The sequence below is a fragment of the Dama dama genome, chromosome 33 (genome assembly GCF_033118175.1).
Source record: "Dama dama isolate Ldn47 chromosome 33, ASM3311817v1, whole genome shotgun sequence".
Classification (NCBI taxonomy): Eukaryota; Metazoa; Chordata; class Mammalia; order Artiodactyla; family Cervidae; genus Dama; species Dama dama.
In genome coordinates, this window is record NC_083713.1 from 9,855,649 (window position 1) to 9,999,827 (window position 144,179).

The following is a 144,179-nucleotide window of genomic DNA, read 5'->3' on the forward strand; positions in this document are numbered from 1 at the left end:
CTGATAAGGAATACAGAACTAATAAGCCACCACCAACCGGAAGAGTTCGGGAAAGGTCAAAAGGAGACACCACGTGTCCGTCCACTTCCCAGAATCCCTCTCGCTAGCATCCATCTTGGCTGAGTGATGCGTGCGCCACCAGGAAAGACAGAATTAGAATGATTGGCCAAAGGCCACCCGGAAACTAATCCCATCACCATAAAACCCGAGACTGAGCCACGCGGCAGAGCAGCTCTCCTGGATTCCCTCACCCTCCTGCTCTCCAGCCGGGTGCCCTTCCCAATAAAATCTCTTGCTTTGTCAGCACATGTGTCTCCTCGGACAATTCATTTCTGAGTGTTAGACAAGGGCCCAGTCTCGGGCCCTGGAAGGGGTCCCCTTTCCTGCAACAGAACCAGTGGCTCCTGCATTGGCAGGTGAATTCTTTGCCACTGAGCGACCAGGGAAGCCCCTGTCTTCACTTTAGATAGTCTTACCTTCTGGGTGATTATGGAGGTTTTGCCCTCAACATACTCCAGGATCTAGGAGGAGAGGAGAGTATAGCTGCAGCTGTCTCTAATTTGTTGTTGTTGAAGTCATAACTTAAAACTTGGGGGGAAAAAAAAGAAATCTTTGATGTTACCATTTATCATGAATTTTTCATCAGCTGCATATTATTTCCTACCTCATCCACTCTGAATCGTTTTTTTTTTTCTTTTCTTTCATTTATTTATTTAGGCTGTGCTGGGTCTTCATTGCAGTTCGAGGAAATAGTTTAATAGTTGTGGCACACAGGTTTTGTTGCCCCGTGGCATGTGGAATCTTCCCAGATAAAGTATCGAACCTGTGTCCCCTACCTACATTGGCAGGCAGATTCTTAACCATTGGATCACCAGTGAAGTCCCCACTCTGAATCTTAAAAACACACACGAAACAAATATTGTGATCTTGCCTTCCACTATCTTTTAAAGTGACTATTTTGCTCCTAAATACAGGCAGAAATTTTACAAATTTTGATTGATCTTACCACTAATAACATGGGATGCATTATCTTGGTTTTTTTAATTTAAGATTTGGAGGCAGGGCTCTCAAAGGAGGGTTTCTGACCGTTGAAGCTGCACAGAATACTGATATTCACAAGTTTCTCTTTTGTTACCTCTGTATCTTTGGGAAAGTGAATGTAGCATTAAAAATAGTCACAAACCTCACCAATGAAACACCAGAACAATAAAAATGTGACTCTGAAAAGGACTCAAAGTCTTCTCATATAAGTGGAAAAGCATATGATTTTGACAGTCATTTGATTTTATTCCTCTTCCCCCAAAGAAATAACAAATATTAAGAAATCCAAAGTTCATAAGAGCAAAGTATATGCATACTTTAAATTTTAGTCTTCTTACATATAATTATTACTATGTATGTATGCGTGCATAGTTGCTTCAGTTGTGTCTGACTCTTTGCGACCCTATAGACTGCAGCCCACCAGGCTTCTTGCCTGAGGAATTCTCTAGGCAAGAGTACTCGGGTGGGTTGCCACGCCCTCCTGCAGGGGATCTTCCTGACCCAGGGATGGAACTCCCATCTCCTGTGGCTCCTGCATTGCAGGTGGGTTCTTTACCGCTGAGCCACCAGGGCAGCCCATTACTATGTACAGATGCATACAATTCTAGGGAATTGTAGGGAAACCTCGAGGAGTTTAAAGGCTGTAATTATCACAAAAGGTTTTCCTGATTACATAGTTTCCGGTTGACCTTGCTAACATCACAGTATTTGTAACTCTACTTAACCAAACTTGGTAGGACAGGTCAATTTACACATCTACTCATTTGGGGATGTTTTAGTGGTAATATAAAATATTTATTGCTAAACTGAAATCCTCAAGATGGTATAATATGCATATTTCAAAATAATGAAGCTAATTTGACATTACATATTAGAAACATGCCCATTATTAGAAATATGCAAATAAACATTTGTACTATTATCATGTGCCAAGGCTTATGTTTTTTGAAAAGACAGTGCTTCATAATGTCAGTGTTATATCTTGGGTTGTATATATAAAGGTTAGGCATGAATTTTTATTTTAATTATTAAGGACACAATTGTGCATGCAATATATCAAAATCAAGCAATAAATGAAAGCTCTTATGTAAGAAATCTGATTTGGAGTCACTACCTTAAGGATAAAACATGTCTTTCAATCTTTAATGTGATATAATCACCACCTGGTGGCAACTTACTAGAAACCCAGTGCATGTCGAAAATTCATCCGAAAAGTATTTGGGGAATTACCTACAAAGAAAATGTGGCCGGTTTTGTGTAATGCTTTTTTATGTCCTTAAAAATCACTTTTTGTTGCAAAATAATTATTTACTCTCAAGAGAAACAATAAAAAATATAAGTTGTAACAGAGAAGTAGAGAGTCTTGCCCCTTTCTACTACCACCCAAGGATAACTGCTGCTAACGTTTTGGGTATATATTCTTCTAGAGTGTTTCTGTGCATATATACACAGAATTTTTTTCTAACAGAAACCATCTTTGTTTTTGAAATTTCCTATGTTATTCATGCTCCTAACTTTATCAGCTGCTGTTTGAATCAATACATTGAGCATGGATACTGGCTGATGATCTGAGAAATAACCCATCATTGCCTACCAAATTCACATAATCCTGGAACTCATGAACATCCCCAGTTAAATCTCATGATCTCTGAATCTAAAGTGACCAATTTATAGCTCAAAAAAGTTAAACCAGGGACTTCCTTGGTGGTCCAGCGGTTAAGAATCTGCCTTTCAGTGCAGGGGAGGTGGGTTTGATCCCTGGTTGGGGAACTAAGATCCCACATGCCAAGAAGCAATTAAGCCTGTGCCACAACTACTGAGCCTGTGAACCACAATTAGAGAGTCCGTGGGTCACAGTGAAAGACCTCACATGATGTAATGAGGATTCCATGTGCTGCAACTGAGATCCAAAGCAGCCAAATGAATAAAAAACAAAACAACCTGAGTTCTTCTGAGTAGCCTTTTCTGACTCCTAGACTATGACAAGTGGCCCCACCCTGTGCTCCCCCACTGCCCCATGTACACTCCAAGGCTGCAGGGCCCAACACCTAACTCAGCATCTGGATCATTAGAGGCCCTCAGTGACTAGACAAAGCACCAAGAGACAGGCAGATATACCGCAAGTGTGTGTGAAATTCCATGTGACCACAGAGAGAGGAAGTTGAAAAGAAAGGGCACTCAGAAATGTGGCTCAAAGGGAAGCAATGTTAAAAAATTTTTTGGTCACTGGTTCAGTTGTTAAATTTAAATTAAAAATAATTCATTCCCTCAGTTGCACCAGAGACATTTCAAGTGCTCGGGATCACTTGCATCTGGTGTTGAACAACATGTGTGTGTGTTAAGTCGCTTCAGTCATGTCCAACTCTGTGGGACCCCGTGGACTGTAGCCTGCTAGGCTCCTCTGTCCATGGAATTCTCCGGGCAAGAACACTGGATTGGATTGCCATCCCCTGCTCCAGGGGATCTTCCCAACCCAGGGATCGAACCCTCCTCTCTTATGTCTCCTGCATTGGCAGGCAGGTTCTTTACCACCAGCACCACCTGGGAAGCTTGAACATAATAGTAATAGACAACTGTGAGATTTTTTAGCAACTAAATAATAAGTCAAAAGGGTATACTAAGAAGACTTGTTAACAGTAAAATCAGTAAAGGATGTGATGGTTGAGAGAGAAGAGAGAAGTTACATCTGGAATGAACATACATGATTATGGGTACTAGAATGGCAGCAGTGAGGTGTTAAGAGGAGTGGACAAATCTGAGATAGGTTGCAAAGAAATCACTGGTATGCCTTGATGACTGATTGGCAACGAGAGAAGAAAAAACTATTCAAGAGTGGTAGCCAGCCTCCAAACAGCCCTCAATGACCCCTGCCTCCCAGTAATCACACCCTGGTGAAGTCCCCTCCCACACCGTACCAGGGGTGGTCTGTGTGACCCATAGAATAAGACAATAGTGATGATACCTCATTCCCAAGGTTAGGTTATAAGAGATATGGTGGCTTCTGTCTTGGTGGCTCTCTTTTGGATCACTTGGTCTGGAAGAAGCTAGCTGCTACTTTGCAAGAAACCCTAAAGACAGGACCTTGAGGCTAGAATTGAAGGCTGCCAACAGGCATGTGAGGGAGTTTGGAAGTGGGCTCTTCTGCCCCAGGAGAGCTCTCAAATGACCACTACCCCAGCTAACGAACTGGCTGCAATTTCAGCAAAGATTCTGAGCCAGAACCACCCACCTAAGTCTCTCTCAGATTCCTAAGCCTCAGAATCAGAGACATAATAAATGTTCGTTGTTTTAAGTTGCTAAAATTTGGGGTAATTTGTATCAGCAACTGATAATTATTACATCAAGCACTAATAAAAAGATAATCTAATTTAAAAATGAGCGTGAGAGTTAAAACTGCTACTTTACAGAAAGATTAAAAAATATATGAAAAAGTGCTCAATATCATGAGCTACGGGGGAAATGTAACCGAAAACCACAATGAGATAATACTATACACACACCAGGAGACTAAAAAGACTGACAGCACAAAATATTGATAAGGATGTGGAGCAATCATAATTCTTTTTTTTTAGGTTGAGATATAATTCATGTATAATACAGACTTACCAATTTAAATTATGTAATTCAATGGTTTTTAGTATAGTGCAACCATCACAATGGGCTTCCACGGTAACTCAGTGGTAAAAAATCCACCTGCCAATGCAGGAGATGCAGGAGACTCGGGTTTGATCCATGGGTTGGGAAGATGCCCTGGAGAAGGAAATGGCAGCCCACTCCAGTATTCTTGCCTGGAAAATCCCATGGACAGAGGAGGCTGGCAGGTTACAGTCCATGGGTTCAAAAATAGAGTCAGACATGACTTAGCAACTAAACAACAACAAAAAAATCACAACATACTTTAGAATACTTTTATTACACCAAAAAGAAACCCATATGACTTAGCCATCACCTCCAGTTGTCCCACCACTCCTCCCAAGCCCTGCTGCTAAGTCACTTCAGTCGTGTCCGACTCTGTGCGATCCCATAGATGGCAGCCCACCAGGCTCCTCCGTCCCTGGGATTCTCCAGGCAAGAATACTCCTAAGCCCTAGGGAGCCACTAGTCTACTTTCTATCTCTCTATATTTGCTTTTTCTAGACCCTCATATCAATGGAATCATAAAAAATGTGATCTATTGTGACTGGCCTCTTCACTTTGCAGTGTTTTCAAGGTTCAATCCTGTGGTATAGCATATATCAACAGTTCATTTGTTTTTATTGTCAAATAATATGTTATTGTGGGCATATATCACTTAAAAAAGCACCACTTAGGCCAACTTTTTGTTGATTATAAATAATGCTTTCAAAAAGATTTGTGTGGACTATGTTTTCATTTCTATTGGGTGTATATACAGAAGTGGAATTGCTAGGTCTCATAGTAACTCTGTGTTTAACCATTTAAGGGACTGTCAGACTTCCTTTCTGAAATGGCCACGGCATTTTACATTGCCACCAGTATTTAGGATTCCAATTCCAACACCAACACCTGTTATTATCTGTCTTTTTGATTATAGCCATCCTACTAGGTGTGAAGTCACATCTCATCATGGTTTTGATTTGCATTTCCCTGAAGGCTAATAGTATCGAGCACCATATCATATGATTATTGATCATTTGTACATCTTCTTTGGTCTTCCCTTGTGGCTTAAACAGTAAAGAATCTATCTGCAATGCAAGAGACCTGGGTTCAATCCCTGAATCGGGAAGATCCCCTGGAGAAGGAAATGGCAATCCACTCCAGTATTCTTGACTGGGAAATCCCATAGACAGAGGAGCTTGGTGGGCTACAATCCATTGGGTGGCAAAGAATTGGACATGACTTAGTGACTAAGCAACAACAATATCTTCTTTGGAGAACTGTCTTTTCAATCTGCTGTCCATCTAAAAAATTAGGCTATTTGTCATTTTTTACTATTGAGTTGTTACAGTTCTTTACATATTGTAGATACCACCTCCTTACCATATATATCATTTGCAAATTTGTTTCCCATTCTGTGGATTGTCAGCAACTAGAATTCTTAGTCTAAAATAATACAAACACTGAAAAAGGTTTTAGGTTACATAATTTGCCCGAGGTCATTAAACTCTTAGTGTGCTAGATGCAGGTCAGGACTGAAAACATAATTTGTGGAGCTTAGTGCAAAATGAAAATGCAGATTCCTTTGTTCAAAAATTATTAAAAGAATAGCATTAAAGCAAAGGCATAGTCCTTCTAAGCATGGGGCCCTGTGAGCCACAGATTATACACACATGAAGCTGGGGCATAGGGAGGATTTGAATTTTGGACTTATCTTGGGAAACCCCATGCTTTTCAAAGTAAACCACGCTGATGATTGTTCATTTTTTTATGCACAGTAACTGACGGTGATGTCAGAGTTCAGCTCAGTCACTCAGTTGTGTCTGACTCTTTGCAACTCCATGGACTGCAGCAAGAAAGTCTTCTCTGTCCATCACCAACTCCCGGAGTTTACTCAAACTCATGTCCATTGAGATGGTGATGCCATCCAACCATCTCATCCTCTGTTGTCCCCTTCTCCTCCTGCCCTCAATCTTTCCCAGCATCAGGGTCTTATCAAATGAGTCAGCTCTGAGCATCAGGTGGTCAATATTGTAGTTTCAGCTTCAGCATCAGTCCTTCCAATGAATATTCAGGACTTATTTCCTTTAGGATGTACTGGATGGACCTCCTTGAAGTACAAGGGACTCTCAAGAGTCTTCTCCAACACCACAGTTCAAAAGCATCAATTCTTCAGTGCTCAGCTTTCTTTATAGTCCAACTCTCACATCCATAATACTGGAAAAACCATTGCTTTGACTAGTTGGACCTTTGTCAGCAAAGTAATGTCTTTGCTTTTTAATATGCTGTCTAGGTTGGTCATAGCTCTTCTTCCAAGGAGCAAGTGTCTTTCAATTTCTACAGCCACCATCTGCAGTGATTTTGCAGCCCAGAAAAATAAAGTCAGCCACTGTGTCCACTGTTTCCCCATCTATTTGCCACGAAGTGATGGGACCAGATGCCATGATTTTAGTTTTCTGAATTTTGAGCTTTAAGCCAACTTTTTCACTCTTCCCTTTCACCAAGAGGTTTTTTAGTTCTTCTTCACTTTCTGCCATAAGGGTGGTGTCATCTGCATATCTGAGGTTATTGATATTTCTCCCGGCAATCTTGATTCCAGCTTGTGCTTCCTCCAGCCCAGAGTTTCTCATGACGTACTCTGCATATAAGTTAAATAAGCAGGGTGACAATACACAGCCCTGACGCACTCCCTTTCCTATTTGGAACCAGTCTGTTGTTCCATGTCCAGTTCTAACTTGCTTCCTGACCTGCATACAGATTTCTTAAGAGGCAGGTTAGGTGGTCTGGTATTCCCATCTCTTTCAGAATTTTCCACAGTTGATTGTGATCCACACAGTCAAAGGCTTTGGCATAGTCAATAAAGCAAAAATAGATGTGTAGCATAGTCAATACAGCAGAAGTAGGTATTTTTCTGGAATTGTCTTACTTTTCTGATGATCCAGTGGATGTTGGCAATTTGATCTCTGGTTCCTCTGCCTTTTCTAAATCCAGCCTGAACACTTGGAAGTTCACAGTTCAAGTACTGCCGAAGCCTGGCTTTGAGAATTTTGAGCATTATTTTGCTAGCATGTGAGATGAGTGCAACTGTGCCATAGTTCGAGAATTCCTTGGCGTTGCCTTTCTTTGGAATTGGCTTTCTTCAGTCCCAAAGAAGGTGATGTCAGAGGGTGATGGCAAATAGCAATTTCCCACAACTGGTTAAAAACTGAACTGGAAGTCAGGAGTTCTTTCTGTTGCCCTGTTTGACCTCTGTTCAATGAGTATTTGGTAATTATATTTGAGGTAAGCAGAAAGGTAATTTTGGACCAAAGCCTTGACAGCATATCCACAGATGTCAACTTGCTGAGACTAACTCCTTCAAATTCCCTCTCGCTGAAATTCTTCCTTGAGTTTCTCCTTCTTAATAAATGTATCAGTGCTTCAGTGGTGATGAAATGTTTGCTGGGGGACATCTGGGTGCATCAGGTCGCAGAGGACCAATTTTCTGTATCTATGTAATAGTGGATACCAGTGGATGAGTTAAATTTTGGTTTCATTCAACAGGAGGCTACTTTCTAAGTGCAATTATGCTTTCACTGATAACAGTAACTTAGTTCAGTTGAAGACATATCTATCACCTCTTAAGGAGACAATTCTTGTCTGTTATTAATTAAGAAAGAGTGGGGAATTTATAACTTTTCCAAAAAACTGTAAATATTAATATTTCAATACTAATATGAAAGTTCTGCTAATATTAGGCTAGCAAAAAATTACATAAATGTCCTCTTTTTATCACATATATTTCATCCATTTGATTCTCAGAATAGGAAGTAAGTTTATATTTTTTAAAATTAAAAACAAAAATTTTTTGACCCCACCGGCAGGCATGCGCGATCTCAGTTCCCAAACCAGGGATAAAATTTACGTCCTCTGAAGTGGCTCGCTGCGCAGTTTTAACCACTGAACCGCTAACAAAGTCCTAAGCTTACATTTTTAATTTTAAAAAAGACCTTAAAGCTCCAGAAAAGTCTCTCCTGTCACTCTTCGATAGTTAAACTAAGCGGCTTTTTCCAACAGAGCCCTTAGCGAGCAATCTCCTCCCACGCTCCCTATCAGCCCGCCTCTGCTCTCTGACCGCGTCTTCAGCCGAGTCGACCTCTGCCTCCAACTGGGCCCCGTCCCGGCCCCGCCCCCGGCCCCGGCCCCGGACGCGCCCCCGGCCCCGGCTCCGCCCCGCCCCGCCCCTGGCTCCGGCCCGCCCCGCCCCGGCCCCGCCCCGCACGCCCCGGCCCGGCCCCGGCATCCCCCCGGCCCGGCCCGGCCCGGCCCCGCGTCGTCCCGCCCCCGGCTCCGCCCGGCCCCGTCCCGGCCCCGCCCCCGCCCCCGGCTCCGCCCCGCCCCGCCCCTGGCTCCGGCCCGCCCCGCCCCGGCCCCGCCCCGCACGCCCCGGCCCGGCCCCGGCATCCCCCCGGCCCGGCCCGGCCCGGCCCCGCGTCGTCCCGCCCCCGGCTCCGCCCGGCCCCGTCCCGGCCCCGCCCCCGCCCCCGGCTCCGCCCCGCCCCGCCCCTGGCTCCGGCCCGCCCCGCCCCGGCCCCGCCCCGCACGCCCCGGCCCGGCCCCGGCATCCCCCCGGCCCGGCCCGGCCCGGCCCCGCGTCGTCCCGCCCCCGGCTCCGCCCCGCCCCGGCCCCGGCCCCGGCCCTGGCTCCGGCCCGCCCCGGCCCGGCCCCGCCCCGCACGCCCCGCACGCCCCGGCCCGCCCCGGCCCGCCCCGGCCCACCTGCTTTCTCTCGGCCCATTTCCTCAGCAGTTGCTCTCGCCCTACCCCTCAGCGCGGCGCAGCGGAAAGGCCTGCTCTGGGCCTCTCTAGCCCTCTGGAGGACTTGCCGTCTGTTTCCGGAGGCGTCTGGCGGCAGTAGGCGGGTCTGACGTGAGGAGCCACGCTGAGTGGGCAGCTCAGTCAGCGCTGCTTTATGCTCCGGTGTTTTGGCAATGGGGCTGCAGGAGTTGTGCAGACTCATGTCGAGGTGAGTACGCGAGCAGCTAAGGACAGCCTCGTCACTTGCGGTTGCCCGGATGAAAAAGGTCGGGAGTGGGGACTGTCTGGCCTTGAAGTTTCGTGTCGCCTTTGGAGACGCAGCGCTCAGACCCGACTCGCCCGGATCAACCCCCCACCCACCTCCTCCGAGTCTCGCCTTACTCCTTCTAGCACCGTCTTCTCAGCATCGCCTTCGTTTTCTACCTCTCTGGCTCTTAGGCAGCCTGACCCCCGTTCCTTTCCTTCTTTAGAGTTGAGTAAGTTTGAGGGACGCGCAGAGTTTCAACTTGGAGGAATTTTATGGCATTTTTTGTGCTGCTAACAAACATTCGTGCTTTGCCAGGTATCTCTGTGCTCGTGGTGTGACTATTGTTCCGCTCTGTCGCATGATTCCAGCATTGGTATAGGTGTATGAAACTTTGAGCCGTGTGTTGCGCACACGCAGCTTGCCTTGGGGAAGTATGTGTGCAGACATGTTTAACTTTTGAAAGTACTGCCCAATGCAGCTTGAGCTCAGCTGAGAAAATCTGGTAGCATCACTGTAGAAGGGCAGTTAGGCTGCAGCAGTCCTGAGGCCGTTTGCCTGCCCCCGGTGCATTATCAGGTAGCAGCTGGGACCACTTGAAGGGAGAACCGGCTAATTAGCTTGAAAGCTGAAATTCCTGGGGTTTTTAACCTTGGCTTTTGCCATGGGGAAAAGAGATTGGAGTGGTTTTTTGATTTAAGGATAGTTACGGCTTTAGAGGGGGCTTCCTAGGTGGCTCTAGTGGTCAGAAACCCACCTGCCTATCCAGGAGACATAAGAGACCACGGGTTCCATCCCCGGATGGGGAAGAACTCCTGGAGGAGTAAATGGCAACCCACTACAGTATTCTTGCCTGGAGAATCCCACGGACAGAGAAGCCTGGCCGGCTATAGTCCATAGGGTCCGAAGAGTTGGACACGAGTAAAGAGACTTAGCACACACAGCTTTAGAGCAATGTGTCTTGTTTTGACAGGTATCCATGGGCCTAGGGGGCTTCCCATGTGCCGCTAGTGGTAAAGAACCCTCCTGCCAGTGCAGGAGACATAAGAGATGTGGGTTTGATCCCTGGGTCTGGAAGATCCCCTGGAGGTGGGCATGGCAACCCGCTCCAGTATTCTCGCCTGGAGAATCTCATGGGCAGAGGAGCCTGGTGGGCTTATGGGCCACAGGGTGGCAAAAAGTCGGACACGACTGAAAGGACAGCATGAATGCACGCGGCGGACCTGTTGTTCAGTATTTGAAAAAAAAATAGAAGAGTTGCTTTCCTTCTCCCCGTGTGTTTTTTAAAAAAAAAATTAACTTGTTTATTTTTATACCTTGAAATTAGTTGTCCCTGTGACTCTAACTAGCTCACAGAGAGACTTGGCAGATATAAAGAAAATCGGTATATGTAATCACTGCTGCTGCTTTTTTGAAGCTTTGAACAAATATCAAATTGTTTGAGAAACAAATTGGGAAGGCATATTTATTAACAAAATTAAATGACTTGGGAAAGACTTTATCATTTCCAGAGTTCAGGTTGGTTTTGTACCTCCCCGAATTGCAAGGTGCACTGATCAGGCAAGTCCCGGACCCATTTGGGGGCTTTGATCAGAGATGCGTTTTCCAGGGCTAGGCCTGGTATGGGTATTACCCTAGCAAAGCAGAGAACAGAGGCGAGTTTCATCCAGTCTATAACAATGTAGTCTACAAATGTATTAAGTTATAGAGTGCCAAAGTTTTCTGAGAGAAAGTAGGGCCTCTGTGCTGTGGTTGACATTGTTGTCCAGTCCTTAAAGTCTGGCTTCGCTTGGCTTTTCGGCCAGCGCCTTGCTTTCCTACTACCATTCTTCACTACTTATCTTGCCCTGGTGCCAATACAGCCCTTGGAATTTGTTGTCATCATTGTTCCCCAATAGAGTACCTCACTCTGAAGATAACTTTCAAGTTTGTATGACTAACCCCAATTTATCCTGAGCTCTAGTACTATTCACAACCACCTGAATGTCTTCTTTGCACTGCAGATGTACATTTGGACATAACTGCAACCCTTGTTCCACCTTTGCACTTTCAACTTCTTAGTACTACCCATCCTTTTAGATTCCTGAAGTTATCTAAGTTCTCCCACACTCCTAATCCTTATCTCTTCCTGCTGATTTGAATTTGAACACTCTTCTCATGATCTTATCATGCGTTCATTTTGTGGAAACTTGATTTGTCTCTTGTTCAGTCCCCAAAGTCATGTCTGACTCTTTGGGACCCTTTGGACTGCAGCTCACCAGACTTCCCTGTCCTTCACCATCTTCCCGAGTTTACTCAAACTCATGTCTGCTGAGTCAGTGATGCCATCCAATCAGCTCATGCTCTGTTGTCGCCTTCTCCTTCTGCCTTCAATCTTTCCCAGCATCAGGGTCTTTTCCAGTGAGTAAGCTCTTCAAATCAGGTTGCCAGAGGATTGGAGCTTCAGCTTCAGCATCAGTCTTCCAATGAATATTCAGGGTTGATTTCCTTTAAGATTGACTGGTTTGATCTCCTTGCTGTCCAAGGGTCTCTCGAAAGTCTTCTCCAGCACTACAGATCAAAAGCATCAATTCTTTGGCGCTCAGCCTTCCAACTCTCGCATCCGTACATGACTGCTGATTTATCTCTCATCTGTTTGCAATTTGAATAGATTCTGCACATGTTCAGTTCAGTTGCTCAGTCATGTCTGACTCTTTGCGACCCCATGAACCACAGCACGCTAGGCCTCCCTGTCCATCACCAACTCTCAGAGTCCACCCAAACCCATGTCCATCGAATCGGTGATGCCATCAAATCATCTCATCCTCTGTTGTCCCCTTCTCCTCCTGCCCTCAATCTTTCCCAGCATCAGGGGCCTTTCCAATGAGTCAGCTCTTCTCATCAGGTGGCCAAAGTATTGGAGTTTCAGCTTCAGCATCAGTCCTTCCAATGAACACCCAGGACTGTTCTCCTTTAGGATGGACTGCTTGGATCTCCTTGCAGTCCAAGGGACTCTCAAGAGTCTTCTCCAACACCACAGTTCAAAAGCATCAGTTCTTCTGCACTCAGCCTTCTTTATAGTCCAACTCTCACATCCATACATGACCACTGGAAAAACCATAGCCTTGACTAGACGGACCTTTGTTGGCAAAGTAACGTCTCTGCTTTTTAATATGTTGTCTAGGTTGGTCATAACTTTCCTTCCAAGGAGCAAGCGTCTTTTAATTTCATGGCTGCAATCACCATCTGCAGTGATTTTGGAGCCCAGAAAAGTCAGCCACTGTGTCCACTGTTGCCCCATCTATTTGCCATGAAGTGATGGGACTGATGCCATGATCTTAGTTTTCTTAATATTGAGCTTTCACTCTCCTCTTTCACTTTCATCAAGAGGCTCTTTAGTTCTTCCTCACTTTCTGCCATAAGGGTGGTGTCATCTGCATATCTGAGGTTATTGATATTTCTCCCGGCAATCTTGATTCCAGCTTGTGCTTCCTCCAGCCCAGCGTTTCTCATGATGTACTCTGCATATAAGTTAAATAAGCAGGGTGACAATATACAGCCTTGACGTACTCCTTTTCCTATTTGGAACCAGTCTGTTGTTCCATGTCCAGTTCTAACTGTTGCTTCCTGACCTGCATACAAATTACTCAAGAGGCAGGTCAGGTGGTCTGGTATTCCCATCTCTTTCAGAATTTTCCACAGTTTGTTGTGATCCACACAGTCAAAGGCTTTGGCATAGTCAATAAAGCAGAAATAGATGGTTTTCTGGAACTCTCTTGCTTTTTCAGTAATCCAGTGGATGTTGGCATTTTGATCTCTGGTTCCTCTGTCTTTTCTAAAACCAGCTTGAACGTCTGGAAGTTCATGGTTCACGTATTGCTGAAGCCTGGCTTGGAGAATTTTGAGCATTACTTTACTAGAGTGTGAGATGAGTGCAACTGTGTGGTAGTTTGAGCATTCTTTGGGATTGTCTTTCTTTGGGATTGGGATGAAAACTGACCTTTTCCAATCCTGTGGCCACTGCTGAGTTTTCCAAATTTGTTGGCATATTGAGTGCAGCACTTTCACAGCGTCATCTTTCAGGATTTGAAATAGCTCAACTGGAATTCCATCACCTCCACTAGCTTTGTTCATTGTGATGCTTCCTAAGGCCCACTTCGCTTCCCATTCCAGGATGTCTGGCTCTAGGTGAGTGATCACACCATCGTGATTACCTGGGTCATGAAGATCTTTTTTGTACAGTTCTTCTGTGTATTCTTGCCATCTCTTAATATCTTCTGCTTCTGTTAGGTCCCACCATTTCTGTCCTTTATTGAGCCCATCTTTGCATGAAATGTTCCCTTGGTATCTCTAATTTTCTTGAGGAGATCTCTAGTCTTTCCCATTCTATTGTTTTCCTATTTCTTTGCATTGATCACTGAGGAAGGCCTTCTTATCTCTCCTTGCTGTTCTTTGGAACTCTGCATTCAAATGGGAATATCTTTCCTTTTCTCCTTTGCTTTTTGCTTCTCTTCTTTTCACAGCTATTTGCAAGGCCTCCTCAGACAACCATTTTGCTTTTTTGCATTTCTTTTTCTTGGGGATGGTCTTAATTTCTGTCTCCTGTACAGTGTCACAAACCTCCATCCATAGTTCATCAGGCACTCTATCAGCTCTAGTCCCTTAAATCTATTTCTCACTTCCCCTGTGTAGTCATAAGGGATTTGATTTACGTCATACCTGAATGGTCTATTGGTTTTCTCCACTTTCTTCAGTGTTAGTCTGAATTTGGCAATAAGGAGTTCATGATCTGAGCCACAGTCAGCTCCCGGTCTTGCTTTTGCTGACTGTATAGAGCTTCTCCATCTTTGGCTGCAAAGAATATAATCAGTCTGATTTCGGTGTCGACCATCTGGTGATGTCCATGTGTAGAGTCTTCTCCTGTATTGTTGGAAGAGGGTGTTTGCTATGACCAGTGCGTTCTCTTGGCAGAACTCTATTAGCCTTTGTCCAGCTTCATTCTGTACTCGAGGGCCAAATTTGCCTGTTACTTCAGATGTGTCTTGATTTCCTACTTTTGCATTCCAGTCCCCTAAAATAAAAAGGACATCTTTTTTGAATGTTAGTTCTAGAAGGTCTTGTAGGTCTTCATAGAACTGTTCAGCTTCTTCAGCATTACTGGTCGGGGCATAGACTTGGATTACCGTTGTACTGAATGCTTTGCCTTGGAAACGAACAGAGATCATTCTGTCATTTTTGAGATTGCATCCAAGTACTGCATTTCAGACTCTTTTGTTGACTATGATGGCTACTCCATTTCTTCTAAGTTATTCCTGCCCACAGTAGTAGTAGTAGTCATCTGAGTTAAATTCACCCATTCCAGTCCATCTTAGTTCGCTGATTCCTAGAATGTAGATGTTCACTCTTGTCATCTCCTGTTTGACCACTTCCAATTTGCCTTGATTCATGGACCTAACATTCCAGGTTCCTATGCAATATTGCTCTTTACAGCATCGAACCCTGCTTCCATCACCAGTCCCATTCACAACTGGTTGTTGTTTTTGCTTTGGCTCCATCCCTTCATTCTTTCTGGAGTTATTTCTCCACTGATCTCCAGTAGCATATTGGGCACCTACTGACCTGGGGAGTTCCTCTTTCAGTATCCTATCATTTTGCCTTTTCATACTGTTCATGGGGTTCTCAAGGCTAGAATACTGAAGTGGTTTGCCATTCCCTTCTCCAGTGGACCACATTCTGTCAGACCTCTCCACCATGACCCGGCCATCTTGGGTGGCCCCACACGGCATGGCTTAGTCTCATTGAGTTAGACAAGACTGTGGTCCTGTGATCAGATGGGCTAGTTGTCTGTGATTGTGGTTTCAGTCTGTCTGCCCCCTGATCCCCTCTCTCCTTGCCTACCATCTTACTTGGTACATGGCTGCCATATTAATCTTACTAATGTTTACTTCAGTGCCATCCATTTCTCTGCTTAGAAGCTTTTAGAGGTTGTCCTCTTACCTCTTAAATTAAAGCTTCCCAGCGTGGGTTTCAAAGATTTGGCTCCAGTTTACTTCGTGAATTCAGCGGTACTTACTGTTCTGTTAACCGCTCCTGGGAGAAAGTATCCTAGGCACTTCTGTTATCCAGTGGCTGAACTAGACTATTTGTTCTTATTGTTTCTTACTTCAGATCCTTGAAGTCCAAGGAGATCAGATCAGAAACAGATATTTAAACAAAAGTAATAGTTATCAACTCTGGGGATCAGTGTCTTAGAGGAAAAGAAAACCGGGTTTAGAAGGCAGTGGGTGATCAGGGAGCCTCCTCAAAGAGCCTGACCCCTTAAGTTGTTAGTAATGCTCATTCCCTCCTGCATCTCCTCTGTGGTTTGCTGAACTGGGTTCTTTCGGTTTGCTTCTTGGTCTACCTCTCTTTACTTCTATGTAGTTATTTCTGAAGACTCAATACTTGATTCAGTTATGTTTTTTTCTATGCTGAAAGTGAAAGTGTTAGTCGCTCAGTCGTGTCCGACTCCCAGAGTGGACTCACACTCATGTCCATCCAGTCGGTGATGTCATCCCACCATCTCATCCTCTGTTGCCCTCGTCTCCTCCTGCCTTCAATCTTTACCGGCACCAGGGTCTTTTCCAGTGAGTTAGCTCTTTAAATCAGGTGGCCAGAGTATTGGAGCTTCAGCTTCTGCATCAGTCCTTCCATTGGAGGAAGGACCCCATCGACTGTAACCCCTTCCTGCGCTGAGTCACCAGCTCAGATGCAGGTGCTCAGATGGGAGCGGTGAGTGGTGCTGGCTGGGAGCAGCAGTGGGGCTGAGCTGGGAACTAGTGAGCGGTGGCGGGGGGTCCTCCCTGGCGGTTCAGCAGGGAGGAATCTGCCTGCCCGTGCAGGAGACGTGGGTTCGATCCTGGGCTGGGAAGATCCCCTGGAGAAGGAAATGGCAATCCACTCCAGTATTCCTGCCTGGGAAATCTCACAGACAGAGGATCCTGGTGGGCTACAGTCCATGGGGCCGCAAAGAGTCAGATGTGACTTAGCGGCTAAACAACAAGTGAGCAATAGAGAGCCCTCTGTCTCAAGGAGACAGCTTTTCAGCCCGGGGTACTGTTGCCATTGTGAAACTTAGGCCCAGGGTTTCCATAACAGTCAGTATTTCTGGAAAGGCTGGAAAACTGCATTTTTAAGTGAAATCTCTTGATTTTAAAAATCTTTGTCATTTTAAAATCCTGGTAACCATACAACACATTGGTAGGCACAGGCAGCCATCAGGCCACAGGTTTCAGCCACAACTTTCTAATGTATTCCCCATAGAGAACTGAGAGGTTTGTATGCCTCACTAATTGTCTATGCATGTAACTTGTTGATATGGCTTTAGCTAACCTTTCTTTCAAACTCTGGTCTCTTCTCCACTCACTGTTGAATATTTTTACTTATACCATTATAAACTCAAGAAATTAAAAATAGAATTCATATTTCATCCTACAAACCGGATAGTTTCCTTTCCAACCTTTTCACTACCTATTTCTCCCGATTCTCCTGGCTTGAAATCTTGGGGTCATTGTTGGCACGATTCTTTTTCTTTTCCATTGAGTTTTTACTTCATAATAACTTTGTAAATCATGCTTTTGTTTCCACAGTTGCTCTTCATCAGTTTATGTCTGAATTACTTGGCCTTGTACTTGATCTTCTATTCACATTCTACTTTGCCTGCTTCTGCTGTAATAATCTTCATTAAGCACTATTTTTATTATATGGTCATCTTGAACAGGTTCACTGAAAGTTAATTTTGTAAGCCCATGTGTGCTTTTTTTTTTGATAATCAAAAATCTAAATGATAAGCTTCTCATTCTTCTTCGTTGTTTTTAACCTTAGCATGTATCAGGATCACCTGGAGGGTTTGTTAAACATAGGTTTCTGAGCCTTTCTGCACAGTGTCTGATTCAGTAGGTGTAGGATGGGGTCAAGTATTTGCATTTCTACCATGTTCCCAGGTAAACTGATGATGTAGGCCTAGGAACCACCTTTGGAACAACTGCTACTAGCAGCAGAGTTGATAATCATGTGAAGGAAGTAAGCCTTATCAAGTGAATAAGTTAATTAACAGTAGCTGGGATGTGCATGCCACTTCCCTTCCACCAGATGGCATTCTGGTAGCCAACAGGAAGGAATCTGAAGATCATAAATTCAGAATTACTTGGAGACTGAAGATGTAGATAGACTTTTGAGTTATAAACATTAATACCAGATTTTAAATAATAGTTGAGTATAAATTGGAACATATAGAAGTAATATGATTATGTAGAATCTGGCAGGGAACTTAGTTGTACTTAAGTTCGTTTTCTATTTTGCTTTGTAGTAATTGGTCCAGAGATTTTTTTGACCTGTAAATGTGATATACAGTGCTTTGAACTGATGTTTTATAGGTTTATATTAACTTTCTTCAAAGGAAATACATTTTTTTGAGCTTCATTGATTTATTCACCTTTTCCCCTTTAGCGTGAACTTGAATTTTTCAATACTGGAATGGTGGAACAAATTTGGGTTAGTTTCCTTTAAAAAAAATTTTTTTTAAATTGAAATATAGTTGCTTTACAATGTTATGTTAGTTTCTGCTGTACGGCAAAGTGCGTCATTTGTCCGTATACATATATCTCCTCTTCTATAGATTTCCTTCCCATTTAGGTCACCGCGGATCATTGAGTGGAGTTCCCTGTGCTAAACAGTAGGTTCTCATTAGTTACCTATTTTATGTGTAGTACTGTATATGTCAGCCCCAGTCTCTCAATTCGTCCCCCTATCCCTCCTGTAACCATAATATTCTTGGCATCTGCGACTGTATTTCTATTTTGCCAATAAGTTCATCTGTACCATTTTTCTAGATTCTACATATAAGCAATGTTATATGGTACTCATTTTCATCTTTCTGACTTTCCCCCCCGTCTTTCTGACTTTTAAAAACAATTTTTTTGGCCACATCACACAGCACGTGGGATCTTAGCTTCCCAACCAGGTATGGAACCCACACCTCCTGCAGTGGAAGCCCAGAGCCTTAATCACTGGACCACCAGGGAAGTCCCAAGTGAAATAAAATTCTCTCTCATCAATAAAACTGGGACTTGAAGCCAGGCCTTGTATTTCTGTTTATTCTTTATGCTACAGGTAGTCCTTCAATTATTACATAAAACTTGCCAGTCTGGAAGCGTTAGCCTTGAAGTGACATTTGGGTACTGGCCATTAAGGAATTCTGGAGAAGGAAATGGCAACCCAATCCAGTATTCTTGCCTGGGAAGTCTCATGGACAGAGAGGCCTGGTGGGCTACAGCCCATGGGGTCGCAAAGAGTCAGACATGACTTAGTGACTAAACAACAACATTAAGGAATTCAGAGTTATTCTGGGGGACTTCCCTATGGGCAAGTGGCTAAGACTCCTGGGTTCCCAATGCAGGAGGCCTGGATTTGATTCCTGATGAGGAAACTAGCTCCCACATGCCTCAACTAAGAACTGGCACAGCCAAATAAATATTAACCAAATAAAAAGGAGTTCAGTGTTATTCTGGATCTAAAGAAATTAGCACTTAATTTTTTTGATACTTAATTTTTCTTTCTGGAAGTTTTTGAATTAAGTTGAAAAAAGTTTTAGAAATTGTGCTTTAGGGTAAGTATAGTTCAGATTTTAAAAGTCTATGTGAAATTTATTTTAGAAATACTTCTAAAGCTAGAATCTGTCACTTCAGGTTAATTTTTATGAAGTATTGATTTTAATGACAACTTGTCTGCACTTTGGAATCATTGAGGAGGAGCTTCAAACAAAATATGTGTCCTATTTTGTTGTGTTAGGACACACAATGTCTGTACCCTACCATAGTTTTCAGAATGTCCTATGCTTGGGATCACAATGTATAGCCTTTTCAGATCGACTGCTTTTGCTTAGCAGTGTATATTTAAGGCTCCTCTCTATTTTTTTTTTTTTTTTTATGGAGTAGTGTTTCTTTTTATTGCTGAATAGTATTTCATTGTGTATATATACCACCATTTGTTTATCCATTCAGCTATTGAAGGACCTCTTTGTTACATCCACATTTTGACTAGTATGAATAAAGCCATCATCAACATTCACATGTAGGTGGACGTAAGTTTTCAGCTCATTTGGGTAAATACCAAGGAGTGCAATAGCTGGGTCATATGATAAGGGTATGCTTAGTTTTTTATGAAACCACCAAACTTTCTTTAAAGTGGCTGTATTGTTTTGTGTTCATACCACAATGACTGAGAATTAAACTTTTTTTTTAAACTTTTTGTTCTTTTTGTTTAAACTTTTGTTCAAAGAAGCTAAAGCAAGCAAAAGGGAATGTAGTATTTATACGTTGAAACATGACTACCCACATTACTGTGTTCATTGTATTCTACATTTGTTTCAGGTTTAATTCATACAAAAGGACTAATATCATACTGCAACATTTGGTAAGTTTGGACTTTGTTTTGCTGGCATTATTAGATTATGATGGGTAATTTAAAATGTCATTGTTAAGGAAGTAGAGAAATACTGGCAGATGTTGTTGACCATGATACACTGTGGTTTCCAATTTTATAGTGTCAAATTTGACACATATAACTTGTAGGAGGTGGCCTAAGGTTATAGGTAAGAGGATGAATCTTCAGGTCAGAATGCTTAGGTTTAAATAATGGGTGTACTACTTAATCTTGGGCAGATTACTTGATCTCTCTCAGCCTCCTTTATCGATATTTTAAAAAGAGGGATATTAGTATTCACCTTAGAGTGCTTATGAATAATAAATAATTCATTAAAAAATCTAACACTGCTTGGCATATGATAATCATTTAATACATGTTACCTACTATTGTACCAATAGTACCCTTCCAGAGCTTAGATGGTCTTAGTTTATCATGTTGTAAGGAAGAAATGATTTTTATTCATTTTTCTATATCTCCACTATAGACTGAATCTGTCCCCCCAAATTCATATGTTGAAATCTAATTGCCAATGTGTTGATATTTGGAGATGGGGCCTTTAAGAGGTGGTTAGGTCAGGAAGGCCGAGCTCTCATGAGAGAATCAGTACCTTTATAAAGGAAACACCAGAGAGCTCTCTCCACCCTTCTGCCTTCTGAGGGAGGATGCAGCGAGAACTGGGAAGTGAGACCTCACCAGACACTGAATCTGCAGGCGTCTGGATCTTGACTTCCCAGCCTCCAGAGTTGTGAGAATCAAATGCAGTATAAGCTATGCAGTCTATGGTATTTTTGTTATAGCAGCCTGAATGGGCTAAGGCACCCTCATACAACCCGACAAGCACCTTGCAACATAAAAATGACAAGTCACTCTGATGTAGCACTTATGGTATGCCAGGTGCTATTCAAAGTACTGATACTTATTGTTAATAGTTCAGTTGATTCTCATAGTCTTATGGGATAGATAACTATAGATCTGTCATCTGAAGTTCTGAAACCTCAGAATCAGACGTTTGTGGATATTTGTGGTAAATGCATTTGGTGGCTGTCTTGCTGTTCACGCTGTCCCCAGTGACCGCGAAACCCAGGGTATGCAAGGCACAAGCTAAGCGACTGGAAAGAGACTCAAGGAGCCATAGGAACTGCAGACACATTTATTCTCTCCTGGCTGGCTCGGAAGCCATAACACGGCCTCTCTTCTGGCTGATGCAGCAGCTGTAGCAGCAGCCGTAACATAACCAGAATGCAGCTGTGACACAGCCATAGCGTAACCTCTTATAACATAACCGTGACATCGCTCCAGTGTAGCCCCGATGCAGCAGCAGCAGCTGGGGCTTTCATGGTGAAGCTCATGCAGGTGCACGGCACACACTAGCCTGTGGCCGAGCGAGTACCTCATGATGCGCATGCGCGGTACCGTAAGCAACCTCAGCTGCTACACACCGTGCAAAGTCATTGTCCACGGGACATGGGGCGAGAGGGCCGGACTCGTGCCATCTTGCTAATTTCTCCACATTCCACCCCTTCAGGCTATAGTCTATGGGGTCGCAAGAGTTGGACATGACTTGGCGACTAAACCACATTTACCCCTTCAGGGTCTCTCACCTCACCATCTATGCACAGTCCATCTTCCGCGATATTCCCTTGGCAAGTAATGCTGATCTTTGAAGTTACATCTCCCAACAGCAGTAGCTATAACAGCAGTTAATCCCCAAAATAAGAAATCCAGTGCCAGGTATCACCTGGAACTCATGTTGCAGTCCTTGCCCTCATGGGGTGCCTTTTACTTCCATGGCCGAGTCCAGTCCACCATCTGTCCTGGTGAGATTTCAGGAAAGCCTCCAGGAGCAACTCTACCCCTGCTGGGTTTTTTTTTTTTTATTAAGGATCCACAAACCTCCCCCGCAGGCGCCAGGCCCACCCCTTCTAGGAGGGGTTTTTTTTGTGTGGTATTCATGGATCACCCACATGATTCCAGATGCTTTCACACTGTTCTAAATCTGCAAGAGAATCAGAGGTTAGTAGCATATCACAGACACAGCCTTTACAGTACACTGTCCTACTAAACCTACATCACAGGACCCAGCCTTTACAGTATACTCATCACAGATGCAGCCTTTGCAGCCCAATCCACATCACAGACACAGCCTTTGCAGTACACTGTTCTAAACCTACATCACAGGACCCAGCCTTTACTGTATACTCATCACAGGACACAGCCTTTGCAGCCCAATCCACATCACAGACACAGCCTCTGCAGCACACTGTTCTGAATCTACATCACTTGGCCGTCACAGCCATCAGTGAGGCACTAGGAACGGGAAACTGCTCTGGCTTGCCATAAACAAGGCTGCACTCAGCACCAGTGTCACCCAGGGCCATTACCCTTTGTATACCAGCTAGTGACCAGTGAATTGCAAGTTCTCCTTGGGGCCTCCAGTCCCTGTTTGGGCTCGGGAGGGTGCCTTGATCTGAGCCCTATTCACAGTGAAAAAGGGCATCATCTAAAGGAACATCCTGGGTGCCACGTAATCTTCTAACCGAACCACCTATTTCTCTTGCTTCCCGAACTTGGTCAACTGCTCCTTCAGTCTCAGTTGCCTCCATAGCTCTCTAGGAGCAGAGCTTTGGGCTGTCTGTCAGTTTTATTTTTGTCAACTCCTGCTGCCAGCAAATCAGCCCACATTTGCATTCTTATCACCTGGGTGGGGCTGTTACTAGCTTGAGCCCCCTTCAGGGTCTTCACACTTCTGATCCCCCGTGCCTGGGGCCATCCCTATTTCTCCCAAGCTAGCCACCATCGAGGTCACCGCACAGATGGGACGGCCCACATAGGGCACAAGAATAGCAGACCGGGATCCAAAGTGGTAGATGGGGCATTGTTCAAAATGGCATCTCGAATGCCGCCAGTAAAATGCTCATCATCTAGGCCTCGGCATTTGGGTTAGATATCTACTGCTGCATGCCCAGTTCTCTCGCCACTTGGGTCGACTCGGGATCGGTATGCCTCTTAGAGTGTCCGGGACCTCGCCCATGTTCGACCACAGGGTACAGATGGCACATTAATCCCATTCCATCAGGGTGTGTGTTTTGTTAGGTGCACTCTGCATGAGTCACCTAGCATTCTGTAACCTTTGTCTCAACGAGGGGTGAATGGTTATAGATGCCAGTCTTTCTACCTTGTGCCCAGAACACAAGATGCCATCTACCCTGGTATCCCAGAGTTGCAAAAGCCATACTGCCAAGGGTTCCCTGTGCATTTGCTGAAACTGCGTACCCAAGTCAACCAACTTCACCTGAGTACATGGTGGACACCTCATTAACTCAGTCACGTTGGGGCCCGCTTGAGGATGTCCCCCCGCCCCTAGGTCACAGGCTGCTCATGTTCATCTTCTGCTGCACAGCGGGCCTCGCTGCCGAGCGGGGACCCGCAGTCTCATGGCCTTCATCATCACTGTCACTTACCGCCTCACTGTCAGAGATGCTGGGTTCCCCAGGGCCACGGGGTTCTTGCTCCGACACCAGTACATGCTACTCCAGTTCGTCCAAGCATCTCTGCACATTGCACTCCAGTGTGGCATCACGGAGAGCACCATCCGTATTTGCCTTCAAGGCAGCCGGGGAGATCCGCCGTTCGGTGCCAGTGGCGGTCCGTGCCACCTTATCCAGCAGACGGGAACTCACCGCCTGTTACACCTTTTCAGTGCTATCCAGTGAACGTCCACCACTTCGCAGTCTTCCACCAGAGCCCACGCCAGGAGGATCGCAGCCACACAGTACCACGTGCTGTGGGGTGGCCACTGGCTTCCTCCATCCAGTGGAGCCTCAGGTTCTTCTCCCTTCTGAGTATCCTGCTGCCTCTTCTGTGGAGCCTCAGACCCCTCTTCCTGCTGGGTATCCTGCCAATTACACCAGTTGTATTGCTCTTCATCCTGTTCCTGACACCAGTTGTCTTGCTGTTCACACTGTCCCCACTGTCCGCTGAACCCAGGCTAGGCAAGGCATGAGCTGAGAGGCTGGAGGGAGACTCGAGGAGCTGTGGGAACTGCAGACAAGCTTATTCTCTCCTGGCCAGCACGGCGGCCATCACACAGCCTCTCTCCTGGCTGATGCAGCCACTGTAGCAGCCACAGCATAACCATGATGTAACCGTAGCAGACTCACATAACATAATCATGACGTTGCTGCATCGTAGCCCCGGTGCAGCGGCAGCCAGGGCTTTCATGGTGAAGCTCATACAGGTTACCGCACACGCTAGCCTGCAACCAAGCGAGTACCTTGTGAGGTGCATGCACAGTGTTGGAAGTGATCTCAGCCGTTACACAGGCACACAGTCATTGTTTGCAGGACACGGACGAGAGGGTGTGTGAGCAGGGCGTGAGAGAGCCGGACTGGTGCCATCGTGTTCGTTTCCCCACAGTGGCAAAATCCGACTGGAACATACTTCTGGAACTCTTTGTCTTTATCCTAACTAGTGTAAATATTCATTTGGTTTGGCGCAGAAGTAGTAAAGCATTTGGTTACAGTGTACTGACCCAGACTCTAAGTGATATGTACTTTTACTTTTCCAAAGTCTAGAAAATTTTCTAAATTTTGAAATGCATCTGGACCCAAGGAGTTTTGATAAACAGACTGTGGTCTTATCTCTGTTTATTGGATCAGAATCAGAGGGACAGAGAGGCTAAGTAGTGTGCCCCAGTATCCACACCTCATAAGTAGGAGATGGGATTTGAATCCAGGCTATCTGGCTCCATGGACTGCCTACTGCACTTTATAGCCTGTGGCAGACTGGGTACAGAGTCACCACTGCAGCGTGTTTCTCCATCCAGCCTAAGTGGAGATGGGCATGTGAAAACTGGAAAGTCTCACCCTTGCTTATTTAAGTCAGCTGACTTACACAGAGGCTGAGGAGTTCCCTGGAAAAACAATTTAGGACAATGTTATTTTTCATATTTAGATTCTTATTTAGATACGCACACAAGTGGAATACCCACTTCCTGTATTCTTGCCTGGAGAATTCCATGGACAGAGGAGCCTGGTGGGCTACAGTCCAGGGGGATGCAAGAGTCAGACACGACTTAGTGACTAAACCACCACCACAAGTGGAATAGAAAGACGTGGCAATCCAAATGTCTTGGGATTGTGTGACCTGGGGTATAAATCACTTTGAGCAAAGGAATGTAAACTGGACTCTCATCAAGGCCTGAGGGCTGAATGGTTCTAGGTACCAGTGATGGTTTTTACATGTCCTCAGATCTGGGGAAAGAGGAGCTTCCCAGGTGGCACAGTGGTAAAGAATTTGCCTGCCAGTGCAGGAGACATGAGTTTGATCCCTGGGTCGGGAAGATCCCCTGGAGAAGGGAATGGCAGCCACTCCAGCATTCTTGCCTGGAAAATCACGTGGACAGAGGAGTCTCGTAGGCTGTTGCCCGTGGAGTCGCACAGTTCACGTGACTGAGCACATACGCACACAGAAATAGGGAAACTGTATCCCAGGAAGTCCTTCTGTGACCCTTCTCATGACCTCAGGGCTGAGCGCCCTTTTGACTTCGTAGTGGAATGATGGAAATATGTCACTGATGGCAGAACTTTAGGCAGAGTTATGAGAAATGGATAGAACTGACTCGTGTTAATAGTGTGACATTCCTTTTGACCCTTCAGAAATATTATATAGACCTTACCTCCCTCCTGAGAAATCTGTACGCAGTTCAAGAAGCAACAGTTAGAACTGGACATGGAACAACAGACTGGTTCCAAATTGGGAAAGGAGTACATCAAGGCTGTATATTGTCACCCTGCTTATTTAACTTACATGCAGAGTACATCATGCGAAATGCTGGGCTGGATGAAGCACAAACTGGAATCAAGATTGCCAGAAGAAATGTTAATAACCTCAGATTATGATGACACCACACTTACCGGCAGAAAGTGAAGAAGAACTAAAGAGCCTCTTGATGAAAGTGAAAGAGGAGAGTGAAAAATCTGGCTTAAAACTCAACACTCAAAAAACAAAGACCATGGCATCCGGTCCCATCACTTCCTGGCAAATAGATGGGGAAACAATGGAAATAGTCACAGATTTTATTTTCTTAGGCTTCAGAATCACTGCAGATGGTGACTGCAGCCATGAAATTAAAAGACGCTTGCTCCTTGAAAGGAAAGCGATGACCAACATAGACAGCAAAGCAGAGACATTACTTTGCTGACAGAGGTCCTTCTAGTCAAAGCTTTGGTTTTTCCAGTAGTCATGTATGGGTGTGAGAGTTGGACCATAAAGAAAGCTCAGCACTGAAGAATTGATTCTTTTGAACTGTGGTGTTGGAGGAGACTCTTGAGAGTCCCTTGGACTGCAAGATCAAACCAGTCAATCCTAAAGGAAATCAGTCCTGAATGTTCATTGGAAGGACTGATGCTGAAACTCCAATACTTTGGCCACCTGATGCGACGAATTAACTCATTTGAAAAGACCCTGATGCTGGGAAAGATTGAAAGCAGGAGGAGAAGGGGATGACAGAGGATGAGATGATTGGATGGCATTACCGGCTCAATGGACCTGAGTTTGAGCAAGCCCCAGGAGTTGCCGATGGACAGGGAAGTCTGGCATGCTACAGTCCATGGGGTCGCAAAGAGTCAGACACGACTGAGCGACTGAACTGAGCCTGGAAAGAAGGTCAAGGTTCTGCATCTCTGCAGATGGGGTTTGTCAAGCTAATGCAAGCCAGTGGGACCTATTAATGAGGTCTTATTTATGTTCATAGGCTGAATGAGTGTTCATAATGTTATATTTAAAACTCATATACAGGATTTAATTTAAAATGCAGAAGCTCATTTTTTTTCCACATGAGTTTGACCTGGACATGGAAAAAATTTTTTCCTTCAGAAAGTAGTTCTTTTCAGTATGAAGTCATGCTGGTTGGACTGCATGAATTGATACTGCATATATCACTTTCATGACAGCAATCATTTTTGTATTCTGTATGTCCAAATGATCTAGAATCAGTATCAACCAATTTATAATCTATGCCTCTTGAAAAGATATACATTAAATGTTTGCTTTGTAAGCAGTTAAGAACGTTATTATGAAAAAGACAATTCCTGACTTCAGAAATGAATAATCTAATGAAAGAGGTATAAATATGTACTAATAATGTATTGTAAAAAAAACATTTATTTTGATCTGAGCCTTGAAGCTTGGTTAGGGTTTCGAGAGAGTAGAGATGGGAAGTGGTGACAGTTTACGGAACACTTTAGTAACACTAAAGGATGATTTTGTTCTCTATCTTAAGGTGATTTCTATTACAAACGCAGAAATTGAGGTTCTGAGATGAACTTATCTGAGGGTGTATAGTCGTGAGTGGCGAAACTAATGTTTGAGGTCATCTGACTCCAAAATCTGTTTTCTTTCTGTTACACAATAGATTCATTCCTGTGCAAAGAACTGTGAGATAGGAGAGTGGAGATCACACTCAGGGCTCTCTCTGTACCCTTGGTAAGGAGTGCTGTGGGTCTAGAGAATTTACCCGGAGTCAAATGTGGAAAGACTTGATTACAGAGAACGAGAGTCAGAAATGAAATTCCCCACCCCGAGATCTGGGTTGTATGTGAATTCCATTTCTGACTCTCGTTCTCTGTAATCTTTCCTAGTATGAGAAATTTCTCTTCATAGGAAACCTTTTCTAGGTTTTAGCTAAAAGTTAATGATATTTTTGGAAAAGAGCTTTTTTTCTGCAGAATTAACATATACATAAAAGACACTAATACTGAGGACTTCATCTTTTCCCCTTCCTCCCTTTTGCATGAATGTTTTTGATTAATGCACCAATAGTTGTTTTCAGGTTTTAAGAAGGCCATGAACTTTTCAGAAAGGAAAAAGGATTCTTTGTTAATTTTATCATTCTAGTGGCTTTTAACAGAAGATTTTGTAATATTCTTTGAAGTTTGACCCTGTGTAAATGTCCTGCAGAAATACTTCACCTAAGTGCTGGAAAGTCCATGCTTAACGATATTCCTACATCACTGTAATAGCAACAGTAAAAAATTAGACACAGTGCTGGTCAGTAGGGGACTGACTAAATCAATATCAAGAATGAACAGCTGTTAAAAATAAGTGGGTAGCATGAGTGTGCAATTGGCAAAATGCATACTAAGAAATATTATAGGTTAAATGCTCTTCTCCCTCCCCCGCAACAAACTGTAGAGAAAACAAAGGAATGGAGGCTGAACCTGAGATTTTAAGACTCAAAAGATACACCCACTTTTAAAAAATGAACAGATGACGTTTATGGATGTATATTTTGTATTTGTCATAAAAACCAAGGCAGTTACTTTTGAAGGGAAGGAGGAGTCTATGATCGGGCTGGGGCAAGTGAAGCTGGCTAGATAACAGAGTTTGGGATAGGTTATAGTCTGGTAACTAGTAGTTAGCCTGTTCACGTTCCATGGATGCTGGGAAAAGATATGAAACTCTTGAGTTAGAGATGGAGAACATCATTATTAGTGACCAAACAAGCAGCATTGAGCTTCAGGTTAGTTATGGTTCCCCTTGCTCCCCAAGCCCCACGGGTGGGAAAAGGCCCAAATGAATGAGTTCATATGCAGTGAGTTGCATTACAAGACAGTGCTACTGAATTTGGGGGGAACCTGCCAGTCTGTAGCATGCTGTAAGCAAGCTACTGTCTGTCCCAGAGGGACACTTTACCTTTTCTTCAAAGTTTCTCACAGCAAATACAAATCTGAAAAATGACCCAGGAGCAGAGCAGTCAGGCCCTTGTATATATGACATATACAGCAGTAACGTGCAGGGAAACCTCAGAACCTGTGGTGGGTGGCTTCTCCCAACAGCCCGTCAGGTCACTGCAGATGCAGTTAGTTAAAATGAGGTCATGCCGGAGGAGGAATTACTGGAGTAATGCAGTATCACTTGTTCCGTCGCTAAGTCATGTCCGACTCTGCGACCCCGTGGACTGCCGCACGCCAGGCTCCTCTGTCCTCCGCTTGTCCTTATAGAAAGGGAAAAGTTGGAGATACACACAGGAGAGTGCCGTGTGAATATTGGAGTTATGCTGTGACAAGCCGGGGAATTATCAGAAGCTGGGAGAGAGGCCTAGAACAGGTCCTTGCCTAGTGACTTCAGAGGAGGTTTGGTCCTGCTGACACCTTGATCTCAGCCTTCCAGTCTCCACACAATAAATTTCTGTTTAAGCCTAGACTTAGTCTGTGGGGCTTTATTACAACAGCCCTAGCAAAGGAATACGGTTACCATATTACACTTGTCAAAATTAAGAACATTGCAACATTAGTATTAGTATTAATTTTGGACTTCAGTTTTTCCCTTAATTTTCTTTTCCAGAATCCAGTCCAGGATATCACCTGGCTTTTCTTTGTTGTGTTTTCTCAGTCTTCCACTTTGTGCACTTTATCAGTCTTCCCTTATTTTTCATGACCATGGCAGCTAGGAGGAGCACTGTCAGGTCGCCTGTAGAATAGTCTCTAGTCTCGGCTTGCATCTGTTGTTTCTGTTTGTTTTTTAATAACTAGACTGCAGTTAAAAGTTTTTGGAAAGAATATTACAAAGGAAAGCCCCCTTCTCATCACATGTCAGGGACTATGTGAGGGTTTTGACATATGCCTCGGAGTACAGGACATCCTCATGACAGTTATCATGTAGTTAAGGTGGTATTTGTCAGCAGCAGCAGCAGCAGCTGGTAAAGAATCCACCTGCAATGCCGGAGACCCCGTTTCGATTCCTGAGTCAGGAAGATCCGCTGGAGAAGGGATAGGCTACCCATTCCAGTATTCTTGGGCTTCCTTGGTGGCTCAGCTGGTTGAGAATCGGCCTGCAATGTGGAAGACCTGGGTTCGATCCCTGGGTTGGGAAGATCCTCTGGAGAAGGGAAGGGCTACCCCCTCCAGTGTTCTAGCCTGGAGAATTCCATGGACTGTATAGTCCATGGGATCACAAAGAGTCGGACACAACTGAGCGACTTTCACTGCTCTCTGAAGTTACCATTTTTTCCCCTTTTCTACTCTGTGTTTTGGAAGCATGTCAGTAAGTTGAGGGTGAGGGGGACTACACTTTACCTTCTGGAAGAGGGATTTCCATAAATTATTTAAATTCTTCTGTGGGTGAGATCATCTCATCTCTCCCACTGATTTTTTTAAAAAAAAATATTTATTCCATTTTTATTTGGCTGCATGGGGTCTTAGTTGTGGTACACAGGATCTTTGATCTTCATTGTGGCATGCCAGATTTTTAGTTGCAGCTTGTGAACTCTTAGTTGCAGCATTTAGTATCTAGTTCCCTAACCAACTTTGCAAGAAATGTTCCCTTGGTATCTCTAATTTTCTTGAAGAGATCTCTAGTCTTTCCCAGGAATGGTATGGACCTAATAGAAGCAGAAGATATTAAAAAGAGGTGGCAAGAATACACAGAAGAACTATACAAAAAAGATCTTAATGACTCAGACAACCATGATGGTGTGATCACTCAACTAGAGCCAGACATCCTGGAATGCGAAGTCAAGTGGGCCTTAGGAAGCATCACTACAAACAAAGCTCGTGGAGGTATGGAATTCCAGTTAGCGCTTTCAAATCCTAAAAGATGATGCTGTGAAAGTGCTGCACTCAATATTCCAGCAAATTTGGAAAACCCAGCAGGGGCCACAGGACTGGAAAAGGTCAGTTTTTATTCCAATCCCAAAGAAAGGCAATGGCACAGAATGTTCAGACCACCACACACTTGTACTCATTTCACATGCTAGTAAAGTAATACTCAAAATTCTCCAAGGTAGTCTTCAACAGTATGTTAACCATGAACTTCCGGATATTCAAGCTGGATTTAGAAAAGGCAGAGGAACCAGCAGTAAAATTGCCAACATCTGCTGGGTCGTCGAAAATGCAAGAGAATTCCAGAAAAACATCTCCTTTGCTTTATTGACTATGCCGAAGCCTTTGACTGTGTGGATCACAACAAACTGTGGAAAATTCTGAAAGAGATGGGAATACCAGACCACCTGACCTGCCTCCTGAGAAACCTGTATGCAGGTCAGGAAGCAACAGTTAGAACTGGACATGGAACAACAGACTGGTTCCAAATTGGGAAAGGAGTACATCAAGACTGTATATTGTCACCCTGCTTATTTAGCTTATATACAGAGTAAATCATGCAAAATTCTGGGCTGGATGAAGCACAAGCTGGAATCAAGATTGCTAGGAGAAATATCGACAATCTCAGATATGTAGATGACACCACCCTTATGGCAGAAAGTGAAGAGGAACTAAAGAGCCTCTTGATGAAAGTGAAAGAGGAGAGTGAAAAAGCTGGCTTAAAACTCAACATTCAAAAAACTAAGACCATGGCATCTGGTCCCATCACTTCATGGCAAATAGATGGGGAAACAGTGGAAACAGGGACAGACTGTTTTTCTGGGCTCCAAAATCAGTGCAGATAATGACTGCATCCATGAAATTAAAAGACACTCGCTCCTTGGAAGAAAAGCTTTGACCAACCTAGATAGCATATTAAAAAGCAGAGACATTACTTTGCCGACAAAGGTCCGTCTAGTCAAAGCTATGGTTTTTCCAGAAGTCATGTATGGATGTGAGAGTTGGACTATAAAGAAAGCTGAGTGCCAAAGAATTGATGCTTTTGAACAGTGAAGTTGGAGAAGACTCTTTAGAGTCCCTTGGACAGCAAGGAGGTCCAGCCAGTCCATCTTAAAGGAAATCAGTCCTGAATATTCATTGGAAGGACTGATGCTGAAGCTGAAACTCCAGTACTTTGTGAAGTATCTTTTTATCAGTATATTCTTTTGTGCATTGCGCTTTTAATGTTGTAGCCCATTAATCCTTAATGTTTGGAAGGCACTGAGTCACACACCAAGGGTATGGTCCTTATAAGTGCTCCTGTCCCTTCTCTGGGAATGGGTTGCCTTTCCCCTACTTTTCCTTTGACTCCTGTTCATTTTCTCCAACTCTGGGTGGTAAACACTAAGATCAGTAGGCTGTGGTTTTGCAACATTTCTCCCTTGGGATTAAGGTTATTTTGTAAACCTCTATCCTATTTCCCCACTGTGGAAGCACTCCCCTAGAACCTGGTTTTGAAGCCTTCCTCTCTCCCCTGCAGAGTTAGACTTTTGCTCTGTTTGGAAGATGAGGGAGGGGATTTTGCTGTGCCTGATGTTTCCCTCCCCCAGCCACCCCCACACAGGGCAGCTTTCTCCAGTCTTCCCTGGGAGAACCTGATTGGTTTTCAGGAGGAAGAGCCAGCAAGAGTAGGAGCTCCCCCATGAATGTGACCACTCCCCCCTGCCATCTCCCCAGGAACTTCATACTATCAGTTTGCCCACACTTGACCTCTCAGTTCAGCTCAGTTGCTCAGTTGTATCCAACTCTGTGCAACCCCGTGGACTGCAGCATGCAGGGTTCCCTGTCCATCACCAGCTCCTGGAGCTTGCTCAAACTCATGTCCATTGAGTCAGTGACTTGACCTCTAGCAAGTCATTAAACATTCTAGTTAATCTTCCTTAGGGCTTCTGCCTGAGGTAAGCAAATATACTGGTCCTACACCTCCCTGACGGAGAAGGCAATGGCACCCCACTCCAGTACTATTGCCTGGAAACTCCCATGGACGGAGGAGCCTGGTAGGCTGCAGTCCATGGGGTCGCGAAGAGTCGGACACGACTGAGCCACTTCACTTTCACTTTTCACTTTCATGCACTGGAGAAAGAAATGGCAACCCACTCCAGTGTTCTTGCCCGGAGAATCCCAGGAACAGCGGAGCATGGTGGGCTGTTGTCTATGGGGTCGCACAGAGTTGGCCACGACTGGAGAGACTTGGCAGCAGCACACCTCCCTGAAGACACCTCTGTCTCCAGACTTTATTATGGGACTGTTTGCCCTCTGACCTCCTGTATCTGATTGAGTTCATCAAAAGCCATTAATTTGCAGTCTCTTCCCCCTTTTTTCTTGTTAGAAGGTCAGAAAGTGCATCTTTTCAGTCTCAGCATCTCTGAGCTAAAACCAAATAGTAGTCTTAAGATTGTCTCTGATATTAGGTGGTAATTTATGTTGTTGTTCAGTGAAACTTTTTTTTTTGGACTGACAAGTCTGACTTGGTTAAAGTAAAAAAGAAATTTAGTGTGGAGAGATGAAAATTTATTGATACTTGTATGTAGCATGTTGTATAATAGAAAAACTTTTATCTGTATTACTTTAAAATTTAGAATGATGTAGGTATCTGAAAACTGCAGCTCTTTTGGTCTGTCATCTGTGTTTTTGTCTGAGTAAGGGTTTAATCAAGGAAGCAGAACCAGTGAGTATTGAAGGGGAGCAAAATGCACCACCCCAAGATGTGGCACTTGCCTCACTCAGCGTGGTGTGTGAGGCCCTTCTTGTTGTTTAGTTGCTCGGAAGTGCCTGACTCTTTATGACCCCATGGACTATATATAGCCCACCAGGCTCCTCTGTCCGTGGGATTTCCCAGGCAAGAATACTGGATTGGGTTGCCATTTCCTCCTCCAGGGGATCGTCCCAATCCAGGGATCGAACCCAAGTCTCCTGTGTTGGCAGATGGATTCTTTACCACTGAACTGCCTGGGAAGCCTGGGTGAGGCCCTGCGACCTTCTGTATAGGCATGTTTTTTACTACTTCTGTATATGATCTTGTAATCTCATTTTATTATCTGGCCTTAAAGCACTTTTTCTGCCTACTTTCCTGTCATTTTTTCAGTCAGCCTTTATTCCACCCCTGTTTAACAACTTAATATTTCCAGATAATCATTGTTCATGTTTTAGCATGTGCTACTCTCCAGGATTTTCACTTCTTTTTTTCTTAGGGTACATCAAGGTCCAGCTCAAATATCATTGTTTTTTCTTTTATCCAAGTTGTTGTTAGCTACTATAGTCAGAATTACTTGCCCTCTATATTCATCTTTGATTTCCAAGTACCTAACATATTGCTTGGTATACAGTAATAAAGGGTTAAGAGTATTTCATAGTCTAAGAAATTGTAGGATTGGGTTCTAATCAATTCACTAAGTTTACTCAAATAACAATTAAGAGATTTAAGAGGTATATGTTGTTTGCTTTGGAATTGTTTATCTACACTGTGTAAATAATTTTAGGACACTTTGTCAGATGTACCAAGTTGTCCGTTTGATTAGCTGCTCTTAACGTTGTGTGAAAGATTTTCATTTAATGTGTGTTTTGATGTTGACGCGTGACAAAAGCTTAATGAATTTTATCCTAAAGTTATTCTTTTCTTTACACAGAAAATGTCTAATCACACAGATGCAGCAGCAGAAGTCCTGTTGGAAAGAAAAGGTTGTGCAGGAGTGATAACACTAAACAGACCAAGGTTTCTGAATACACTGACTCTTAATATGATTCAGCAGATTTACGCGCAGCTAAAGGTTTGTCGTTTTCTTCAAGCAGTCGTATGGATCGTTTTAAAAGTGTGTCTTTATAGAACTTTCCTAGTGTTTCCTCGCACAGAGTCACTTGGTGTATGGGCGCAGTGCCCAAGCCCCATTGTTTTTGGAGCCCTCAGTTCTTTCCTTAGTGATTGTTCTGGCACATCCCTAGTGACGAGAGCTCATTGCTGCATAAGGCATTCTCTTCCACTTACATGGCTCCAAGTTCTGGTGGCTCAGACAGTAAAGAATCTGCCTGCAATGCGGAAGACCTGGGTTCGATCCCTGGGCTGGGAAGATCCCCTGGAGGAGGGCATGGCAACCCACTCCAGTATTCTTGCCGGGAGCATCCCCATGGACAGAGGAGCCTGGTGGGCTACACTCCATGGGGTCGCAAAGAGACACGACTGAGTGACCAAGCACACACAAGTTTCTTCTTACATTCTGCCGCTCTTCATTTTTCCAACCTTTTGACCAGTAATATTGGTTCTGCCTCTTGGGTCATGAGTATACACATAGAGTCTGCTTCTACATGACAGCTTTTTTGGTGGGAAGATGACAGTTTTTGAAGTGCTTGTCCAGCCTTTTCTTGGAGAAGGCCTTAAGCTTTCCTATTCTAAGAAAGCTGCATGGTGTAGTGTAAAAACATGACTTAGTCACACTACCTGGGTTTGAAATTTTGTATTTCTATTTATTAACTGTATAGATTGGGAATATTATTCTCTCTGTGTTCCATTTTCCTCAGCTGTGAAACAGGGATGGTAATTCATAGAATTATTGTAAAGATGAAGTGAAATCGTATACCTGATACACTTGGCCACATAGGAGTTAAAGATGAGTTCTCCCCCACTCACCAGTTCATTAATTCTTCAGTCTCTTCCATTCTTCTTTATCTGTTTGGGCCACCTTATAATATGTACTTAACTGTGATATAGAGGAATAAATTAGGTGTTCCAGGTTAAAGTGGAAGAAAAGTAGAAACTTCCATGTTAGAATACCATATTTCTATTCATGTGATCCAGTATTGCGTTAACCTGTTGGACAACCACCTCTTCCCAGGTACATCTCTTCTTTATCTTGTATATTTTCATTCTCTAGTGTAGAATTCACGGAACCCCGGTTAATTCTTCTGACTCTGGTAAACTAATTTTTTATTTAGTCCATTGTTCTAGCCTTTTCAGTATCCACTGGGTCTTGATTCTTTCATCCTGCTTATTTATTAGCTGTCCTTACCAACCCCAGAACACTTCCAGATTTGATCAGGAGAAGTGTTTCCACTCTGTTATTTACAAATTTGTCAGCAGGACAGAGCCTTTATCACCACAGTAGAAAGATTACTGCTGTTTATCTGCAATCTCTGGGCTGATTTGTTTATCAGATTTATAAGCTTATGTAACATAATATTATTAGGCCCATATTTTTTTCACCTTGGTATCAAAATTGTCATTATCAAATATGGATCACAAAATGTACTCATTTAGCAACTTTGGAATAGCCTTTAATTTATATCAGAAAAAAAAATGAAGTTAGAATCCGTTCTTCTGGATATGCTTTATAAAGCTTATGCTTTGTATATATTCATATATGTCTATATATACACATGTGTTTATGTGTATATGGATATATATCATTCATTTAAAAAATTTTTTTTTTATTGAAGGATAATTGCTTTACAGAATTTTTTGTTTTCTGTCAAACCTCAATATGAATCAGCCACAGGTCATGAGTTTGTGTTTATAATATGCTTATACCATCTTTTACATTTGACTAGAAGTGGGAACAAGATCCAGAAACTTTCCTGATCGTCATAAAGGGAGCTGGTGAAAAGGCTTTCTGTGCTGGAGGTGATATCAGAGGTAAAAACGTTTCTCCCTTTCACCTAAATACTTTATTTCCCCTGAATCATCTTGAACAAAATGTCTAGTTTTTGGTCTGTGAATTCACTTTTTATTTTTGAATAGCTCTTATTAAGCAGCCCAGTTTATCACAGGGATGCATGCACGCGTGCTCCATCACTCAGTCGTGTCTGACTCTTTGTGACTCCGTGGGCTGTAGCTCACCAGGCTCCTCTGTCCATGGGATTCTCCAGACAAGAACACTGGATTGGATTGCTGTTCCCTCCTTCAGGGGATCTTCCCAACCCAGGGACTGAACCCACATCTCCTGCATTGAAAGGCAGATTCTTTACCACTGAGCCACCTGGGAAGCCCTTTCTTTAGGCAGTTTACCAGAAATGCTTCCTGGTTGTAACTCAGCTTCCTCTCCCTAAACACTCATAGGCCTGACAATCTGGCTATGTTGAGTACTTGCCATTCTCTAGATATTACGTACTCTTATATATATCTATGACTTTGTGCTTTCCCACTGTTCTTGATCCCAAAGCAAGGATGCACTTAATTATAGTATTTATCCTATTTATATTATCCATGTTTTTATGTTTAAATACACATGTTGAGGTAGACAAAAAGGTTAATTTTCCTTATCTTGCTAATTGTTTAGGTCAATCTGTACACATTTAACAATTAAAGACAAGAGAGAAGAAATGTTGAGTTTGTAGGCTCCTGGGATTTTTTTTTTTTTTTTAGTGTTTTTTTTTTTTTTGTATTGTGTTAAGATGATGTTAGGGTTATTCTGTTTACCAAATTTATTATTTTATGTAAACCATTACATTTGGAATAGAAAGAAACAAGCTCGATTCAGGACATAATTTCAAATATCTATTAAAGGAACTGAATCTTAAAATCTCACTTTAAAATTTTCAGCTGCTTAGACTGGTTTAAAAAAATTCAGTTTTGGCTGTGCTGGGTCTTTGTTGCTGTGGGCTTTCTCTAGTTGCCATGAGCAGGGGCTGCTCTCCAGTTGTAGTGCTGGGGCTTCTTCTTGCAGTGGCTTCTCGTTGCAGAGCATGAGCGCTAGGGCATGCGGGCTTCAGTAATTGCTGCGCATGGGCTCAGAAACTGTGGTTCTTGGGCTCTGGAGCGCCGCCTGAGTAGTTGCGGCGCACTGGCTTAGTTGTCCCACTGCATGTGGGATCTTCCCAGGCCAGAGATCAAACTGATGTCCTTTGCATAGCGAAAGTGTGAGTTGCTCAGTCATGTCTGACTCTCTGTGATCCTATGGACTGTAGCCCACCAGGCTCCTCTGTCTGTAGAATTCTCCACGCAAGAATACTGGAGTGGGTAGCCATTCCTTTCTCCAGGGGATCTTCCTAACCCAGGGAGAGAACCCAGGTCTCTCCTACACGGTAAGCAGATTCTTTACTGTCTGAGCCATCAGAGAAGTCCTAGACTGACTTGTTAACGGGATTGTTTTTGAATTTATTGTTTTGCTACGACTGAAGCATTTTTAAAACCCTGTTTTTCAGCCTAGAATTAACTTTTGCTCTAGAGTTGGGCCTTTGATCCTGTTGGTTTACAAATGAGCAAAGTGCTGATTTTAGCACCTTCTATTTTTGCCCATGAGTTTCAACTTTATATTGCTGTTTGGAAATATATTTACATATTCTAGAATTATTCTCATTTACGTGTATTAAGTAACAGATTTCAATTCCAAGAAATGTAGTTTCTTTAAACAGTCCAAGACAGTAAGTGAGCTCTCTGAAAAAAATTTTTAAATGATATTACTAAAATGTCATTTAATTTATATGGAACTGTTAATAATTGATTATAATAATATTAGAAGGCAGCTTCAGAGGATTTCTGAGGTAAAAGAGATTTATTTCACCAGCAATACAATTTGCACTCCTTTTCTTTTAGAATTGGTAAGAAATGAAGAAAGATAATAGGTAAGAGTTTTAGGGATTTTTATCAGTGAAAGCCTCAGAATGAGGCTCAATATCAAACCTTTTTTAAAATTTTTATCTTTTTAATTTCACTTTTAATGATTAAGTAAGTAATTAATTTGGCTGCACTGCATGGCCTGTGGGTAGTTCCCTGACCAGGGGTTGGACCTGGGCCATGACAGTGAACTCTGACTCCTAATCACTGAACCACCAGGGAGTTCCCAGTCATTTGAAAAAAACAAAAAAACAGGAAAAGAAGTCACTATTTGGTTGGAACATTTTGAAGGAAGCTGTATCAGTTCTGAAGTTTGTCTAAAAATCTAATAGTCACCAATTTTTATGTAGCTCTTTCCCATAAAAGAAGAAACATGTATATATATTTAGTTTATATTTTAGTAGGTAATTTTCATGGAGAAGAAAATGGCAACCCACTCCAGTATCCTTGCCTAGAGAATCCTATGGACAGAAGAGCCTGGTGGGTTGCTGTCCATAGGGTCGCACAGAGTCAGACATGACTGAAGCGATTTAGCGTGCATGCATGCATTGGAGAAGGAAATGGCAACCCACCCCAGTGTTCTTGCCTGGAGGGTCCCAGGAACAGAGGAGCCTGGTGGGCTGCCGTCTATGGGGTCGCACAGAGTCGGACACGACTGAAGTGACTTAGCAGCAGCAGCAGGTAATTTTCATAGGACTTAAAGACAGGAAAAGCATATGTACTTGGTAGTATGTGGAAGAGAGTTTTGATGGCAGTTTTGACATTGACTATAGTGAGAGTGTAGTGGATGTGAACACTGGATAATAGAAAATTGCAACAGAAATGAAACCATTTGATTTTAACGTCCTTATTTATTAATATCCATGAAAATATAATAAGAATATTACTATCTCATTTACTTCTCGAGCCTCACCTTTTATCATTCTCCTTTGGTCTTTTAAAACTACTTCTTTTTCTTTACTTATTTCTTGATTTTATTCTTTCTTGCCTGTTTGCCTTTGTAGGTACTCCTTTGTCTACTCAGAGCCCCCAACCCCCCACTGCCATCATTTTCTAGGAAACCCTTACCTATTGTTCACATTTGGCTCAGATGTCTCTCTTCTGGAAAGCCTTCTTTTAATCATATCTCTTCTGCTTCCATTCCTGTCGCATCCCAACCTTAGAGTGGGCATAGCAAAGGGAGTATATTTTAATTGTCTGTTTTACTAGTCTGAACTCCAGGCAGCTGTCTTGTAACAGCACTGAAAATAGCGCATGGTACCTAGTAGATGTGTCGGGGTCCAGCCTCGGCAGGATCCAGGGGATACCCTCAGGATGAATGGCGTCGGCGAGAGATAAAAGACACGTGAGACCAGCCTTGATAGGGCCAAGTCTGCGAGGGAGAGATAGATAGATAGATAGAGAGAGAGAGAGAGAGAGAGAGAGAATGACCAGATGGGGGTGCAGAGAGTCTGGAAGAGTCTGGCAATGCTTTATTTTTTACCATAGCTTTTATACCCTAAGTTAGTACATTTCTAAAGGGAAGATAGTTTAACATTATGTCATCTTGTCCTTCACAAAACCAGGGTGTTTTCTGCATACTTCTTTGTTTATGAGGGTCTTGTACATTATCTTCTGGCCTTGGGGCCTATTGACATTTTATGCAGGTCAGGTGAATGTAAACCTATTTTCTGTTTCTATGGTGACCTTAACTGAAAGGTAGCAGTCTCATAGGGAAATAGTACAGAGTAGAATTATATCCTTGTTAATACAAAAATTAATCCTTCTGCAAAAGTTGTCAGTTGCATTTATCTAAGAAGTTTACCCCACACAGACTCTGCGACTTTTGTGAGGCAGCTTCTGCCTAGCACTCCTGGCTGACAATTAGCAACCATCTCGTTACCACACTAGGGCTAAGTCCTTGTTTCTCTAGATCTTTAACTATATTAACAATGGTTTCTATAACACAACCTTAGCACATTAAAAGCAAAAACACAGCAAGCAAAACACAGCAAGCAAATCTCAACCCAATAACCACCTATAGAATAATTTTTCTTATGTTTTCTAATAGGACTCCTTTACCCCTTAAAAAGGCTCTATGTCTAGTAGGGCTTTTATATAATCAGGTTCTTTAAGCTATTTTATGATTAGGATATTATAAGCAATCATGCATATTAGTACCAAGAGCATAAATGCATTTGGCTGACAAACTACCAGCAAAGGAGCTTAAATTAAAACACTCCTTTCACCCTAAATAATCTCATAAAATACCACCACCCAAAAAACTTATAGATTAAAGTTCTAAATTGATTCTTACTTGGAAAGAAATCTGGGAAGGCCTTCTGCCTATGTTACAGAAATTAGGGAGTAGTCTATTAAAGCAAGCATCAGAAGAACAGATACCATCTTTAAGGTGAGCGCCGGGGGCAGCTTTGGGGCAGCTTTTCAGAATCCCTGAAAACCTGATCTGCCTTGCCCATCAGGCTTTCTCCCCATGACCTTGTCATGGATGGGATCTCGTGAGCTAGCCTTTTCGGAATCCTTGAAAACCTGATCCGCCTTGCCTGTCAGGTTTTCTCTCTCTCATGACCTTGTCATGGGTAGGATCTCGTGTGCTGGCTCCCAGCATAGATGCTCAACAAATGTTCTGTGAAATGAATATGGAGGAAGTATTTAACTAGTTAGAATATATAGAACTCTATGTGTGCATTTATTTCTTTGTGTGTACACGTATAATCTACTTTTTTTTTTTTGGCCGTGCTGCACAGCTTGTGGGATCTTAGTTCCACCACCAGGGACTGTGCCCCTTGCAGTGCAAGTGTGGAGTCCTAACCACTGGACTTCAGGGAATTCCCTGTATAATGTATTTGTGTTAAGATATGTCGCCAAAGAAAACATATATCCAGCAAATGTTTATTCAGGTGCCATAGAAAATAGCCAAAATTATATGCATTTGGTACCAATATATAACTTATAATTTATAACACCTTGTAAGTTCTTCTAAATAAGAATTTTTGCCTTGAAGTTTTGACATTGGACTATGGATTTGGGGCTGACTATAATACGTCTGTGGCATGGGTGACTTCAGAAGCTTAAGAAACCATTCTAGACTTTCCCCTTGGTACTTTCTATCACAGTATTTTAAATTTATCTGACTATATTGACTGGAAAACACTTTTTTATATTTGTAATCCTTTTTTCTTTTCCCATATTTTAGCACTCTCAGAAGCTAGAAATACAAACCAGAAAATGCTTCAAGATTTATTCCGAGAGGAATATATTCTGAACAACGCCATTGGTATGTGTGCTCTGCTGAGAGCTTTGAAAATGGAATAAAGACAAAAGCTGCATAGAATGAGTTATTAAAATGTAGTCAACACTCTTTATTTAGTCTTTTATATACTTTGTGACAGAAATGAACTCAATTAGTCTGACTGCTCAGTTCAGTCACTCAGTCGTGTCTGACTCTTTGCGACGGTGAAGACTGCATCACGCCAGGCTTCCCTGTCCATCACCAACCTCCAGAGCTTGCTCAAACTCATGTCCATTGAGTCGGTGATGCCATCTAACCATCTCATCCTCTGTTGTCCCCTCCTCCTCCTGCTTTCAATCTTTCCCAGCATCAGGGTCTTTTCCATGGAGCCAGTTCTTTGCATCAGGTGGTCAAAGTATTGGTGGCTCAGCTTCAGTATCAGGCCCTCCAATGAATATTCAGTGTTGATTTCCTTTAGGATGGACTGGTTGGATCTCCTTGCAGTCCAAGGGACTCTCAAAGAGTCTTCTCCAACTTCACAGTTCAAAAGCATCAGTTCTTCAGCACTCAGCTTTCTGTATGGCCCAACTCTCATATCCGTACATGATAACTGGAAAAACCATACCTTTGATTAGATGGGCCTTTCTTGGCAAAGTAATCATGAACAAAGCTAGTGGAGGTGATGGAATTCCAGATGAGTTATTTCATATCCTAAAAGATGATGCTGTTAAAGTGCTGCACTCAATATGCCAACAAATTTGGAAAACTCAGCAGTGGCCACACGACTGGAAAAGGTCAGTTTTCATTCCAGTCTCAAAGACAGGCAATGCCAAAGAATGCTCAAACTACTGCACAAATGCACTCATCTCACACGCTAGTAAAGTAATGCTCAAAATTCTCCAAGGTAGGCTTCACCGGTATGTGAACTGTGAACTTCTAGATGTTCAAGCTGGATTTAGAAAAGGCAGAGGAACCAGAGATCAGATTGCCAACATCCGTTGGATTATTGAAAAAGCAAGAGAATTCCAGAAAAACATCTACTTCTGCTTTAATGATTATGCCAAAGCCTTTGACTGTGTAGATCACAACAAGCTGTGGAAAATTCTGAAAGAGATGGGAATACCAGACCACCTGACCTGCCTCCTGAGAAATCTGTGTGAAGGTCAAGAAGCAACAGTTAGAACTGGACATGTAACCACAGACTGGTTCCAAATTGGGAAAGGAGTGCATCAAGGCTGTATATTGTCACCCTGCTTATTTAACTTATATGCAGAGTACATCATGCGAAATGCTGGGCTGGATGAAGCACAAGTGAATCAAGATTGCCAGGAGAAATATCAATAACCTCAAATATGCAGATGACGCCACCCTATGGCAGAAAGCAAAAAGGAACTAAAGAGCTTCTTGATGAAAGTGAAAGAGGAGAGTGACAAAGCTTGCTTAAAACTCAACATTCAGAAAACTAAGATCTTGGCATCAGGTCCTATCACTTCATGGCAAATAGATGGGTAAACAATGGAAACAGTGACAGACTTTATTTTTTGGGGTTCCAAAATCACTGCAGATAATGACTCTAGTCCTGAAATGTCTTTTAATGCCTGCTCCTTGGAAGCAAGCATTGCTCCTTGGAAGAACAGCTATGACCAACCTAGACAGCATATTCAAAAGCAGAGACATCACTTTGCCGACAAAGTCTGACTGCTCATTCCAGACAATTCACACTTTATTATTAAATGGGCTTCCATGGTGGCTCAGATGGTGAAGAATCTGCCTGCAATGAAGGAGACCCAGGTTCTGTCCCTAGTTTGGGAAGATCCCCTGGAGAAGGGAATGGCTGCCCACTCTAGTATTCTTGCCTGGAGAATTCCATGGACAGAGGAGCCTGTTTTGGACTACAGCCAGGTTTAGCTACTGTTTGCCCTACAATCAACATGGAATCCTGGATTCTGATCATATGGTTGGGTTTCTTGGAAAACAAAAAAATAGGGTCCCAGTTTTCTCTATAAAATGAAGTATCATTTCCTAATTCCTGAGAAACTCTGGGATGAAATTTCTTTATAGTCATCATTCCAGATTTCATTGGAAGTGAAGTAGTAGTTACTTTTATCTAGCATGTGTTTCAAATGTTAAATTACAGTGGATAATACAGTGAATACTTGTATACCCACCAGCTCAGAATGAATAGACCTCTATATTTTTGTTTGATGTTTTGAAACTTATTCAAATTAAATAGAATACTAAGAATTTTTAAAATTACTGTCCAATCTGCTTCGTTGCTCGCTTCAGTGCCATTTCTTTCTCCAGAAGCAGCCTGATCTCTCCTCAGAAGGAACCATTGCCATTAGTTTTTAGCACATCTGATTAGGCTGTACTTTATATTTTTACTACATGTTTATGAACAAAAGTAGTATTACTTCGTGTTTTTGAAATTTTTATAAGTACTTTCTTACTGCATATGCCAAAAGTTATTTTAATAGCATGGAATGTAACTGTTCTATATTATTCAGCTACCCAGTATTATTTATCTATTTGACATTAATGGATATTTTAGATTATTTCAAATTTTTATTAATACAGATTGTTACATCCTTATATGTAAATCCTTGGTGCCCAGGTGCAAAAGTTTCTAGAAATAACAGAAGCCAAATGGATGGATCATACTTTATACCTCGTCAATATGTTTCCATATTCCTCTCCAAAGTACAAGACTTTTTTTTCTGCACGTCATTGCTATCATTTGTTTGTTTTTAAACTTTGCATGCTTGATATCTTATTGTGGTTTTAATTTGTGCATCATTGTACGTGCATGAGGCAGAAGATGTTTTATGTTAATCGTTTAGATTTTCTTTTCAGTTTCATCCTTTGTTTTTCTTTCATATGGATTATCTTTTTCTTAATTGATTTTATAGGTCTTTATGTATTCTGAATTCGCTGCTTTGGTAGATTATGTGTGTTATAAACACATTTCTCTCAGTCTGCTACTTCATCTTTTCATATATACAAGTTTTTGTTTGAGATGAAATGTATGCATTCTTTTCCTTTATGATTTGTGTTCTTTTGCTCAAAAAAAAAAAGCAATAACATGGGAGTGTTTAAGATGTTCTTTTATATCGTCTTTTAATAGTTTGTTTTTTATACTCTAAGTCCTTAATGTACTTGGAATTTTTTTGCATGTGACATAATCTAACTTTTATTTTCTTTTTAGAAAACTAGATGTGTAATGTCTCTGACTGAATAGGCCTTGTCTTCCTCACTGGTTTTAACGATACTTCTATCATATATCAAGTTCTTCTTTGTGATCAGAACTGTTTCCGGACAACTTTATTCACTGGTCTGTTTGTACTTATGATGAAACTATAGTGTCAAAATTATTATAGCTTTGAGATACGTCTCTATGTGGTAGGACAAGTTACCCATGTTTTCTTTTAGGGTTGTCTTGGCTACTCTTGGACTTGATTTTCCAAATGGATCTTAAAATTATTTCGATGTTTAGTAAACTTATGCAGACATCACTGTAAACCAGTTTTAGCACATCTTCATCAGATTGACTTTCATGTCCTTTCACGTTTTGTAATTTTCTCTATAAAGATCTTGCTGATAAAAATATTTTTTAAAGTGTTATTCTTAAATAGTTTATGTTTTGTTACTTGTTACATTTCCTAATTGACTATTTTGAGCATATAGAAATATTTTTGATTTTAGTATTTTGTTTTTATAACCAGCAACCCTGCTGAAATTTGTTGTTAGTTCTATAGATGTTTCTGTAGATTATCTTGGCTTTTCTATATAGGCAATTCTACCCTCTGCACGTGACTTTTCCCCATCTCTTTCCAGTCCTTATATTTATGACTTTTCTTGTTACCTTTGGTTAGAACCTCTGTTATAATACTGACTGATTGTAGTGTTGTCTTATTTCTGATGTACATGGGAAAGCTTTTAAAATTTCATTCCTGAGTATAATCTTTTTGTAGACACTCTTTCACCGAGTTACAGACGTTATTTCTATTCCAGAGTTGTTCGGGGTACTTTCTTTTGTTTGTTCAATTGCAATGGTCCAGTACTTGAGCATCCACTTTTTCTGACTTCTTTCTCTTCTCTCCTGGGCAGGAACTTCCTGACTCCCAGTATCAGCAGATAGTTTTCCTAGCTATGTTTTACAAACCACATAGCTCTTATTACTGTAAGGCTTTATGTAGGCAGCTCATTGCATGTTCTGTGTGGCCTAGAATTTGTTCCTGACTCAGAACAGACACACACACCTTCATTCATAGTCTTTGGCTGTAGCTTCCACACAGCTATTAACTTTGAGTTTCTTGTATGTTTCTGGCACTTGGGGATTTTCCTTGTTTGGCTTTGAACTTGGATATACATTGAAAAAACTTTTTTTCTAGAATTTCAGTGTCTTTAAAGTAGCAGTGGGGAAAGGGGGCTGTTTCCCAATTTAACTAAATGAGCCACTTTTAGTGGAGAGCTCTTATTTCTTTAATAATCTGTAAAATTATACAGATCAGATTCACTTAGAATGTTTTATTCATTCTAAAAATTCCTGCCAGTGCTGTCCAACAGTACTTCCTGCAATGATGAAAATATTCTGCTTCTGTGCCGTGTAATATGGCCACTGCTAGTCACACATGACTAACAAGCACTTGGAATGGGGCTACTTGTGATCAATAAGCCTAATTTTACCTTCGTTTAATTGTAATTAATCTAACTACATTTGGCTGTTGGCTGGTATATTAGTGCAGTTCTATATTAATAAAAGAGGCGAGAAAACCTCTAGTTTGAAGAGAGTTTGGTAAAATATTAATATACAAGAGAAAGCCTTCCAGACATAATTTCTGTACATTATAATGACCTATCTTAATCATTAAGGAATTTGACGAATTTTGGCCTTGTGTCTTGCATCAGTTAGCTTTTAATACTTTATAACTAAAATATATGCATCTGTAGCTGAAATGGTGTATTTGTATGTATCTCCACCCCAATCAATAGAGACATTAGTTTCCATTGTTTCTAGGGAATTATAGTTAAAAATTGAGGGCTGTGGACATGCTTATGTATGTGAAGTTAGAATTGTAGTTTGGTGGCTCATTTGGTAGGTTGGGAATATTTACAGAATTGCTAGGTGGATCAAAACTGAAGTTTAATATTGGTCTTTGGTAAGGAAGTTAGATTGGCAACAAGCTGCAGTAGAAGTACAGTGATAAATGTGTTTATGTTGTGGGTAACTCCCTCTCTCGGAGGAAGGAAAAACAGAAAAGGGAAAGGAGCGGAGTAACAGTTTGCAGAATTTTTGAGCTGGAAGGAACTTCTGAGGCAAGTCTCATTTAATAGATGAGAAAACTTATCTATGTATCATATACATGATTTACAAATGTATGATAGGCATATGTACATATAGCTTATGTGTGTATATTTGTATACAAATGTGTACACATATGGAAATGCTAGTATATAAGTTTAAGTGAGACATCACCTTGCCAACAAAGGCCCGTATAGTCAAAGCTATGGTTTTTCCAGTAGTCATGTACGGATGTGAGAGCTGGATCATAAAGAAGGCTGAGAGCTGAATTGATGCTTTCGAACTATGGTGCTGGAAGACTCATGAGAGTCCCTTGGACAGGAGGAGATCAAACCAGTCCATCCTAAAGGAAGTGAACCCTGAGAAATTGGAAGGACTGATGTTGAAGCTGAAGCTCCAATACTTAGGCCACCTGATGTGAAGAGCCAACTCACTGGAGAAGACCCTGATTCTGGGAAAGATTGAGAGAAGGAGAAGAGGGTGGCAGAGGATGAGATGGTTCAGTTCAGTCACTCAGTCGTGTCTGACTCTTTGTGATCCCATGGACTGCAACTTGCCAGGCTTCCCTGTCCATTACCAACTCCCAGAGTTTGCTCAAACTCATGTCCATTGAGTAGGTGATGCCATCCAACCATCTCATCCTCTGTCGTCCCCTTCTCGTCCTGCCTTCCATCTTACCCAGTGTCGGGGTCTTTTCAAAGAGTCAGTTCTTTGCATCAGGTGGCCAAAGTATTGGAGTTTCAGCATCAGTTCTTCCAATGAACATTCAGGACTGATTTCCTTTAGGATTGACTGGTTGGATCTCCTTGCAGTCCAAGGGAATGTCAGTAGTCTTCTCTAACACCACAGTTCAAAAGCATCAATTCTTCAGTGTTCAGCTTTCTTTGGGGTCCAACTCTCTCATCCATACATGACTACTGAAAAACTATAGCTTTGACTACACGGACCTTTGTCAGCAAAGTAATATCTCTGCTTTTTAGTATGCTGTCTAGATTGGTCATAGCTTTTCTTCTAAGAACTAAGCATCTTTTAATTTCATGGATGTAGTCACCATCTGCAGTAATTTTGGAGCCCCCAAAATAAAGTCTATCACTGTTTCCATTGTTTCCCCATCTATTTGCCATGAAGTGATAGGACCGGATGCTGTGATCTTCGTTTTTGGATGCTGAGTTTTAAGCCAGCTTTTTCACTCTCCTCTTTCACTTTGATCAAAAGGCTCTTTAGTTCCTTTTTACTTTCTGCCATAAGGGTGGTGTCTTCTGCATATCTGAGGTTATTGATATTTCTCCTGGCATCTTGATTCCAGCTTGTGCTTCATCCAGCCCAGCATTTCATATGATGTTCTCTGCATATAAGTTAAATAAGCAGGGTGACAATATACAGACTTAACACACTCCTTAACCAATTTGGAACCAGTCCAGATTTCCATGTCCAGTTCTAATTGTTGCTTCTTGACCTGCATACAGATTTCTCAGGAGACAGGTCAGGTGATTTGGTATTCCCATCTTTTGAAGAATTTTCCAGTTTGTTGTGATCCACACAGTCAAAGGCTCTAGCTTTGTCAATGAGGCAGAAGTAGATGTTTTTCTGGAACTCTCTTGCTTTTTCAATGATCCAGCAGATGTTTGCAATTTGATCTCTGGTTCCTCTGCCTTTTCTAAATCCAGCTTGAACATCTGGAAGTTCTTGGTTCATGTACTGTCTCAGCTTAGCTTGGAGAATTTTGAGCATTATTTTGCTAGCATATGAGATGAGTGCAACTGAGTGCTAGTTTGAACATTCTTTGGCATTGCCTTTCTTTAGGATTGAAATGAAAACTGACCTTTTCCCGTCCTGTGGCCACTGCTGAGTTTTCCAAATTTTCTGGTGTATTGAGTGTAGCACTTTAACAGCATCATCTTTTAGGACTTGAAATAACTCAGCTGAAATTCCATCATTTCCACTAGCTTTGTTCATAGTGATGCTTTCTAAGGCCCACTTGACCTCGCACTCCAGGATGTCTGGCTCTAGGTGATACCATCATGGTTATCTGGGTCATGAAGATCTTTTTTGTATAGTTCTTCTGTGTATTCTTGCCATCTCTTCTTAATATCTTCTGCTTCTGTTTGGTCCATACCGTTTCTATCTTTTACTATGCCCGTCTTTGTGTGAAATATTCCCTTGGTATCTGTAATTTTCTTGAAGAGATCTCTAGTCTTTCCCATTCTGTTGTTTTCTTCTATTTCTATGCATTGATTGAGGAAGGCTTTCTTATCTCTCCTTGCTATTCTTTGAAACTCTGCATTCAAATGGGTATATCTTTCCTTTTCTCCTTTGCCTTTTGCTTCTCTTCTTTTCTTAGCTATTTGTAAGGCCTCCTCAGACAGCCATTTTGCCTTTTTGCATTTCTTTTTGTTGGGGATGGTTTTGACCACAGCCTCCTGTACAATGTCATGAACCTCTCTCCATAGTTCTTCAGGCACTGTGTCTATCCGATCTAATCCCTTGAGCCTATTTGTCACTTCCACTGTATAATCATAAGGGATTTGATTTAGGTCATACCTGAATGGCCTAGTGGTTTTCCCTACTTTCTTCAATTTAAATCTGAATGTTGCAATAAGCAGTTTATGATCTGAGCCACAGTCAGCTCCCAGTCTTGTTTTTGCTGACTGTGTAGAGCTTCTCCATCTTGGCTGCAAAGAATATAATCAATCTGATTTCGGTATTGACCGTCTGGTGATGTCCATATGTAGAGCTGTCTGTTGTGTATGGAAGAGGCTGTTTGCTATGATCAGTGCGTTCTCTTGGCAAAACTCTGTTAACCTTTGCCCTGCTTCATTTTGTACTCCGAGGCCAAACTTGCCTGTTGCTCCAGGTATCTCTTGACTGCCTACTTTTGCATTCCAGTTCCCTATGATGAATAGGACATCTTTGCCTATGATGAATAGGACATCTTGAAGGTCTTGTAGGTCTTCATATAACTGTTCAGCTTCAGCTTCTTCAGCGTTAGTGGTTGGGGCATAGATTTGGATTACTGTGATATTGAATGGTTTGGCTTGGAAACAAACAGAGATCATTCTGTCATTTTTGAGATTGCACCCAAGCACTAAATTTTGGTCTCTTTTGTTGACTGTGAGGGCTACTCCATCTTTTAAGGGATTCTTGTCCATAGTTCATCTTCCAGTATCATATATTTTTGCCTTTTCATACTGTTTTGGGGGTTCTCAAGGCAAGAAGACTGAAGTAGTTTGCCATTCCCTTCTTCAGTGGACCACATTTTGTCACTGGAGAGATGGTTAGATAACAGCATTAAATTAATGTACATGAGTTTGAGCAAACTGGGAGACAGTGAAGGACAGGGAAGTCTGGCATGCTGCAGTTCATGGGGTTGCTAGAGTTGGACACGACTTAGCGACTGAACAACAACAACATTAAGTAATTAATACCAACATATATATTGAATATTGTTGAACTGCCAGTTAATGACAAAGCAGAGGCTAAAATCTGGGTCTTCTCACTCTCAGTCCATGCTTTTTTTTCTCAGTCCATGCTTCTCTTTATATCCAAATGCTTCTTCAGATGCATAAAAAACAAATTATGTTCTTTAAAATACAGCTGTGTTAGATAACACATGACTTATGACAGTACAGTGGAAGTGAGAGATAAATTTAAGGGATGAGATCTGATAGACAGAGTGGCTGATGAACTATGGACGGAGGTTCGTGACATTGTACAGGAGACAGGGATCATAACCATCCCCATGGAAAAGAAATGCAAAAAGGCAAAATGGTTGTCTGAGAGGCCTTACAAATAGCTGTGAAAAGAAGAGAAGCGAAAAGCAAAGGAGAAAAGGAGAGAGATTCCCATCTGAAGGCAGAGTTCCAAAGAATAGCAACGAGAGATAAGAAAGCCTTCCTCAGGGATCAATGCAAAGAAATAGAGGAAAACAACAGAATGGGAAAGACTAGAGATCTCTTCAAGAAAATGGGAGATACCAAGGGAACATTTCATGCAAAGGTGGGCACAATAAAGGACAGAAATGGTAGGGACCTAACAGAAGCAGAAGATATTGAGAAGAGGTGGCAAGAATACACAGAAGGACTGTACAAAAAAGATTTTCACAACCCAGATAATCACTCACCTAGAAGCAGACATCCTAGAATGTGAAGTCAAGTGGGCCTTAGAAAGCATCACTACGAACAAAGCTAGTGGAGGTGATGGAATTCCAGTTGAGCTATTTCAAATCCTGAAAGATGATGCTGTGAAAGTGCTGCACTCAATATGCCAGCAAATTTGGAAGACTCAGCAGTGGCCACAGGACCGGGAAAGGTCAATTTTCATTCCAATCCCAGAGAAAGGCAATTCCAAAGAATGCTCAAACTACCGCACAATTGCACTCATCTCACACGCTAGTAAAGTAATGCTCAAAATTCTCCAAGCCAGGCTTCAGGAACACGTGAACCGTGAACTTCCAGATGTTCAAGCTGGTTTTAGAAAAGGCAGAGGAACCAGAGATCAAATTGCCAACATCCGCTGGATCATCAAAAAAGCAAGAGAATTCCAGAAAAACATCTATTTCTGCTTTATTGACTATGCCAAAGCCTTTGACTGTGTGGATCACAACAAATTGTCGAAAATTCTGAAAGAGATGGGAATACCAGACCACCTGACCTGCCTCTTGAGAAACCTGTATGCAGGTCAGGAAGCAACAGTTAGAACTGGACATGGAACAATAGACTGGTTCCAAATAGGAAAAGGAGTACATCAAGGCTATATATTGTTCACCCTGCTTATTTAACTTATATGTGAGTACATCATGAGAAACGCTGGGCTGGAAGAAGCACAAGCTGGAATCAAGATTGCCGGGAGAAATATCAATAACCTCAGATATGCAGATGACACCACCCTTATGGCAGAAAGTGAAGAGGAACTAAAAAGCCTCTTGAGGAAAGTGAAAGAGGAGAGTGAAAAAGTTGGCTTAAAGCTCAACATTTAGAAAACTAAGATCATGGCATCTGGTCCCATCACTTCATGGGAAATAGATGGGGAAACATTGGAAACAGTGTCATACGTTATTTTTTTGGGCTCCAAAATCACTGCAGATGGTGATTGCAGCCATGAAATTGAAAGATGCTTACTCCTTGGAAGGAAAGTTATGACCAACCTAGATAGCATATTAAAAAGCAGAGACATTACTTTGCCAACAAAGGTCTGTCTGGTCAAGGCTATGGTTTTTCCAGTGGTCATGTATGGATGTGAGAGTTGAACTGTGAAGAAAGCTGAGCACTGAAAAATTTATGCTTTTGAACTGTGGTGTTGGGAAAGACTCTTGAGAGTCCCTTGGACAGCAATGAGATCCAACCAGTCCATCCTAAAGGCGATCAGTTTTGGGTGTTCATTGGAAGGACTGATGCTGAAGCTGAAACTCCAATACTTTGGCCACCTCATGTGAAGAGTTGACTCATTGGAAAAGACCCTGATGCTGGGAGGGATTGGAGGCAGGAGGAGAAGGGGACGACAGAGGATGAGATGGCTTGATGGCATGACCAACTTGATTGACATGAGTTTGAGTAAACTCCGAGGTTGGTGATGGACAGGGAGGCCTGGTGTGCTGCGATTCATGGGGTCGCAAAGAGTCGGACAGCGCTGAGTGACTGAATTGAACTGAACTGTGTTAGATAAACATTCATGACTTATAAGGGAAACATTGTTTTTCACAATAGCTGAATTGTATGGGCTTTCATTTGTTTCAAATTGAGGTATTGAGTTATTTAATAACAATGAATAGCTGATTAGGATCATATATGAATATATGTTTTAAAAAATATGTTTGTATTATAAGCTTTATATTTAGTCTACTTGATATTACTATTTCACAGTTCATGTAACATGTGATTTTTGGAAAAAGCAAATGTATTTTAGACATTGTAACTAATTACAACTCCATTTCTTTTAGATTCTTGCCAGAAACCGTATATTGCACTTATTCATGGAATTACAATGGGTGGGGTAAGTAGCCTGCTCACTCTCATCATTGTTATGTGAGTGGTATTCAAAAAAAGTTGATTGTTAAACAGAAGTGAGATGATGAATGTAATACAATAGAACTTGTTGAAACAAAATCATATTTGGAGCCTTGCAGGTTTGGGATGTCATATTTGCTTCATTCAGAAGACTATGTTATATGCTATTTCTGCTTCTTAAATTAGTAAGTTTTTTTGGTTGACAGATGGGCTTCCCTGATAGCTCATTTTGGTAAAGAATCTACCTGCAGTTCAGGAGACCCCAGTTTGATTCCTGGGTCAGAAAGATCTGGTGGAGAAGGGATAGGCTACCCTCTCCAGTATTCTTGAGCTTCCCTTGTGACTCAGCTGGTAAAGAATTCACCTGCAGTGCGGGAGACCTGGGTTCGATCCCTGGTTTGGGAAGATCCCTTGGAGAAGGGAAAGGCTACCCACTCCAGAATCTGGCCTAGAGAATTCCATGGACTATATAGTCCATGGGGTCGCAAAGAGTGGGACATGACTGAGTAACTTTCACTTTGCTTTAGCTGACAAAAATGATTGAGTCTTTTTTCTTATGTAGAGCCCTTTTTCTACTTAAAAGTGAACTGATTGCTTTCAACAGTTTCATGAAAGAAATTGGAATGTTGAGGTTTTTTTAGACTCTATAGGATGTAGTTACCTAGATTATATCTGCTGCACAAAATCTCACTTTAGTGAAAGTGTTTGGATACTTTATAGTGAAATGAAGTCACTCAGTCGTGTCCGACTCTTTGCGACCCCATGGACTGTAGCCTGTCAGGCTTCTCCGTCCATGGGATTTTCCGGACAAGAGTACTAGAGTGGGTTGCCATTTCCTTCTCCAGGGGATCTTCCTGACCCAGGGATCGAACCCGGGTCTCCCATATTGCAGGCAGACGCTTTAAGGTCTGAGCCACCAGAGAAGAAAGTACATTTCTGTCAATTGACACACCTTTTAATAACACAGATGCAAAATAAATAATGTCTTAGATGTCACTGGACTTGAATAACTTTATAAGGAGTTGGAGAAGACATGAAATAATTACAGAAGAACTGTTCAAATGTATGACACTGACAAAGATGAACTTTTAAAGTGAGAAGTCACACTGGGTCTTTATGGCAGGAAAAGAGGGCTTAAGACGGTAGGAAGCTGGAGGGTGAAATTTCAGTGTTTGAACTTGTTAAATGTTTCAAAGGTTTTGTCATTGGGAAAAGTCTCCCTTCTTCTAGGAAAATCACACACTAGATGAGGTCTCTTGGGCATTTGGAATTGCTTAGATTTTTTAAAAAATTTATTTTATTGAAGTATAGTTGATTTATACTGTGTTAATTTCTGCTGTACAACAGAGTGATTTAGTTATACACATATGTACATTCTTTTTCATATTCTTTTCCATTATGGTTTATCACAGGATATTGAGTATAGTTCCTGTACTATACAGTGGAACCTTTTTGTGTATCCATTCTGTATGTAATAGTTTGCATCTGCTAATCACAAACTCCCTATACACTGGAATTGCTTAGATTCTGTACATGATTTTGGAAAAGGGCTTCCATTAGCGCATGTGGTTAGAAACAGGATCAAGGGCAATCTACATCTTTGTTAGTGGCAGGTATTAAGCCTGAGTTGATTGTGCCTTTTTTTGCCAATGAAATGTTACCATGGGAAAAATGAGAAGTCTCTGAAAAAATTCTGCAGAACAAGGGGAAGGAGCATAATTGGAAGCACTGTAGAAAGAGCCCCCTGTGAATGTGAAATGAACTAGGAAAAAATGAAAACAAACAAAAAACCATTGGGCATACTTAATAACGTGTAAAATGATGTGGCTCCAATAAAATAGGAAAGATAGTCTGTAAGGAGACAACAGGCTCAGATGAAAGGGCAGCAGGTTACACAGGGGAAGAGGTCACATAAGGAAGGCTGACTGGAAACTAAAACACAATAGCAGAACCTGCCATTCCACTTTGAAGGCCATAGATTAGGAGTCGAATTTAATATTACAGATATAAGGTTGTGTCTGTGGAGGACAAACTTGACAAGCTCTCACCAAGAAAGGACAAGGATAAGAATGATGAGACCAAATATTTTAAGGTTGAATATGAAAGAAAGATACTGGGAACCCAACAAAGAAATAACTATTCAGTGGGAAGTAAATCAAACAAATGATCATACATAATTAAAGATTACTTTCTTTTATTTAATTAAAAACAACAACAAAACCCTCTCAAACCTAAGATATGTACAATCAAAGAAAAATCAGCTTTTCAGGTTAAAAAAAAACCTGTGAAAAGAGATCCACACCTAGATAAAAACTCAGGTAAGGTTTTTTGAATTGTATACTTTAGGAAACAATGCAAGTGTTCAGGCCAAGCGCTGCTGCTCATGCATGGGTGTTTAGTGGATATACGTTATGTATTGGGTTGGCCAAAAAGTTTGTTCAGTTTTTCCCATATGATGTTATGGAAAAGCCCAAATGAAAATTTGGCCAACCGTATACAAAGGAGCATAAATCATTCTGGTTTTAGACTTTCTTGCACCAAGTGCCAGAAGTCAGTAGACAGAAAGTTGTGAAATAAAGTCATTGAGACCCAAGAATTTTCTACCCAACCAAATTATCATTTAGTATAAAAGAAAAATTCTCAGAAATGAAAGGAAAATGTATTGCTAACATACCACTGTTGAAAATATTATCAGAAAATATGTGGTCTAGGTGACTGAGAGACTGCTCAAATTGAATAACACAAGGCTAGTTTTTATAAGAAAGGATTGGTGAACTGCCCTTTTTCTGCTATCAGTGGACAGAACTACTTCTTTTCATAGGAACCTGAGAAAAATTATTGTCTTGGCATACCACATGTAAATGAATTCACCATGCCTTTTGGCCTCTGTGACATGTATAGATTGCTAGAGTGTTTGCATACATTCCTAGGTAACAGCCGAGAATACTCCATTTATTTGCAAAAAGAAGACTGCAGTAAAACAGACCAAAATTACGTTGTCTTGAATAGAGGGAGTAAGCGGGATGGTACTTCTTCCTACGGGTCTTTGTTTTCTGTATTTACTTTGAGAAGTATGAATGCCTTTCAAAATGAAAATTTACTTTATATCGGCTATTCTTAACCAGAAAACCACCATATAATTAAATTTTACTGCCCTGAGGCAAGATTGTCAAGGCCTTAACCCTGTACCAACAATATCAGTAGCATAGAATTTCTTAAAATGCAAATTCTTTTTTTTTTTTTTCTTCTGTGTAGCATAAGGGACCTTAACTCCTCAACCAGGATTGAACCTGTGCCTCCTACATTGGAAGCATGGAATGTTAACCATTGGACCCCAGGGAAGCCCCAAAATACAAATTCTTGAGGTCTACCCCCCGAGTCAAACTCCAAGGGTGGAGCCCAGCAGTATGTGTCTTTATAAACCATCTAAGTGATTCTGAGTCATGTTAAGTGGGAACTAGTACCCAAGCCATCTATTTAGTGACTTAACTTCCCTCCTTCTAGCTTCCCAGGTGGTGCTAGTGTTTAAAGAATCTGCCTGCCAATGCAGGAGACACAAGAGATGTGGGTTTGATCCCTGGGTCAGGAAGATTCCCTGCAGTAGGAAATGGCAACCCTCTCCAGTTGCCTGGAAAATTCCATGGACAGAGGAGCCTGGCAGGCTATGGTCCATGAGGCAACAAAGAGTCAGTCATGACTGAGCGACTTAGCACAAACAACTGCATTCCTATTTCTGCCTTATAATTCTAGAATGGTTCTAGTTTTATACTGTCCTTGGGAAAATTGAGAAAATAGGTCATTTGTAGTGATCTGTGGTTCAGATGAGGAACCCCTCAAAGGGACTGAGAATCCCCAGGGAATCTGACTTTGAAGGACAGCAGGATTTGATGACAGAACTTCCACAGGACTAGGGAAACAAAGGCTCTTTGAAGGCAAAAACAAAATCTTGTGCCCACCAGGACCCAGGGGAAAGGAGCAGTGACTCCACAAGGGACTGAGCCAGACCTGCCTGTCACTGTTGAGGGCCTGCTTCAGAGGCATGGGTTGGAAGTGGCCTGCTGCAGGGACGGGGCACTGGCAGCCACAGTCCTGGGTGGCATGTGTTGGCCCAAGTCCTTTTTGAGGTCACCAGTAGCCCTGCCATGGAGCCTGTAGACTCTAGGACTGTATTGCCTCAGGCCAAACAACTAACAGGGAGGGAGCACAGCCCAATTCCTCAGCAGGTGATTGGATTAAAGATTTACTGAGCATGGCCCTGCCCACCAGAGCAAGACCCAGTTTTCCCCACAGCCAGTTCCTCCCAACAGGAAGCTGGCACAAGCCTCTTATTCTCATCTATCAGAGGGCAGGACAGAAGAAGCAAGAGCTATAATCCCATAGTCTCAAGAATAAAAACCACAATCACAGAAAACTAACCAAAATGAGCACATACATCACAACCGTGTGTAACTCAGTGAAGCTATAAGCCATGCTATGCACTCAAGACGGATGGGTCATGGTGAAGAGTTCTGACAAAATGTGGTCCACTGAAGAAATGACTGGCAAACTGCTTCAGTATTCTTCTTGAGAACCCAATGAGCAGTATGAAGAGACAAAAAGATACGACACTGAAAGGTGAACCCCCCAGATCAGTAGGTGTCCAATATGCTGCTGGGGAGGAGCACAGAAATAGCTCCAGAAAGAATGAAGAGGCTGAGCCAAAGCAGGTACGATGCCCAGTTGTGGATGTGTCTAGTGGTGAAAGTCAAGTCTGATGCTCTAAAGAACAATATTGCATAGGAACCTGGAATGTTAGGTCCATGAATCAAGGTAAATTGGATGTGGTCAAGCAGGAGATGGCAAGAGTGAACATCAACATCCAAACATGGGGGATCGGAGTGCAAAAGTAGAAAGTCAGAAGATACCTGGAGTAACAGGCAAGTTTGGCCTTGGAGTACAAAATGAAGCAGGGCAAAGGCTGACAGAGTTTTGCTAAGAGATTGCACTGGTCATAGCAAACATCCTCTTACAAAAACACAAGAGACAACTCTACACGTAGATGTCAGCAGGTGGTCAATACAGAAATCAGATTTATTATATTCTTTGCAGCCAAGATGGAGAAGCTCTATACAGTCAGCGAAAACAAGACTGGGAGCTGATTGTGGCTCAGCTCATGAGCTTTTTATCACAAAATTCAAGCTTAAATTGAAGATGGTAGGGAAAACCACTAGACGATTCAGGTATGACCTAAATCAAATCCGTTATAATTATACAGTGTAGGGGACAGATAGATTCAGGGGATTAAATCTGGTAAACAGAGTGCCTGAAGAACTACGGACGAAGGTTCATAGCATTGTACAAGAAGTGGTGATCAAAACCATCCCCAGGAAAAAAAGAAATGCAGGAAGGCAAAGTGGTTGTCTGAGGAGGACTTACAAATAGCTGAGAAGAGAAGTGAGACAAAGGAGAAAGGGAAAGGTACACCCAACTGAATGCAGAGTTCCAGAGAATAACAAGAAGAGATAAGAAAGGAACAATGAGAAGAAATAAAGGAAAACAATAGAATGAAAAAGACTAGAGATCTCTTCAACAAAATTGGAGATACCAAAGGAACGTTTCATGCAAAAGATGAGCATGACGAAGGACTGAAATGGCAAGGAAATGGCAAGGACCTAACAGAAGCAGAAGAGACTAAGAAGAGGTGGCAAAAATACACAGAAGAACTGTACGAAAGGGTCTTAATGACCTGGATAACCACAGTGATCTGGTCCCTCACTTAAAGCCAGATATCCTGGAGTGTGAAATCAAGTGCGCCTTAGGAAGCATTACTACAAACAAAGCTAGAGGAGATGATGGAATTCCAGCTGAGCTCTTTGAAATCTTAAACGATGATGCTGTTAAAGTGCTGTACCAAATATTCCAGCAAATTTGGAAAACTCAGCAGTGGTCACAGGACTGGAAAAGGTCAGTTTTCAGTCCAGTCCCAAAGAATGTTCAAACTACTGTACAAATGGACTCACTTCACATGCTAGCAAGGAGATGCTCAAAATCCTTCAAGCTCGGCTTCAATAGTACGTGAACCAAGAACATCCACATGTACAAACTGGATTTAGAAAAGGCAGAGGAACTAGAGATGAAATTGTCAACATCTACTGGATTATAGAAAAAGCAAGGGAATTCCAAAAAAACATCTACTTCTGCTTCACTGACTAAGCTAAAGCCTTTGACTGTGTGCTGCTGCTAAGTCACTTCAGTCGTGTCTGACGCTGTGTGACCCTGTAGACTGCAGCCCACCAGGCTCCCCCATCCCTGGGATTCTCCAGACAAGAACACTGGAGTGGGTTGCCATTTCCTTCTCCAATGCGCGAACGTGAAAAGTGAAAGTGAAGTCGCTCAGTCATGTCCGACTCTTAGTGACCCCATGGACTGCAGCCCACCAGACTCCTCCATCCATGGGATTTTCCAGGCAAGAGTACTGGAGTGGGGTGCCATTGCCTCCTCCGTTTGACTGTTTAGATCACAACAAATTGTGGAAAATTCTTCAAGAGATGGGAATACCAGACCATGTTACCTGTCTCTGAGAAGTCTGTATGCAGGTCAAGAAGCAACAGAACCAGATGTGGAATAACAGACTGGTTCAAAACTGGGAAAGGAGAAGGTCAAGGCTGTATATTGTCACCCTGCTTATTTAACTTATATGCAGAGTACATCGTGTGAAATGCTGGGCAGGATGAATCACAAGCTAGAATCAGATTGTGGGGAGAAATATCAATAACCTCAGATATGCAGATGATACCACCGTAATGGCAGAAGGTGAAGACGAAGTAAAGAGCCTCCTGATGAAGGTGAAAAATGAGAGTGAAAAAACTTGCTTAAAACTCAACATTCAAAAAACAAAGATCATGACAACCAGTCCTATTACTTCATGGCAAATAGATGGGTGAAAAGTGGAAACAGTGACAGTTTTGATTTTCTTGGGCTCCAAAATCACTGCAGACCGTGACTGCAGCCATAAAATTAAAAAAATGCTTGCTCCTTGGAAGAGAAGGTATAACAAGCCTAGACAGCATATTAAAAAGCAGAGATATCACTTTGCCAACAAAGGTCTATATAGTCAAAGTTATGGTTTTTCCAGTAGTCATATGTAGAGGTGAGAGCTGGACCATAAAGAAGGCCAAGTGCCCAAGAACTGATGCTTTCAAACTGGTGCTGGAGAAGTTTCTTGAAAATTCTTTGGATAGCAAGGAGATCAAACTAGTCAATCCTAAAGGAAATCAACTCTGAATATTCATTGGAAGGACTGATGCTGAAGCTCCAATGCTTAGGCTACCTGATGTGAAGAGCCCACTCACAGGAAAAGACCCTGATGCTGGGAAAGACTGAAGACAGGAGGATAAGGTGATGACAGAGGATGAGATGGCTGGATGGCATTACCAACTCAGTGGACATGAGTTTTGAGCAAACTCTGGGAGATGGTGAAGGACAAGGAAGCCTGGCGTGCTGCTATCCTTGGGTTCACAATGAGTTGGACATAACTTAGCAGCTGAACAACAGCAACATGTTGTCAGTCCTGCCCCTTTAAAACAAACTAACAAAACCATGTCTTTTCTTCCATTTGGTCTGCCAACTACAGTGCCCCATATGTATTCTACATATAATTCATCCTTAAAGACTGAAGTTCTACCCTATCTTTTTAAAGTCTTAAATACCACTATGGTTTGATGTGATTTCTTTCTTCATTGACTTGGTGCATTCAAACTTTACTGCAAATATGGCATTTATTCTTGTTGTCAGTTATTATGAAATGTGCTTAAGTATGTTAGATGGTTTATAAAGGCAACAACTACTTTTTAACATTTCCATAGCAACTAGTGAATACACAGTAAATATTTAACAAATTATTTATTGAAAATTCTACTTTAGATAGTAAACATCTTGTAGCCTTTGAAAGAGTAAAATCTACAGACTGGACATGAAGCAGTTCTTCTTAAAATGGGATTTTGTATGTATCTTGGTTTTGAAAGCTAACTGTTATATTTTTTCACATTTCAAATAATGTCAGATTATTTAATCTTTGATTTTGGTTGAAAATAATAATACACACAGAGCTAAAATCACGCCAAGGAAATAAAGTAGATATGAAAAGTTGCATTAAAAGGGCATTATGTTATTCTTAACATGGCAGTGTTCTCAAAATAAAATTACATAAGAAGACCTCCAGCCAGGTCACACTTTGGACCTTTCCTGTAACTCTGACTTGTGGGGGTCTTTACACTGGCACTACATGGCTTACTAACATTAGACATCATGTTTGTATACCCTGAGAAATATGAAACTGAAATCCTTGCTCTGTGGTCCACTTTTTCCATCAGAGTTAGTGATAAAAGGTCATGGGCACCGTGCTGCCTGACTTGAATGGAGAACAAAACGCGTGTGCAGTGTTCTCAGTCTGTTGTTCTAGTCTCTACGTCTTTCTGAGGGTCTTTCTGGCTAGCTAACTCATGAGATGGAATCTGAAAGCTTGTTGAGGACTCTTGTTTTTCTGTTGTTCCTTCTGGCTATGCTTTTTCTTGAAAGCTAACTTTTCATGTCTCATTTACAAACATTGCTTAACCTAAGACTCAGTGAACTTTAACTTTTGAAAATGTAACCCCCTGGATCTGTGGCTCTCAACTTTGGCTGCTTTTTAGAATCACCTGAGAGACTTTCAGAAATCTCAGTGTCCTGGCTTTACTTACCTCCCAGAACCATTAATCAGATATTGGAGCAGGTCTGAGGCATTTTTAAAGCTCTCTGGTAATTCCAACGTGAAACATAAGGTAATGAACTGCTGATCTACTAGTGATTTCTAACTCGTAGTTCAGTGTTAGCTGTGGACTTTTCTCAAAATTCCCCAAAGACAGTGGTTCTTACAAGTGTCTGCTGTTGCTCTTTAGTTTCTCAGTGGTGTCTAACTCTTTTGCAACCCCATGGACTGTAGCCCATCGGGCTCCTCTGTCCATAGAATTTCCAGACAAGAATACTGGAGTGGATTGCCATTTCCTTCTCTAGGGGATCTTCTTGACCCATGGTTCGAACCCATGTCTCTTGCATTGGCAGGCAGATTCTTCTTCTTCTTCTTTTTTTATATTTATTTATTTTTGACTGGAGGATAATTGCTTTACAGTATTCTTTTGGTTTCTGCCATATATCAACATGAATCAGTCCTGGATATATATATCTCCTCCTCCTTGAACCTCTTGCCCATGTTCTGCCCCATCCACCCCCCCACCCAGGTTGTCACAGAGCACCAGATTTGAGCTCCCTGCGTCATATAGCAGTTTCCACTGACTATCTAATTTTACATATGGCAGTGTGTATGTTTCAGTGCTACTCTTTCAGATCATCCCACCCCCTCCTTCCCCTTCCGTGTCCACAGGTTTGTTCTCTATGTCTGTGTCTCTATTTCTGCCCTGCACACAGGTTCATCAATACCATCTTTCTAGATTTGCATTCCTACCAACAATATAAGAGTGTTCCTCTTCCTCCTCACCCTCTCCAGCGTTTACTGTTGGTTTTTTGACGATGGCTATTCTGACTTTGTGAGGTGATACCTTATTGTAGTTTGATTTGCATTTCTCTAATAATGAGCGATGTTGAGCATCTTTTCATGAGTTTATTAGCCATCTGTATGTCTTCTTTGGAGAAATGTCTGTTTAGGTCTTCTGGCAGGTGGATTCTTTACCACTTGAATCAAAATCCAAGGACCTGTTAAAAGGTAGATTTCCTATTCCGAATTCCAGTTTAGTCAGTTTGAAGGGTGGCCTAAGAATTTGCATTTCTAGAAGTCCCGGATGCTGCTGCTGCTGGCGGCGGTGAGCACACCTCACTTTTGGAACTGCTGCCTTAAAGTGTTGAGAGCATATAGTTTTTATGCAAAAGGCCTTTTTGTTTTCAGAATTTTTAGTAGAATTTTAGTATTATATGTAGTTGTTTTATGGATATGTTTTAAATCCTAATACAAAGTGTGAGAATAAGATAGGGCAAATGTAGCTTAGAAAAAAGATAGCCAAATAGTTTTGTCTCTGTCTTTATCTTGATTCTGATCAATAAATTGTTTCCTATAAGAATGAATTATAAGAAAACTTGAACAGTCCAAAAGATGGCACAGTAGAGCTTGATTTTTATTTTTTCTTTTTACTATAGATTTTATTTCAATAAGGAAAATGACAGTTTTACAGTCTCTTAATGTTTACCATGAAGAGTAGAGGGGATGCATTATGTAGAGGGGATGACTATATCCTATTACATTTCAGCTTTCAGAAATTCAAATTTTTATTTGATATTTTGATATGCTGTAAAATAAAATGTTTCTGAGTGGTTTTCCACTTGGTTAATCAAAACTATCTAAGATTATCTTTACAATGTTTCTGAAATATACCAAACTATTCTGATAGCAATTTGAAAGAATAATTTATTCTGTTTCCAGGAAGAAAGAATTTTAAGTTCCTTTACCTTTTATTTTAAACATCTAAAGTCATATTTTCTTAAGTTAATATATAACAGGAAGGCAAACTTGCTTTAAAATTAAAATTAATTTTAAGTATATATAGAAGAGAAAAAAACCCGTTTTTATTTTGTATATGTAGTACTAACCCCATTTCCTTCCCAGCTGAATTGAATTTAAAGAACTTTTGATTCTTTCCTTTCTTTGTCCCTCCCTCTCTCCCTTCCTCCCTTTTCTCTTTCCACCAATGCATTTTACCCTGGAAACAAAATTAGTTCCCCTAACTCAAAATATGTATACAATATGGTATTGCTTTTGTGTTTCTCAAAGTGTCCTGAAGATGCTGCCAGCAAAAGGGTTTGTGATCAATATAAATGGAAAATTAAGGTTTCAAGGCATACTTTAGAAGGGGTGTATTCTAATGAATAGAGAAGAAGTAGGAACTGGATTGAAAGCGCTGAGCATATACAATCTCTGAAAGACTTTTTGGCCCACAAACCAGATGCACAGAAAACTGACTAGTGCTCAGTTAGATGGGACCTGCTGAATCAGATTAAGTTTAGCCACTGATTAATGTCACTGAGACATGTTCTTGTGAAAAGAATTAATAGTCTCACAGATTGAATTAGCTTGATGTACTGCAAAGGTCTGTAAGACGTAAGACATCTTTGTTCTGTTTTATTTATTTTTTCTTGCATTGCTTTTTTAAAAAATAGATTTATTTATTTTAATTGGAGGTTAATTACTTTACAATATTGTAGTGGTTTTTGCCATACATTGACATGAGTCAGCCACGGGTGTACATGTGTCCCCCATCCTGCACCCCCCTCCCACCTCCCTCCCCATTCCATCCCTCAGGGTCATCCCAGTGCACCAGCCCCGAGCACCCTGTCTCATGCATCGAACCTGGACTGGCGGTCCATTTCACATATGATAATATACATGATTCAATGCCATTCTCCCAAACCATCCCACCCTCGCCCTCTCCCACAGAGTCCAAAAGACTGGTTTTAAAGGATACTTTGTTTTGCTGCTGTTAGTGACGATTTGAATAGATGACATTTTAAGAAACCATTTTTTATTATAATGAAATGCTAGATTTTTCATACAACGGCATTTAGTTACTTAATAGAATCTGAGCAGTTATGAAAGAAGAGATGGAATAGTTTCATTAACTATGTTTTTTGTTTCTTATCTGTTTTTGGTTGCTCTGGGTCTTCGTTGGCTTTGTGCGGCTTCTCTAGTTGTGGTGAATGAGGGCTGCTCTTCATTGCAGCGCACGGGCCTCCCATTGTGGTGGCTTCCCTTGTTGAGCAAGGTTCTAGGCGCGCGGGCTTCAGGAGCTGTGGCACACGGGCTCGGTAGCTGTGGCTGCAGAGCTCCTTCTAGAGTGCTGGCTCAGTAGTTGTGGTGCTCAGGCTTAGCTGTGACGTGTGAAGCCTTTCTAGACCAGGCACTGAGCCTGTGTCCCCTGCGTTGGCAGGTAGGCAGATTCTAACCCACTGTGCCACCAGGAAAGTCTTTTTTTTTGTTTTTAATTTTTTAATTTATTTCAATTGGAGGCTAATTACTTCACAATATTGTGGTGGTTTTTGCCATACATTGACATGAATCGGCCACAGGTGTACATGTGTCCCTGTCCCAAACCTCCCTCCCCCTCCCATCCCTCTGGGTTGTCCCAGTGCACCAGTTTTGAGTGCTGTTTCATGCATCAAACCTGGACTGGTGATCTGTTTCATATATGATAATATACATGTTTCAATGCTATTCTGTCAAATCATCCCACCCTCGCCCTCTCCCACAGAGTCTAAAAGTCTGTTCTTTATATCTGTGTCTCTTTTACTCTCATATATAGGGTCATTGTTATCTTTCTAAATTCCATATATATGTGTTAATATTACTATATTGTTGTTTTTTCTTCTGACTTACTTCACTCTGTATAATAGGCTCCAGTTTCATCCACCTCATTAGAACTGATTCAAATGCATTCTTTTTAATGGCTGAGTAATATTCCATTGTGTATACGTACCACAGCTTTCTTATCCATTTGTCTGTCATTGGATATCTAGGTTGCTTCCATGTCCTGGCTATTGTAAACAGTGGTGCGATGAACATTGGGGTACATGTGTCTCTTTCAATTCTGGTTTCCTCAGTGTGTATGCCCAGCAGTGGGATTGCTGAATCATATGGCAGTTCTATTTCCAGTTTTTTAAGGAATCTTCACACTGTTCTCCATAGTGGCTGTACTAGTTTGCATTCCCACCAACAGTGTAAGAGGGTTTCTTTTTCTCCATACTCTCTCCAGCATTTATTGTTTGAGAACTTTATTAAAAAGTTCTCAAAAGTTCTATTTCAAAAAGCTCTATCAAGCAGCCATTTTGACCGGCGTGAGATGTTACCTCATTGTGATTTTGATTTGCATTTCTCTGATAATAAGTGATGTTGAGCATCTTTTCATGTGTTTGTTAGCCATCTGTATGTCTTCTTTATTAACTATGTTAAAGAAGATTTTTAAAGAAGCTTTTAACTTTGGAAAACCTCTCCCCCCATGCCATTTAAATCTCTTAATTAAAAAACATTATTATAATACTCTTTAATGTGTGTACATTGTAGTATGATGAGAACAGTGAGACTTTCATGGACCATGCCAGTTTTAAATGAGAAGCCAGCCAAGAAGCTTTCTTTCTTTTTTTTTTTTGCCAAGAAGCTTTCAAAAGATCAGATATTATTAAGTCATTAATAATGACAGCCTGGAAAACATTCTAAATTTACATTTTAGCCATTTCAGTTGCTCATGCTTGAGACTTTCATTGTGAAGGCTCTCGTCCACCAACCAAAGAATGTTCTTTTTCATGCAATAAAGATAGAAAGGGCTATGCATAGAAAATTGATCGTGTATTTGCTCCTGTACACCATTCATTAGTGATGTTTTGTTTGAAGACTAATTGAGAGGCCTAGCCATGTTACAAAAAAAGAGTTTAGAATAACCAGCTTTCCTCCAGTGAAATAAAAATCATAATAATTCTTAAAACTAGAATGAGGTGTAATTGATAGGTAAATTACAACTAAAGTATGTAACTTGATGATATATAAATACATTGTGAAAGGAATATATTATGAAAGGATCCTCTGATCTTATTCATCTTATAACTTTTGTCTCTTTTGGTTGTGTCTTTTAAACAATGTCTTCATATTTTCCCCACCGCCGAGTCCTGGCAACCTCAATTCAAAGCTCTGAGTATATGAATCATACTTTTTGTTGTAGTTGTTCCACAAAATAAGTGATATTATCCAATATTTGTCTTTCTCCTCTGGCTTATTTCACTTATCATAACACCCTCCAGGTTCATCTGTATTATTGCAAATGGCAGGATTTCCTTTTTTAAGATCAAATGATATTCCATATTTTATATATATATGTAATTTATACTATATGTATATTACATAATTACTATATGTAATATGCTATATATTCATATTATATATATGTGTGAATACACACACACACACCACATTTTCTTTATCCATTTATCTATGGACAGGCACATAGGTTGTTTCATGTCTTGACTGTAGTGAATAATGCTGCAGTGAACCTGGGAGTACAGATAACTCTTCAAGACAATGACTTCATTTTCTTTAGATATATAGCCAGAAGTGGAATTTCTAGATAATATGGTTCAGTTCAGTTCAGTTCAGTTCAGTCGCTCAGTCGTGTCTGACTCTTTGCGACCCCATGAACCACAGCACGCCAGGCCTCTCTGTCCATCACCAACTCCCGGAGTCCACCCTGCTTTTAATTTCTTGAAGAACCTCCATACTAGGAGGCTGTACCATTTTTCATTCCCACCAACATAGGGGCTGTACCATTTTTCATTCCCACCAACAGTACAAGGGTTCCCTTTTCTCCACATACTTGCTAGCATTTATCATTTGTCTCTTTGATGATAGACATCCTAACAGATGTGAGGTGATACCTTATTGTAGTATTGACTTGCATTTCCTTGATATGTATTAACAGATGTTGAATACCTTTTCATGTACCTGTTGGCTATTTTATATACCTTCTTTGGAGTAATGTTCAGGTCTTGTGCCCACTTTTCAATTGGATTGTTTTTTTGCTATTGAGTTGTGTGAATTTTTTGTATACCGTTGTCCCTTTGTATCCACAGGGGATTGCTTCCAAGACAATGCCCCCTCCCCTCTGCTATGGATATTAAAATCTATGGATGCTCACTGATGCATAGGTGGTTCAATGGTAGAATTCTCGCTTGGCACATGGGAGGCTTGGGTTTGATTCCCAGCGCATGCAGCCTCAGTCCCCTTTGGGTTCCCTGATGGCTCAGATGGTAATGAATCTGCCTTCAGTGTAGGAGACCCAGTTTTGATCCCTGGGTTGGGAAGATCCCCTAGAGAAGGGAATAGAAATCCACTTCAGTATTCTTGTTTGGAGAATTCCATGGACAGAAGAGCCTGGTGGGCTACAGTCTGTGGGATCACAGAGAGTCACAACTGAGCGGCTAGTCCCTCACGTAAATGGCATAGTATTTGCATATAACCTATGCATATCTTCTCATAAACTTTAAATTATCTCTAGGTTACTTATGCCTAATATGATGTAAATGCTGTGTAAATACAATGTAAATAGTTGCTGTTGCACAGCAAAATTCAAATTTTGCTTTTTGAAATTTTTTCTTCCAAATATTTTAAGTTCAGCTGGTTGAATCTGCAGGTATGGAGAGTTAAGTGTATTCTGGATATTAACCCTTTATCAGTTACATGATATTTCTCCCATTTCAGATGGTAGATGATTTCAGGTTCTCCATTCTAGTCTTTAATCCATTTTGAGCTGATTTTTGTGTATGGTGTGAGGGATTTAGTTTCATTTTTTCCCATTCCAGTTTTCACAACACCATGTATTGAATAAATTGTCCTTTCCCCATTGTAGATTTTTGCTTTTTTGTTGAAAATTAATCAACCATATTGTGTGGCTTTATTAATATTTGTAGGCTCCCTTTCCTTTTTTTTTTTGTTTTGAGTGGGATTCCATTGATACCTGCATCTGTTTTTATGCCAATACCATAGTGTTTGGATGACTGTAGCTTTGTAATATGATTTGAAGTCAGAAAGTATCATCCTTCCAGCTTTTGTTTTTCTTTCTCAAGATTGCTTTGGCTGTTTGGGGTCTTTTTTGGTTTCATACAATTTTTAAGATTATTCTACTTCTGTGAAAAATGCCAATGGGATTTTAAGAGATTATGTTGAATCTGTAGCTGCTTTGGGTATATGGACATCTAAACAATGTTAATTCTTTCAATTCATGAGCACGGAATATCTTTCCATAATATGTGTCTTCTTCAATTTCCTTCATCAGTGTCTTATACAGCATATAAGCTGTATATATATGTATATATATGCTTGTGCATATACAGCTCTTTCACCTCCTTGGTTAAATTTATTCTTAGGTATGTTTTTGTTTATGCAGTTGTAAATGGGATTGTTTTTTAGTTTCTTTTTCTGAAAGTTATTTGTGTACAGAAACACAGCTGACTTTTGTGTATTGATTTTGTATTCTGCGACTTTATTGAATCTATTTACTAGTTTAAACAATTTTTTGGTGGCATCTTTAGGATTTCCTATATATAAGATCATGTCATCTTCAGAGATAGTTTTACTTCCTTTCTGCTTTAGATCCTTTTATTTCTTTTTCTTGACTAATTGCTTGGACTAGACTTTCTATGATGAATAAAAGTGGTGAGAGTGGGCATCCTTATTTTATTCCTGATCATTAGAGGAAAAGCTTTCAGCTTTTCACCATTGAGTATGATATTAGCTGTGGGCTTGTCATATATGGTCTTTATTATGTTGAGGTACATTTCATCTATATTTTAACTTCTTGAGGGTTTTTATCATAAAAGAATGTTGAATTTTGTCAAATGCTTTTTCTGCATCTATTGAGATGATCATGTGATTTTTATCCTTCATTTTGTTAATGTTGTACATCATGTTGATTGCATATGTTGAACCATTCTTGCATCTCAGGAATAAATCCTACTTGATCATGATATATGGTTCTTTTATTGTTGAATTTGGTTTCCTGATATTTTGTTTTTCACATGTGTGTTCATCAGGAATATTGTTCTGTAATTTTCTTTTCTTATAGTGTTTTTGCCTAATAAGAATGATAGACATTTTTGTTGCTAAGCCTGTTTGTGTAGATCAAGGTTACCTAATTTCAGACACATGAATCTGAGACAAGTATGCATTGAACTCTGATTGTCCTTTATGGGTTTAGGGTGGAAGCAGTCAGTTGCAAGTATGACGGAAATAGACTTGAATGTGCAAGGATAAAGGATGATCAGTCAGAGGCTAAAGGAAGGTATTGCAGTGAAGTTGCCCTGGGAAGTTAAGAGAACTGTATTGATGGGCAAAGTTGTCTTATGGAGAAAACAGTAAAGTATATTAAGAGAGGGAGAATAATCAGACAAGAAGGGATATGGGGAATTCCCTCGTGGTCCAGTGGTTCAGACTGGGTGCTTTCACTGCCAGGACCCGAGTTTGATCCCTGCTCAGGGAACTAAGATCCCACAAGCTGCATGGCATGGCCAAAAAAAGAGAAAAAGAGCCTCCTTAAAGAATGAAGATTGGTAACATGGCAGGATCTATGAAAGGAAGAATAGAGAGGAAATTTTCCTTGGATTTATAAGTCTTTAGAATAAATTGTACATTCATTTTCATTTGCGTTCACTAATGAAATTTCTTCAAAGAGATGGAGATCTTTTTCTTGATAGAGATGGTTAGGTTCCTATCCTTCCCCCATAGGATTCTCTCTACTTATATTTTGTTCTGCTTTTTTAGGAAAGAGTAAAGATTGCTTTTAGTTGCACAATTTCTCATAATAGATTTTTAGGGTTATCTCATTTCTCAGCAAGCCTTTTTCATAGGTAAGCATGGGGTTTTGTTTTTCAAGACATGATGGATTACCCTCTAACAAATGTATCTCCATCGTTTAACCCCATGTCACCCATTGTCTGTCTTATTAGATAGGGCCTTTTAGTCTGTTCTTTCCTCTACTCTTTTCACCTTGGCTTTTAGCCCAGACATATCTAGTACAGAATTGGGGAGTGCTTCCATTTACTAACCAGGAACTTCACTTTACTGCTTGCCCTCTGCTCAATCCCTATCCTCATTTTTAGGTATTGATTTTTGGGAAGCAGGACTTTTAACTTTCCAAGAGTGTGGGTATTCTTGGCGACTTTCGTAGACTTGCAGATTCTCAGATCTACAGAGAATTCTTTTCCTTTTTCCTTGGCCATTTCCTGTGGTCCTAATGGTCAGGATTTTGGTTCATTTCCTTTTTAATTGTGGAAGTGTTAGTCACTCAGTTGTGTCCGACTCTTTGCGACACCGTGGACTGTAGCCTGCCAGGATCCTCTGTCCATGGGATTCTCCAGGCAAGAATACTGGAGTGAGTTGCCATTCCCTTTGTCCAGGGGATCTTCCTGACCCAGGGATCGAACCCTGTTCTCCCGCATTGAGGGCAGATTCTTTACCGCCTGAGCCACCAGGGAAGCATGCTAGGTTCTTGGTCACGTGGCAGGCACCTTCCCTCTGTGCCATTCTCATCCTGCCTCTGTTTTACCCCCACTGTGCTGAGTGGGATGATTTGTGGTCTAGAGGGCTTTGTGCCTTATTGATGCATCAGATTATTTCCCAGAGAAGAAAGGGGCAGGGGAGCTCCACTTGCCCATAAAACGAGCTCATTCTCCTAAGATATATGGACACAGGAGGTTTAAGACTAACTAGGGGTGCATTATGACTTTAGCCATAACATGGGGTTGCTCTCAGCTGTTTCAACAGCTAGCAAAAGTTACTGGATGTACTGGTTAGGCTCTGGGGATAAGATAGTGAGCAGGATAAATCTGTTTTCTTTCCTTATGGAGCTATGTGTCTTGTGAGGTGGGTATAAGGTGATCTGGAAATACATGAGTACCAGCCTTAACTATGTATGTATGTACAAGCACTTTAGTAATGGGGATGGTGTAGGGAAAGGATACTGGAGGAAGCTTTATTTAAGCTGAGACTTAAAGAAAAATCAACCAGGAACAAACAAGTTGGGATAGTGGAGAAATGTGATATAGTTGATGCAGGTGTGTTAAGAGGTTGATGGAGTACAGAAGATAGTGTGTGAGAAGACAATATTAATGGTATATATGAAGCTGAGAAAATTCATGTTTGAGAAAAGTTAAATGTGCCTAGATTTGAGATTGTGAAGGAGAAAGTGGTTCAGTTCTTTGGTTAGAGAGGAAAGCAAGAAGCCAGGTCAGTCCTCTTGTATAAAATATATTAAGTTGTTTATCCTGATATCAAAAGATAGAGCCATTTTTAAGTGCTTTTAGCCAGGGAAATGGCTTGAATGGTGAATTTAGACAGAACAGGTGTAGGGGGCATGGGTAGGATCAGATGTAAAGAGATTATTCAGGTAGCTATTGCAGGGATCCAGGTGAGTGATTGTGGTGTTGCCCTAAGGTAGAGATAATGAAGGGGGAGAAAATTAGGTTTAAGGGAGATACTTAAGAGGAGACTTGTGGGATTCAGTGATGTATTGGGTGTGAGAGATAACGGGAAGAAAGAGGCAAGAATTAATCCCAGATTTTTAGACTGGGCAGTGAGATGAACAATGGACTGTTTAAGATTTTGAAGAAAGTATGGCTGGGGAGTGGGTTGGAGAGAGAGTGAAGGGAGATGAATTTAATTTGGGCCTTGTTAGGTGTGAAATGCCTGTGAGCTTATCCATGTGGGAGAATGTTGTCTGAAAAACAGTGTTTCATCAGTTCTGTAGGTCCAGAGCTCAGGGTGAAATGCCTGTGGGCTTATCCATGTGGGAGAATGTTGTCTGAACAACAGTGTTTCATCAGTTCTGCAGGTCCGGAGCTCAGGGTGAAATGCCTGTGGGCTTATCCATGTGGGAGAATGTTGTCTGAACAACAGTGTTTCATCAGTTCTGCAGGTCCGGAGCTCAGGGTGAAATGCCTGTGGGCTTATCCATGTGGGAGAATGTTGTCTGAACAACAGTGTTTCATCAGTTCTGCAGGTCCGGAGCTCAGGGTGAAATGCCTGTGGGCTTATCCATGTGGGAGAATGATGTCTGAAGTACAGTGTTTCATCAGTTCTCCAGGTCTGGAGCTCAGGGTGAAATGCCTGTGAGCTTATCCATGTGGGAGGGTGTTGTCTGAACAACAGTGTTTCATCAGTTCTGCAGGTCTGGAGCTCGGGGTGCTGCCTAGGTAGGAAGTGTAACTTGAGGACTCAGGCACAGTATGCTTCATGATGTAGGCTTCTGCAGCGTGAATTAAGTCGTAAGTGATTGGTAATGGGAAAATGATATTAGGATAATGCAAAAATTAGATTGGATCAAGTGCAGTTTTCTTTTTTTTCCTAGGCAAGGAGAGATAGGATAGGCAGTAGATATATAATCTTCTAGTGGAGCTTCCCTGGTGGTTTAGATGGTAAAGAACCTGTCTGCAATGCAGGAGACCTGGGTTTGATCCCTGGGTCAGGGAAGATCCCCTGGAGAAGGAAGTGGCAACCCATTGCAATATTCTTGCCTGGAGAATTCCACGGACAGAGGAGCCTGGTGGGCTACAGTCCATAGGGTCTCAAAGAGTCGGACACGACTTGGCAACCAACACTTCACTTCAGACAGGAAAAGAGCACTTAAGTAGCTCAGTCGTTGTACAGTGAATAGGAATTTTCTTGTCTGTATTTTAAGGAAAGAAAAACAAACCCACAGAAACAAATGCCTGTAGTTGGGGGGGACCTCCTCCATCAGGCGAACCCCCACCTCCTGGCACTTGGTGTTTAATGGCAGGCCCACTGGCTCATAGCTACACTTCCACCACTTTGTCACAGTTGTCTGTTAGTTCTGCTCTGATTAAAGTTTTGTCATTCTTTCCACTTTATTTTTGTGCATTTTAAATATTGCTGTGGCATTCTGTATTCATATTGAGCTGGCAGTCCTAATCAAGTTCCTGGGACCATGTATACTTTATATTAGCACTCAGGTTACAAAGCTGCGTAGGCTTTGAGCAGACTGCCGAAACTATTTTTCTTATCAGATCTGTCCAGTTTTGTAGAACCTGAGGATTTTTTCAGTAACTCATGTTATAGCAGAGATACTTGGATTGCAAATTTGTCAGTAGAAAAGATTGTGCAAGGAAATGTGATGAAATAGAGTGAGAGCCAAAATAAGTCCAGAATGGAATACAAAAGTTTATTGGCCCGAGGCAGAACAAGGACCCTATAAAAGACATTGAGAAAAGAGAGCCCAGAAGATTGCAGGGAAACTGGAAGAATGGACTTGTCCTGGGAACCTTCCTGTTGGTTTCTGTACCCCCAGAAACCTTTGATGGTTTACTCTGTGGTGAAGAACCATGTTCCAGGCTCATCTGGTAAATTTCACTCACCAGACTTAGAAATCAGCGGTTTTTCCAAGGATGGTTAGCAATAATACTCTTCGCCGTTGGTGTTTAGTCACCAAGTTGTGTCCAACTCTTTTGCAACCCCATGGACTGTAGCCCGCCAGGCTCCTGTGCCCTGGGAGTTTCCAGGCAAGAGTACTGGAGTGGGTTGCCATTTCCTTCTCCAGCAAGATGCCCTGCATTGCAGGCAGATTCTTTACCACGGAGCACCAGGGAGGCCCCAGTAATAGCCTGGGCACTAGTTAAGTTTGCAATTGTTTTCTAGGCTTTTTTGAAGAGAACTTAGAATGTGTTTTGTTTTTAAGAGAAAATAGATCCTAAATTGAATACTTCCTATTCAAATTTAGATTCTTACTCCTTTGATATTTGTATCTTTCTTCCCATATATGTTGAATATCTTGTTTTTTAAAAACTAACATTTATATGGTTGAGTCTCTTTGCTGTGCACCTGAAACTCCCAATAGAAAATAAAAAGTTAAAAAATAACATTGTGACAAATTTGCTTTGTCCTAATGTGTGTAATAGTTTCAGAATAACAATATCAACATTATTATGAAGAATAGTCACTTGAGAGAATTGCTATCTTTGCCCTATACCGATTTATTTTAGTAACTTAGCTTTTTCATATTTTCCGAGAGTATTTGATTCTCATGAAACAATTCTTTATTTATGACTGTTATTTGGTAAACTCTGAACTCAAAAGATCAGAGAGGTGAAAGTCGCTCAGTCATGTCCAGCTCTTTGCGACCCCATGGATTATACTGTCCATGGAATTCTCCAGGCCAGAATACTGGAGTTACTTTTCCCTTCTTCTCCAGGGGATCTTCCCAATCCAGGGATCGAACACAGGTCTCCCGCATTGTGGGTGGGTTCTTTACTAGCTGAGCCACAAGGGAAGCCCAAGAATACTGGAGTGAGTAGCCTATCCCTTCTCTAGGGGATCTTCCCAACTCAGGAATTGAACTGGGGTCTCCTGCATTACATGCAGATTCTTTACTGACTGAGCTATCAGGGAAGCCCTCTATCAGGCATATCAGAGAGTAGCTTTCAGGATGCTAGTTAATATGGATATTAGTTAATGTTTTATGGAGTTAATAGAAATCTTTGGTAAATCTGAGGTCTATTAAGAGTTCCTCTATTATAATAATCCTTTTTGTTTGAATATATGATATGAGGCAGTGGTTTCTTAGAGCCTCTCTTTTTAAGCATCTATTAAATATAGAGGGGCTTCTCTGGTGGCTCAGATGATGAAGAATCTCCCTGGAATGCAGGAGACCTGAGTTTCATCCCCAGGTGGAAAAGATCCTCTGGAGGAGGAAATGGCAACCCACTCCAGTATTCTTGCCTGGAGAATCCCATGGACAGAGGAGCCTTGCAGGCTACAGTCCATGCGGTCACAAATACAGACATTTAAATATAATATGTGATAATGTTGTATTGGGAAAATGTGGTTATTGAAGTAAAAACCTTGAGTATGAGTTTCGGAGGTGTATAAGAGTTATTTCTAATTTATGTTTTAAAGTATGATGTACCAAAATTCATATTTCTACTCACTGGCTTTTTTGTGTGTGTCATAATTAATGTATAATTTTAGTTTTAGGTGTACAACATAATAATGTGATTTATGTATGTGTTGTAAAACAGTGTTAATACTCATCACTACGCATACTTGAAAAAAATGTTTTTTCTTATGATGAGGACTTTTAAGATTTATCCTCTTAGCAACTTTCACATCTCTCTTTTCATTTAAAGCAGAACTGTACCTCCAAGGATGTTAGATTGTTGATTCATAAATAAATTAGATATTTCTACCTCAATTATTTGTGTTGAATATGTTTTATCTAAAAATAGCATGAATTATGTGCATCCAAAGCAGAATAAAAAAATGTGTTTGGTGCTAATCTCTGTAGTCTATCAGTATACATTAATGTTACATAATCAATATGTTACTACTACTAATATGCAGTATTAGCCTGTTAATATTAATGTGAGAAGTATAATAAAAAGTCTTTGCTTTTACTGTGTAGGCTGCTAATTTAAAGCATGTAGTCCGGAAGATACGTTATGAAACTTAATGATATTTACAATATTAACTTTCATACCAGAGTGAGATAATGTGTGATGAAAAATCTGTTTGAATTTCTAACAAAAATATCTAATTTCCAAGCACCATTTATAATCATGAATGATGGTGATAGAAGACTCCCTCACATACTGTCTGATACTGTGGTGCAGTGTTCATTCTGGACAGGCGCTTACTCATTCTCTCTGATTATAATTTAAATTCATGACTCTTCGTGTGAGCATTAGTTACATTACCCCATTGTATGCCTTCCTGACTTCGTTGTTTTCTTTACTGCAGTTGTTGGCACTGGTTACTCTGGAACATTTATTTTTATTTTCATTTTGGTTAAAAAGACTGTTTTATTGTGAAATAATTGTCAAACTTACAGAAAAGTTGCAAACATAGTACAGAGAACTCCAATATATCTTTCATCCATATTCCCTGTTATTTCCACATTTGTTTTATTTTCTCTCTTCTCCAACATGTGTCTAATTGCTGGACCATCTGAGTGAATGTTGAAGACATGATAATTCTCTATTTGTAAATTATTCAAATTTACAATTTGGCGGCCTTGGAATAAGGACACCAAAATCAGGAAATTTAACACTGAAATATCTGGAACATTTCTTTTTCAGGCACCAAACTAAATTGTTCTACATGTGGTTGGTTGGTTTGCTTGTGTTGGGGGATTAGTCTTGTCTTTAGTAGAAATCATGGAACAGTTGGCTCTATTAAATTAACTTTAAATATCTGTGTAATTATCAGTTTTTAAAAATTAATGTTGCTTTTTTGTCTAGAAGAGCAATATTGAAATACAGAAGCGATGCTTATTTCTAGTTGCTGATCAACAGATTTGCATTTTGAAGGCTTTAATTTGGGGCTTCCTTGGTGGCGCAGTGGTAAAGAATTCACCTGCCAATGTGAGCGATGTGGGTTTGATCCCTGGATTGAGAAGATCGCCTGGAGGAGGAAATGGCAATCCAGTATTCCTGCCTGGGAAATCACAGGACACAGGAACCTGGCGGGCTGTAGTCCATGGGGTTGCAAAAGAGTTGGACACGACTTAGCGATTAAACAACAACAAAATTGTGCTTTTCTAAGTACTTATGATGAGATCTTTAAAAGTCTTAAAGCTATACCAGCCTTTCCCCTCTATTAAACAGTCTGGAAACTCATCTAGCTATGTCTCTTATTTTAAAAAAAAGTTTTAGATTGCCTAAATTTTGCCTTTAAAAATGCAAAACTTAAAGTAGGTTACAAGTTTGCCTACATTCATATATTTGGTTATTCATGCTTACCCACATTGGTATTCTCTATATGAGATTATAAATATGGATCAGACTCATTTTACTTTATCTGCACAGTGTTCCTACAGTACTGCAATTAAGATTATTTAATAATAATCCAACTGAAAAACAAAGAATGTCAGAATGCTTGCAATATCGTAAATACAAGACCCAGAAAGATTAAATGTAAAATATTAGAAAAAGATACCATACCAATACAAAATAAAGCTGATAGTTATTTTTATATCAAATAAGGTAGCCGCGTGCATGCATGCTAAGTTGCTTCAGTTGTGTCTGACTCTTTGCCATGCCATGGACTGTAGCCCGCCAGGCTCGCCAATTCATGGAATTTTCCAGGCAAGAATACTGAAGTGGGTTGCCGTGCCCTCCACCCAGGGATCTTCCTGACCCAGGGATCGAACCCACATCTCTTTCGTGTCCTGTACTGGCAAGTGGGTTCTTTACCACTAGTGCCACCTGCGAAGGCCCAGATAAGGTACATTTTATGGCAAAAACTTGTACTTGGTATAGAAGGATATTTCACAGTTATAAAAATAGTTAGGTATAACAAATCTAAATTTGTATGTCCTGTAAATCTTTCTGTTGTGTATTTTTTCTCTTAGGCTTTAGTCATGTGGTCGTATGTCAGATTATTTCTAATCAAGTGCTGGTTATTTCCGATTGAGTTATTTCTACTTCAGTATTATTTGAGCCCTAAGATATAATCTTCCGACCTTTGTTTCTAGTAGTATCTAGGCTAAAGGCACTAGCATCCCAGATCATCTCAATTCAGTCAGGAATGAGAGGCTTTGAAGCTGATCTTCCCTTCATGTGAAGGATTATTTGAATCCAGGCCACTGTAACTCATAACGTGTAACATTTGGGGGCTCAATTCAGCAAGCCCTACATTTCAGTTCTTGTTCTCTCAGCAGGTAGGACTTAGTTCAGTTCATTGAAAATTGTTCAGCCTTTCTTCTTAAGATCAGTGAGATCAGATTCTGAAAGTAATCTTATGGATTATAATCAACTGTAGAAAGATATTTTATAAATACTTGTCTAAAACTGTTTATAGCAATGAAGCAGAACAGACTTAATGAGTTTCATAACATATGACACTGAGAAACAGCAGGAACAAACCTCTGCCTCTTTGAGATAACTCTACTGGTGTGATGTTTTCAAGCATTTAAAAATGTGTGGTCTTTCAAAAAATTAGAGTCCTTAAAGGAGAAATAGACAAAACCACAACCCTAGGAGAAGTTTTGAACATACTAATTTCAGTAACAGATGAAACACATATAAACAGTATATAAACGTATATACACATTCATTTTACATGATGCACATGATTTGAAAATTGTTCAGTAAACTTGATCCAGTTTATATGTATTCAGTAACTTTCATGTTCATTTCATGTGTGCATGGAGCTTTTACCAAAATTGACCACAGAATTAGTCTTAGCGTATTTCAAAGGATTAATCTTACAGGCTGTTCTCTGGTCCCAATGGAATTAAGCTAGTTTTCAATAGCAAGTGAAAGTGTTAGTCTCTCAGTTATGTAAGACTCTTTGCAACCCCTTGGACTATAGTTCACCAAGCTCCTCTGTCCATGGAATTCTCCAGCAAAGAACAGGCCCTAAGTGGACCTTAGGAAGCATCACTATGAACAAAGCTAGTGGAGGTGGTAGAATTCCAGCTGAGCTACTTCAGATTCTAAAAGATGATGCTGTGAAATGCTGCACTCAATATGCCAGCAAATTTAGAAAACTCAGCAGTGGCCACAGGACTGGAAAAGGTCTGTTTTCATTCTAATCCCAAAGAAAGGCAATGCCAAAGAATGCTCAAACTACCACACAGTTGCACTCATCTCACACTAGCAAAGTAATGCTCAAAATTCTCCAAGCTAGGCTTCAACAGTACGTGAACTGAGAACTTCCAAATAAATGTTCAAGCTGGATTTAGAAAAGGCAGACGAACCAGAGATCAAATTGTCGACATTTGTTGGATCATAGAAAAAGCAAGAGAATCCCAGGAAAACATCTCCTTTGCTTTATTGACTTTGCTAAAGCCTTTGACTTTGTGGATCACAACAAACTATGGAAAATTCTGAAAGAGAGGGGAATACCAGACCACCTGACTTGCCTCCTGAGAAATCTGTATGCAGGTCAGGAAGCAACAGTTAGAACCGGACATGCAGCAACGAACTGGTTCCAAATAGGAAAAGGAGTACGTCAAGGCTGTGTATTGTCAACCTGCTTATTCAACTTACATGCAGAGTACATAATACGAAAAGCTGGGCTGGATGACTCACAAACAGGAGTCAGGATTGTGAGGAGAAATATCAACAACCTCAGATATGCAGATGATACCACCCATAACTTATGACAGAAAGTGAAGAGGAACTAAAGAGCCTCTTGATGAAAGTGAAAGAGAAGTGTGAAAACCTGGCTTAAAATTCAACATTCAAAAAACTAAGATCATGGCATCTGGTCCCATCACTTCATGGCAAATAGATGGGGAAATGGTAGAAATAGTGACAGACTTTACTTTAGAGGGCTCCAAAATCACTGCAGATGGTGACTGCAGCCATGAAATTAAAAGACACTTGCTGCTTAGAGGAAAAGCTATGGCAAACCTAGATAGCGCATTGAAAAGCAGAGATGTCACTTTGTCGACAAAGGTCCGTATAGTCAAAGCTTGTGTTTTTTCCAGTAGTCATGTATAGATGTGAGAGTTGGACCATAAAGAAAGCCGAGCACCAAAGAATTGATGCTTTTGAACAGAGGTGTTGGAGAAGATTCTTGACAGTCCCTTGGACTGCAAGGAGATCAAACCAGTCAATCCTAAAGGAAATCAACCCTAAATATTCATTGGGAGGACTGATGCTGAGCTGAAGCTTCAACACTTTGGTCACCTGATGCAAAGAGCCGACTCATTCAGAAAGACCCTGATGCTGGGAAGGATTGAGGGCAGGAGGAGAAGAGTGTGACAGAAGATGAAATGGTTGGATGGCATCATCAACTTAATGAACATGAGTTTGAGCAAACTCTGGGAGATAGTGAAGGACAGGGAAGCCTGGTGTGCTGCAGTGCATGGGGTTGCAAAGAGTCGGACACAACTGAGCAACAGCAAAACCATTGTGATAAACAAAAGTGGAGAGTAGAATGTGAGGCAAGGTTTCTTACAATAATACAAAAAATTATTAGTAAAACTAGTGCATGCGCGTGTGCCAACTCACTTCACTCGTGTCTAACTCTTTGTGACCCTATGAACTGTAGCCTGCCAGGCTCCTCTCTCCGTGGAGTTCTCCCGTCCAGAATACTGGAGTGGGTAGCTGTTCTCCAGGGCATCTTCCCAATCCAGGGTTCAAACCCAGGTCTCCCACAATGCAGACAGATACTTTACCGTCTGAGCCTCCAGGGAAGCCAAAGATAGAATACACTGGTTCAAAAGGATTAAGAATGAGTAGATGTTTTGAATATTGTGAAAAGAACATAACATAGGAAATGTATGTCAAAATGTGAGCATTGACACAAACTTGGATTCTTTGTTATCACATGTATACCTCTTATTTTATTCGAATATGTCTGTTTATTCAGAGATGTCTCTTAAGTTTGTCCTTTTCAGTGATATTTATCAAATCAGAAATAGACTTTCAGCCAAATCTTTTTATTTTGTAAAATTTTTGCTTACCAATTTTAAGAGTTAAACAGTTACTAACTGTGTGTCTGAGAAAAATGTTGCTAATTTTATTTGATGAAATAATGTGAATAAATGTGTGAATATTCTATTTAAGGCCACTGAAATTTGCTAGAATAGTTTGGTTATGCTTTTTTGATGATTGGTTCCACTGAGAACAGTGGTTCTGGGAACAGTCAGTACGCTGCAATGCTCCGTCTAGTTTGAAATGAGAAGGAATTGGGGGAGAGGACGTGAAGCATAACACAGGACCCTGATGGAAAGTGACTTAGCTGAAACACATCTGTTCCAGGTATCAGGGACACCCATGTATCTTTTTGCTTAGCACGTTCTGAAATTGTGTGGTTTAGGTTTTCCCTCTCATCTGTCTCCTGAAATTCCTTTATAGATATGCTTTATGAGGAGTTGTATATAATACATATTATGTATATCTTTATATATAATATATAGGGATAATTTACTTGGCTTTTAATGTTTATAAATGTGAGAGTTTTATTATTTTTTTTTTATCTCCACTTTTTTTTTAAATGATTTTCTGCCTTTTTCCTAGGGAGTTGGTGTCTCAGTTCATGGGCAATTCCGAGTGGCTACTGAAAAGTCTGTTTTTGCAATGCCTGAAACAGCAATAGGTAAATTAAAACAAAAAACACCAAAATTTTCATAATTACTTTTAGAGTTATCATCTTTTGATACATTTCAGATTATATTGTTATTGAAGGAATTGATGGAATTTTGTGTGAGCTACAGCAATGAAAGAACTTTTAAAACAAAATTATAATAGGAAGATACCTTAAAGTTTATATTAGCTCATAGTTTTATCTGAAAATGCAAAAGCAAGCATATTTAACTGGAAAAACTAGCACACTGTAGTTGATTTATTTATTTATTTATTTTATCATTTATTTATTTATTATTTATTTATTTATTTATTCTTATTGAAGTATAGTTGATTTACAATCAACTGTGCTAAGTTCTGCTGTACATATATTTAATTTTAGATAAAAAATTATTAGAGGAAGTATTCTTGCATTCAGATCTATTCTCTGTTTTGAATTAACTTTATGAGGTGTGAGGTGTGGGTCAAAGGTATAGATCAAAGTTTATTATTTGCTTAGGGAGATTAAATCATTCCCACATCATTTTTTGGAAAAAGCTACTGTTTCTCTGCTGATTGCCTTTGTAAGTGCCAATCGTGGTGCCAGTGCCCTGCTGTTTTGATTATTGTTGCTTTACAGTAAGTCTTGATAATGATAATCCTCTAATTTTGTTCTTTGTTTTTTTTTCCTCCCAAATTGTTTTGGCTATACAGATCATTTGTATTTCTATATGAATTTTAGAGTTATTTTGTAAGTTTCAGCAAGAAAGCCTATTAGAATTTTTATTTGGCTTGTCTAGGATCTATCAATTTAGGGAGAATTGATATCTTAACAATATTGAGTCTTCAAACTTGTGAGCAAGGTGTTTCTTTGCATTTATTTAGATCTTCTTTAATTTCTCGAAGCCAGATTTTGTAGTTTTCAATTTCTTATACATCCTTTGTCAGATTTTTCCTTAAGAATTTAATATTGTTCAATGATATTATAAATGATATTTAAAAATTTTAGTTCTAATTGTTAGTTACCAATGTATAGAAATTGACTTTTGTACTTTGTATCCTGCAAACTTGATAAATTCACTTATTAGTTCTAATAGATTTTTTTGTAGATTGAATTGGATTTTCTAACTATAGATAGTTATGTTCTTTACAAATAAATTCTGTTTTACTTTTTTCTTTCCCATCTGGATAGTTTTAAATTTTTTCTTGTCTAATTCTGCTGGGTAAAACCTGCAATACAGTGTTGAACAGATATGTTGAAAGTGGACCTTCAAACCTTCAATCTTCACCGATTAAGTATAATGTTAGGTATAGGTTTTTCATAGATGCCCTTTATCAGGATGACGAACTTTCCTTCTGTTGCTTGGGAACAAATTTTAGATTTTGTCTTTTTTTTCTGCATCTGTTCAGATGACTGTTGGTTTTTCTTTTTTAGTTTTTAGTTTTTCTTTTTTAGTTTCTTGTTAATGGTGAGTTACTTGATTGTTTTTTTCGACAGTAACTCTTCATTGCTGGGATAAATCTCACTCTAGTATGACGTGTTCTGCTTTTTATATGTTGTTGGGTTTGGTTCACTGAGGTTTTGTTTGGAATTTCTGCATCAGTGTTCATGAGGGATACTGTCTGTAGTTTTCTGGAAACATGCTTGCTTCATTTTGATACAGGGTAATTCTGGCTTCATTTCTTGAAAAGTTTGTGTAGAATTGGTTCTTTTAATTTTTCTCCCTCTCTGTTTGGTAGAATTCACCAGTGAAGCCATCTAGGCTTGGAGTTTCCTTTTCTAGGCCTTGGAAGGTTTTTTAGGTACAAATTCAAAATCTTTAATAGATGTAGACTTTTCAAGTTGTCTATTTCTTGCACAATATTTAGTAATTTGAGTCTTTTAAAGAGTTTGTCCATTTACTAGCATAAAGTTAATTTCCGTATTATCTTTTCAGTATCTGTAGAACCTATAGTACTATCTGGGTCTCTCATTCTTGATATTATAATTTGTGTCTTCTGTTTTTTTCTGATCGATCTAATTAGAGGTTTGTTAATTTTATTGATCTCAAAAATTATTTTTTGTTTTATTTATTCTCTCTTGTATTGACTTCTGCTCCGATATTTATTACTTCCTTCTACTTTAAGTTTTACCTCTTTCTCTAGTCTGCTAAGGTTAAACCTGAGCTCAGGTATAGAATTCTGTTCTGACGTTTAATGTGTTCTTCCCCTTATCTTGGTTCTTCTATGTCTTTTTTTTTTTTTTCTTTTTTACTTTCTCTGGCTACTCTTAAAATTTTCTGTTGATCATTTGATTATGATGTACTTTTGTGTAGCTTTCTTCTTGTTTCTTATGTTTGTGTGTGTGTTTTTTAATGCTTGTGTTTATTTGTCTAGTTAAGTTTATAGTTTTTGTCAGATTTGGAAAGTTTGGCATTATTTCTTCAAATATTTTTGTGTCCCACTGTTTCCTTTTCAGGAACTCCATTTAAAATTTTTTTAGGCTCACTCATGCTTTGTTCATTTTTTAAAATTGTTCTTTTTTTCACCTTGTTGATGTTCAGTTGCCAAGATACTAGCTATGCCTGTATCTTGAAGTTCACTAATCCTTTCTTTTGCAAAGTTAAAATTACCCTTAATCCCATTTAGGTAATTTTTTTTAGCTTATACATTCATCTTAGTTTTCATCTGTAGTACCATCATGTGGGTGATTTTTTTAAAATATCTTTTTTGTTTTTCCTGAACTTTTTGAATATATAGAATATGTTTATTATAACTGTGTTGATCTCCTTGTTTGCTAATTTTCATGTGTATGTCAGTTCTGAGTCAATTTTGATTGTTTTGTCATGTCATTGTGGGTAACATCTTCCTGGTTTTAGATACCTGGTATTTCTTGATTGGATTCTAGACATTGTAAGCTTTACTTTGTTGGGTGCTGTCTACCTTTTTATAGATGATTCCTAACTTATGATGGTCTGACTTATGACTTTACAATGGTGCAAAAGCAATATACATGTAACAGAAACTGTTCTTTGAATTTTTACCTTTTCCTTGGCTGGCCATATCTGGTACCATACTCTTGTGATGCTGGGCAGTAGCAGCGAGCCATACCTCTTAGGCAGTCATCTAATCACTAAGATATATATCTGGTACTTAGAATCATTTTGTTTTTCACTTTCAGTATAATATTCAATAAATTATATGGGATATTCAATATTTTATTATAAAATAAGCCTTGTGTTAGATGATTTTGCCCAACTGTAGGCTAATGTAATTAGCACATTTAAGGTAGGCTAGGCTAAGCTATGATTTTTTGATAGATTAAGTGTATTAAATGCATTTTTGACTTATGGTATTTTCAATTTATGATGGATTTATCAGAATGTAACCCACACACACAACCCCACTGTAAGTTGAGGAAATCTGTATTCTTGTAAATGTTCTTTACCTTGCTTCTGGGATGAGGTTAAGTTACTTGGAAATAGTTTGTTCGTCTTTTAGGTCTTTTGTTTGTTTGTTTTTAATGTAGGATTGGAACAGTGCTCAGACTAGGGCTAATTATTTCCTACTGCTGAAGAGACCCTTCTTTGCATTCTGCTCTGTGCCTCCACGAATCCTGAGCTTTCCTGGTCTGGTTGGTGGGAACAGGTACTATTCTCAGCCCTGTGTAGGTTCCCAGTACCGTTCTCTGTAATCCTTCCCTGTGGTTCTTTCCTTAACCTCACAGTCTCTTCATTGAACACATGTAGTTATCAGTACGAAGCTGGGGACTTAAGGGAGACACTGCAGATCTCCAGTGTTTTCTCTGTGCAGCTCTTTCCTCTCTGGTACTCTGTTCTGGGAATTCTTTCTGCCTCTGTCTCCCTGAATTTTTAGCTTAATTCCCCTCAAATCTAGGACTGTTTTGGGCCTGGACACTCTCTCCAGGCATTAAGATGGAGCTTTTTAGGGCTTGTTGTTGTTTAGTCTCTTTGTCATGTCCAACTCTCTGAGACCCCATGGACTATACAGCCCGCCAGGTTCCTCTGTCTGTGGATTTCCCAAGCAGGAATACTGGAGTGGTTTACTATTTCCTTCTTTAGGGGATCTTCCAGACCCAGGGTCAAACCCATGTCTCCTGCATTAACAGGTGGGTTCTTTACTACTGAGCCACCAAGGAAGCTTTTAAGTAGGGTTTACCTCATTCGTTTTCAGATATTCAGACATCACTTTCCTTTACTGCTTGGTGGTCCAGTATGTTGAAAACTTATTTCATATACTGCAGTTGTTTTTCTATACTTATTTCAGGTAGAAGAGTAAATTTGGTCCCTCTTACAGCATCTTACTCAAAGTGTAATTCTCTTGGATGGCTATTTTAGCTTCATTTCAGTTCAGTTCAGTCACTGAATTCTGTCCGACCCTTTGCAGCATGCCATAGATGGCAGCACGCCAGTCTTCCTTGTCCATCACCAACTCCCGGAGCTTACTCAAACTCATGTCCATTGAGTCTGTGATGCCATCCAACCATCTCATCCTCTGTCGTCTCTGTCATCTCATCATCAACCTTCTCCTCCTGCCCTCAATCTTTCCCAGCATCAGGGTCTTTTTAAATGAGTCAGTTCTTCGCATCAGGTGGCCAAAGTATTGGAGTTTCAGCTTCAACATCAGTCCTTCCAATGAATATTGAGGACTGATCTCCTTTAGGATGGACTGGTTGGATCTCCTTGCAATCCAAGTTACTCTCAAGAACTTCTCCAACACCACAGTTCAAAAGCATCAATTTTTCAGCGCTCAGCATTCTTTATAGTCCAACTCTCACATCCATACATGACTACTGGAAAAACCATAGCTTTGAGTAGATGGACCTTTGTTGGCAAAGTAATGTCTCTGCTTTTATAATATGCTGTTTAGGTTGGTCATAACATATCTTCCAAGGAGCAAGCGTCTTTTAATTTCATGGCTGCAGTCACTATCTGCAGTGATCTTGGAGCCCAAGAAAATAAAGTCTCTCACTGTTTCCATTGTTTCCCATCTGTTTGCCATGAAGTGATGGGACTGGATGCTATGACCTTAGTTTTCTGAATGTTGAGTTTTAAGCCAACTTTTTCCCTCTCCTCTTTCACTTTCATCAAGAGGCTCTTTAGTTCTTCTTCACTTTCTGCCATAAGGGTTGTGTCATCTGCATATCTGAGGTTATTGATATTTCTCCCGGTAATCTTGATTCCAGCTTGTGCTTCATCCAGCCCACCATTTCTCATGATGAACTGTGCATATAAGTTAAATAAGCAGGGTCACAATATACAGCCTTGACTCCTTTCCCGATTTGGAACCAGTCCATTTTTCCATGTCTAGTTCTAACTGTTGCTTCCTGACCTGCATACAGATTTCTCAGGAGGCAGGTCAGGTGGTGTGGTATTCCCATCTCTTTCAGAATTTTCCAGTTTGTTGTGATCTGCAGTCAAAGGCTTTGGTAAACTCAATAAAGCAGAAGTAGATATTTTTCTGGAACTCTCTTGCTTTTTTGATCATCCAAACAGATGTTGTCAATTTGATCTCTGGTTCCCCTGCTTTTTCTAAATCCAGCTTGAACATCTGGAAGTTTACAGTTCATGTACTGTTGAAGTCTGACGTGGAGATTTTTGAGCATTACTTTGCTAGTGTGTGAGATGAGTGCAGTTGTGTGGTAATTTCAGCATTTTTTGGCATTGCCTTCCTTTGGGATTGAAATGAAAACAGACCTTATCCAGTCCTGTGGCCACTGCTGAGTTTTCCAAATTTGCTGGCATATTGAGTGCAGCACTTTCACTGCATCATCTTTTAGGATTTGAAATAGCTCATTTGGAATTCCATCACTTCCACTAGCTTTGTTCATAGTGATGCTTCGTAAGGCCCACTTGACTTCACATTCCAGGATGTCTGGCTCTAGGTGAGTGATCCTGGTTATCTGGGTCATGAAGATCTTTATATAGTTCTTCTGTGTATTTTTGCTACCTCTTCTATTCTGCTTCTGTTAGGTCCATACCATTTCTGTCCTTTATAGTGCCCGTCTTTGCGTGAAATGTTCCCTTGGTATCTCTAATTTTCTTGAAGAGATCTCTAGTCTTTCCCATTGTATTTTTTCCCTTTATTTCTTTGCATTGATCACTGAGGAAGGCTTTCTTATCTCTCCTTGCTATTTTTTGAAACTCTGCCTTCAGATGGATATATCTTTCCTTTTCTTCTTTGCCTTTTGCGTCTTTTCTTTTCTCAGCTTTTTGTAAGGCCTCCTCAGACAACCATTTTGCCTTTTTGCATTTATTTTTCTTGGAGATGATCTTGATCACTGCCTCCTGTACAAGGTCACAAACCTCCATCCATAGTTCTTCAGACACTCTGTCTATCAGATCTAATCCCTTGAATCTATTTGTTACTTCCACTGTATAATCGTGAGGGATTTGTTTTAGGTCATAACTGAACGGTCTCTTTTAGCTTAGATGATTAAAGAAGTTGTCCACAGAGACGTCTTTAAGCTGAGATTTGAATAACAGGAAGCAAGCAGCTATATTAATATATTTTAGAACAGAACACTTTGCATTAAGAATAGTTAGTCTAAAGCAAAAATGAAGCCTTACTTTATTTGCTCAAAGAACCAAATAGAGTCTACTGCCTGAATCAGGGGCAGAGTGATATACTGTGCTCTTCTAGAGATACACAGGGAACTCAGGTAAAGAGTCTGGATTTAAACCTAAATATTATGGGAAACTGTGGGAGAGTTTAAAGCAGAGTGACGTGGTCTGGTATACATTCTGATACCATTCTGACTGCTTTAAGGAAAATGGATTGTAGGGGTGCAAGAGAAATGGCAGAGAGGCTTGTTAGAAGGTTATTACATTAATCTAGAGCTCTGTTATCTAATACCGTAGCTGCTGATCACATATGACTAATTTAAATAAATTCATTTCCTCAGTTGCACCAGCCACATTGCAAGTGTTTAATACCCATATCTGATTAGTGGCAGCATAGATTACAGAATATTTTTATCATCAGAGAAAATTCTATTGAGCAGCACAAGTCTAGAGAGAGATAATTTTAGGCTTGGAGTAATAAGAAGCTGTAAAGTTGGAATAGAGAGGACATATTTGGAAAATGTTTTGGAGTTAACTTGTGATGTAGTGAATCAGGAATAATTCCAAGGTGTTTAGCTAGTGCTGCTAGATGGCTGTAAGGCCACTAGAGAAGGAGCAGTGTGGTTGGAGGGATGTGACTCAAGAGTTATGTTTGCCAGGTTGTATCTGGGATGTTTATTATCTGTGTGGTTAATTGCAGATATGAGAGTTCATATCCAGGGGAAAAATCATAACTAGATAGATAGATTTGGGTCTGTATTGGGCTTCCATAGCAAAATACCAAGACTGGGTAGCCTAACAACATTTATTTCTCCCACTTATTCCTCCCCCTGGAGGCAGGAAGTCCAACATCAAAGTATTGGCAGATTTGGTTTCACCCAAGGCCTCTCTCCTAGACTTGTAGAGAACTGCCTTCTCTCTGTGTCCTCACACGGCCCTTTGTCTTGGAGTCTTTCCTCTTCTTATAAAGACACCAGTCCTATTAGATAAGGCCCCACCCTTCAAACCTCATTTAATCTTAGTTACTTCTTTAGAGTCCCCTTCTTCAAATTGTCACATTGTGGGGATAGGACATCAGCTTAAGATTTTGGGACACAATTTGGGATACAATTCAGTCCATCACATCGATGTTATCTAAAGCTGTCAGAGCTAAGGAAACGTGTGTAGTGGGGAGCGGATAGTCTATGATGAGACCGAGGTACAGCAGCATGTGCAGGCCCAAGGGAAGTGAAGCCAGGAGGGGCACTGGAAGGAGGCAGCCACTGACGCAAGGGGCGAGGGAGAACTGGGGCTCTGGAACAGATGAGAGCGCTTCAGGATAGAGGTGTTTTTGCTTGGGCAGAGTGCTCCTGAGGTTCAGGGGTAAGTAGGGATAAACACTGAGGAACAGAAAGATGACCAAAGTGCCTGGGGAAGACTGATAAAAGCGTTAGTTTTAATCTAAAAGAAATGGGCAGTCATGGAAGACTTTTAAGCAGTGGAATGCAAGACTCATCAAAATTTGTGTTATTAAGATAATTTAAAAAATTCAGTCAAACAAGAACATTAAAAAAAGATCACTGACTGTTGTGTAGAGAACTGTCTAGAGGCGGAAGCAACAGATCATAGTTGTTGATGGAGGGTTAAGGGGTGGTACATGAGGAGGTTTGAGTCTGGACAGTTGCACCCTTTATTGGGCTGGGTGAACTGGATGAGGGTGGGCAGGGGTTATGAATTCAACTTTAGACCTATGTTGTTTGAGATGTTGAGAGATCTTTCTATTTACAGTAACATGCCACTGATTCTTTCAAGTCTAGGAACTTTTTGGCAAGTAGACCTGGAAAGAATTTGAATGCTTGTATTTTTATCTCAGCTTACTTAATTGAAGTGATTTTGAAATAGATAGCTTTTAAACCTAGAGGGTCAAGCGTGTTTAAGAAGCTCTTAAACACCAAAAAGTAGTATATTGACAAGTATTTGCATATCTGCTGTTTTTAGTTGTTGCCAGTAGAGAGAATAAGGGAATTTTTTTTTTAAGGGAATTTTTTTAATCCTCATGATTAAGGGAAGAATAGGTGCAAATTCTGTTGATTAGGTATAAACTTGTTCATGTATTAGAACTAATGGTTATCACATCACTTTAAGTATCTTGAATATTAGATATTTGACTGTATAGAAATGGATTAAATGCTAATAATAATTTACCACATAATAGCCACAGATTATATTTTTCTCTGTGCTAATCATTTGGACAGGAAATATTTGTTTTCAAATATTTCAAATCCTTGGAGATTCTTAAAAAGTAGTAGTAGAGATAAGAAATTTAGGTAAATATTTATCAAGTAGTTACATGGAAAACATTGTGTCACCAAATCCTTTATTGTCTTCTATAGAAATGAAACATGAAAAATTTGAAAAATATCCCAATTAAGTTAGCACAGTTTATAGCAAGTCTTTTGTGATATTGTGTTGTGTGTGTTGTATTATAGTACCATGGTATAGTAATAATGTTTTAATATAGATTCAGACTCCAGAGAAAAATGGCTCTTTGATATAAAGTAAGAGAGCTGCAGTTATCTCTTTCATTTGAGTCATTATCTCTTTTTGTTTTTAATTGCAGGGCTATTTCCTGATGTGGGTGGAGGTTATTTCTTGCCACGACTTCAAGGAAAACTTGGGTACTTCCTTGCATTAACAGGATTCAGGCTGAAAGGAAGAGATGTGTACACAGCAGGAATTGCTACACACTTTGTAGATTTTGAAAAGGTAATTACTTGGATGGCTGCACTTTGTGTTGTTGGAATAACTCATATTGCATGGGGAGGTGGTATAAGTGTTTGGGATAAAAGTTTAACACTATAACAGTATAAGTGTTTGGCAAACATGGGTCTGAATCCTGCATCTGCCCTTAAAGCTGTGTGACCTTGGGGAAGGTGCTTAAGCTCTTCAATACTGTTTTCTTGTATGCAAAATGGAGATAATTATATCTAGATCCAGGGCTGTTTTGCCTGGTACCTCCAGTGAGTATCTTTTAATGAATAATTATAGTCTGTGTAAAAAAAAAAAAAAAAGTAATATTTTAAGAAAGTCTAATATATAAAAATCCGAATTTATAAAAGAAGAAGGCTGAATGCTGAAGAATTGATGCTTTTGAACTGTTGTGCTGGAGAAGACTCTTGAGAGTTCCTTGGATAGCAAGGAGATCAAACAAGTCACTCCTAAAGGAAATCAACCCTGAATATTCATTGGAAGGACTGATGCTAAAGCTGAAGCTCCAGTACTTTGGCCACCTGACGGGAAGAGCCAACTCATTGGAAAAGATCCTGATGCTGGGAAAGATTGAAGGCAGGGGGAAAAGGGGGCGCCAGAGGAGGAGATGGTTGGATGGCATCACCAACTCAATGGTCATGAGTTTGAACCAACTCTGATAGATAGTGAAGAACAGGGAAGTCTGGTGAGCTGTGTCCATGGGGTTGTAAAGAGTTGGACATAGTGACTGAACGACAACAGTGGCTTTTGTAAAGATATTTTTGAAAGGTTCTCCTGTTAGTTTCCCCAGTGCATTTAAAAGTTTGTAAAATATGATCTTAAAAACTCTTCTAAAAGGGTATTTGTTGTAAGGAACTTATCTTTGTCTTAAAAATTTTTTTTAAGCCACACGGTCAGTTTTCTTAGCACGGGATAGCATAGTGGCAAAGGATGTGCAGATGGACAGTCTGGTTTTAAATCCTAGCTTGAATTTAGCCTCTTTAGCTCCAGTTTTCCCATCTCCAAAGTGAGGACAGCAGTCTTATCATAGCAGTTGAAACTCATTGTGTTAAATGTAACAGAAACCACAGTTCAAGTTGGTTTTGCCTCAGAATTCTCAGCAAGAGATTTGAGATTTATTCTTCAACTAGTTTAGCTCAGTCTGATTCAGCTGGCTTGTATAATGCCTGAACCACGTGGGTGGGTGGAATACACTGACTAATCTCTCCCAGCTCCTGGAACTGTGGGGGTAAAGTCAACTTCCCAGGAAACTCAGGGATTTCTGATCTTGCGGGAGGAGTGTTAGGAGATAGCGGAGGGAATGTTATTAAGATGTATGAAAGTATACAAAGTTGAAGGTTGTCCCTGTAATGCTGACATGAGGGCCTTTCATCACATTTGCCTGAGTTTTCAGATCTTTATGGGCATCTTTGGTCACATTCAGTAGGTGGCTGTCTTATTCTTCACCGAGCTGTAACAGGGAGCAAACAGGGGCATTCCGTCATCTACTCTGGAGGGACACTCTTGATTATAGTGGAATTTGGTTAAGGCTGGTGGGGAGAACTGAACCACAACCCTTCCTTTTTTTGTCAATCTGCCCAGTAATATCTGCAGTGCATTGGCTACCATTTACAGGGCCTGCAGTAGATAATAGAAATGAGTAACACACATTGGGAAAGGAGCTAAAGGTAAAAAAGATAAAAAACCACCTGTATCACCTGACAGAGTAAACTATGATAAGTCTGCAAACAGAACACAAAGAAAGGATTCAATGGACTGAAAGGAGGAAGAGCTTACTTATAAAAAAGGACTGCAAGTTTTCTCATAGAGGTTGCAGTTCAACTTGAATCTTAACAGGCCAACTGGGCCTTAAGTCAGGAGAAGGTTTTCTGGATAGAGGAAGCTTTAATGAGCAAGCCCATAGCTGTAGGAAAGCATTAGCTTTGTTTTAGAAACAGTAAAAAGTCCATTTGGCTGAGCTTAGGAATAGGTATGTGAGGGATATAGATGGAGAACTGTTGGAAGATGGAGGAAACAAAAAGTACCCAGCAAACTGTGATACTGACAGTATCTTGAGACCAAAACAGTGAGGCAAGTGTCTCCGTATAATCATTGGGTCAGTTTATCATAGGATAACGTACTCTCAGGGTGGGATGGGGCAAACAGGGATCTCGCAGCATTCACAGCTGAGGGGCCACTGGGACAGTTTTATAGTTGACCTTTGGATATGGGGGTGTGTGCTTGGAAACAGGACATGCATTCCTAAATCAGGATTTATGAATGGTTAATTCATTTCTGGGCTTCCCTGGTGGCTTAGATGATAAAGAATCTACCTGCCATGCAGAATAAACAGGTTCTATCCTTGGGTTAGAAAGATCCCTTGGAGAAGGAAATGGCTACCCACTCTAGTATTCTTGCCTGGGGAATTCCATGGTGGGCTTCTCAGGTGGTGCTAGTGGTAAAGAACCTGCCTGCCATTGAAGGGGATGTAAGACGTGGGTTTGATCGCTGGCTTGGGACGATCCCTTGGAGGAGGGCATGGCAACCCACTCCAGTATTCTTGCCTGGAGAATTCTATGGACAGAGGAGCCTGGTGGGCTACAGTCCATAGGGTCGCAAAGAGTCAGACACGACTGGAGCAACTTAGCACACACTCATGAGTTCCATGGCATCTCTTGGGCACTGGGAATATGTTAGTGAGAGTCTTCATCATCGTCTGGGGACTTAACAGAGCTTGGAGACCACCTGGCCTTAATGATTATTAAATGATGTCTGTTAACTACAGAGCACTTGATAGAGAAGGGGTTACTGCCCAGCACAGCCCTGGTAGGGGCAGTGGGAGAACAGAAGAAAGTGTATGGGCGCAAGATGGCATCAGTTATGTTAACAGCTGTTCAAGAGTTAAGTGTGGCTGTATTATAGAGCTATGCACCGACTCCAGTAGCCGTTAGTCACATGTGGCAGTTTTTAATTAAAATTGATTAAAGTAAAATTTACAGTTAAGATCTTTGGTTGCAGTAGCACATTTCGAGTGCTCAATAGCCAGAGGGAAACAAAGATGAATGTCTCTCTTTCTCCTCTTCAGTTTTTTTCATCTTTATTCATTCCTTGCAAGGCAGCATTTGCTTTGTGGGAATGTGTGTGCCTTCAACGTAAGTGAAAATTGCCTTCATTGACTCAGCTGAAAAGAGCGTGTCATAATTTTAAGACAAGGATTTTTATTAAAGAATAAGATTTCTTTAAAAAAAAATTGTGTTTCTATGGGTTTTTAAATGTTTTCCTTTTTTTCCACCTGTAGTTGGGCATGTTAGAAGAAGATTTGTTAGCCCTGAAATCTCCTTCAAAAGAAAATATTGCAGATGTCTTAGAAACTTACCACGCAAAGGTAATCTTGTCAGTATTCTAACCTCAGATTTTAACTCAGGGGAAAGGGGGAGTGACTGAAAAATTAGAAGTTGATGAATATTATAGTTTGTGAATATAAATAAACACACTGGGATTTATTTATGTTAAAACCTGATGGGAGTGTCAGTGTTTCACAGTTGTTAAGATAGCCATCTGAGAAGATGACTTCTTTACCTGCAACTACATGGCTTGTTTTCTCGTTGCTGGTGAATTTCAGGGCACAGCCTCGTGACTGGCCCTTGCAAGGGCTTTTTACAACACACTGTGACTTTTCTATAATGTAGGTTCAATGTAGATGCCACTTGTGGAGCTGCTAAAGTGAAACTCTGGTATATGTCTGAATATAATAATGAAGTACGTTGCAGTGTTTTCTTTTAATTGCTTATGTAGCCTACCTTATGTTTTCTTTTGAGCACTGAGAATCTATAAACATGCTACATGACTTCTAGTTAAAAATGATATCAATAGATTGAATATATGTTCTCTCCTGAACCCCACTAAAATTATAATAAAGGAATAGAAAAGGCAGGAATCCACAAAGAGAAGCAGAACAAAAGAGGAGATAGTGGCAGGTATGAGATGTCACTATTTTGGAAGCTTGAAAGTGGAAGGATGAGGGCAGCTACTTATCCTTCAATGGGGGAAGCCAATAAGCAAACCAGTTCTTGCTGTGGACTCTTTGTAGGTACCAAGGCCTCCGACAGGGCCTCGCTGGCTAAGGGCAGGGCAGATGTTCTACTGAAAAGGTGCAGAACATATTAAATGGGAAGAATGCTGGCCTCTTTTCCTGGTTGGCTCCTAGAATTCTTACATACTATCTATCTTAGTTTGGGCAGCCATAACAAAAATGCTGTAGACCTGTGGCTTAAACAACAGAAGTTTCTCATAGTTTTGGAGGTTGGCAAGTCCACGATCAAGGTGCCAGCTGATTAGGTTCCTGGTGAGGGTCCTCTTCTGTTCTGCAGATGAATGCCTTCCTGCTGTATCCTCACACAGCAGAGAAAGTAAGCTCTCTCAGGGCTCTGCGTGTAAGGGCACTAATCCCATCCTGAGAGCTCCATCCTCTTGACTTAATTACCTCCCATAGGCCTCACCCCCCCACATACCATCACATCGGAGTTAGGGTTTCAAAGTGAATTTTGTGGGGACACAAACATTTAGTCCATAGCGCCATTCCACTCCCAAGCAGTTCATTAGAAGGAAAAGAAAATGTGTAGCTATTAACATTCGAGGACCCCGCTAATGAAAGAAACATTCGGGCCTTTGTGTGATCACCTCATAATGTATACATAATTGACAGTTCTGTAATTGCAATTGACATTACAAAGCTTCTAAATTTTACTACTTCACACAGAAAAACAAGGACTGCCAGGCATTAAAAACCAGAGATTGGCCAAAAAAGGTACTCGAAGGGAGTAGACAGTGCAAGGAAAAGGAAACTAAATAATTATAGATTTGGCTGTGTTTTTTTTTTTTTTTAGTCTTCAGATAGGAGGAAAATATTTTATCTGTGAAATAAGAACAGTTGTTACTAAGAGAAATAGTTAAAGAATAAAAAAGATATTTAAAATATGACAGTGAAAGGGAGAAGAAAAACCCACAATAGATTAGACTAAACTTGGTGGATGAGGAAAACCCTAAGAGGATCAGAAGATGAAAAATGAAGAGAAAGGAAAATTATTCCAGGAGATCCAATATGTTAACTGTCAGGAATTTGTAATAGAGGATAGGAAATATTTAGAGAAATATTTCCCCCTCACCCTAAAATTACCTAGAACTGAAAAACATGAGTACAGATTCATGGGACTTGAATACTTAGTGCTGTGAATATGAATGCAAGCATGTGAGGGTTTCATCAGAGTTTGTGAAAGCATTTGACAGTCTCTCATGTTGCCAAGTTGGATAAATGTGGGATGGATTATAGTATGTGGAGGTTGAAGGGCCTTATCAGAGAGTTCTGATAAGTGTGTGGCTGTTGGTCTGTAAGTAAAGTCATTTTGGCCTTATTTAGTGTTTTTTTTCAGTTATTTGGATAAGAATGTTGATGGCATTTTGATCAGATTGATTTGAAACTAAGAAAATAAGTTGGGTAAACATGTGGGCAAAAAAAAACAACATTTAAAGTTCAGAGTAATATGTTTAATAGTAAAAATATGAAATTTGAACGATATATGGGGAAACATTCCATGTGTTTCCTTTATTTTCTCACTGCTACCATGTTCACAACACGTCTGACGCCGGACATGTTTGTTTTCCACATATTAGGCAGTTCTCCACAACACCAGCTGGGTGTCTTGTGACTCATTTCAGTGCTAACACTGCCTACCTGAGGTTACCATCAGATCACACAGCTCACGGGCCCGGTCCCACAAGATGGACCGTCCTTTAGACTCTAGGTTGTCACCTGTACTTCTCACTGACTGGCAGTAAACTGAGGTTCTCATGATCCCCTCCTTGGCTTTGCTAATTTGCTAGAATGACTCATAGAACTCGGGGACACACATAGCATTTATTGGTTCATTATAAAGGATACGGTGAAGGATATGAATGCACCGCTCAAAGAACAGATACACTGGGTGAGGTCCAGAAGGGCCCAAGCCCAGGAGCTCTGTCCCCAGGAAGTTGGGGTGAATCACTCTCCCTGCATGTTTATCACCTTGGAAGCTTTCCAGACCCCATCCTTTGGAGTTTTTACAGAGGCTTCATTACATAGAGACAGTTGATTAAATCATTGCCCATTGGTGATCAAACTCAATTTCCAGCCCCTTTCCCTTCACTGGAGGTGGAGGAGGGGGAGGTGTGGGAGAGTGTGGACAGTGAGGGATGAGACTCAAAGTTCCCTTGGTTGGTTCCCCTGGGACCTGGGGGCTTTCCTCAGGAACATAAACAAAGGTATGATTGAAAAGGGCTTGTTGTGAATAACAGAAGACACCCATTTCATGAGGACAAAAGACCAAATATTATAACAAAAGATGCTCCACTTATGGATTTCCATGGGTTTTTGGGAACTGTGAGCCTGGAATAAATGGCCAAATATATGGGTGAAGACCAGCTATATATTTTTTATTTTAAATCACAGTGTCACAATAGAGTTAATTGAATTTCAGTCCAGGGTACCAAATTCATAAGTACAGGATGGGAGAAATGTAGCCTACAATGGCACCAGTTTAAAAAAAGTCTTAACTGTTCAGTTGAAGCCAGAAGCATAATAAGACTGCGCCCAAACTAAGCCAGAATTGTTGCAGGAAGGGGGACCCCTTCCAGGGCCTGAAAGTGGGCTCTTGTCTAACACTCAGAAATGCATCACTGAGGAGACACACGTGCTGACAAAGCACGAGATTTTACTGGCAAGGGGCGCCCTGACGAGAGCAGGAGGGTAAAGGAGCCCAGAACTGCCCTGCCCCATGGCTTGCAGTCTCGGGTTTTATGGTATGGGACTAGCTTCTGGGTTGTCTTTGGTCAGTCATTCTGATTCAGAGTCCTTCCTGGTGGTCTCCACATTGCTCAGCCAAGGTGGATGCCAGTAAGAAGGATTCTGGGAGATGGTAGGACACGTGGCATCTCCTTTTGATCTTTTCTGAACGCTTCTGGTTGGTAGTAAATTATTAGTTCTGTGTTCCTTACTAGGACCTCCTGTCCTGGAACATCTCACACAAATGGTACTATGGTGCCTGGCCAGGGTGGGTAGTTTCGGTTAGTGTGGTTCCCCTGACAGTTAGTCCCGTTGTATAGAGCATTGTTTCCAAAACAAGCAGGGGTATGCAGATCCTTGTGCTGTGATTCAGCCACGCCTGCAGCTAAGGTACTGTACCACAGTCCTGGAGAATGAACTTCATAAACCCCTTAGTACATAAGGTGGCTCTGGATTGTAAGGGGACTCAAAGCTGCACTGTGCAAGAAGAGATTAACTCAGGGGGATTAACTAGAACTATAAAGAGGAGAGGGTGAATTTTTGGTCCAGAATTTTTTTTTTAATCCTATTTATAGTTTTTCATGCACTCATGAGTTCTTTTCTGAGGTAGTGTTTTTCCCCTGGAGGTCAATGCTGTGGGGACATCAGAGATGTGGTAGGAATTTCTGTATCAGAAGTTGGGGCAGGATGACTTCTGAGGTCCCTTGCAATCCTTAAATTCACTGACACACTTTGATGATGACATCATCATGTATAATGCCTACAAATAAAAATACAAAAACAGGTTTTTTTTGCTGTTGATACTTTTATCAAGTGCTAGTCTGGAATAATACATAGTCTGACTTTTGAACATACAGTGGTAGTTATTTATGAGACTGGATGTAATTTTGACTGAAAGTTATAATTTCCCTCAAAATATATCATTAAATATGGTGAAAATTTTAAAGGTTTTACAAAGATTTGTATTACTTCAAAGTAATTAAAGGTTTTCTTTTCAAACAGTCAAAGACTGATCAAGACAAGCCTTTTATACTTGAGGAACACATGGACAAAATAAACAGGTACTTAAAGAGAGATCTTAATTATATCTGTTCCTTTGGAAAGACTATATTAAATTGAATTTACTGACACTGTAATTGTGCTGTTTGACAGTGCACCGAATTCTGAGATCAGATAACATAGTGTTTGAAAGTGGCTTCCTGCCCACTCTTTCAGGGGGAAATAAATTCATTATATTTAGGTAATCTATCATGCTGTTTCATTTTATCACAAAACATCTTTCTTTTTCTTTAATGGGGAAGAGAGGCTAGAAAATAACAATTAACTTGTCTTTTATCTTCATGAAGTCATCTTCTCTGAAGGTCTTTTCAAGGTGGTCAGCAAAAAGTTTTGTGCAGCGTTTGAGAGACTGACAGATTGACTGAAACATAGGGGGAGGGAAAAAACCACTGGTATGTAAGGCAACCAGCTTTATACTTTAGAAGCATCAGTTTTTTTTAATAGTTCAGATGTCATTTATGTATATATAATAGATTCAAGAAAGCAGAAGAGAAAATTTAGGCTTTGTTCATATTAGTGAAGGTAGATTGCAAACACATACCCAGAGAGGCAGTATTTTATTTCATCATCCTGTAGTATAGGTTGGAAATTTTTTTTCATTTTTGAAATAAAGTTTAAGGGATATCTATGTTTAGCTTCATTGCTATCATGGAAAGAAGAAATCGCTTGCATATTACTGAAAGTCATATGTTTCCTTTTTTTAATAGTTGGTTCTCAGCTAATACTGTGGAACAGATTGTTGACAATTTACAGCAAGACGGTTCATCTTTTGCCCTGGAGCAGCTGAAGGTAATAAATAGATTGTTTCTGCCTGGAGTGTGGTGAATTCTTGTGATAGAGCAGCCTCTGAGGAGTGTCAGGGCTCTGTGGTGTGGACGTAGCCCACTGCACAGTGTTTTTTCTGAACTCCATTGAGCATCAGAAAGTGGTTCCACAAAATCTTTACCTAAACTTAAGTGCCTTGTCTACCCACTGGATATTGACAGCAAAGCTAAGCTGTTTTTAGGTTCTTTGAATGGAACAGAGAAGGACTTCATAAGCATGCTTCATCTCCAGTAGTCCTTTTTGTCTTGAGGGAGAAATGTTCAGGGACATTTTTATTAGAAGAGTTGGATTGATGGACAACAGTCACCTTATAATTTATTGCAATTGTGACATTAAAATGTAAGTTATGTTAAACTTGCAACATGTCAGGATATGGTCTTTTTAGCAGAAAGTTTAATAAGAAAGTGGTCCCTTTTAAACTAGCAAGAGGCTCCATCTTCAGCCATAGCTGAGTGCTAAGTGGTGTTCCCCAGTGTTAGCACACTTTGGTCTTTCTTCAACATGACTCATCTTGTGACAGCAGAAGAAAGCTGTTTCTGTGTAAATGAGTGCACACTGGACACTGACATTTGTGGAGCCATCATGTGACTGTTAAACTATTTTAGACTTCTAGACAAAGCAAAGAAAAAGTATGTTTCCTTATCCTGAAAAGACAAGGTGGTTTCTCATTATCTGATAGTATTTTTCAATTTATAGGTATAGCATTTCAGTTGTCAGATAACTTACTGACAAAAGTTTAAGTTAAATCTTACCTGTAAAGATGAAAACATTTCCTCATTTTTGAGGGAATGTTAATTTGTCTCTTAGGATCTTATTTAGTATGGGGATTTTATTAACTTTTAAAGTGAAAGTGAAAGTGAAGTTGCTCAGTCATGTGAGACTCTTTGCGACCCTGTGGACTGTAGTCCAGTAGGCTCCTTCATCCATGGGATTCTCCAGGCCAGAATACTGGAGTGGGTTGCCTTTCCCTTCTCCAGGGGATCTTCCCAACCCAGGGGTTGAACCCAGGTCTCCCACGTTACAGGTGGATTCTTTACCAGCTGAACCACAAGGGAAGCCCCAAACAGCCATATGTTTCCCTAATTCACGAAAGTAATGTTACCATTAACAACTCTCAGGAATGTTTGCATAAATGTTGGTAATCATTTTCTATTTCAAGGATTCTGACTTGGAAGTTGATTCTCTTGGTTTCAGAGCAACACAGAAACCAGCATTCCTGGCCCCGCCTCCCCCCCCGCCCCCCACCCCCAGCGTTAAGTATGCACTCGGCAGTTTCATTTGAAAGTAGTCATGGGGCAGCATATTATCTCTTAGGCTATATAGTACCACTTTAAGGCAGTACAGAAAAGCAACTAGCCACATTGTTTTAAAACCGCTGGCCTACCCCAAAACTGAGAGATGGAACTCTGATCAGTTTTTCTCCCATTCCTCTGGCAGCATGTTTATTCTGCATTCAGAGGAGGCTACTTGGCAAATCACCTATCACAGCTCGGATCAGCGCTGAGCGCTCTCACTGGAAGGACCGATGTTCATTTTTATTCAGTTGACCTGCTCTGGTGAATGAATGTGGCTCCACATATTAGTATCTGCTGGGCATAACATGATATGAGGATCAAAAGTTCCCACTGAGGCTTCTCTGACAGAGTTTAGATATAGGGCTCCTTTTAATTATGTCAGCCGGAACACACACCAGAAAACAACCCCGAAGGAGGAGATAGTTGTTAGTGCTTCAGTGACAGGTTTGCAGATCATGTGTTTGAACAAATTTTAAAGAAGATTCGAACTCTGTGTCAGTAAACCTCAAGGATTGCTCCTAACCCTGTGGGCTTTTCAGGGATTCCTGTCTTTCTTCTGCAAGCCCTAGTGATCTAGGCTGTGTTGATGTTGGAAGTTGCAAACATCTGCTCTGTCTTAGGGGTTCTTTTCTCTCCTGGATTGTTCCATGAGGAAGGACAGAATTCTTTTCAACATACTTGTTTATCATTAAATAACATAAGGTTTTTCTTTAATCCTTTCTTTAGATTTTTAACTACTAATCACTGTTGGGCTTCCCTGTTGGCTCAGCTGGTAAAGAATCCACCTGCAATGCGGGAGACCTGGGTTCACTCCCTGGGTTGGGAAGATCCTCTGGAGAAGGGAAAGGCTACCCACTCCAGTATTCTGGCCTGGAGAATTCCATGGACTGTATAGTCCATGGGGTTGCAAAGAAGGAGTCGGACACGACTGAGCGACTTTCACTTTTACTATAGGATAACATATGGGCTTAAAAAATGACATAGGGAAGTGGTAAATTCTTTACAACTGATGGAATTTTCATTGTACCTTATTTTATGGCTTCTAATGTGCTTTCTTAGATTTTCCTCTTAAGTTCCAGTATACCATTTTTCATTATTTAAATAATGCTTAAGGTTGGAATTCAGCAAACCTCCTGTCCTTCTTATGGGGTATGTTGTTCATGGTGCCAAGAATTTATTTGGCTGTGTCGGGTCTTAGTTGTGACACACGGGATCCTTACTGCATCATATGAGGTTTTTGTTGTGGCCTCTCTGGGTGTGCTTCACGGGCTCTAGAGTGCACGGGCTCAGTAGTTGCAGCATAAGGACCTAGTTACTCCACAGTATATGGGATCCTAGTTCCCCCACCAGGGGTCGAATTGGTGACCCCTGCATTGCAAGGCAGATTCCCTGGAAGTCCCTTCTGAACCACTATTAAGTGTACAGTTTAGTATTGTTAAGTATATTCACGTTGTTGTGCCACCAATCTCCGGAATATTTTCAGCTTGCAAAACTGAAACATTATACCCATTAAACCGTAACTCCTCATGTCCCTCTCCTCCCAGTCCCTGGCAGCAACTATTCTACTTTCCTTTTCTGTGAATTTGACTACAGTGGACACCTTGCATAAGTGGAATCATACAGCATTTTTTCCTATTGTGACTAGTTTACTTCACTTACCATGATGAGATACCAAGGTTCATCCATGTTGTAGCTGGTACCAGATTTTCATTCCTTTTTAAGGCTTAATAATATTCTATTGTATGTTTATGCCACGTTTTGTTTATCCATCCATCTGGAAGCATTTGGGTTGCTTCTGCCTTTTAGCTCTTGTGAATGATGCTGCTGTGAACATGGGTGTACAAATACCTGCTTTTAACTCTTTGAGTACACACCCAGGAGTAGAATTGCTGCATCACTGGGTTTCTATTTTCAACGTGTTGAGGACCTCTGTACTCCTCGCCAGAGCAGGTGCACCACAGACAACAGCACGCAGAGGTTTCCGTTCTTCTGCACCCTTGCCAACGCTTGTTATTTTGTCTTTCTTTTTTTTTGTCATAACCATCCTAGTGACTGGGCGGTGATACATCATTGTGGTTTTTGTTTGTGTTTCCCTAGTGGTTGGTGATATGGAACATCTTTTCCTATGCATATTGACCATTTGTATTTTCTTTGGAGAAATGTTTAAGTTCTTTGGTCATTTTTAAATTAGCTGTTTGTTTTTTTGGTGTTCAGTTGTAGGTCATGCTTTCCTGTTTCAATTTCCCTTTTCTGTTAATGAGACATTCAGGCTTGCCAAAGTAAAGAAGGTTCTTGGGGGCCAATCAGAGAAGTATTTCTTTTCCAGGATTACAAGTGATGTCAGTAATCAAAGGAATCATAAGCAGAAGAGGTTGAGACTACCTGCCTCACCTCAATTCTCAGCAAGAATGCTAAGCCTTAGGAGCACTAAGGAATGAGGTTCATGGCCAAGAGAGGCAGAGAAGCAGGAGCAGGGAGCAGTGAGTCAGATTAGAGTTCAGGAAGGTGGTCTGAGCAAATGAACAGGGAATCCAGTGTTGCTTTGGACTTGTCCTCTAGGTGTTTTCTTGTTACTGATGTGGGACAGCCTGCTGTGTAAAAGGCTTAGAGAGAGGGCATGTACGTTCCTTTTCCAGTACTAGAAAATTTCTTAGAGTCTTAGGTATTTCTTCTCTCTAATCACCAATGTGAGATTTATGTGTGTGTTTATTTTATAATGCTCATTTCACGAAGAATAAAACGAAACTGTTTTTACTTGAAGAAGTTAACATACACCAATATGACAAGCCTCTTTAAAGAATTCGTGCACTGAAAAATTGGAGGAAAAATAGGAAAACTGAGAACATTAACCAGGGCATAGATTTTAAGAAAGAGTAGTAGCAAAGTATTAAAAAGAGAAACTTAAAAGGTTACTAGTCTTTCTGTAAGCTTTGAGAATTACCTGTACACTGTACTATTTAAGAATAAAGTGACCTGTATTCAGAAAATTTGCTACAGGAATTGTTCTTCTGCTGTAAACAACTAGAGACCTGGACAAAATGTATGAAACAAGTATTTATAAACATCGGACAAAGCAGGCAGCACATGTGATTCCTGAGAGAAGGGAAACAAACAAGAGAGCCCTAAGACTGACTCAAGTTTTCTTCTTGAAGGAATTTCCAGGATATTGATCTGGAAACGTTATGGGTAAAACTCCACAAGACCAGGCAAAGAGTCACAGGAAAACAATAGTTTGAATAGTTAGCAAGGCTCACACAGGTCTGGGAAGTGTTCACATTGCCATGAGCCAGAAGGTTTACACTTGAGCAGTGGGGATAAATTAATACTAGAGTGAAACTTGCTCTGAACTCCCAGGATAATTCAGTGGGGATAAGAAAGCCTTTTCAACAGATGGCTCTGAAACAAGTGGATATCCATATGCAAGAAAAAAAAATGGTTATTGGCTCTTATTTTGCCTTTATAGGGAGGAAAAATTTCTCCATCCTCTTAGGTTCTCTGGCTGGTCTAGGAATCACACTGACATAAGACAGATCAATGGGAAAAGAATATACAGATTTTATTAAATTTTTACATGTACATGATGTCTGTACACGAGAATGAAGACATGAGGGATGACCAGAGCAGGAAGCTTTCATACCTTTTAGATAAAAAAAGACAATACATTTGTGAAGAATTGACAAGACAAAGAACTTTTGGTTAGGAGTAGTACATGGTGAAGAAGTAAGCAAGGCTTATTTGTTCAGATTTATTGGCCCCAATGGAGAAGGAAATGGCAACCCACTTCAGTATTCATGCCTGGAGAATCCCATGGACAGAAGTGCCTGACGGGCTACAGTCCATGGGGTCTCAGAGTCAGATATGACTGAAGCAAATTAGCACGCATGCATTGGCCCCAAATTCCCTGTTTCTGGTGATCAGGATGTCTTCCTTCCTCCTGGCACAGGGAGGGTACCTTTCACATGTGGGTTGCATCTCCTGCTTTCAGGAAGAAAAGGAGGGTCAAAGTGCCCTTCTTACACCTATTGTTTCCCAAATGCCTTTAACTCAAAATAATCAGTATGCCAAGGTGGCATATCTTGGGGTAACATGCTTTGAGGTCCTTCACACCAGATGCAGTTCAAAATGGATTACAATCCTAAATGTAAGCTCTAAAACTGTACCACTCTAAAGGAAAGCATAGGAGAAAATCTTGGTGACTTTGGGTTAGATAAGATTATCTTTTAATGTGAAAAGCTGGAACTGCAAAAGAAAAAAAAGTTGATAAATCTTTATTTAAAGTCAAACACTTTTCCTCTTTGAAAGACACTATTAGGAAAATGAAGCAACACTTTGGGAGGAAATATTTGTAAGACACGTATCTGATAACAAGACTTAAATCCACCATATGTGAAGAACTCTTATGACATAAGAATGTAAACACAACTAAAAATGGGAAATGTGGACATTTCACCAAAGAAAATATGCAAATAGCTAGGAAGCACATGAAAAAATGCTCGGCATATTTATTATTATTATTGTTATTAAAAAAATATATCTGTGCCAGGTTTTAGTTTTGGCTTGATGGATTTTTAATTCCCTGACCAGGGATTGAACCCAGGCCCCCTGCATTGGGAGCATGGAACCTTAGCCACTGAAGCATGAGGGTAGTCCCTCAAGATCTTTAATCTTTAGGAATATGCAGATTAAAGCCATGATGAGATGCTGCTGAGCATCTATTAGAATGGCTAAGATTTAAAAAGTTGATAGTACCAACACTTGGTGTTGGTAAAGATGTGGAGCACTTATATCTCATATTTCTGGCAGGAAAGCAGTTTGGCAGTTTCTTATGGAGTTAAATGTACACTTATTGGAAAAATCCAACAATCCTGCTTCTAAGGATTTACCAAAGAATAATATAAACGTATGTCTACACAGGTGCTTGTACTTACATGTTCATAGTAACTTTGTAGTTGCCCCAAACTGGAAACAATCCAATCCCTGGCAGTGTTGAATGAGTAAACAGATTGTGATAAATTCATACAGTGGAATATTATACTCAACTATAAGAAGGGATGAGTTGGTACATTAAAAGCTTGGATGAATTTCAGAAGCATTATGCCAAGTGAAAGAAGGCAGACACAGAGGATTACTTAATGTATGATTGTATTTTTATGAAATTCTAGAAAAGCCAGAACTGTAGGCACAGAAAACTGTTGTTCCATAATAGAATTGAGGGAAGTAGACTCTTTGGGGTGATGGAAATGTTCTACATCTTTATTGTGGAGGTAGTTGTACAACTGTATACCTCAAAATTTGTAGACCTAGATTCACTTAAAATGAGTGAATTTTATCATATGTAAATTATACTTCAGTAAAGCTAATTATTTAAAAAATAAAATGATATGCCAAATTGTGTTTTAAAGTTTGCACTATAGAAGTGGGCATTAAATTTGCTGCAGTTTTGCTTTTTCTAGGACATTTGAGGTTATTTGTAGTCTTTACTGTTAGAAATAATGCTGCTGTGAACAATCTGGTCTATGTCTTCTGGTAACAAAGATACGCATTTCTGTATACACCTAGGAGTAGTTCTGCAAAATCACATGTGTTGTTAAAAGATACACTGAGGGATATTAAAAATTTTAAGAGTTTATTTGAGCAAAAATTGATCCAAATGGGCAAAGTCTTTTATGGAAAGGAGGTGGAAGCAAAGCTTATTTAATTGGCTGTAGCTTAAGCAGTAGCTTTATTTGGGAAAGCCTAAATTGGTTGTTTATGATTGGTTGTCCTTAAGTTTAGATTTTTTTTTTTTAAGTTTAGATTTTTAAACTTGAGGCATTACAGCCTTAGATTTTGGTTTGCTTACAGGTTTTGCTTAATTTGGTTTGCTTAATGCTAAAGCATTAAGAGCACTTCAGTTGGATGGCCTCTGTTTAATTTAACAGTATGTACATTTATGTTGGTTACTGTCAAGAAGTTTTCTAATATGGTTGTACCAATTTACCTTGCATAGTAAGTTGCTCCACATTCTCACCAATACTTGAGATTACTTGTCTTTTTCATTTTAGTCACTTTGATATATGTAAAATAGCATTGCATAGTGGTTTTAATTTGCATTTCCCATGATGACTAATAAGGTTGAGTATCAATTCATACCTTTATTGACTGTGTGGTATCCTTTCTTGTGAAGTGTCTATTAAATCTCTTATTATTACTGTTAATCTGTAGGAGTTATTTCTATGGATGTGGATGTTTCTATCCATATTAAGTCCTTTATCCAGTACATAAGCTACATATATCTTCCTCCTATCTGTTACTTGCCTTTTTTCTCTCTTAATGGTGGCATTTATTTCTGTTCAAAATGTGTGAAGAAGGTATCCTGAAGATTTGGGGCAGACCCATAAATGGGAGATTTCATTAAAGACTCTTTACATTAATCGACCATAATGTAGGACAGGAGTTTGTTATTTGGGGGTTTTGATATCTGTTGTTTTAACTATGTTATTATTCTTACTAACTTCTTAAAAAGTGATTGGATATATTATTTTAGATTTTTCTTAAAAAAATTAAAAATCCAACTGTATACAGTGTCTCTAATTAGTATTCCTTACTTTTTATTTTCTAAGTGTCATTTCCCCTTGTAGAAAACATTACTTCTACTCAAAATGGTTTCTATATTTTTTCAAATAATTTGTTTTGACCTGTTTAGCACTGATTTATTTGTCTTGTGCCTTGCAAGTATTTTAAAATATCTGCTATTCAAATTAAATGATTAAATAATTTCTATTGTATGAACAAATGATTTATTCTTCTTCTCTGACCTCTGTAATTTGAAAACTACATTGAATACTTCTTATGTGAATACTGCCTGTGACTTCGAGAAGGTAATGGCAACCCACTCCAATACTCTTGCCTGGAAAAGCTCATGGAAGGAGGAGCCTGGTAGGCTGCAGTCCATGGGATCGCACAGAGTCGGACATGACTGAAGCGACTTAGCAGCAGCAGCAGCAGTAACCTGTGACTTACTGAAGCTTTTCTCCATGGCATTAACAGTTCAAAGAAAGTTTTTATTTTTTTATATTTTTTAAATTAATTAATTTATTTTTAAGCTATTTTTTTCTTTTGTATAGTTATTGACTCATTGGAAAATACCCTGATGCTGGGAGGGATTGGGGGCAGGAGGAGAAGGGGACGACAGAGGATGAGATGGCTGGATGGCATCACCGACTCGATGGGCATGAGTTTGAGTAAACTCTGGGAGTTGGTGATGGACAGGGAGGCCTGGCGTGCTGTGATTCATGGGGTCGCAAAGAGTCAGACACGACTGAGCTACTGAACTGAACTGAACTGAAGCTATTTTTTTCTTTTGTATAGTTATTTATTTATTATTTATTATTTTTGGCCGTGCTGGGTCTTCATTGCCATGGGGCTTTGCTCTGGTCGCGGCAAACAGGGACTGCTCTTCGTTGTGGTGCACGGGCCTCTCACTGCGGTGCCTGTTCTTGTTGCAGAATGTGGGCTTAGGGTGCACGGGCTTCCGTAGTTGCTGCTCATGGGCTCAGTAGCTGTGGCTTCCGGCATCTAGAGCACAGGCTCAGCTTTTGTGGCACACAGATTTAGTTGCTCTGCCGCACATGGGGGCTTCCCGGATCAGGGATCAACCCTGTGTCTCCTGCATTGGCAGGCAGATTCTTTTCTTTTTTTTTTTTTCATTTATTTTTATTAGTTGGAGGCTAATTACTTTACAACATTGTAATGGTTTTTGTCATACGTTGACATGAATCAACCATGGATTTACAAGTATTCCCCATCCCGATCCCCCCTCCCACCTCCCTCTCCACCTGATTCCTCTGGGTCTTCCCAGTGCACCAGGCCCGGGCACTTGTCTCATGCATCCAGCCTGGGCTGGGGCAGGCAGATTCTTTAGCGCTGAGCCACTAGGGAGGCCCCAAAGACTTTAAAATAGTGATTTTGGTTTTTTAATGGAAGGATTAGAAAGTTCATCTCATAGTATGCTAATAGATTGGGAATATTCTGTAGTCTTTTATCAGAAGAAAGCAGGATTATATGCATTTATATTTTTTCCTATACCTTTATGTATTCTTTTGAGTTAGGTGAAGAATAAGCCAATTTGTTGCCTTTAATTAGCTTCTTAAGCTCTCAGTTCCTGTTCATTGTCTTTACCCTCTATTTAATGTCAGTATCAGCTCTACTTTTAATGCATTTTTAAAGAGTAAAATGATCTAAATTTACTTGAATTTCTGTTAGTGTTCCTTCTTTTGAGATTAAATCTGACAGAATTTAAACTTTAGAGAACGTTTTACATATTTTTTTTTAATAAAGAAAAAATGATCTTCTTTGTGGTACTGGACTAAAATCTTTTGTTTGGTGCTTTGCCAAGATTAGGCTAAGGCATCATCTTACTTCTGTGAGATTTTGTTGTATGAAGGTATTGTTAAGGAGCAAATTTTAATGTGATTTGTATCAAAACTCAGCTAGTTTATTATTAAAAAGTAAAGGGAGTATTGGGCTAAAGCTAGTAAAAAAAATTTTTTTTTCTTTAATAGGTAATTAATAAAATGTCTCCAACTTCGCTAAAGATCACACTAAGGCAACTCTTGGAGGGGTCTTCAAAGACCTTGCCAGAAGTATTAACTATGGAATATCGGCTGAGTCAAGCTTGTATGGTAAGAATTTTTCTTTATTTTCATTTTCTAGTTGTGAAAGTCATATATGTTCATTATAGAACATGATAAATATAGAAAATTTATAAACAAGAAGATTGAAACTGTCTGTAAACCTACTCTGTGAAAATACAGTAGGCCAGTTAGCTTAAGGTGTGTGGAAATACTAGATTGTTAAGCCTTTATGAAATAGCAGTTACATTTGCATGTAATTGTAAGAAGGACTCTGACCTCTTGAAATTCAAATAGAAATTATAACCATTTTCAGAAATTATATGCCATTTTCAGGCATAGGCAAGAAGCATAAATTCTCTAAATCTAAATATATATAAAATGCACAAAGGGAAGTTATTAGTCAGTTACATGTTTCAGTTAATAGACTAGCATTAAAATACCATTATGGATACACTTAAAATAGGCAATAATCACATAGAATATTATTGATTTCATGAAATTTTTCAGTCATAGTGATTTCTTCTTCCAGATAAATTCTTTTAAAGCAAAATTATCTCTTTTGTGTTATGTGTAGAGAACCTTTGCATTAATAAACTCATCGCCTAAAGGAAATATTGTGTTTAATATCTAGAAAGCAGATATACCTAATGGACTTCCATGTCCTGGAATATTATTGTGAAGATACTCAAAATAGTTCATACAGTCATAAATTAAGCTCTATTAGTCATATCTTGAGGTTACTACATAGGATGTAAATTGCAGTGAGGTCTTTTATTATGAGTCAGTACTATGCTTGGTACTTTACATGCATCCTCTCCATTAAATAGTACACTGTCTCTAGAAAGCAGGTATGATTATTGTTTCCACTTTGCAGCTGAGGAAACAGTGGCATAGAAAAGTACCCTGCCTAAGGTGATGCAGCTGTTAAGTGGCACAGACATGGCAGGTGAAGCCAGGTGGGCAGAGTCTTGACGGCCGCCCGGGACAACTCACCCAGTCCCTGTTTTTCACATTTAGTGCACTGACTGGATGGGTAGACTCCTTCCTTCCTTCATTCTCCCAGCAAATGCATTAGCCAAACGCCAGGCACTGTGCTGCGTATTACGCTGTTGTATGTCCTTGTTCTCATGTAATTTATAGCTTCCTGAGACTATAAAGAACAAATAGAATAAGTAAAATAATTACCAATTGTGGTAAGTGCTCTAAAGGAAACATACAAGGTTGGTGATAGAATGATGTGGGGAAAAGAGGGAATAAGTAGAGATAAGTAGGTCCAGGAAAACATCTTGAGATTGTTAGCTCACCTGTGACCTGAAGGGTGAGACATGAGCATGTTGAAACGCCTTGTGGGTTTCAGCAGGGAGTGATTTGGTTTGATTTGTTTCAAGAAGGTAATTATTCCTGCTGAGTGATGATGGGGTTGCAAAGGTTTCAGAGTGGGGGTGAAGATCAGATGTGAGTTTACTGCAGTAATCCAGGTGCAGAATAGTAGTGGCTTAGACTCAAGCGGTGGCAGTGGTGAGGAATAAGTGGATTTGAGATAGATGTAGGGGATAGATTTGGTGATGGACAGGGAGGCCTGGTGTGATTCACAGGGTCGCAAAGAGTCGGACACGACTGAGCGACTGAACTGAACTGAAGGAGATAGGCCTTGATGGATATGAAGGACAGAACGCATTTAGGAGCTGGAGTTTACAGGTGTGGGTTAGAAATTTAAGTCTGAAAGACAGCACAAGTTTAAAAACAAGCAAAACTTTGGAGATTTACTTATTTACTTAACAAATAAGAGTGCTTATTGCCATGTGCTCGGCATGAATACATAGGTGAACAAAACAGACATTCACTCCTCTCATGGAACTTACTTTACAGTGGGGCAGATAAACTATAAATAGATAAATTTGTTAAATATGTAGTATATTATTATAAATACTAAGGAGAAAAAGTAAATTGGGAAGAAGGGTATGGAATAAGGAGGATAGAAGTTAAACTTGTAGATAGGATGACCAGAGAAGACCTCACTGAGATGATGTTCTTTGCGTGAAAACCTGAAAGAAGTGTGGTAGTGAGTCATGCACATATCTGGGGGGCACCTAAGTACAAAGCTCTGAGGTGAGTGAGGGGTGGCCTTCCTGTTCTAGGAAATGCAGGTAGGCCTTGTGGATTGAGAGGAGCAGGGTGGTTGGTGGGTGCGAGAGAAAGGAGATCAGAGCTGACAGGGTAGGGAACGGCTGTGCAGAGCATATATGTCCTTGGAGGTCTTTTTAAGACTTTATACGATTGCTGCAGGGGTGCCCTAATTCTCATGGCCTGCACCCAGAAAGGCAGGAACGTGGAGTAGGATTGCTATCATGGCTTTTATGGGATCATGTCCATACAGCACCAAGGGCAGAAGAATGAGTTCCTGCGAAGCTGAAGTTAAATTCATAGAAGACGTAATCGAGTCTCTCCCCTTTTCACTTCGCCTCAACATGTGGCTGCAGGTGGGGTAGAAATCTTCCCTGAACATGTCCTGTGCAGTAGTCATCTGTTTTAGCTCTGGCAACTGCTTGCTTTTGTTCTGAGTAAAATGGGAAGGCACCAGATGTGCCTTTGAGCAGTGGAGGGCCAGAATCTTATATTTTAACAGAATTGATTATTTAGGCACTGCTGTGTTGAGTTTAGAGTGGATAAGATCATATCCTGATTCTGGGAAAGACTGAAGGTCAAAGGAGAAGGGGGAAGCAGAGGATGAGATGGTTAAATGGCATCATTGACTCGATGGACATGAATTTGAGTCAACTCCAGGAGAGAGTGGAGGACAGAGGAGCCTGGAGCAGTCCATGGGGTCACAGAGTCGGACATGACTTAGTGACTGAATGACCACAGCAAGATCATATAGACCGAAAATGAGCAGTGGAAGAGAAGGAGGACAGAGGTGGGAGGACCAGGAGAGCATGGTGTCGTGAAAGCCGGAGAGGAGCGCTCCAAGGAGGAGGAGTGCTGCGACGCCTCTAGTAGACAAGAATAAAGGCATACTATGCAATGGCAACACTGAAGTGACAGGTGATTTTGGCAAGCCATTTCAGGGGTGTGTTGAGGCAAAAGTTACAGTGTGGTAAGTTGGGGAGGGGAGGGGAAATGAGTAAATGGGATGTGAAGAAGCTAAGACTGTGTTCATAACCTTTTCTTCTTGAAAGAGAAACGGGGGAGAAGCTGAGGCTGTGAAATCAAGTGAGATTCCTTTTTTATTTTGTAAGGTGGAAGTTACTAAAACATGTTTGTAAATGATTGGGAATGATCCAACAGGGGAAAAGGATTATGTTAATGCTACTAATAATAGTTAACATTTACTGAGCACTTACTGTCTGTCAGATGTTGTGCTGGGATATTGATTAAAATAATCTTAGGATGGAGGTATTGATATTATCATTTCATATAAGGAAACTGGGAAGTAGAGAAATTACTGGCCCAGGGTCATGTAGCTACCAGGAGATGAGCCCAGATATTTGAAGTGCATGCATTTAACCACTGAGTTATACTGTGTACACTGACCATGCCAGGAAAAGAGAGAGAGAGAGACCTCCTCAGGCATAGCCCTCGAGAAGAGGGCAGATGAATGGGAAGGCAGGGAGGACTGGCCTTTGGCAGGGGAGAGTCCCTTCTGCCTTAGTTGGGAATTGGAAGGCATGGTGCAGATGGCTACATGGTGTAGTTGGACTGCAGGTGTTTTGATAGTGGGAATAAGAGAATGTTCATGTCTTAGGGCTTCTCTGTCTCTCTTTTTAAAAAATAAAGGTTAAGTCATTAGCTGAGAATCTAGTGTAGGAGGTTAAATCATTAGTTGAGAATCCAGTGTAGAGAGTAGAACTTGCCTAGGGGTAGAGGTTGAGAGGATGAAGACAGTGGAAGTCATATCCAGCAGTGGGAAAGAGAGCATGGATTGTGACGCAGTTTTCTGTGCCTTTTGAGATGTGTGATCATGAATTTTACGAAGCCAGTCACAGCTGTATGGTTCTTCTGCAGTGAGATTTAGCTGTGTGGACACAGGCAGAGATAAATGGTAGGGTTTAGCTGGTGCTGAGATTTTGGCAGGATAGAGTAAATGGGAGAAGAAGGCTTGAGGGAGATGAGGGCATTTTCAAGAAAATAATGACTGCATTAAATAACTGGGGAAACCGGGCTGGATGAAGAGCAAAGTGAAGCCAGAACAAATGGTGAGAGAGTCATGGGTCACTGGAGCTCAGTAAGATTGGGGGTTTGAAGCAGTGGAGATACTTGGCAAATGAGAATAGGAGGAGGTGATCAGAGGTGGTCAGTCTCTGAATGTTGTGCCTCAGGGTGTGGCCACGAGAGTGGGCACTAAAGGGGGTGGAAGAGCAGGGCTCATCAGGAAGGAGGATGCCCAGAAATTCCTCACTGAATCTTGATTTTCTTTCAGAAAGGCCATGACTTTCATGAAGGCGTTAGGGCAGGTAAGTGACACTTGTTTCCTTCCTGGCTATTATGGAAATAGGATTTGGGGGCATATATTGTTTTAAAAAGACAGTTGTTTTATTAGTCAAAATCAAACTTTTGTACAGATTGAAAAATTTTTTTAATATTACCAATATGAGGGAAGATCAATCTTTGAAACCAAAATTGTTTTAAAAATTCCAGTAGCCTTGTCACTACTCCCTAATTTCTATGAGAAGTAATCCTGCTCCTAGCAGTCACACGGACTACCTCTGCTGAGAGCAGTGTGGGTTTGTCAACTCTTTCTGCAGCTGCAGCCTCTGAAAGGTGCCTTTGTTCTCTTGCAAAAAGCCCGGAAGCCCCTGTTCTTCTTTTGTACTGCCTGGGGAAACCCCAGCCATTTTGAGCCCTGCCATCTACCACTTTGCCTATACCGAGCAGCTCAACATTGCCTTGAGAAAAAACTGCATGACACAATTAGCAGCATCTGCAAATGGTATTAATTCCTATTTTTGCTTGTCATCTTCAGTCAGAATATTAAGAAAAAGCAAGCAATTGATTTTTGTTCTAGCAAATTTGCAATCATTTTTTTATGTATGAGCTCATATCCCTATAAATAATAGCTGTCATTATGTTATGTCATTTATGTTGTATAAAATGAGTTCTTTCCCTCTGCATGTATTTTTACATATCTACGTTTCTTGTGTTTTTATTTATCGCTTTAATATAGTACAGACTCTGGATATACTCTATCTGAATAAAAGGTTATATTCTCTGAGTGGTAAGCTTCAGTAAACACTGGTCACTATGGTAGAATTCTCTTCATTTCTGGCATGATATAGTATAAGAAGTAAAAAGTCCTTTTAGAGAGCACACAGAGCTGAGTCAGCAGAGATGGTTATATGTTTTATAGAAAATATACATTCCTCCCACTGATTCCCTGCAGACACTTGCTGCGTGTGGATTAGAGCTTAGACCTCTGATGTGAGGAGGACCTGTGTGCTACTTGGTTATGCTGCTAAAGTATTCAGTGTGTGTTAATAGAAGCCCTTCTTCAAAGGTATTATTTTTAGATATACCGTTAGATATTTTAAGGAAAAAGGACTGAAACCAAGGGACATCAAAGTTCTAATTCACAGGGCAGGGGCTTATCAAGCTACTTTTTAATGAGGACTAAGTATGCAGCCTCATCTTTCAGCACAACCTCTTTATTCAGAAAGCAGTATCTATTCTGAGTAAAACTGTTAAAATGTTCTTGCATAACCAAATGTTTGCTACAATTTGCTAATTATAAAGTATGTTAGCAAATTAATTAAACTACCAAATTAGAGGAATGGTTGTCAGAAATGCTCTTAACATCTAGAATAAACTTCTTCCTTTAGAACGTACAGAAAAGAATTTTAAAAGGATTAACTCAGATTTGCTGGAGAGTTACCAAGTGGAGTTTTGAGTGGGTACCTCATGAAACCTTCTGAAAAACCTGAGTTTCCTACATGGCAAGAATGTTTTACCTGTGCTGGATTAAAAATGTTGTTAGTTTGAAATTAAGTAACCTTGAAGATTTGATTAATATTCTCTTTCCTTTTGTCCTTCAGTAGACTGTTAAGAAGGTATATAGCATTGACTTGAGTGCTTAAAAGAGATTCTTGTAGAATGTTCCAGGATTGTTTTTATTTACTCTGTCCAGGGAATGTAAAATTTTCAAATTGGCTGGGATCATAGCATCAGTGTTCAGTATCACCACTGATCAGATACTGGAATCCTGTAGTCAGGCGGCCAAACCTTGGAACCCTTCAGTATCCACATTTAATTATGCATAAATCCCCCTTCCCTCTATCTCCTGAGGCAACTTGCTGCCTTTGGTTCCCAGATTGCTTCTTTAATTATTTAGCCTTTTAGTGATAAACTCATTTTTTAATGAGTTGGCCGGTTGGCCTTGTATGTTTAAATATTTTCATTCCTCACAAAAATTATGCACATTCTAAGTATGGTTGAAATTCCCTACCACAGCCATACCAAGTATGGCCTCATTTTCTTTCTTGTTTTTAATTTTTTTGAGATAATTGTAGATTTACATGTAGTTGTGAGAAATATGGAGAGGTCCTCCATACCCTCCACCCAGTCTCCCAAATGGTAACATTTGTGTAACTGTAGTATGTGATCACAACCAGGAAACTGACCTTTTCCTCCCTTTTAGGAGGAGGTTATGGATTGCTTCATACCTAAAATCCTGTGGGGATACTGTGTGGCTATGCCAAGTGATGACTACACTTGAGATACGAGAAGTAGAGCTCGTGATAACCTGAGGTGGTCTGGTGTTTTAATTCAGTGTGAGCTAGCTGATTCAGCAAAACAGAAGGATGCATATTAATTATGTATAACGTCTCTTTCCCTGTACCTTAAGTAATTTTCCTCAGTTCAGTGTAGAGGTTAGAAGACAGATCTGGGCCCTCCACCCTCCCCTGCCTTCCCTTCAGACCACACCAACTCTAGCTTTATACAGCAGAGATTTCATTTATGATTTTATTAGAAAAAGTTTGAAGGCTTAAATCACTGGATTAGTTCAGTAGGCTGTGTTCAAGTTAGAAGCATCAGGCTTAGCATGTTAGGTCATCATCCAAATTCTGTGGGGGCTTAATTTAAGGGGGGTACGGGAAGGAACATATACAAAAATTTCAACTTTGCAGAAAAAGATGTGCTATAGAAAAATATGCCTAGTCCAAGGTAGTTTGTGTCAGTTCAGTAATTAATATCTGGTAATACCAGAAAAAAAAAAATTAACATTTCTTATGTCTCTACTTGACAGTTTTAATAGATAAAGACCAGAGTCCAAAGTGGAAACCAGCTGACCTAAAAGAAGTTACTGATGAAGATTTGAATGATTACTTCAAATCTCTGGGAAGTAATGATTTGATATTTTGAAATGATTGGATTTTTAAATATTATTTTGGAGCAGAGGTTGCCAAACTATCGCACATGGGCCAAAGCCAAGCTGCTGCCGGTTTTTTTATGTATCGCTCAGCTAAAAATGGTTTTTGCCGTTTTAAATTTGGGAGAAAAGAAATCAAAGACCAGTATGGCATGTCATGTGAAAATTACATGAAATTCAAATATCATTATCTATAAATAAAACTTCATTGGAACATGGTTTTACTCATCTGTTTATATTAATCTATGGCTGCTTTGAGTAGTTGCAGTAGAGATTGTAAGGCCTGCAAAGCCTAAAATATTTACTTATCTGGTCCTTTTCACAAGAAGTTTGCCAACCTCTATTTTAAAAGATGGAAAAATTTGAAGGTCTTTAGCGATTCCTGAGTTAGTATATCTAACTGAAATGGGAATTTTATGGTTTGGCTCTGGAAATTGGTTTTTAATGTTCAGTTCAGTTCAGTCATTCAGTTGTGTCTGACTCTTTGCGACCCCATGGACCGCAGCACGCCAGGCCTCCCTGTCCATCACCAACTCCTTGAGTTTACCCAAATTCATGTCCATTGAGTCGGTGATGCCATCCAACCATCTCATCCTCTGTCGTCCCCTTCTCCTCCTGCCCTCAATCTTTCCCAGCATCAGAGGCTTTTCAAAGGAGTCAGCTCTTCACATCTGGTGGCCAAAGGATTAGAGTTTCAGCTTCAGCATCAGTCCTTCCAATGAACACCCAGGACTGATCTCCCTTAGGATGGACTGGTTGGATCTCCTTGCTGTCCAAGCAACTCTCAAGAGTCTTCTCCAACACCACAGTTCAAAAGCATGAATTCTTCGGCGCTCAGCTTTCTTTATAGTCCAACTCTCACATCCATACATGACTATTGGAAAAACCATAGCCTTAACTAGACAGACTTTTGTTGGCAAAGTGATGTCTCTGCTTTTTAATATGCTGTCTAGGTTGGTCATAACTTTCCTTCCAAGGAGTAAGCTTTTAATGTTAAGTTTAATGTTAAGTAAAGTTATATGTAGGTTATAAAATGTTTTTAGGATACTTTGTTAACACTTCGTAGAATTTCATAGCATAAAAATCTATTTTATTTTTCCATTTATTTTTATTAGTTAAAAATCTATTTTAAAGAAGTCTGAATTACTGTAGCTGAAGTGTTCCTTTTATAACATTAGAAATCTCAAGCAGAGAGGAAAAGGTTATTATGAGATTGTCTCTTCATTATTAACTCAGCCTTGGCCTTCCCTGAAGTTAATCAGAATCCCTTCCTATGGTGAAAGTAAAAACATTATTTCTTGTTGCTTGCAATATTTGCTAATCTGGCAGAATGAGACATTAGAAAATTCTTATCTCTTAAGATAGACACTCTGCAATTTACCTCAGACTTTGGTGTGATAACACTAATCTGTCCTTACAGTAGTTCAAATCAGGAGAAAAAACTTGAAAACCCTCTGGTTTTCTGGTTTCAAGAAAATACTTGAAACCCTTTTGTTCTATGAAATACCTTCAGTAATTGCTACTGTTGACAAAATAAGTTTAAGGTACACAACTGTCAAAGCTAAGGTTTTTCCAGTAGTCATGTATGGATGTGAGAGTTGGACCATAAAGAAGGCTGAGCACCGAAGAATTGATGCTTTCAATCTGTGGTGCTGGAAAAGACTCTTGAGAGTCCCTTGGACAGTAAGGAGATCAAAACAGTCAATCTAAAGGAAATCAACTGTGAATATTCATTGGAAGGACTGATGCTGAAGCTAAAGCTCCAATACTTTGGCCACCTGTTGTGAAGAGCCAGCTTATATGAAAAGACCCTGATGCTTGGAAAGACTGATGACAGGAGGAGAAGGGGGCGATGGAGGGTGCGATGGTCAGACGGCATCATTGACTCAATCGTCATGAGTTTGAGAAAACTCCAGGAGATGGTGAAGGACAGGGAAGCCTGGCATGCTGCAGTCCATAGGGTCACAAAGAATTGGACATGACTGAGTGAACAACAACACAATTGTGAATGTCCCAGACTTGGAACATTAATGTCCAGGTAAGAATCATTTTTAAAGATCAGCTTATAATTTATTTTATAACTTGGTTCAGTTTTTCCTTCATTCCAAACCCCTCAGAACTAAGAGAACTTTACTTTTGAAAACTGAAAAGCAGGCAGAACTGAAAATGACAAAGATTATATCTAGCACTCTTTTCATAGATGAGGAAATTGCAGTCCAGAAGGATTTGCTTTACATTTTCTGTTCTCAATATATTTAACATGAATTATCCCTCCCCTCCCCCAAAATTAGGAACATATTTGGAAAAAAGATGCCATAGTAATGAATGAACATGTTTACATTTATATTCTTTGTTTGTTTTGGCTGCCCTCCACTGCTTCCTGACCAGGCTTCCCTGACCAGGGATCAAACCCATGCCCTCTGCAGTTGAAGCATGCATTCTTAGCCACTGGACCACAAGGGAAGTCCTACATTTATATTTTTAAAGCTCCTAAATGTGGATGCAAATGATCTAAGAAAATATTTTGTATAAATGGATTTTTATTTTCTTTGTATTTGCTATAAATGCAGAAAATGTTAAGTCCTTTATGTTAAAAAAATTTGAAATCACACAATGGGAAAAAGCAGTTGCTTGCATCAATTAAATAAGAACTCATAACTAGTTAATTGCAACTGGACTTTTATTGTACAGTTAGGGAAAGTGTTTTCACAAAAATACTTGGGAAAAATATACCATTTCATAGGTAAGTCTTACAGTGAAGAGAATTTGCTAACAAATATCATTTCAAGATGTAGGGAGTACGTCTGAGCTCGTGCCCACTGTTCCAGGGAAGACATGTCCAGTTTGGTCACAGAGATACAGGATGAGGGCATTATGATTAATCAAGCCATTTATTTGTTAGAGCTTTGTTTTTAAATTACTGTTCCTTGATATTATAATTTGTCTCTTAACTTCTGATTTCTAAAACTATATAATTACAAAAGTATAGTTCCCCTATCTCATAAATGCCAATGATACCCAGTGGGCTATACGCATGTCATGCTACTTGATTCATTCAGCATGTCTCTGTTTAATACTAATAAGGCAATCTGACACAAACAATTCCTTTGGGACTAAGATCACGTTTATCCCCTTAAAAATTGTGCTTTAAGTGCTAATAACCACATGTAGTTTGCAAAGAACTGATAAGGCAACAGAAAGTGGAGAGGTCGCGGATCAAAGGCCTGTGACTGAAAGGCGATAACTAGCGCTGAAGAGACACTGCCCTGGGAAGGCAGCGGTGGAAGCACATCTGTGGGGGTGTGGGTTTTAAGTGAGGCGCTGGCACCTCTTCTCGGCTCATCTGCTGCTTCCACAGCTGCCCCTGTGGGTACCCTCGTCACCGGCTGGCACTCATCACCCCCTCCACTGGACGTTCTTGAGGTAAAAGAATGAATGGTTTCGCACGTGTCATGTGGTAACCAGTGGAGTGTGGGGAGTCTTGCCCTCACATGGCAACACTGGAAGCTTGTTTTTAGAGCCTGATGGGAATGTTGTTTCTTGGTCCCTCTTTTCCCCACTATCCTTTCCCTTATAATCTGGTCACTATTCTTATTTCTTCGTGTTTGTGATCTAAGTTGGAACAAATGTTTTCAATTCCAGTAGCTAATAATTCTTTCAGTCTTGCTTTATTAATGTATGTCTCCTTCCTTCTAAAACAGCCTTTCTAACTTTGTTCATGAAAGACCTTCAAATGGAGGAAATCTGATCTTTAAACATGAAGGCAGGTTAGAAGTTGAATTATCCTGTCAAAGATGTTCTCATTTATGTTACCATCACACCAAACTATAACTTGATAACAGTCATATGCAGTACATTTGATCCAGCTGTTTCCTGCCTGCCCCAACATGGTTTATCCACTAACTCACTGATTATACAAGCTTTAAATCTCTGTGTCACAAGCTACTATAACTCTGTTAAAATGAGTTGGGAGCAAGGGGGTGGTGCTCAGTGACAAAGCCATAGTATCAGAGAGGGTGGCAACAGAGATTAGGCTTCTAGCTAGATTCCGATCTGGCAGACATCCTTGTATTACTCCCCTAGGAAGTAAAGGCCTAGGGCAAAGGGGGAACCTGAGGTTTAAATATTTAGGTGTAATCTAAGCCTACTAGTCTATATCCCTATGTATGCTGAAAAATCTAGTGTAATGCACTTTCATATGGCTTTGTGTTCTCACCATAATATGTATTATCTTATATACTTATATCTTTTAAACAGCAGTGACCTTGTAGTGAAAGTATATGATGTGAGATATAAAATGAATGAAAAATGACAACATCTAGGCTTTTGTCTGAGTCATTAGTATAAACACTCATAAAACTAAATTTTTCTTCATGAGCTAGAAATATGTTTTGCACATTTGGGAAACTTTCTACTCTTAGCCTTGTGACTTCAGATCTTTGTATGAACGGGGTGGTGGTTTTTGTAAAGTTGCTACTTATAAGTACAGCAGTACAGTACAAACCCTGTACTGAGTGGGTGAAGGTTAAATGACCAGCCGTACAAATGCAACTGAAAGGTGACAGACCTGTCGCTTCGAAGAATTTTCTTTGCCCATTTACCATGGAGAATTTAGTCCGTTTGACTGTGGGCTTTAGAGTATAATGCTAACATTAGAGGTGGCAATTCTGCCTGCTCATAAGGTCATATACATTTATGTCATTAGAGGTCACAAGCCTTTTTCTGCCTTTCTTCACTTTTGATTATAAGGGTCTACCCTATCTTAGTAAAAGTATCTTATAATGTATCAGTTTTCTTGCTAGCTAATGTCTTCTCAGTATCTTCTTTCTACTTTCCTGAATTTTCCGTCACTATCTTAAACTAATTATCTTTTCAGAAAACTTTCCGAAAAAGCCAAATTTATGAAAATAGTATAGCATATGGCTGTAGATGCCCCCATGGGCTTTTTTACCAGTAAAAATATATATGTGAGTATTCCCTTTAGAGGAGTATTTGATCTTTTGTAATAACTGCACATCTCCATGCATAATCCGAATAGTCATCTGAAGGGTGCCTGTCCATGTACCAGTCCCTTGTGTCTGTGAGACAGTAACACTTAACACACGTGTGGTGCTGAGATCAGGCTCTTCTTGCCACCTTGTCAGCTAGGGCTTCTGTTACTTTATAGTTCTCTGGATTGCTGTTTATAAAAGCTAGGCATGCTGGTTTTCTTGTATAGTAATATCACTGGGCTACCTAATTCAATGCAGTAAACATTGTCATGACTTCTATAAATTGTATCTTGTTAAGATGCTTATATGCAAAGTCTGAATCATCCAATAACAGCTGTGATTAGTTACGGCCCTGACTAACTATCCAGGTGATAGGTATGCTTTTCATCTACATAAGTAATGATTTAATTACGGACAAGGTTCATGGTAGACCTCTTCCACATGTGTTGCTTTCTTATGTTTGACCATTTGTGTTAAGGAGGGATCCAAACCTTGACCCAAAAGGTTTTGACAAACAAAACCCATCGTTAACCACTCTGACTTGAGTGCCATTCCCTTACCCAAGCATTTCAAGAAAAACCTTTTCGTACCTTGTGGTTTTTGTTTAAACTGACAGTTATTTTAAAGAAATGTCTTTAAAATAACCAGTTGTAAACCCAAGGTGCTTTTAAAATTCTTATTTCTTTGGTGATGGCATTACTGCCTCTGGAAGGAAGTGGTGTGACACACAGCTGATTGATTCCTGTGGCTCCAGAGGACTTACATTTAAACCTTTAGTGACTAAAATCCAAGACCACGCAGAGAGAAACTGCTGTTAATGTAGAACTGCTTAAAACACTTCATTTTAGGTATTAGACTCTTGAAGCTATTGTAATATTTTTCTTTACACCCAGATGGAGTTATTTGTATTTATTCACACCAGTTTCTGTTATTGTTTCATGTATTTAAACTAGCACCAACTTTATCCACAGTTCAAGAAAGTGTTGTCATCTTACACATAGAATCAAGGCCCTTCACTCTCAATATATGGGATGTCATGGTACTTGAGGTTGTTGCCTGCCCACTGCTGCAAGGCATCACTCAAGATTTCCTGGGACAGGTGCTGTGCAAATTCGAAGACCACAATTTGAGGCCCTGGGGGTTCCTTCACTTCCTCTTTGACACTAACTAGAGAAGGTCTCCTGGGTAGAAATTTCTCTTCAGGCATAAAGGTTTCTTCACTCACATGCCTCTTCTCACTCTCAAGTGTGGTGGGAAATGGGAAAGTTTGCTTTGATTTCATGCAGCCCATGTTATGAAGAGCTCTGACTGAGTGAAGGAAAGCAGTAGCAAAGACTACTTCAATAGCATCTTTGGAAAACACCAAGCATTGTCCACTTGATACTGACCAGTGTTTTTCCTCTCCAGGACACTTCAGAAATCAATATTCCCTTTCACCAATCTTCACATGTAGTGTTTTATCTGTCAAGAGAAGGTAAATTTCATTTTGAAGTCATATAATGCAAATACTGCCCAATTTGGTAGCAAGTAGAAACAAATCTTTACCACTTTACTAAGGTATCAACAGCTTTATCTTACCAATAGAAAAGATAATCATTCAAAACTGGCAATTAAGAAATAGGAAAACATTTTTTCAAGATCATGAAAATTTTATAAAACTGAAAACAGTCAAACTGTTGTTACCTTAGTTTTTTTTATGTACACCAGGGTTCAGCAAATGATATATAGCCTTTGGTTGTAGTACACTGCAGGGACAAAAACACTGGTGGCCATAGTACTGGGGAAAACTCATTGGTATGAGCTCCTTTGGCCAGGTGAGATGCTGAGAAAGATTGAAGGCAGGAGGAGAAGGGGACAACAGAGGATGAGATGTTTGGATGGCATCACCGACTCAATGGCCATGAGTTTCAGCAAACTCCAGAAGATAGTGAAGGACAGGGAAGCCTGGAATGCTGCAGTCCATGGGGTGGCAAAGAGTTGGACATGACTGAGTGGCTGAAGAACAACAGTGAGCTCTTCTGGAGGTGGCCATAGAGAGAAGTGAAGTCACTCAGTCATGCCTGACTCTTTGCAACCCGATGAACTGTAGCCTGGCAGGCTCCTCTGTCCATGTGATTTTCCAGGCAAGAATACTAGAGTGGGTTGCCATCTCCTTCTCCAGGGGATTGTCCCAACCCAGGGATCGAACCTAGGTCTCCTGCATTGCAGACAGACTCCTTACTGGCTGAGCCATGAGGGAAGTTTAGAGGTGGCCATTTTCTCCCCCAAACCTGGCCCCACCCATGACCCTACAGGCTCCGGTACTGGGAACCCTCAAGGCAAACAACCAGCAGGGTGGGAACACAGACCCGCCCATCAGCAGACAGGCTGCCTAAAGTCTTTATGAACCCATAACTGCCAGCTAAACACACCCCTTGAAATAGCCCTGCCCACCAATGGACAGGAACTGGTCCCTCCCACCAGGAAGCCTGCACAAGCTCTTACCCCGGGCTCATGCACCAGGAGGCAGACAGCAGGAGCAAGAGGAACCACAGCCCTGCAGCTTGTGAAATGGAAAGGGCAGTCACAGAAAGTCAGACACAATGAAGATGGCAGAGGAATATGTCCCAGACAATGAACAAGATAAAAGCCCTAAACAACCACCAAGGGAAGTGAAGCTAGGTAGTCTACTCCCAAATAAGGAATTCAGAGTAATGACAGTAAAGATGACCCAAAGTCTCCGGAAAAGAATGGAGGCACAGTACAAAAAGATACATACATGTTTAGTAAAGAGCTAGAAGATCTAAAGAGATGAACAATGACAATAACTGAAAATACATGAGAATAAATCAGAATAAATGGGCAGAAAAATGGATAACTGTGAGTTGGAAGACAGAATGGTGGGAATCAAAGACATAAAATACTAAAACAAGGGAAAAGCAACAAATAATATACAAGGCAATTCCCATAAAGTTTTTCAGCAGAAACTCTGCAGGCCAGAAGGGTATGATAGATTTACAGTGATGAAAGGGAAGACCCTTCAACCAAGAATATTCTACCCAGAAAGTCTCTCCATTCAGATTTGACAGAGAAATCAAAAGTTTTACAGACAAACAAAGCAAAAAGAATTCAACACTATCAAACCAGCTTTGTAACACACTAAAGGAACTTCTTTAAGCAGGAAAGAAAAAATGGCCACAAGTAGAAACAAGAAAACTATGAATGGAAAAGCTCACTGGTAAAGGCAAACATACAGTAAAGGTAGGAAATCATCTGACACAAATACAATATCACAGCCAGCGATTGTGAGCAGGGTACACATACAGGATACTGGAAATGTATTTGAAATTAAAAGACCAGTAACTTAAGACAATCTTGTTTATATATAGAATGCTATATCAAAACCTCTGATAACTGCAAACCAAACATCTACAATAAATTCACTCACACACACACACAAAGGAATCCAAATACAGTACGAAAAGTCACAAGAGAAAAGAGGAAGGGGAGGGAAAAAAAAAAAAAAAACCTACAAAAAAAAAAATCCGCCACAGTTAACAAAATGGCCATAAGAACCATATATATTGATAATTACCTGAAATGTAAAGGATTAAACATTCCAACCAAAAGAAGTATATTGGCCAAATGGATTAAAAAAAAAAAAAACAGGACCTTTATATATGCTGTCTACAGGAAACTCATTTCAGATTTAGGGACACATACAGTCTGTAAATGAGGGGATGGAAAAAGATATTCCATGCAAATAGAAATCAAAAGAAAGCTGGAGGAGCAATACTCGTCAGATAAAATAGACTAGAAAGACTGTTACAAGAGACAAAGGACATTACGTAATGATAAAGGGATCAATCCAAGGAGATATAACAAGTATAAACATGTATGCACCCAAAATAGTATTTGCCTTATATATTCAGGTGCTCCTAACAGCTATAAAAGTAGAAATTGCCAGTAACAATAATAGTGGGAGATTTTAATAGCCCACTTTCATCAATAGACCAGACAGAAAATCAATAGGGAAACACAGGCCTTAAATGACATATCAGACTAGATGGAGATAATTGATATTTACAGATCAATCTATTCAAAAGCAGAATACACACTCTTTTTAAGTGCACATGGAGCATTCTCCAGGATTGATCACATGCTGGGCCACAAAGCAAATCTTGTTTAAATTTAGGAAAATGGAAATCATATTAAGCAGCATTTCTGAGCCCAACATTAGAGATTACAAATCAGCTACAAGAAAAAACTTGTAATAAACACAAACGTGTGGAGGTTAAACAGTGTGCTACTAAAAAATCAATAGATCACTGAAGAAATCAGAGAAAATGAAAGCCACAATGATCCAAAACCTGTGGGATGCAGGAAAAGCAGTTCTAAGAGGAAGTTTATAGCCATACAATTTTACATCAGGAAACAAACCTCACCTTACAGCTAGAGCAACTAGAGAAAGAACAAACAAAACCCAGTTAGTAGAAATCATAAAAACCAGAGATAAATGAGACAAAGAAAACAATAGAAATATCAATGGGGAAAAAAGCTGGCTTTCTTATAAAACTGATAAACTTTCAGCCAGATTCACCAAGAAAAAAGGGATCATTTTGAAATTCTGCCTGGGGCATCTTCCAGCATTAACACTAGAAGGTTGAGTCCAAGCAGAGTGGCAACTCTGCTGTGTAACAGAGGCAGAGACTGAATTACTGAAGCAGATAAAATTACAGGAGAATTCAAGAGAAAAGGGAGTTGGGAGGGAGGCAGAAATTTCCATGAGGTCTCACTAAAACCAAGCAGGACCCTGCAGGGCTTTCCTCGGGAGAGACCCATGGGTCCTCTGCCTTTTCCAAGGCCTTCTCTGAGTTCCAAAGAAAAAAATGCAAAAATAAAGGAAAACAGTCAAGCAAGCCAAAATAATAATAGCCATGAAACAAAGTCAAGGATCTTTAACTCCTCTTCAAGTGCTATAGATAATACCTTGAGCCATATTCTTGCTTTGCAGATACTAAAACCATCAAGTGAAGGAAGTTAACTGTCTGCTGACCACCAGCATGCAGACCCCAGACTGGTTGGAACCAGAAGGTTGATGATATTAACTCCAAAGTGCCACCTAGTTACCTCACCACTAACCAATCAGAAGGATGTCCATGAGGTGATCACACATCCCGAGACCTTCTCCCTCACCTTGCCTTTAAAAAAAAAAACTTGAAAAATGCATACCTGTGTATGTCTAACTGAATCACTTTGCTGTATGCCTGAAACTAACATATTGTTAATTAACTTTACTCCAATGTAAAATAAAAACTTAAAGACAAAATGTCCAATGATAAAAAAAAATAAACTTGACACTTTTCTATTTAATGACTATGTTTTAAACAGTGTTTCTGTATGTTTGTCGCTACAGCAGCCTTAATTAATCTGAACACGGGTAATAAAGCTTCTTAAAAACAAAAACCCCTTCACCAAAAGCCATCAAGGAGTTCAGGGATTTTGACCACGATCTGTTTATTCTCCTTGCTTGGCCCCACACTAGGCATCTTGCAATAAACACTGCTTTCCTTCACCACAACCTGGTGTCAGTTGCTTAGCTTTTCTGTGCATCAGAAAAGCAGACCTAAATCTGGTTTGGTTGAAGGCTGGGGTGTGTATATACAGAAAACATTTGCAAGACTTAGCAAATGAATACCTGCTCTGGGACTTAGAATTGAACAGTGATGCTATAAGTTCAGTAGTGCTAGGGAATTCCTGAAGTTCCACACCAGCCAAAGTAAAGAAATCTCACTGAACACTTGAGGCATTTAGCTACTACTCTGTGTGACACTTTAGGAGTGAACCCTAGAGCCGAGTTTAATAAAACTTTTCACTAAAGGGCTAGATAATATAGTTAGTTCCCTACATACCAACAGATTCCATTCTGAGAGCATGTTTGTAAGTCCAGTTTGTTCCTAAGTCCAACAAAGTTAGCCTAGGTACTCAGTTAACACTATCAGCTATGTAGTACTGTATGTAATAGGTTTATAATACTTTTCACACAAATAATACATAAAAAATAAAACATTTTTGAAAATGGCAGAGAAGGACATGTACTCATCTCCTCTTGTGAGAGCACCAAAATTGCAAATAACTGTTGAACAACCATTGATAGGAGGACGCTGAAACCCATCACAAAAAGATACCCCACATCCAAAGAGAAGAAGCTGCAGCAAGTTGGTAGGAGGGACGCAATCACAATAAAATTAAATCTCATACCTGCTGGGTGGGTGAACCACAGGCTGGAGAACAATAATACCAAAGAAGTCCTTGCACTATTGTGAAGGTTCTGAACCCCAAGTCAGGGTCCCCAGCCTGGGCATCCAACAAAGGGACTGGGATTCCTCAGGGAATCTGGCCTTCAGGGCCAGTGGGATTTGATTATAGGCCTTCCAGAGGACTGAGGGAAACAGACACGCCAGTCTTGGAGGGCACAAACAAAATTTTGCATGCACCAATACCCACAGGAGAGGAGCAGTGACTACACAGGAGACAACCAAAACTACCTGCTAGTGTTGGAGAGCCAACACCGCACCCCCCACCCCCCGACATGAGCAGACAATTGGATTAAAGCTTTACTGAGCAAGGCCCTGCCCCATGAGCAAGACCCAGTTTTTCCCGTGCCAGTCCTTCCAATCAAGAAGCTTACACAAGCCTCTTAGCCTCATCCATCAGAGGACAGACAGAAGAAGCAAGAAGAACAGTCTCACAGCTGCTGAAACAAAAACCATATTACAGAAAGTTAATCACGATGAAAAAGCAGAAAGCTATGTTCTAGATGAAGGGACAAGATAAAATCCCAGAAAAACAACTAAATGAAGTGGAGATAGGCAACCTTCCAGAAAAAGAATTCAGAATAATGATAGTAGAGATGATCCAGGATCTCAGGAAAAGAATGGAGGGAAAGATTGAGAAGATGCAAGAAATGTTTACCAAAGACCTAGAAGAACTAAAGAACAAGCAAACAGATGAATAATAGACTAGAAGGTATCAACAGCAGAATAACTGAGGCAGAAGAACAGATAAATGACTGGGAGGACAGAATATAAAAAAAAGAATGAAAAGAAATGAATACAGCCTAGGAGACTTCTGGGACAACATTAAACACATCAACATCCACATTATAAGGGTCCCAAAAGGAGAAGAAAGAAAGGACCTGAGAAAATATTTGAAGAGATAATAGCTGAAGACTTCCCTAACGTGGGAGAGGAAATGGTCAACCAAGTCCAGGACGCACAGAGAGTCCCAGGAAGGATAAAGCCAAGGAGGAACACACTGAGACACATAGTAGTCAAACTGACAGACTAAAGACGGAGAGAAAATATTAAAAGCAACAAGGGAACTCTTATCAAGCTATCAGCTGATTTCTCAACAGAAATGATATAAACCAAAAGGGAATGGCATTGCATATTTTAAAGTGATGAAAGGGAAGACCCTAGAACCAAGAATACTGTACCCAGCAAGACTCCTTCAGATTTCATGGAGAAATCAAAAGCTTTCCAGACAAGCAAAAGTTAAGAGAATTCAGCACCACCAAACCAGCTTTACAACAAATGCTAAAGGAACTTCTCTAGGCAAGAAACCCAAGAGAATGAAAAGACCTATGAAAATAAACCCAAAACAATTAAGAAAATGCTAATAGGATCATACATATTGATAATTACCTTAAATATATATAGGATAAATACACCAACCAAAAGACTTAGACTGACTATTGGATGAAAAAATGTGGATGTATGCACTTCAACTTACCACATCACTCTGCTTGACACCCCCTCCAATTGTATGTAATTATTTTATATTGTTAACTTAATCATGTTCCCATTATGACTTACAGTTATAATTATCTTCTATTTTTTGTCTGGCTATTGATTGTGAAAACTGATAAACATCTTTAACTATTGTGATTATGTAACTATTACTCACTTAATACCACTGTATCATGATTGGTCAACAGAGAAATAATAGAACTTTATGTCACCAAAACTAGGATCTAATAGAAAAACCTGTAATCAGTTCTTAAAATCCAGATGCATATCATAATTATCTTGAAATTTTTTGAAAAATACAAATGCTGGGCATTGCTTTTTTTCTCCAGAGCTCCAGATATTATGTTTCTAAAAAGCAGTCACGTTTAAAAACAACTGGACTATATGATGATCTTTTATTTTTATATAGTCTATTTTACTTTTTCTATTTCATATTCAGCATTCCCATTTCATTTAGTTTATGTTCTCCAATTTCTCCTTCTCTTTTTATTTGATGTTCTTTCTCAAGCCTTTAACAAGTGTAGAAGAAAAGCTTTTGTATACATATATATATATATATATATATATATATATATATACACAAATGTGTGTAATATATATATTAGAAAACTTATGAATTTTTGCCTAATTATGACATTTTGATTCTGTTTGATTTAGTATGAATATAATTTTGGTTTCTAATTAAAAATAGATATACAACAAGCAACAAAGGTTTACTTTAGAACATAGGGAACTATATCAATATCTTGTAATAACTTATGATGGAAAATAATTTCAAAATAATACATGTGTATTTGTATAACTGAATCGCCTTGCTGTGCGCCTGAAATATTGTGAGTCAACTATACTTCAATAAAATACATGTATATTTTTAAGTAAAACATTTTTTCTTGAAAAGTACAATAGTACAGTAACAATAGCTGGTGCTTCTTAACCATACCAGCTATATCACTGCTGCTTTTATGCTTGCTTCTGGACATCCTAAACTTGAAATAAAGATACTGTACTACAACTGTATACAGTACTGTGCATTAAAATATGCAAAAGGAGAACTACTTGCAGAGGATTACACATGTAGGCCAGACATGGGAACTAACAAGACACGTTTGTATCTTTGAAAGTTCGCAACTTGAAGTTTCGCATATAGGGGACTTACTGTGTATAATTTAGTTTTGTGAGCCATATGGCCTATGTTACACTACTCAGGCCTGCTATTGTAGTGCAGAGGCAGCCATAGATCATTTGTAAACAGATGGGCAAGGAGTAAGTTCCAATAAAAGTTAAATTTTAAAAACCAGGCAGCCAGTCCAATGGGCCATATTGGACTAAGTTCACACAAACAGTTCCATCTGAACAAAGGATAAAATTCAACACTATTTAAAGGAAGATGGCATAATCCAAATTCCTACAAATTATACACAATGTCTACCACATAATAAAGTATTACCAATAATGCAAATAAACAGGAAAATGTGCCTATTCAAGAAATAAAAGTTACTAGAAACAGATCCACAGATGACCGAGCACTTGGTAATTAACAGAACTTAACAGACCTTTAAACAGCAATGTAAATAATTTCAAGGCTCAGATGGTAAAGAACCTGCCTGCAATGCAGAAGACCCAGGTTCAATGCCTGGGGTGGGAAGATACCCTGGAGAAGGGAATGGCAACTCACTCCAGTATCACTGCCTGGAGAATTCCATGGGCAGAGGAGCCTGGTGGGCTACAGGCCATGGGATCACAAATAGTCAGACACGACTGAGCAACTAACACACACACACGGACATAAAGGAAAAATGATCATTGAGTGAGCAAATACAGTATCTCAGCAGAGAAATAGAAATTGTAACAAAACACACAAGAAGTAAATTCAAGAACAAATGAAAAACTCATTATATGGGCTATTGGGCATTAGAGAAGAAAGATTAGTAAGCTTGAATATAAATCCATAGATACAACCAATCTGAAAAAGAGGGGGAAAGATTTTAAAAAACTGAACAGAGAAACCACTAAAAAGATAATGTAAATATAACTTAAAAACAATGAGACATTAGATATATTTAACCTAGAAGAAGGCAGGAAAGGATGAACATAGGAGGAAAAAAATAATGGGATAATTAGAAAACAGCAGAGTCACTGACCATAGATATCAAAAATTACTTAATGAACTAAAAATTTCAATTAAAAGGCAGACTAGGTAAATAAGATCCAAATGTAGTCAACTAATCTTTGACAAAGGAGCAAAGATAATAGAGCAAAGACAGTCTTTTCAGTATGTACTGAAACAACTGGACATTCATTATTAAAAAAAAAAAGTTTAGACAGACCTAACACCTTTCACAAAAGTTAGCTCAAAGTGAATCTAAATATAAAGCAAACTGTAAAACTTAAAAGATAAAATCCAGGAGTTACATCTAGAGAAATCTAAATGACCTTGGGTTTGGCAATGACCTTTCAGATACAACATCAGAGGTATGATTCATGAAAGAAAGGATTGATAAATTGGACTTTGTCAAAAGTAAAGATTTCTGTGTAACACACTTCACAGAAAACGAGAAGACAAGCCACAGACTGGGAGAAAGTATTTGCAAAAGCATATCTGATAAAGGGTTGTTTATCCAAAATATACAAGAACTTTAAAACTTAGTAAGAAAACAGGTTGATTAAAAAATGGACACTAGATCTGAACAAACATACTTACCAGAGAAGACAAATGGCAAATAAGCATGTGAAGGAATATTTAACATCATATATCATTAGGGAGTTGCATTTTAAAACAATATTATGATATCAGTACAATCTATACGAATGGCAAAAATCCGAAACACTGACAGCACAAAATGCTGTTGAAGACGTGGAGAAACAGAACTCTCATTCATTGCTAGGGGAAATGCAAAACTGCACAGCCTCTGCAGAAAACAGCTTGGCAGTTTCTTACAAAATTAAATGTACTCTTTCCATATAATCCATTAGTTACACTCTTTGGAATTTACCCAAGTGAGCTGAAAAATTATGTCTACACAAAAACTCATATGTGGATGTTTATTTATAATTGCAAAAACTGGAAGCAACCAAGATGTCCTTCAGTAGTAGGTGAATGGGTGAACAGTGGAATAATCAGACAATGGAATATTATTCAGTGTTAAAAAGAAATATGTTATCAAGTCATGAAAAGAAACTGAAAAACCTTAAATGCATTTTACTAAGCTCTAAAGAAGACAATCTTTCCAACTGTATGACAGTCTGAAGAAATGAAAATTATGGAGACAGTAAAAAGCCCAGGGGTCGCCAGCAAGTAGAGAGGAGGGAAGATTGACTAGGTGGAGCACAGAGAAGTTTTAGGGTAGTGAAATTCTCTGTATGCTACTATAATGATGGATAATGTGCCAGCTGTCAAACCCACAGAATGTATAGCACCAAGAATGAACCCTAACGTCCAGTAAAGACTTGGAGGGGTCATATGTAGATTCACTGACTGTAATGTTTAGATTGGAATGTTGACAGTGGGTGAGGCTGTGTGTGTTGGAGGGTGTGAGGGGAGTGGGAAGAAGGTAACTGTATTTCCTGCTCAACTTTGCTGTGAACCTATTTTAGAGCAGTTTTATGCTCTAAAAAAGGAAGTCTATTTAAAAAATCCAACTATATGCTAATTATAAGAGCTATACCTTACATACAAATATACCAGTTGCAATGAGAAGATGAGAAAGGATATACAATGCAAACAAGAAGTATAAAAAGCTGCTGTGGCTATATGAATATCAGACAAATCAAACCTCAAAGAACCAGTAGTATTACAGAAATTAAGAGGGACATTTTATGTGTCAATGAGGAGAAGACATGATAATCATAAGTGTGTAGGTAACTAATAACAAAGCTTCAAAACACATTAAGAAAAACTGACAAAGGCAGAAACAGTATTCTCTCAGTAACTGATAAGAATACCCAAAGGAAAAAAGTAAGGAATTCAGTTTTTTAACAACACTATAATTCCACTGGACTTAACTGACATTTATAGAAGATTATACCCAACAACTGTAGGATAAACTCTTATAAAATGAATATAGAACAGTCACCAAGATAGACTAGATGATGGTCTCTACAGATTTCAAAAGCTTGGAATCTTAGAGTATATTTTCCAACCATCACAGAATTAATAAATAATAAAATATCCAGGAAAGCCCCAGATACTTGGAAACTAAATAACAAATTTCTAAATAACCCATGGGGAAAAGAAGAAATCATAAGGAAATTAACATATTTTCAACCAAGTAATAGAAGCCACAACATATCAAAAATTTTAAAATGCACTGTTGAAAGTTTAAAGGGAAACTGGTAAGATTTAAGTCCTTGTAACAGAAAAGAAGAAAGCATTAAGTCAGTAATCTAAGCTTTCACCTTTAAAAGGTAGAAAAAGAAAAGTAAATTAAACTCAAACAGAAGGAAGGAAATAGTATAGATGAGAGCAGGGGAAAAAAAAAAAAAGCAAAGGAAAAGGAAAATAATGGTGAAACATCAATGGAACCAATAGTGGTTCTTTAAAAAAAAATCTCATAAAATAGCTAAGTCTGTATCTAGTCTGATCAAGAAAATGAGAGGACACCCATAACCAAGAAGTGATTGGGGGAAGGACATTACTATATATTCCTTATGCATTAAAAGACTAAGAAGGGAATATTATAAGCAACTTTGTACACACCAAATTACCAAAACTGGCACAAGAGAAAACAGAGAGTCTGGCATCCCTATATAAATGAAATAAATTGTATTTATAACTTAAGAAGAAGTTTCTTGGGAAATTCTTTCCCAAGAAGAAATCTCTGGGCTCAAATTATTGCTAAGATGTCAGTTCTCCCCCAATTTATATAAATTTACATATAAGCACTATCCCAGGAGGCTTTTTTGTAGACACTGACAAACTGATTCTAAAATTCCATTCAAAATCCTAGCAGGATGTGTTACAAACACACCAAGTCTAAGCTCACTATGGAAATGCAAAGAAATTAGAATAGCCAAAACAATTTTGAGAAAGATCAAATTTGGAATACTCACACTTTTTAAGAATGATTAAAAGGCTACAATAATCAAGACAGTGCTATATTGATGAAAGGCCAGACACACAAATTTTTGGAACAGAAGAGTCCAGAAATAGACCCACAGAAATATGGTCAATTGAGTTTTGACAACTGTGCAAAAATAATTCAGTGCAAAAAGGCTAATGTTTTCAATGACTGGAATTAGAACAACTGGACAGTCATATCCACCCCCTCAAAGATCTATGCCTTACCCTTTATATAGAAAATTAACTCAAAGGGAGTCATAAATCTAAACATGTAAGACTTTTACGAGACATTACAGAAAATATTCATGATCTTGGGTTTGACAAAGAGCTTCTAGCTATGACACCAAAAGCATGAACCATAAAAAAAAACTGATAAACTTGACTAAATGAAAATTGAAAACTTTTGTTCTGAGTATAACACAGTTAAGGAAATAAAAAGATGATCCCCAGATGGAGAAAAAAATATTTGCACATCATTTGCCCAACAAATGATTTCAATCTAGAATGGTCAAACACCAAAAGTCAACAATAAGAAAACAAACCAATTTTTAAAGAATGTGTAACAGAATTTTCATGCAAGACATCATCTATGGATGGCAAGTAAGTACATGAAATGAAAGTGAAGTTGCTCAGTCATGTCCAACTCTTTGCAACCCCATGCAGCCTACCAGTACATGCTCAACAATACTGGCCATCTGAAGGATGAAAACCATATGATACATCTGTACATCTATTAAAATGGGTAAAATTAAAAATATGCAATATCAAGTGCTGGTACGTATGCAGGGCAATTGAAACTTTCATAATTGCTAGGGGGATGCAAAATGGCACAGCTACTCTGGGAAACAGCTTAGCATTTTCTTATAAAGCTGGAACATCCACTTATCGTATAACCCAACACACCTAGGTATTTAGAGAAATGAAATTTGTGTTCACATAAAAAGCTTTATGTAGATATTTATCACAGTTTTATCCATGACTGCCAAAAATTGAAAGTAGCAAAGATACTGATACCAATATGGATGACTCTTAAAGGCATGATGCTGATTGAAAGATCCCAGTCTTAAAAGGTTTCATGTTGCATGAATTTACTTATTGTATAGTGCATGCTTCTGGAAAAGGCAAAACTATAGGAACAGACAACTGATGTTGTCTTTAGGGGTCAGGGTAAGAGGAGAATGTGACTACAAAGAGGCAGCAAAAGGGAACTTTTCTGGGGTGTTAGAACTGTTACACTTACTTAACTTATATACAGAGTATATGATGAGAAATGCCAGCTGGATGAAGCACAAGCTGGAATCAAGATGGTGGAAGAAATATCAATAACCTCAGATATGCAGATGACACCACCTTATGGCAGAAAGCAAAGATGAAAGTGAAAGAGGAGAGTGAAAAAGCTGGCTTAAAACTCAACATTCAAACAATGAAGATCATGGCATTTGGTCCCGTCACTTTATGACAAATGGATGGGGAAGCAATGGAAACAGTGACAGACTTTATTTTCCTGGGCTCCAAAATCACTGCAGATGGTGACTGCAGGCATGAAATTAAAACACTTGCTCCTTGGAAGAAAAGCTGTGACAAACCTAGATAGTGTATTAAAGAGAAGAGACATTACTTTGCCAACAAAGGTCCATCTAGTCAAAGCTATGGTTTTTCCAGTAATCATGTATGGATGTGAGAATTAGACCATATAGAAAGCTGAGCATTGAAGAATTGATGCTTTTGAACTGTGGTGTTGGAGAAGACTCTTGAGAGTCCCTTGGACAGCAAGGAGATACAACCAGTCCATCTTAAAGGAAATTAGTCCTGAAAATTCATTGGAAGGACTGATGTTGAAGCTGAAACTCCAGTACTTTGGCCACCTGATGCAAAGAACTGACTCCTCTGAAAAGACCCTGATGTTGGGAAAGATTGAAGGTGGGAGGAGAAGGGGATGACAGAGGATGAGATGGTTGGATGGCATCACCAACTCAATGGACATGAGTTTGGGCAGGCTCTGGGAGTTGGTGATGGACAGGGAGGCCTAGCATGCTGCAATGCATGCAGTCACAAAGAGTCGGACATGACTGAGTGATAACCTGAACTGAGAACTGTTACGTATCCTGATTGTCATAGTGGTATATGAATCTATACATATATCCAAACTCATAGAACTATTCACCAAAATAAAGTCAGCTTTGCTGTATGTAAAATGAAAATTAAAAAGGTGTTTTCAAAACAATACCACCATTATACACTCATTAGGACTGCTAAAATTAAAAAGCCCAGCAACGCCTAGTGTTGGTGAGGATGTGGAATGCACATATTGTGGTGTGAGTGGAAAACAGCACAACCACTTTAAAGAACTGAACTCACCATTTTACTTCTAGGTATTTATTTATTACAAATGCAAACATGTCTGCAAAAAAACTTTAGTCCAATGTTCATAGTAGCTTTATTCATAATACTGAAAGCTGAAAACAAATGTCTATCAATAGGTGAATGGATGAGTAAACTGGGATATCCATAAAATGGAATACTACTTGTCAATACAATCTATGCAGCAACATGGATGAATCTCAGAAATACATTGGGCCAGATACAAAAGATTGGTCATATTTATATGAATGAACAGTACTAATCCTATGAATGGAAATCATAAGAGCAGTTCTTTTGAGTGGGAATTGGTAAGGACTGCTTGGAAGGAGGCATGAAAGAAATGTATAGGTTATGGAAATATTCTATATCTTGATGGAAATGTCAAGTGCTTTGATTTGAAATAATGTCAATAAAAGAGAAATCAGTTTACAAATTGGATATGATGGTCCTTTGTCCTTAACAGTATGGTTCCTGAACTTGTAGCTAATGGGAGTGGAGTGGGGAGAGGAATAGACAGCCTTTCTAAAGAAATGAATTAGTGATACTCCATTCCTACAATACAGTCTTTAGTTTGAGTACATTATCTTGATTATCTACAGGACCACAAAATATCTAAGTGGTAAAATATTTATGCCACCAACTAGGTTTAGCAATAGTGCTTCTATCATGGATAGAATATTCTATAGTAATCACTTCAGTTCATTAATTTATATCATGTTTACCATCTGCTTCTTTCCAACTAATAGAACCAGTAAGCAGACAGGCCTGGATATTTCCACTTGCAGAGGAAACTGACCCAGAGAGGTCACACTTCCCAGTGTGAGCTCCCATTCCTAATTACAGGTTCTTCTGGGAATAACAGTTGCTCCAATAATACTTTATCTTATAGTTTTTAAGTGTTTAACACTTATAGGTTTTAAGTGTTAAACATCCTCCCCTTCTTGAATTTATAGAGCCTCCCTCCCCACCTCTAGTTTTGAAGTTAATTCTGACGAAGACCAATACAGCTCCTTTCGAGGCTCTATTGTTTCTCTTTGCTCACTGGCCCAGTGTCTGATCTGGTCTCCATCAGCAGGGACATTACAGTTCAGAGCTTCCAAGGCTCCCAGGGACCACTACCCAGGACCAGCTGTCAGCTCTGGTCTTCAGGGCCTATCTGGGATAAAATGACACTGATATGTTCATGTCATTGGGTACAACTGGTCCAGTAACTGTCTAATGGAATTTCTTATCGTCACATGCTTAGAAAAGATGTACTTGCCCTGATAGAACAGGATTGTTAATCTCATATGTTTGTTAATCAGACTGTAATTCTGTGGTTTTCTGGAAGAGTGATCCTGAAAAGAAAATCAGAGCCAAAAACAAAAAGTTTATGCTACTTCTGTTCATGGTAACAGCTGTCCAAACACTTGATAGACATGGTAAAAGGCAGAAATAGAGAGTTTCCTGGTGGTCTTGTTGTTGACTCCTTGTGACTGTGTGTACTGTAGCCCTCCCGGCTCTTCTATCCATGAGATTTCCCAGGCAAGAATACTGGAGTAGGCTGCCATTTCCTTCTCCAGGGGATCTTCCCACCCCAGGGATCAAACCCGTCTCCTGCATTGCAGGTGGATTCTTTACCACTGGGCCACCAGGGAAGCCCTCCCTGATGGTCTTGAGTAATGCTAAGATTTGGTGCTTTCACCATGTGGCCCGGATTCAGTCCCTGGTTGGGGAACTGAGATCCCCCAAGCTGTGTGTCATGGCCAAAAATAAATAAAATTACAGAGGTGAATAAAGAAATGTGAATAAAATTACCTTAAAGGCAATCAAATCCCAACCTGTATGTCACTGAAGAATAACCTTTATATAATTTCAGTCTCCTCTAATAAGACAGTTGATTCAAAATGAAGCAATAGTTTCAACAATGTTCACTATTAATGCATGCCAATAGTTGAGCAGATATAATTGGCCTTCTAAGGACTGGCCTTAGGATGAGCTCTCCTAAGTTAATTCTTAGACTCTATTATTCATCTGACAGGTTAGAAAGTTAACACAGCTATCAGTTAAAGGTGTGATATATTTAATGCTGGATGTTAGCAAAGAAAAGGTGTTTGGCTCTCTTGTCATTGTAACTGGCTGATACAGAAGTATGAGTATAAAATGTTTTTTAAAATACACTTTTCAAAAATACTGAAAATCAACTTCTTTTATACTATAGTTTAACATCTTAAGATACATAAACAGCTGTCAGTGAGAACATTCTTCAACCATCTAGCCAGTATTTAGTGAGTTTCTCTGTGTTCAGGACCATAAATATAAGTGCTTTCAAAATGTACTTAACAAAATAAAATCAAAGCGAGATAGAGTGAGAATGAGATGACAGCTCATTCAGGCTATAATTAGTGCAAATGCCCAGAAAGGATCCTTAGCATTATCTTTGTCCCAATATGTGAAGTGGCCATTTGTTCATGCCACTGCCAGCAAAAATAAAATACAAAGATGCCTTTCCCCCCCACCATTCCTTCCCCAAATCCCAACATATACATACACATACATTAGAGTCATACATAAAGAAAAGAAGGCCCCTTTTACTTGGTTCCCTCCACGTTAATGTAGTGTAATGTTAGTCGCTCAGTCATGTCCTACTGTGTGCAACCCTATAGACTGTAGCCCACCAGGCTCCTCTGTCCATGGGATTCTCCTGGCAAGAACACTGGAATGGGTACCCATGCCCTTCTCTAGTGGATCTTAGATCCTTTAAATAGAAGATGCAGTTTACAGCAGCTCATTCTGTATATTTCATCTTGAAGCTGTGGCCCTCCATCCTGGATTGAATGTCATCAGATTGAGCCTGGTGAGTAAGCTCCTTGGGTATATGTCAGGGAAGGTTCACCAAAAAGCTACAACTTGAATATGAAAGTGAAGTGAAAGTGAAGTCGCTCAGTTATGTCCAAATCTTTGTGACCCCACAGACTGTAGCCTGCCAGGCTCCTCCATTCATGGAATTTTCCCAGCAAGAATACTGGAGTGGGTTGTCACTTCCTTCTCTAGGGGATCTTCCTGACCCAGGGGTTGAACCTAGGTCTCCCACATTGCAGGCAAACTCTTTACTGTCTGAGCCACCGGGGAATACCCAACTTGAATATGAGTGGAGCCAATACACACAGCTCTATCAAAGAAAGAACACAAAAACTTCCAAAATCTGCCCTGGGAATGAACAGGCTGCTAAATCCTTGGGAGCCTTTCTTAAATACTAGATTAACAGAAATGGTTATTGCTGTTGTCCTACTTTATATCATATTCTAAGCCTTTAAACAGGTTTTAAGGTTTCATATCTCAAGCTATAGCTTTAAATGGGCCCTAGCCCTGAATTAATGCAAATATCTATATAATAAAAACCACATTGTAGTCTTTAAAAGCTGAATGAATATACTGTCTTTCAAAGTTTAATGCAGTTAATTAAAATGCCAATTCTTTAAAAATATAAAGTTCATTAAAAAAAATAACAAAGTTCCTAACAGCATGTTTGTCATTGTTTGTTCTGTAATAAGGGATACTAAGAGTATATTTTCCTTCTTGTAGAGGTCCATGAAAATCAGACAGTTAACAGAGGACTCTGTATTGGTAATACTGACTATAAATTCTTAACCAGATCAAATGACACCAGCTAAACTGGCAAGCAGAAACGAACTCAAATTTAATACTCTCATGAAAAAGTAAAGGCTAGAAAAGCTAGCAGATGTGATTTTGGTCCATCTGAAGGGCACTACTCTACAGCCTTGGAGACTGAGTAGCTGGTTTCGTCCTCAGACACACAGAACACACGCTTTGTGCAGCTGGTCTTGAGCAGACTGTCACAGTGACTCTTCATGAAGTCACACGTGGGGCCAAATCTTCTCAATGGAGAGGCAGAGAAAACCACATTGAGAAGTGAAAGGATGATATCTGAGAGTCTCATAAACCTGAGTAGAGCCATGTGGTGTCTTTTTCTGTAAACTGGGAATCTACCTCAGATGTTCATCATAAAAATTACATGCACTTCTACACTTAAAGCATCTAGAACTGCCTTGGAACATGGAAGGTGTTCAGTAAGATTTCTTTTCCTTCTCTCTCTTAGATTGTCTCCTAAATCTACAAAAATCAAATTATTAACTAATTTAAGTGCTTTAGACGAATGGATAAGAGAGACAATATCTGTGTCTCTTTTGCGGTCTCACATATAGGGTCATGTTTCAGAATTATAATTAGGAAAGAGAATTATAGCCCAAGAATGTTGACAGTCATTTGGGATATTAAAGAGTTATCAGGTGATCGACCTATGTCAGGTGTCAATGTTCCATCTCAATGACCAGGTTCTCCAGGTGGTGACAGGAAACAGGCTCTGTTCTGGGGGCAAGTCTGCTTCACCTGACCATGCCTATTTATGACTATAAATATTGAACTTCAGTCTCCAGCCCTGTAATCTAAACCCCTGTAGAAAATGACAAGTAGCTCCTCATCAACTAGTTGAAGAATACCTGATCTAGATCACCACTAAGATGGTAAAACATTTAAACTTTATATTCTGTATTCATTTCCCAGTCATGTCATGTTCTAATTCAATGACACAACTATACTAATGACACATGAATTAAGCTCTGTAAAATTCTTAAGCCAGTTCCTTAAGCAACTGTTGCTAAATGGAGGTGGGGAGTGGTGGGTACTGGGTAACAATGTCAGAATATTGTTAGTTTGTTACAACTGGATTATTATTTAGACCTTGTAATTGAAATTAAGAATCTGAGCCCAAATCAGAACATGAAACTAATAGAACACAAAATACAAAAATGAATGTTCAGTCCTCAATTCACTGCAATCTGAAAATCATGATCCACTCATTCTTTTATACTAAGTCAATTACTGACTCCATAGACTCCTATATCACATTTGTAAAATGCTTTCTGTTCTGAAAGGGCTTTCTTATTTTTTTCCCTTCTAATTCACATGGATCTTTTCTCTTTACAAAGTGACTGATTTAAAAAAAAAAAAAATTTATTTAATTGGAGGCTAATGTAGTGGCTGTGCTTTCCTGGAGCAGCCGTGAAGAGATAGCCTTCGTCCGAGGTAAGAGAAACCCAAGTAAGACGGTAGGTGTTGAGAGATGGCATCAGAGGGCAGACACACTAAAACCATAATCACAGAAAACTAGCCAATCTGATCACAGGACCACAGCCTTGTCTAACTCAATGAAACTAAGCCATGCCGTGTGGGGCCACCCAAGACTGCCAGGTCATGGTGGAGAGGTCTGACAGAATGTGGTCCACTGGAGAAGGGAATGGCAAACCACTTCAGCATTCTTGCCTTGAGAACCCCATGAACAGTATGAGAAGGCAAAATGATAGGATACTGAAAGAGAAACTCCCCAGGTCGGCAGGTGCCCAATATACTACTGGAGATCAATGGAGAAATAACTCCAGAAAGAATGAAGGAATGGAGCCAAAGCAAAAACAATACCCTGTTATGGATGTGACTGGTGATAGAAGCAAGGTCCGATGCTGTAAAGAGAAATATTGCATAGATACCTGGAATGTTAGGTGCATGAATCAAGGCAAGTTGGAAGTGGTCAGACAGGAGATGGCAAGAGTGACAGCCAACATTCTAGGAATCAGTGAACTAAAATGGACTGGAATGGGTGAATTTAACTCAGATGATCATTATATCTACTACTGTGGGCAAGAATCCCTTAGAAGAAATGGAGTAGCTATCATGGTCAACAAAAGAGTCCGAAATGCAGTACTTGGATGCAATCTCGAAAACGACAGAATGATCTCTGTTTGTTTCCAAGGCAAACCATTCAATATCACGGTAATCCAAGCCTATGCCCCAACCAGTAACGCGGAAGAAGCTGAAGGTGAATGGTTCTATGAAGACCTACAAGACCTTTTAGAACTAACACCCAAAAAAGATATCCTTTTCATTATAGGGGACTGGAATGCAAAAGTAGGAAGTCAAGAAACACCTGGAGTAACAGGCAAATTTGGCCTTGGAGTACAGAATGAAGCAGGGCAAAGGCTAATAGAGTTCTGCCAAGAGAATGCACTGGTCATAGCAAATACCCTCTTCCAACAACACCAGAGAAGACTCTACACATGGACATCACCAGATGGTCGACACTGAAATCAGATTGATTATATTCTTTGCAGCCAAAGATGGAGAAGCTCTGTACAGTCAGCAAAAACAAGACCAGGAGCTGACTGTGGCTCAGATCATGAACTCCTTATTGCCAAATTCAGACTTAAACTGAAGAAAGTAGGGAAAACCACTAGACCATTCAGGTATGACCTAAATCAAATCCCTTATGACTATACAGTGGAAGTGAGAAATAGATTTAAGGGACTAGATCTGATAGACAGAGAGCCTGATGAACTATGGACAGAGGTTCGTGATATTACAGGAGACAGGGATCAAGACCATCCCCATGGAAAAGAAATGCAAAAAGGCAAAATGGTTGTCTAAGGAGGCCTTACAAATAGCTGTGAAAAGAAGAGAAGTGAAAAGCAAAGGAGAAAAGGAAAGATATTCCCATTTGAATGCAGAGTTTCAAAGAATAGCCAGGAGAGATAAGAAAGCCTTCCTCAGGGATCAATGCAAAGAAATAGAGGAAAACAACAGAATGGGAAAGACTAGACATCTCTTCAAGAAAATTAGAGATACCAAGGGAATATTTCATGCTAAGATGGGTTTGATAAAAGACAGAAATGGTATGGACCTAACAGAAGCAGAAGATATTAAGAAGAGGTGGCAAGAATACACAGAAGAACTGTACCAAAAAGATCTTCACGACCCAGATAATCACAATGGTGTGATCACTCACCTAGAGCGAGACATCCTGGAATGTGAAGTCAAGTGGGCCTTAGAAAGCATCACTATGAACAAAGCTAGTGGAGGTAATGGAATTCCAGTTGAGCTATTTCAAATCCTGAAAGATGATGCAGTGAAAGTGCTGCACTCAATATGCCAGCAAATTTGGAAAACTCATCAGTGGCCACAGGACTGGAAAAGGTCAGTTTTCATTCCAATCCCTAAGAAAGGCAATCCCAAAGAATGCTCAAACTACCGCACAATTGTACTCATCTCACATGCTACTAAAGTAATGCTTAAAATTCTCCAAGCCAGGCTTCAGCAATACGTGAACCGTGAACTTCCAGATGTTCAAGCTGCTTTTAGAAAAGGCAGAGGAACCAGAGATCAAATTGCCAATATCCGCTGGATCATCGAAAAAGCAAGAGAGTTCAACAACATCTATTTCTGCT

General features: G+C 40.0%; 2 protein-coding genes across 12 annotated transcripts; one reads left to right on the top strand and one right to left on the bottom strand.

Moving 5' to 3' along the window:
* The first annotated feature begins 9,464 nt into the window (after nucleotides 1-9,464).
* Nucleotides 9,465-116,924, top strand: HIBCH (3-hydroxyisobutyryl-CoA hydrolase). 11 transcript variants are annotated; one of them, XM_061135612.1, is made up of 15 exons: nucleotides 9,527-9,661; nucleotides 20,086-20,128; nucleotides 34,407-34,547; nucleotides 36,319-36,403; nucleotides 41,520-41,600; nucleotides 52,793-52,845; nucleotides 81,399-81,477; nucleotides 90,606-90,751; nucleotides 94,032-94,118; nucleotides 98,553-98,611; nucleotides 99,317-99,398; nucleotides 109,273-109,392; nucleotides 113,766-113,795; nucleotides 114,127-114,271; nucleotides 115,158-115,958. In XM_061135612.1, the coding sequence occupies exons 1-15, from the start codon at nucleotides 9,627-9,629 to the stop codon at nucleotides 115,223-115,225; spliced, it is 1,254 nt and encodes a 417-aa protein (XP_060991595.1). In that variant the 5' UTR covers nucleotides 9,527-9,626; the 3' UTR covers nucleotides 115,226-115,958. The 11 variants fall into 11 exon arrangements, with proteins under 11 accessions (XP_060991594.1, XP_060991595.1, XP_060991597.1 ...); XM_061135614.1 differs by having other exon boundaries at nucleotides 114,087-114,271; nucleotides 115,158-115,173; XM_061135617.1 differs by lacking the exons at nucleotides 114,127-114,271; nucleotides 115,158-115,958 and adding an exon at nucleotides 116,582-116,924 and having other exon boundaries at nucleotides 113,762-113,795.
* Nucleotides 116,925-122,589: 5,665 nt separating this feature from the next.
* On the bottom strand, nucleotides 122,590-123,029 carry C33H2orf88 (chromosome 33 C2orf88 homolog). Its single transcript, XM_061135622.1, has one exon. It carries the CDS (start codon nucleotides 122,984-122,986, stop codon nucleotides 122,699-122,701), a length of 288 nt encoding a protein of 95 aa, XP_060991605.1. The 5' UTR covers nucleotides 122,987-123,029; the 3' UTR covers nucleotides 122,590-122,698.
* Between the last annotated feature and the right edge of the window lie 21,150 nt (nucleotides 123,030-144,179).

Excerpts from the sequence above, each read along its gene's own strand:
- HIBCH (XM_061135610.1), top strand. The coding sequence starts at position 9,627 with ATGGGGCTGCAGGAGTTGTGCAGACTCATGTCGAG. Across the intron at positions 9,662-20,085 it reads TTGTGCAGACTCATGTCGAG|GTTTAATTCATACAAAAGGA; the intron begins GTGAGTACGCGA and ends CATTTGTTTCAG. Across the intron at positions 20,129-34,406 it reads ATATCATACTGCAACATTTG|AAAATGTCTAATCACACAGA; the intron begins GTAAGTTTGGAC and ends TTCTTTACACAG.
- C33H2orf88 (XM_061135622.1), bottom strand. The coding sequence starts at position 122,986 with ATGGGCTGCATGAAATCAAAGCAAACTTTCCCATTTCCCACCACACTT.